Raw genomic sequence first — 144,179 nt, forward strand, 5'->3', positions numbered from 1 at the left:
ACTTGCGCTATCCCAATTATCTCCTTACCCCTTGATTATAGATTTTCCCAAATCAATGCATCTAATCCAAACGGGTCTGATAAATTCAATCCATCTCTTGCTATTGGGACTCCCCTCTCCACATTATTAGAAGGCTCATTCATAGCATTACAGATAACCACCACCGGACCCATAGCATCCACATCCACATCACCAACCCCCAAACCCTCATCCACTAAACACTTTTTTACTAACACTAACACTTCACCCCTAATCATAGAGTCAACCAAATGACCCTTACCTCTGATATCATCTTGCAGCACACCCTCCTCCTCACTAGAATAGTTATCTAACGCTTCAAACTCTATTGAACCAGCCTCAGATGAGTCATTGCCGTCCTTAGAAAAGTTAGCGATGCCTTCCTCTATTGCAGCTACAACGTCATAGGCATGCTATTCAAGCATGACTATTGAGTAAAAATAATCATTGACTTTCACTGTAATGTTTTGCTTGATAAGCTTAGCAATGGTAGTACCTAATTGTATCCTTCCATAATCTAATTGTCACCTTTCTGCCATGACTTGGTCTATCCGGGTAAAATCGCCAAGCGAAGAAACCAACTTATGAAAGAATAATTCACCCCAAGCATGCAAAGGGACCCATAACAGTATACCCAAGTCATTGATCATGCAGCTACCATACTTGGGTGCCATTCTCGTAGATCATAGAACCATTTCTCCTAGCATAATTTGTTAGCATGAAAGCCTCTTGCATGCTTTTCAAATCTTATTTTCTATGAAAGCGTCTAACTATAGCATCTCTACATTCCTCAATCCGCCCCTCATCTACCTCAAACTCCAGGTGTGCCAAGATTTCTTCTTTTCCACATACTTTTGTCCCGTGTGTGTCCCAACTAGACGAGGTACTTTAAGCTTGTCCGCATACGTATTCTCTGATGTCTTTGTAATCCTTGTGACAAAGGAGTGTCTCGTTCCACCGCCCTTCACAGACACCTTTAGACTCACAATTTTCTCCTTTATATGTCTCGTCAAATTGATGGACAAGCACATCCTACCAATGACAATGGATATAAGCTTAGTTTCAAAACTCTTGGCATCCACCATAACAATAAACACCGTTCTCCCCTCTGTCGTTCGCCTACGAAGCCAAAACAAAAGGTAATAATAAAATTATTAATGTCTAGTGTTTCGTACCACCCGCTGCACACGCTACCATGCCACGCTGAATAGACCAAACTCCCCGTTCTCCCCCACAGACATTGTGGCCAGTTCTCAACAATTTCCACAGCGCCATCAATTTGTTCCTTTCTTTCGTTGGTTCCGTGAAGCGATACCTCTTCTACTTCTAACTTTGAGATTTTTTAGTTCATATCATTCACTTTTAATCTTAAAACGTACACATGATTGACTGGAAAAAAAAAAGACAGTTTTATTAATTTTTTTAAAATAATATACTCTTATATAATATAAATGTTGATAACTTAAAAAATATTAAAACAATATGATGTATTTTTATATTAATTAATAATAAGGTTTAACTTTAAGAGAAAAAATAAAAAATCAAGTATCTACACTATCATAAATATAGAATCTAAAAGTGAGAAGTTAATTTCATAAATATAAAACTATATATAATTAAGTGTATACATGGATTTAATTTAAATTGGATAACATCGATTTTTAAAATCAGATTTAAAATTTGATTCTTCAATAATTTATATTAGATTGAATCGTTTTATCTACACTACCTCTAATTTATAATTATGAGTTTCACCCGAAAGCAAAAACAGCTTTTACGTAAACTAATAAAATATTTTTTCAAGTTGTTTAAACTCTGGATTTAAAGGCATTTTCTATTTTTTTTACAATTGAAATCGATTTGTTTCCTTATATATAAAAAGAATCGAATCAATTTATCTACAACACTAATTTCTAATTAAGAGTTTTACAGCAAAGCAAAAAAATTTTCTACAAAACTTGTAATTTTTGTGGTGAAAATTTTTCAAAAACTTTTTTTATATGTTTGTTACGATAGATATTGAATATTTTTTTATAAATTATATTAAGATATTAAAAAATATTTATATTTTTTTAAATAAAATATTTACTCCACTGTTTCACATGTAAGAGAGCATAAAATATCATTTCACAGTAAAATTTATTTATTTTTTCATATATATATCATTGTAGATAGATATTTTTAGAACATTAGAACCAACTGAAGTACACAATTCTTCATGCAATAAATGTTTTCTGAAAACATGGATCTTGTTGGCTTCAACCAATGCATATTTTATGCTTCGTTGATAAAGTTGCCATGTTTTGATTGTTGATCATCAATTTTATTTGATTTTCAACGCTTTCTCAAACATGTAGTACATAAATTAAATAATACTAACAACAAATTCTCTAACACATTTACTTTTTTAACGTATTTTTATTGTTAAATAAAATTTATTAAAAACTAAAAAAATATGAATTTCACTTTTTCTATTTTTAAATTTTTAATAAATTTTCATTAATATTAAAAATATGTTAAAAAGGCTGTTACCGAGTCATAGTGTCACAGTGTTATCATCAAAACTTCTGCTATCATTTTTACCTATATCAGGAAATTAAGAAAAGAAAAGCAAACACTTGTTATAACAATTATAATTAATTGTTATTGTTTAATGTCAATCTATTCACATATTTATATATTATTTTTTTTATTGATTAATTAAACTCATTCTTATAATCAATTTGGAAGACCAAATTAGATGATGAAAAATGTCTAAAAACGATCTTTTGAATTTAAAAAAATTTAAATTTATCCATTATTTGTTTATTCCTATTTCAGTAATCAGGCTAGAAAGTGATGCGTTTAAATTTAAGAGCCTAGTTCCTGATTTGTTTTCCATTTAAAATTTAGTCTAGAGATTTAATTATTATACTAATTAATTAATAATTTCACAAAATTGGTATTAAGTCTTTTCTGGTTATACGATGGCAATTTTATTTTATTTTTTGATCGCTGATCCTTGGAAAAATAACGAGATAAATATCTACTAAAATTAAATTTTAAAAAAGGATAAGAATCATGCTCCTACCTTATCCAATCCCATACACATAAAAATTTTCTTCAAGTTATATTTCCTTATTAATTAATATATTAGCTTTAAAAAAGGATTTTTCTATTTTCTTTTATTAATATTATTAATTAAAAAGTTAATAAATAAAAAATATTAAAATTATATTACGAGTGTATTAAAAATTATGACAAAAATATACTAATATTTTTCAAAACTTTTTTCACTAATATATTTAAAGTACTGATTAAACTTGGTCTTAATTTAAATATGTTGTTAATATGTAATTATATAATTTACTATGCATCATTAAACTTATAATAATAAATTTTAGTCATCAATTTTTTTAGTTTTTCAAATGGTTTAGTCATACACTGTAGTAGATAACTCTATCATAATAAATTTTTGCATATATAAAGACTCAAACTTAAAATTTTACAGACAAACTTTCATTAGTATATTATTTCATTTTTATATGTAAACAAAATTCACGACACATATATTTTAATCTCTTAATTTCATTTTTTTATATAAAATTTAATTAAAATTTTTTTGTCCCTTACATAAATGAAATTGGCAATAACGTGAAAAATATTAAAAAAAAAATAAAAATTTACAGTATTTTATATAATTAAGAGAGTTTGATATTCTCTCTAACGCATGAATCAATTATTACAGTTAATATTATGATAATAAATGATAAGACTAGTAATTTAATTAAAAAAACAATAATACTTTTAATATTTAAAATATTAAAAAAATCTCATTTAAAAAAAAATATAAAATATCTTCTCAACTTTACATATATTATATCAAACACGAAATTAAAAAAAGCTCCTTTTGTTCTCATAGGTAATAACTTTCACCTGTCAATTGCTCCTGGTTTAGAGGCTTTTTTTACCGTTGATTGTTGACAAAACCTAATCTCTTCATCGATAACTCACTTTTCTCTCCACTGTCAATTCAAAACTAATTATCATTGAACTAAAAGGATAGCTGGAACTCACCCTCCTCCACAAATATTATATCTTTTTCCCAGTATTTTAATTTCATTTATAAAAATTGATATTAGATTCACGTAAATAATAATTTTTTATATAAACTTTAACATAGAATAGTATAATATTTTTAGTAAACAAATTTGTGAAGAAACATAAAAGTTGGGCTCTAAGTTCACAATCACTACTTCAATTTGTAGATTTAACGTAACAGTGCTAAGTTTCAGCTATTAAGTTGTAGTTATTATTTTTTAAAGCTTGCTCTAAGTACCGACAACGGCCATGCAACTCTCTTAAATGAAGCTTGTAGTTATAATTAAACCTTTAATTACTTTGTAAAAATATTGGCACTTTGATCTTTAGTACGTAAATAGTTAATTTTTGTTTCCTTCTCAATCACAAATTCTCATATCTTATCAAACTCAACATCTTTGTGGAATTGTGGTTGAACTGATTATGGAAAATTAATTTTTTCCAAAGTGTAATAACAAATATTTTGTAGGTGCATTTTTCTTCGTGTGTATCACATAAGTATTCTTCTACTGTCATTATTATAATATGCTTCAACTGTAAAGATTACAATAATGAATTGTTTGTTCCAAACTAAAATTTAGAAAGATATATCAAACATTTACTTGATATATTTTTAAATGAAAGAAATATCAGTGTGTAAATGTAATCTAATTTCGTAATAGGTATAAATTAACAAGTGATTTAAGTAGTTAAAGTATATTTATTATGATCAATAATTTTTTTTGTTTTTCATTCGATTTAATTTGGATCTGACTCAAATCACGCACCTGAATGTAGTAGATAAGTTTATTATTAGAGATTTTTTGTATATACAAAAACTCGAATTTAAAACTTTGCTTAAGCGATATTGAATCGCTTGTCACTTAGATCAACCTCAGGTGACCAATAAATTTTTTATTTTGTGTACAAAATTATATATTATTTGTATAGATAAAATATTATTATAGTTAAATACTCTAAATAACAGTATAAATAGGTATTTTATTTTACAAATAATAACTAAATTATTTAGATGATGTAGAACAAAATATGAAAATTATTTGAATATATACGATATTACCGGCACAACATAAGTATATATACTCAAGAACAATTAATGTTATGTACTTTGCTTTGTATAACCCAATGAAACTGCTGTGTATAATTTCTCATTTTGTCTGTAGTAGAGAACTATTTCAAATCATTTGCTTTGTTGAAATAAAAGAACGAATTTTCTGAGTAGAAAAAATTAAATATCAAATCACTCTTACCATAATCACTCTTCTTATTAATTTATAACAATAAAAATTGAGATAAACAGTAACAAATTTTATCATATTTATACTATATTATAAGTCTGGTCATGTGATCCATGACATTTCACGAATAAATTTGTGACATTTGGTAAATTGTTTGTACTGGTGCATAGGATAATATATTATTAGTATGAAACTAAAAAACATTTATTTTTTATAAATATCAATGCACTATTACAAATATTCTAACAATATTTTCTAATAATAAGACAAAAGTTAAAGAACCTAAAGTAATCTGCTTTAAAATTAAAATAACTTAAAAATTATGTGCAATAATCAAAATAAAGAAGTAAAATAGTTTCCTACAAAAAATGTTACAACTCGTTGTATAAAGAGAAAAAAATTAAGGACGCTCAACGTTTGCACCATGTCTTTTTGGGCGTGTGGGATAAAAATATTCTAAGCTAATTCACACAACAAATGAAACATTTTAGTGTAAGAAGTTGGTCCTATGCATAAGTCAAAGCAAATCAATCATTGATTGAAATTTAATATAGTACAGGTAAAGTTATATAATATTATAGTATAATATATTTGATTGCAACATTGTAATAGGCCTGTAAAAAGAGTAACGTCAATATGAGCTAAGCCATAAATAGAAAAATAGAAACTTTCCAATATTCCCTTTTAGTGAAGGAATACTGTAATATTCCTAATTTTCGTAATCAGCGATTATAGTAACATGAAACATATTTAGAGGAGTAACTTTAGATTAGTAGTTTATTAGAATAGAAATTTAGTATGATTAAGTAATAAGTAAAGTTATAATTAATTAATTTAATTAAATATTTTTAAATATAACTAAAATTCATGACCAATATCCAGAAGAAAGTTATCAACAAATTATACTTAAGTTACAAATAACACTAATATTAATAGGATGCTTAGTATATGTTAAAGCCACGTTGTAGTTAAGATTTTTCATTAACTTAAGCTTAGGAAATTACAAGTTAACAAAGAATTAAAGGCTATTATAAAGCTATAAAGTACTTAAAAAAATTAATCTTAAAGGGTAAAAAGTGTAGTCCTTAAATTCTTGATAAATAGTGTTAATTTATTTAAGTTTTAGGTGTAGTTAATTAATTAAGAAATTTAAAAATTCTGAAGTCATAATTAATTAAGCTTAATAAAGAATACATAAGACACAACGAATGATCTAATAATAAGCCTAAAATGTCAAAACAAAAACACAACATAATGTAATAAAATTAAACCATTTTTGACATTGATAAGGGTGGCCCAAATTGACTAAGTAATTGACTTTCAATTTTTAAGAGAAAGTGATCAAGTGTTTTATGTTCAAACACCGTAGGAAAGTCAAGGTACAATGCCTTCAATGAACCAAGTACACAAGTTTAATTAGGAGAGAAAAAAAAATTCATTCATGAAAGTCAATAAGAATAAAGCGTATGTATAAATAATTAAGACAAGAATCTTGACTTAATCAAAACTTGTCCCTTCATTTAATGGACGTACACTAGAAATAAAATCAAATTGTACATTAAATCAACCAACTAAATGCAATGATAAAGAATTAACTGTTTGAAAACTATTTAGACAAGTAAAATTGAGTCTTGACAGATAGTTGAAAGTATTTTAGAAGACCTTGATTTTTTTACACTTTAGACCTGGAGATAAGCCACAAAACATACACTGAATTAAAGTCAAACAAGTATCCAAATCAAGTACGTTTTAGTCATCAAATAGAGTAAGAAAAAACCAAGAGATTGGAAAAGAATTCAACTCCACCAAGTGTTCCAATTTCATGTCAAATTGAACCTATAAGTAGTAAACCAAGTCTTTTTCATTATTCAACAAGAATAATAACTTCACCACTCTCACACACGTTCTCCACACACTTAAAAAGCCCCACACAACCCACTTGAAAATTTTAAAGCTACTAAAAAGAGACCAAAACATGTGTTTTTTTAAGAATTTTCTCTAAAATCATTAAGAGATTTCTAACTTTTGTGGAAGTCACTTGTGTACGTGAGATTAGCACTTAAAGAGGGAGAAAGGAGCAAGTAAGAGGGGGAAAAGAAGAACTACTTAAAGACCACTCAAAATTTAAGACAAATAAGATAATGGAGAGGAGTATGATTTATAGATTAAGAGTTTGTTTGATTATTTTTTAAAAATAGTTTTTTATTTTTAAAAATGTAATCAAACATGCTCTAAGAGTTTATACATACTATGAATTTGATTAAGAGTTGAGGGAGCCCCTTGCCCTCTAAGAGTCTAAAATTAAACCTTCTTTAAGTTTAGATTGAAATTTTATTGATAAAAATAAAAGAAATAGAGTAATTGTTTAAAATAATCGGTAAATAACTTTAAAACTATGAAAATTTGATAAACCGTTCAGATTTATTTTTTTTTTTGATATGATTGAGTTATTACTCAAGCATGAGATATTAACTTATAATTTTTTTTTCTATTCTTAGTAGTATAAATTTTTTGTGAAATAGTTTGAGTTGAATATACTCACTTTTTTTTTTTTGTTTTTTTTTTTGTGTTCTTTATATATTTATGAGAATATGATGAACTTTAGAGACATGATGTTATAGTGCATAGTTTTCACTTCTAGAGCATAGTAATGAGATTTCAATACGGTAAATTAGGTAATTATTTTCACCGGTGATATAATATATATAATCGGTCAACTTAATAATCTTTTCATAGCACTAACAATTATCTAATATACTACAAATTGAAATATAATTTTCTTTGAACTATGCACTTCAATACCTCGGTATCTAGATTGACCCTCTTCTTGATGGTCTTGGTGGTTATAAAGCTGGTGGTGGTGGTAGCTAATACATGACCCTAAATAATATTTTTGTAAATGGTTGTGTACTATAGGTAAAAGGGTTTTTTTAGAATTTAGGCCTTATAATACTTTTCTCTTTACATGTATTATATTTGAATAATTAAGAGAAAAGTATTTGAGCTTGTTTTATATGACTTCCAATATTCTGTAGCACTCGATAAGATAGTGTAATATATGATGTATTTTTGTTTCTTGATGATGTTTAGCCTTATAAAGATAATTAGATTAGTTTATAACTGGATTGTTTGAGAAGAACGTCTTAAATGTGATTTTATTTTTAATGTGACAGATGTAGAACAAATTAATATTTTTAATCATACTTAATTTCATTAAGTAAGATTTTGTAAATTTTACTAAAAAGATGTGAAAGGTAAAGAAAGAAAATATGATACCAGTTTTGTCACCGTTTTTTTTTTCCTTTTAAGTAACTACTTCCTTCTTAAAAGATAATTCAAACATAAGAAAGATGTAAAATTTTATTTAAGCTAATTTATTAAACATTATCAAACATGTATTTTTCTTTAGTTGTATTTGTTGCTTTGGATTTAGATAACCTTAATTTTGTTTTCTCTCTTATTGGTCAAGGTACTTGAAGAATATGAAAATAAGTAGGTTACAAACTTTAAGATAGTCAAAGAAGGACTTAGGTAAAAAGAGTAGAGTGAGTAGTGGGGAAGAGGAGTACCTCCTATTGCAATTTTTTAGAGCATGTGTGGAAGAGGGAAAAAAAATTAAATTATAAAAGAAAACAAAGAAATATACTTTTGAAGACATGCAATGCAATGACAACATAATTTAAAAAATATTACCCAATGAAAAAGACAAAGGTGACTCTTGTAAGATAGGGTTAATTCAAGAAAAAGAACCTTTAGATGGTGATGGTGAATGATGTAAAGGAGAAAAAGTGTGAAATAGAAGAATCAAAGAAGGCTTTTGCTTGAAGAAATAGAAGAGAGGGATCTGAATATTGGTTTTTGAAGAAAGAAAATCATTAAGTTTACTTTTAAGGGATTTAAGAAATTTAAGAAAAGTTTGAATTTTTAAAAAAAAGTTAGTTATACCATTAGTCAAAGAGTTGATACATGTTCTTCTATTAAATGTATTATTATACCATTAGTTTGGGTTAGTGAAAAAGTAAGATAAAATTTTAATTAAGTGAGAAAAGAAAAGCATATAAGTTTGACACATGCCCAATTAAGGGTTTTGTTTTCTTAGAGTATATTAGATACCTCAAATAATCAATACTTAATATTTGTTTGTACTTTTTTGCAACCACACTACAATTCAAAAAAGAAGTTGAAAATAATCACATTACATCATTCCTATTCCTATGTAACTAAAAAATAGAGAGGTTCACTCCAAACCTATACACTAAATTAATATCTCTATTGGGTAGAATGTTACAAATGATACATATGATCAAGTAGCATGTGCAACATTAGATTAAGAAGTAAATCCTAGAAACTACCATAAAAATTTAAGCTAAATTCCACTGCTACAAAATTACATGAAGTTCAATCCAAAATTCATCATATCCTGACCTACAGATTTAGAAATACATTGCAAAAAAATAGAAAAACATGAACATGGAATGAATATCTAATGAGATATCCTCCATTGAAACTTGTAATTGCATAAAAATACAAAATAATGTTTTTTAATTAGAAAACATAGCTCACATCACTTCCTCAAGTTTGTTTTATAGTGTTTCACTTTGTCCTAGGTATTTGAAAGGTTTTGTCTATCTTACTTGCCACTCACTTAAAAGTTCACTACCATAAGTTTGGTAATATTCTACAACCTCCATTACCTATGCAGATAAATCATGAGAGTTTTTAAGTAGGTGATAATAAGATTGGTTAAGGTAAAGTCTTAAGAAAATATACACTTGATAACAGAAAAATAAATGTATTTAAGGTTAACAAGTTCTTGGTTAAGCATGTGATTTTAAAAAAGACAATAAACCAAAATCCTTAACAAATCGTTTTTGTCCTTTTTCAGTTTTTTCCATTTACTTACATTCATTTTCTTTTTCATTTATTTTGCCTTGTTTATTTTTGTATTCTTTTATATCTTTTCAGTCTTTGAAATTTTTTTTTGCATAATTTTGTAGAATCTCCTTTTATATCAAGTGCTATACCCTTACTGAGTTGACTTGATCAGTTGGAGTTAGGCATTTTTGCATGGACATACAAATGTCTTTGTGTTGCATGTGACTTTATCACACTTTTGGAATGCTGGTCTAGAAATTTAGCTTACTCACTACTAGAAAAGCGCTTATTACAGACAGATTTTTATCTGTCTGTATTACAGACGGATTTACAGACAGATTTGCGTTTTTTTTTTTTTTAATTTCCTGGCAAGTCCGTCTGTAATACAGACAGATAAAAATCCGTCTGTAATATCCGTCTGTAGTTTACCCGTCATTTGACGCGAAACAGTATAGACAGGAATTACAGACATATTTTTCCGTCTGTAATTTGAAAAAGGGAGGGAAATTTAGAGCGGGAGTTACAGACGAAAAAATCTGTCTGTAAATATTATCCTTTTTAACTGCCTTTTCATGTGGCAATTTATAGACGGATTTTTCCTTCTGTAAATCGACTTGATGGATTTACAGACAGAAATATCCGTCTGTAACGGGATCTTTAAAACGCACCGTTCCATTAAACTATTTACAGATGAATTTTTTCGTCTATAATATCTGAAACCCATAAATTCGCGCCACCCCCTTTCCATTCCTCATTTTTCATAAATCTCTCTCTCTCTCTCTCGCCTCTCTCTGTCTCTCTCTCAAAGAGCTTCAGTTTTTTTGCCTTTGCGAGTGATTGGAGCATCCATTTGAAAGATAATTTGCATCATTGTGTTTTTGGTACGATACTCTAACTTTTAATCGGTTTAATTTTTTTTATTTTTGATGTATTCTAGAGACTTAAAATTTATAAGATAGAGTTGTAGGATTGGAGATTGTATGACTAGCATGGGGGAAGGGTGTAGAGGTCCTTCTCTGAACTTGATTATTGTGTGCTGTTGAATTGTTTGTGTTTGCGGAGTTTGTGGAATATACATGTTGTGGAGTTATAAGGGGATGTGCTCTAGAACGGTTTAGGATTGTAATGTGTATGTTTTTGATGCATTGATTAATAGATTATTATATAATATATAGATTATGTGTAAAGAAAATTTAGATTTTTGTATTAAGTACGTGTAAACAAATATAGGAAAATATTCATATATTAGGGGAGATTATGTCAAAATTTACATTAGAAATTTATTTTATTAAGTGTAAACAAATATAAGAAAATATTCATATATTAGGGGAGATTTTGCCAAAATTTACATTAGATACATGTTTTATTAAGTGTAAATAAATATAATAAAATATTCATATATTAGGGAGAGATTATGTCAAAATTTACATTAGAAATTTGTGTAATGTAAAATAAAAGGTTGATACAATATTGTGTATTTGTATATTTGGTCTTTAAACATGTATTATATTTGTTTCAGATATGGCAGGTAAAGGTAAGAAAGGTGTTACGCAGGGTCCTAATCGTGGCAACACTGCTACACCCACCGCTCCCACTTCTACTTCTACACCAGCTACTATGCAGACCTCGCAGGATAGGGGACAGGAACAGTTTATCATGGTGCCCAACCCTGGGTATGTTGCTCTTCCCCCTTCACTGCCGACTACACATGCCACACAACCTCCTTCTACACAAGGCACAGGTGAGGGATCCACTGCTGTCCCAGCTGTAAGTGGACAGCAATCATCACAGACCCAGGCATCATCTAGATCACTTCCAACTTTAAGATGGGATGAGTCTACTTGGTAAGTTAAATTTAAAATATAAATAATAACTCTATTTGTTTTAAACAAATTATAGTAATTGTATTATTTTATTGTGTGTTAAGTTGGATTCCACCACAGAAGGGTCTCCACCAGGTGACAGATACCATTAAGAAGATGTTTGATGCGCCTTACACAAGTTTTGCAAAGGTGCCTAAGGATACAAAGATGGAATGGTTTAAAGATTGGAAGGTAATAACAGATAATTAATTCCAGCTAAGTGTAATTAGATATTATTTCTTGTAATTCTTCTAATGAAATTGTATTTATGTAGAGCAACTTCTCCATTCCCCCCCAGGATGAAAAGATGATTTTCAAGGCATGGAAGAGTCGCACTGCAAAGTGCCTAAGACAGATGTACACTGAGGCCCATCAGGATCCATCATCTGCTGATTGGATAGCACCCAACTTCCTTCATGTCTTGCAGGAGTATTGGGGTACGGATGAGTTTAAAAATCTCTCTGTAAAGAATAAAACAAACAGGGCATCCTTGAAAGGAGGATCATTGCATACTGGTGGTTCTACGACTTTGGCTGGCACTAAAGCGAACTTGGTATGTGATTTTTAATTTTCTTTTAAAATTTATGTTATTCAATCTAATATATATGAGTGACACGGTGATTTAATTGAAATTGCAGGAAAAGTCACTGAAGAGACCACCTACACATGGAGAGGTGTTCAAGGAGACACATACTCGCAAGGGAGACAAAACCTTGTGGGTTGATACACGATCTCAGGCCACATATGTAAGTTATCCTTATTGACACTATATATTATTATTAATGATTTATTATATAGTATTCGAGACTAATATATAATTATCTGCATTGAATTATAGGATGACTATGTTCAAAGACTTGAGGAGGCATCTTCTCAAGATCCAGAGTCAGTTGACCATGATACTATATGGTCAGAGACGGTGGGTGGGCTTTATAAAGGCCAAATTTATGGCATGGGGAGTCGCTTTGCAGACTCTATGTCTCCTGCATCTGTCACCGGAGATGCCTCTTCTCTTGTACCTGAAGAAGTGGAGGAGATGGTCCGCACTCAGGTCCATGCCCTCAATGAAGAACTGCAGAAGCAAAATGAAGAGATGTGGAAGAGCAAGGAAAGTGCATGGAAGAAGAAGTGGGCGAAGAAAATGGAGAAGAAGATAGAGAAGAAGGTGGTATCAAGGATGCAGAGGGAGGTGCAGCAACAGATGCAGCAACAGCATATGCAGATGCAGCAGATGCATGCATACTTTGAGCTCATGAGAGCAAGCACCTCTACATCTCTTCCTCCTCCTCCACCAACTCCAACACCACCAATCTTCAGCTCCATGCGTCATTCCTCCTCAACTGATGACGATACTTTTTCAGAAGATGATCACGCCGATTATTAGTTATTTACAATGTTATTTTATTTTTCATATTATTTTTTTAGATGTTTACTTCTTTCTTTGTAATGAAATTTTAATTTTACATTTTATAAATAACTTTTAATTTTAAATATATAGTTTTGTAGTTTTTATTATGTTTATAAATTGTGATAATTAGGAACAGCGAGAAATAATTATGTTTATAAAAAAAATGAAACAATTTTTTTGAAATTTCATAAATAAATGTAATACAGACGGATTTTTTCGTCTGTAATACAGACAGATTTTGCCGTCTGTATTACAGACAGATTTTTCTGTCTGTAAATTACAGACAGATTTTTAAATCCGTCTGTAATTATTTACCGACGCGCATATTATAGACGGACTGTAGCCGTCAATAAATCCGTCTGTAATGCTAAAATCCGTCTGTAAGAGTGAAAAAATCCGTCTGTAAATCCGTCTATATTTTTGAGTTTTCTAGTAGTGACTGAGGGCTTGCTACTTGTTGCCTTTTCATCTCTTTTTTTCCATGGCTAACGGTATGAAGATCATCCCTTTGTTTTTTTTAAATATTACTGAATTTGAGAATTTTGACTTGTGAGTCTTCATTCTTTTAAGAGATAATATTAGAAGTCTCCAAAATATATAGCCTTTTCTTTTTTCTCTGCAAGCTCTTTGTGATGTGGTCTACCTTTCTTGGGTCCAGTTGTTTTGAGGTTAGATTTTTTCTGCCTGATAGCCACAAGTCACTCTCCATGTACCTTGTCATCATCCTTACTTTTTGTCACCATTATAATAACATGATTGTTTCCCTCCATGATTTTTTCATTATTATCATTATCCTTATTATTTGCAACTATTCCAATTTTTATGTTTGTCCCTTGTTGTACCGTTTCATCCACCACCTCTAGTGGGACACTGGAGGCAATGTAATCCGCCAATCTCTCGCATGATGGCCATAACATTCACACTGAGAACAAATCACGTAAAGCCCCTCATATTCTACCTTGTACTAGTGACCTTTTAAGCAAACCTTACCCACCATTGGTTAGGTTAAATCCAACTTCACACAAACCTTCCCTATGTCCACATTCAATGAATTCTTGTCAACATGAACATGTGTGCCCACCACGGAAGCCATTGCTAAGAGAAAGCTTTCATCATAAAAGACCAAATTCATACTTGAAAAATGAATCTATGCAAATGTACAAGTTACTTTGGCAGATAGGAAAACAAACTTTGGTCAATAAACTCTGGGGACCAATTCGTGATAGTGAGCTAGTGATGAAAGATCATCCTTCCATTAGTCACCATCTCTCTATCAGCGTAATGGTCTAATTTAATCATATAAAATCTATTAGCCACATTCATGATGTCAAAGTCCTCAATAAACTTACACAATTGCTTCAAATGTTCCTTCATTACATTGAACCCTACATTTTTACTTAGCAACTTGATTACTAAGCATACTTTCATGACTAGCATAGTTCACGAAACACTTTATCATCAACATATACCTTCGACTTTTGTCTATTACCCTCTTCTAGTTCCACATGCTTTTGCAATAAATCCATCTTTAGTTGTGGCGTGAGTGAAACTTGACTCCTATGACCTTGTCTCTAAATAATATTTTCTGAATCCATGGTTTCTCTAGTGGTGTTTTGGCCATATAAATAGTGTCCTCCATTGTTATTATTGTCTTTTTAATTAGAAAGCAAAAAGAAATTAAAAATAATAAAAATAAAAAGAAATTAACACCTTTATTATCATGATACTATTAACGTCAATATGATTAACATTGAAATTTAGTAAACACTATATATATATATATATATATATATATATATATATATATATATATATATACTTTTTTAATAATATGTTTGAAAATAAATTGTGTAATAATATAAGTATATATGTTTCTATTATAGGACTGTTGGATCATTATCACGCTTGAACATTACTCTAATAAAAAGAATGTTTGTACAAGGTCATGACAACATAGATGCAAATAATGAAAATCCAGCAGCACAAGCATCGATCTACTATTAAAGAGCTATAAAACGTGGGAAGATTGAAAAATAATATTAAACTTTCATATTTTAGTTCACAAATATTATTTGAATATATTAGACAATTTTATTTTATAGAGTATTTAAAAAAGCTCACTTTACTATCTTATAAACATACGAATATTAAATTATATATGTATAATTATTGATTTAAATATAATATTTTAACATTTTATTATTAAATTATAAATGTTTATTTTAAAATTAAAAATATGTGCATAATAAAATTATAGAAGGGAAGAAAAGCTCCCAACAAGACTTGTTTGTAATTACATACTTCTTATATATTTATTATTTTTATTTTATAATTTTCTATTTTGTAAAGTTCTTATTTCTTTTTGAAATTGAAGAAAAGGTTAGGACAAAATGCAGTATTTACATACTTCTTGTACTCTTTTAATAAATTTAGTTAGCTTATAAAAAAAATTCTCACAACTCTAGAATATCAAGTTAAATTGCAAGAATTTAGGTAAGGATGAAATATATGAATATGTTGTTTGTGGAATGTCTAATAAAAATGGACTACATATATATTTACAAGCCTGTGAAATATATAGAGAATATACAATCAAATACTATTTTGATTTAGCTAAATACAATAGATACCTACGCTAATTAATATTAATACTCTGATTACCCAATTGTAGCTAGTTAACACGAGGTAAGCATACAACCTTACACAAGTTCATGGAGTGGTGTTTGTGATTCCGTGACCTTTGTCAAAACCAGGTCCAGTTCAGATTGTTTTTCTTGTTTTTCACAGTCTTATATATTATACGATCATTAAGGGTATATTATATCAAAGAATATGCGAGGAATATATATTTTTCAATTTTCAGACGACTCTGGTTATGGCTTTTTCACTTTCATGTTCGTGGGGGAAGGACTTGTTGGATCCTATACTTTCTTTGGTTTTGGTGCGCTCCACTTTCTTGAATTTAGCCAAGTCTGATAGTTCTTCAACAGTGTTCACAATGCCTTGCACACGGGTTACAATTTCAATAAGCAAAGAAGCAATTGTAACCACTTGAATAATGTCCATGAGTGAGATTTCCATTTTTGGAGCCATTTCTCCAGAGTGTGGTGCTTCTGTTTCTGTGCCTGGGGCATTACATGATGAGGGTGGGATAACCATGTTTGGATAAGATTTTATTGCATCCTGTAGCTCTTGGGCTGAACTATTCATCTCTGCAACTAACATACCAACTTCAGAGGATATTTTCATATTTCTGATAGTATTTGCTAACTCTCTTATGACACCAGCAGAGTTGGCTCCCACTTTTAATGAGATGTTGCTGATGTGCTTCTTGATGTCATTTGGGGCCTGCTCAAATTATGTAAATTTATTGGTTGTTATTAATTAATATATCTCACACAGTTTGAGGCTAAAAAAGTTATTTATAGAAAATTACCTTTTGAATATAAAATAACTTGTAGTTTTCAACTTTGTTTACATTAGCCTTTAAAATTAATTTTAAGTATTTAAAAGTAATAAACTTTTATCAACCTTAAGGGTTGATATTAATATTTTTTTAAAATTTTTATTGACAATTTGGTACAGTTAATATTCACTGAAACGATGCACATAAAGGACTTGCTAGCATTTGAATTTTAGAAATTCAGATATTACCTTGTTTCCTGAATTGATGCATCCAATAAGAGCATCTATGACGGAGGCACAACAGCGCATGGATGCACCAATTTTAAGATATTGCTTCCATGGGTGCCGGAAGCTAAAGCAACCATGAGCTGGCTCCCATCTAGCAAAATTAGCCTACACAGCACCAGTTAACAATAATATTGTCAAACTTTAAATATAACTTAATCAACACACACACACCCTTTGTGGCACGTTTAGTGTGTACCATAGAATCTTCTGTTGCTTTGGAACTTAGCACACACTTGTATCCCAGCAACTTCTTATCATCACATTCAGCTAGTGGGGCCTCGCTGGAAGTAAAGTACGTAGCCACACAACCTGAAAAATACATAGATGTATACTTGTGTACATTATAACAATGATGGTATCGGTAAATCAACAGTTAATTTCTCATTAATGTAAGAAAATTTTTAAATTACTAACATTGAAGACTCACCGTGTAAGGAATTGGCCAGTTTGTCTAGGTTTTCAGAAGTTAACACATAAAGCTCCTGACCAGCCCAGATGGGACAAATGGTCATGCTGATGACTATGCACAATGAAGTGCCCATTACAATGGTAGATAATCTATTCTGTGCCATATCAAACAATTTATCAATCCGATGACCGGAAACTGAAACCAAGCTGAAAGTGAGGATAAATATCATTGCACCATAGTCAAAACGAGCCTTTACTGTGGGGATGAATCTGGAGAATGTTGCTGCGGAAGCTGAAGACAGATCAATTTTAGCAATGAGTTAGTGTGTAATCACAAATGATAGCTAGGTTTGTACAAATAATTTGAAAGAAAAGCAAAAATAAAATAAAATTATTGTTATATATTTACAGAGTTTATTTTTGTTTATACATAAATCATATGTCTCTCGTTAACCAATGCTCGATACTGAAATTAATTAATAAATAAATAAAAAATCTTAAAAAATTAGAGTTGAGTTTAGTAAAATTCATGGAGTGATGAACCAAGGTTTAAATTTCTGTTGAGAGACACACTCACATTTAATATTTGTGACTGAAATAAGATTATCTCCAACCAAGAAATACGTGTAAAACCATAGAAAACATATATTAATATACCTAACAGAAAGACTGATACGCCAACAATTAGCGGTTCAAGTTGTTCTCCTGCTCTTCTAGCTACCCAATGAACGCCAAAGCCTAGAAACCCAGCAAGGGAAGTTCCACAGATCCTGTTTATAGATTTGCATAAAGTAGCACCTGCAATTTAAGAATAAAACTCATAATTTTTGTAATTTTCAATAAATATTAACTATAAGAAATATGTTAAAAGATGTATTGTTAGCATTGCTAATAATAATAATGTTAGGAAGAGAATAGCTAGCACAACGTACCTGCTGTGTTCTCAAAGACTACAATCACAGTCATGACAGCCCACATAGCATTTCCTCCCAATTCATCGTACAAAGGCTTCATGTAGTAAACAAGAGAAACAGTGGTGAGTGCTATTCCCACCTTCAAGCAATGGATGAACTTTCTGGGGTCATTCACTCCCAATTCCCATGCTTTCTTAACAAACTTTCCCACCTTGAAACCAAGCCCTGACATGCAAGCTTGCTTTTCTCTCTCTGATGAACCCATATCTCCCATCCTAATTCTCCATTCTACTTTCTTTTCATCACCCATGTTTTGTTATCCAAGTGGAACTTCTAAAATATGTATGAGAACGTTAACTTCACAGGTGACTGTGGAGTATACACATATTTATATGTATGTTAAGAGTGGGGTGCATCGCAGTTGTCGTTATCAAAACTTCATATTAAATTCATTGGCACCGTGCTTGAGTGTAGTGTTCTTTTTAAGTGAAAACAATTTTTTATTTTCGATGGTCTAACTTTTATAAATTTTCTGTTTTTATTTCTTAAGTTTTTAAAATTTCAATTCAGTTCTCTAATTTTTTAAAATTCTTTTAATGGATTCTTTTTTCTTCGAAGACGTTAATTATGTTAATTTGTTTATTTATTTTTTACGTGTACTGTTCATTTTCTTCAAAATTTAGTTTTTCTTTTCTTTTCGTCCTCTACCTCCTCATTTTTCTCTTACTCTTTTTCTTCTTTCTCTTTATCTCTTCCACCGCATGGAGTTTTTAGACAATAAAAAATGACTAGAGTGTTAGTGTTAATAGGGCTTCATTGGAACTACATGATAAATGAGTGAGACTACAACGAAGCATATTCAAGCTGAAACATGTTTTCAAATATGAGTCATGTTAATGGGTTAAGTGAGAGGTAATAATGTTTTATAATGGCGAAAAAAAAAATAAAGGAAAAAGACATAAGCACGAGAAAGAAAAGGAGAAGAAGAGGTAAGAAGAAAAGAGAAAATAAATCTAAATAAAAAAAAAATAATAATACATGTGATGGAATATAAAAAAATTACTAAAAGTAATATTTTCAACGATAAAAGACATTGTTTAAAATATTTTAAAAAGTTAAAGAATCACATTAATACTTTTAAGAGTCAACGGAGTAAAACTAAAAAAAGTGTAAAAGTTGAAAGACCAAAAATATAATTTTGTCGTAAATGTTTCTAGCACATTTAATGTGGGATATTTTTTTGTATTTTTTTAAAATTTTAGAGAGTATTTTTATTTTTAGAAAATTTTTTTTTTTACATTTTGTTGAGAGAGAAGGAAAATTTATTCCTTTTTATTTATTATTACTATTCTACTATTTTTTTATATAAAATATTTACTTTGGGTTAATATTTATTTTAATTTCTAACTCTGTAATTAATTTTCATTTTTGTTCCCAAATTTTTAAAAAATATTTTACTTCCTAATATTTTATTAAATATAATAAAATTTTTAATCGGAGTCCTTTTCTATATATATCTTTTGTCTACGGGAAACAATTTTATTATATTTTACAATGTTAAGGACTAAAATAAATTTTGTTAAGATGTTAAAGATGAAAGTTAATACAAAGTTAAAATCAAAATGACTATTTACTCCATATATTCTTATCAATCATTTTGTTGATATTAATTACTAAACTTATTTATTTACACTATTAATGGATTTCTATTTTAATTTTAAACTACTTAAATTGTATAATTTTAAATGAACAAAAAGTTATTAATGGAAGAATAGTAATTATTATTATCTCAAACTTTTATTTAAATAAATAAATAGAAACAATTTTTTCCTGTGGACATGTAAACAAAATAAAATAAGAAATTTAACAACTAATTTGAGCAAATTATATGATTATACCTTTTCCACTTGCATAATATTTTCCTTTAAATAAATAATTAAATAATGATAATTGTATCAAATTTTAAATATTCAAATAACAAAATTATGTCTAAATGATTGTGACTGTGAGGATTGTTCAATAAAATTGTTGGACACAAGTGGGTAACATCTTTTTCCTTTGCTTTTCTCTGTCTTACACGTGAACAAAAAGGTATACACGCACAATAGATATATACATGTGTTTAAGGTGAGTTTTATTTGTGTACAAATTTTAATTTTTACTGCATGTATCTTTACTAATAATTATAAAAACATACACTATTTTTCTTCATGCCCCTTCTAACGGATTTAAAAGAAAATAATATAAAATTAATTTACTTTGTTTTTATTAAAATATCTCACCTTAGTTATAAATAAAGTTAAAATACTTTTCATAAAAAATAGGGTAATCATCCGTCTATAAATTAGCTCTTAAAAATTAATTAAACATAATTTCTGTGAGTTAATTTTTTAGAGTTAGGCTCAAATTTCTTAATTTAGTGCCTGAGTTTATCTAATTTTAATGTTGAGTTATCTATAAATGTTCAATCTTATTAAACCACCAGTGCAGCTGTCCATTTAATTCCAAAGTAAAATATCTAAATATTTTAAGCAGGTAGAAAAAATCATCAATGGATCACAATTACAAATCAAGAATTGAAATAGAAATATTTTGAGCCAAAATGAGTTTATTAATCTAAGCCTAAGGTAAAAAAAAAGTAAATAAGACAACAAATTTTATAGAATTGAAAATTTATCATGAATTTTTTCATTATAGCATGAAAAAGTAAAGTAGCTATGTGTAAAGCAAATGTTTATAATTTTATATGATAAAATTACATAAATGAGAATTCATCTGTATACATATTATTTCTCTTTTGGGTATAAAATGACACCAACAAGCGAGTTCCACTATTGCCTGCAAACGGTATCTTGGAAATTTGCATTAATACATAAAAATACAATATGAAAATGCCTATTCTATATATAAGATGAGATATATCGTGCGAGTCATGAAGCACTTGCATGTAACTATATTGTATATCAAAGCATTAAACTTTTTCTTTAATTTATTGACCTAAAACCAACATTTGTCAATCAGAATATACACAATTTATCTCTAATCCATCAAATTCTCAAAAAGCTTGAACATAGTGGCACCGTTGCTACCTTTGATTGCGTGTAAATCGCATAAACTTATAAGCCCATTCATAGTGGCGCGTTCATTAGGATAAGAAAATTAGGAATTAGGACAAGAGCACTACGTTAAAATTTTAAGCAAGTTTTCTTTGTGTGTATTTTTCGTACCTCACAAATTAACTTCAAATTAGGTCATGAATAAGACCTTTCTATTTTTCAAAGCTTGAAACATTTGGAGACAGCCAAGACTTTTGGAATTAAAAATGGATAATTCCCCGTTGGTCTCTGCTGATTGCACTTTGGAATTATATATATGTATAATAGAGCACTTATCTCCTTCACTGCCATTGGACTCTTTCTGAATTGCCAATCCTAATATCAAAAGGTCTTTTCTATGATAATATTGTCATCACAATTTTTCTTTTGGAAAACTTCCACAGAAGAAAGATCGTATATCTTCTTACCTAACACCACCACAATAGTGTGTATGGTGTTGTCACCATCGATTATACTTGCCTAATTGGTACATCACTCCCAAGTCACTTCACATAGAAACTTCAAATTATGGCACTTGGAGAGACCAGTTATCACTCCAAACTACTATTTATTTATCCAGATAGAAGATAGAAGATAAAATTTTATTTTATTTACTCATTCCTGTTAAAATGTAAAATAATATTAAATGTTATGTTTTCACACTAATATCTTTTTATTTATATAAGAATTTGGATATAATAAATAAAATATTTATACTAATGAAGCATGTATTAAAGAGTTTATTTAAATAATTATAACAAGAGTAATATTTGACTGATTATTTTAATTTTATGAATGAGATATAAATAGATTCATAAACTTCTTTGCAGATGCATCAATCGGTTGCATAATCTGTAACATACAAAGCCATCAGGTGACAAATTGTGACAAATTGCTTGTTTTAACTTGGGATGGATAGAAATTCAAGTTTTCTAACTCAACCCTTGTTTCATGTGTAAGAAAATGAGTGGAGAGAAAATTTTGAATTTTTATTTCTGAAAGTCAAAATTTCTCTCCAACCAAACAAAAGAAAATATATCTTTTTTCATATTTTCTTTCCTTTCAAAGCTAGTTCAAGAAACATGACAGAAGAAACAACATAATAACAAGAAACATGTCACCTAGCAATTTCGACACAATCAACCTTCTATTTTCCATTCGTGTTACATCATAGAAGAGCCAGCATAAAACACTGACTAGGGGGAAGAATTTGTGGTTAGCCTAAGTGAAATTATCTGGTCCAATCCATTACAATGTCGAATTACTATATCATAATCACATTTCATCATTTACATGGGCATAAAGACCACCCTGCCCTATTTTCCCAAGTGTATCCACTAGAATCACATATATAATTATTTAAATAATTATATCTTCATGCTGGTCATGCTTCTTCCCTGGTATTTTATTTTCAAAACACCCATCTTAGCAAGCAAGTAATTGACAATCATCCAAGTGTCTCTGTCATGACAATGGGTAGTAGTGGCATGTCTGTTTTCCCATAATTGCTCATTGAGGAAAAACCAGCATCACTAATGTTACAATGCTTATTAGCTGAATCCACTCTAGGTGTCTATGTTTTCTGTAGAAGATGAAAGAGGGAAAAAAATACATCTATCCTCGTCACATGTCTGTTCAAGATGAAGTTTGCAATTAATTAAGCTGAAAAGCTGTAAAAACACTACTCTATTGTTCTTGAAAGTTTTTGAAGGGAAACCTTTGTTTAGAAGTCACAATGATAGTAAATAAAGTGTAATATAGATTAAAAAGTTACGTTTCAGTAGATACTGTCCTAATTTAACTGTTATGTGAGTCCATGAATGATCTTAAAAATATATAATTCTGCTAAACAACCATAAGTATTTAAACATATAATCGTATGATTTAATGAAAAAATTTTACAATGAGAGAGAGAATTGCACTCAATTAATGTTGGTAGAATTATATTTGAACTCTAAACAAAATTTACCTCAACAATAAAGCGTGCCCATATTTTTTTCTCCCTGATTTCCATCTTTCCCTTCAATATATTCAACCCAAAGCCCCCAATGATGTCCACCATCTCAAGGAGGGAACCCTGCTCTTCCCAAAGCATCTACAACCAAGTAATGCCAATGAATATACTGTCATCAAATCAAAAGAATAGCACTCATTTTCTTACCTCTATAAGCATTTGGCCAGGTGGACCCATGTCCTCAACTATAATTGGGCATACCATTGTTTGACCTCCTACTTCAAATGCCCATGTAATACCACCATCACATTTTTTCCTACCTCCCATGCTACTATCTTTTAGAACCTCTTCATTTTTGGGCTCAATTAGCTAAAGATGCAAATAAAACCGATATTTAATTGTTAGCGATGATAATGAAGAACAGAATGCTGAATTTTCTTTTCCTTTTTGCTAGTAGTGGAAAAAGGTTTAATCAACTACCTTAGGCTCATTGGGTTCATATAGCTTATCTGCGTACTTTGTGATGCTTTGTAAGAAGAGCATGTATCTGATGGTTCGGTCTAACAGATGATCAATGCTACACTGTTACATCAGCACAAACATATGTCAACATGTCAATGACTAAATCATAGTCTAGCAGCAAAAATTTCAGCAGTTAAGATTCTAATTAAATTTGTTCCAAATGAAAAATAAAAATAAAATTGCTAGTTAACAGAAGGACTTACAAAGGTACATTTACCTTTCCACCATTCGGGATGATCCCTCTCAATTCTTCAATACGGTCTTGAATTTGCTGACGATCTTTAGGTCTCGGTCGAGTTGTTTCCCCTGGCCTAGCCCTCTTCCTTGTCACCTTATTGTGTTCCACTGACTTTTGAGGCTGCTCATGTGCTGGAACAACCCTCTTCCTATTGGTTGATAATTGATCTTCAAAATTGGAACCATTCAAAAGCTCTTCAATTCCTAATTCCGAGAATAATCTTTTCCTTGAACCACCTATGCAATCAGAGAAAGCAGTGTCAGTGGCAGCAGTACTCATACTGCCCCACCAATCCTCAGCTTGGTCACAGCTCAAATCAATTCCCATGCTGTCCAAGGCACTGTTTCCAGAACTATGCATAAATGTAGATGTTTCTTGACCGTCCAAGTTTGCTGCAGTTATGAGGGAACTATGAGGAGCTTGACATGTGACTGGAACTTCATCATCAAGGGCACCACTACTACTAACCACACCAAAAGATGTAGGATTAAGTTCTAGTGACTTATCCAATGCAGTCACGGTTCCATAAATGCTGTGCTCTGGAGAAGGAGCTAACAATTGGCAGAGATCATCCATGGAGAAGAACTTGAAAAGTTCTTCTAACATATCAACTGGCTGTAAGTCCTTGGATAGTTCATGTACCATACTTAAACTATCTGTTACAATACTAGATTGAGCAGAATGTTGGATACCCGGTGAATTTCCTATTTGGTCTTGAAATGTGCCTAACAGTCCATGCATACTATATAATGAGGTCAATTCTGAATCCTGAACTGCAAGTTTGTCACAAGAAAATGCATTTTCCATTTTGCCGTGCACATCTTCAACATCTTGAGTCCTTATTTCAGATACCAGTTGCTTCCCCAGTGACTCCAATGATGAAACTTCACCACTCCATGTCCCAAAACTGGGATTTTTAGCAATTAAGTTGGTGATAGAAGAATTGGTATTATCCTTATCCGAGGAGAGTATGTGAGCTGCTATGGTAGATGTCTGTTGGTCACCAAGATGAGAGGAATATCCATGGATGGGAATCATCCCTTCTTTGAGATTCTTATCCATGATTGGGGAGGAATCATCAAGACTTGCAGAGGAGTATGTCATTCCCAAAAACATTTTGGAGTTATCACCGTCAACATATTTGAGACTCCAACCATATAATTTTTCTGAACAAATGGAAGCCAACAACCATTTAGATCATAACTTTCAGAGTCCAAAGATAGAACTGTATTTGACAGTACATCAAGAATACCTTCATCATCTTGTATCCCCATCAGCAACCGTTGTGTCTTTTCCACAAATTCCAATCTCTCCAAAATCTGCAACAATGAAATTATCATAATCCATTAGCACTTAGGCATTGGTGGTATAAACCAACATTTTAATGTATCATTCAAAAGATAACTAGTGGCTATGATGGAAACAAAATTGAGAGATAACATGAGTTACTGGTAATTTAGAAGGCATGTCACCATATAAATTAATAATGAAATAGCTAAAGTGAAGTGTGCATGCCAACTAACATCCTAATTTAGGAACAGCTGACTCCGGTAGAATTTCCAAGTTGAAGCTTTCATATGGTCTATGGAAATGCTATTCCAGAGGAATATTTCTTCATGCAAAATCACAATGCATAGAAATGAAACAAATGAAAACATGGCACAGACTGACATCCGATAATAACACAAGTGAATAAAAAAGATAGGGAACAACATCACCATGCTAATGTTGTTTTCAGTGTTTCTGGTTTACCTAATTGTCCTAGATTCTAGAATACTCCTTCTGTTCTTGAAACAAGAGTATAATTTTCTACGTCTTAGTCTTCAAGATGAAATGTTGTTGGAAGACTAACAAGCTTAAAAAGGTAATAAATTGAAAAGATTTTAAAGGATACAATGAATTTTGAGAGTACCAAAAGCCATATGAATAAGTAAATTTGAATACACAAAAGCAGATTTAAGATTCTCAGCCTCTGCTTTAATAATTATTCATTTTCTTTATATAAAACCATCCTGAGAATGCTCCCTGTATTAAATGGCAGATTTACAACACTTTTTAAAGCGAATCCTTATCTGAAAGCATGCTTGTTGCATTAAATGTCAGATATAAATAAACCTCTTTATAGTACTTTCTTATCCATCAATTTAAAGTTTGTGCACATACCCTAATACTTATCTTGATAAAAGATGTCCATTCAAATCCATTTATGCACCATGACATAAACTTTAAGCACTTTTGTGAATTGTGATACTAACCTTCTCTTTGGATCCACATTGTACCACTCTGCATGGTTTAACAGATATCACCGCAACTGTCTGCAAATCAGAATAGTAGCTCAATGTACAATGTTTAGGACTTTGAAGAGGAAAGACAATTAAATAAGTATATTTTACATGGTATTTTATTGAGACACATTACAAACTACCATGGTATCTTTAACCAAGGAAATTATGGGAAGAGAGTCTATGAAAAAGGGGTCCTTTGCACTAGTTAAAGAATAAAATAAAATATTGAAATTCATGTTAAGAGTGCATTAGAAATCATAGGAGAAAAGAAAATGTCAATACCAGCCCTTAGGGCTGATTTTACATTTCTAAAATACACTTTCATATTTTTTATGTAAAAAATAATGTCTTTTCAAATAAAAAGTTACCTTTTTTTAGTTGTATGAAACTAGACCAAGAACTGATGTCAACAAATTTATAAACGCTAGTTAGCATTTGCCTATGAAAAACTCTTAAGGCATGGAGGTTCAATTATCAAAAACAATTCCCTTCTTGGTGCTTATGGTACCTTTATCCCAGAAGAGAACTGTTGATACAAGCAAGAATCATCCTACAGAAAGAAAGGAAATTATCAATTAAAAATAAAAACAAAAACAGATGAGAAGTTGAAATGGTTTCAATTAAACAGTAAAAAATATTACCTCAAAAATGTGCAACCCAGTCACACTCAATTCTTCAGTTGGAGCATCTGAGTGCACCCATCTGTGCTTGCCGGTCAAAGCAGCTTGACCAACAAATCTACACGGTACATAACAACAAAATCAGCCCATTTGTCTTCCATTGGCATATATAATATGCATTTAAGTTTAAAATTTCAAATTTGCACTTTATCTCATCCAAAATAGAAAAAAAAGAAAATATGAGTGTACCCTTCGCCCATCAAGTGAACCTTTGGAAGCGTGTTGACAATCTCTTCTCCCAATTGATCTCCATAATATACATTTTCCACGCTCAACAACCTGCAGGAAATGCGTGATCATTCTCATATCGAAAATCTATATGTAAAAGAAAAAAGACATGGTTAACATAGGGAAAAACAAAAAAGAAAAGGCTTACAAGGAATTTTGTGGATGAATGCGCCAGAATATGACGTAAGACCAGCCATTTTCAGAACAAAGCGTCGTGAGCGTGTTCCATTGAGGCTCAGTCATTGCCATTTGCATTTGCCACTAATCAAATTGCTAACCATGTATCTGTCTGTGAATGTGACTGTTCTTGTTCTTAAAAGAACCTAAATTTGTGCCAACAACCTTGCAGTTCTGAGCACAATCAAACGTTATTGTTGGGTTTGGCTTCTTTAGCTTTTCACTTCATTCATTTGTTTCCTTGTTCCTATGTTTTTTTATTGATCTTTTGAGAAGTGCAATACCCTCACCTTGCTTCTACTTGTTCCCGAGAGCAGATATTCGCAATTTCGCATTCATTTAAAAAGTTAATAGCGAATATTTCTTCTTCGTATCAATACAAAATTATGGTTTAGATAAGACATTATATTAAAATTTATTTTTGATTTAACCTCTACTATTAAATTTAAAATAAATAACGTTAAATAAGTAAAGATTAAATTAAAAATAATTAGACTAAAATGAAATTAAATATCGTGTGAAAATTAATTTACAAATTTTTTATATACAAAAATTAATTTATTAATTTACTTGTAAGTTAGTCTTAATTTTTTTATTATATTTATTTTTAATTTAATTTTTTATTTATTTAATATCATTTACTTTAAATTTAATAACAAATATTAAATTAAAAATAAATATACGTATGAAAATTAATTTATAAATTTTTTATATGTATAGACTAATTTACAAATTTGAGTTACATATAAAGACCATATAATTATTTAAATCTAAAATTATAAATTAGTTAAAGTCAATTAATTAATATTAAATTACAACAAATACGTTCAATTGTAATAATAGTTAGTGTAATAACCAATTAATTCTAAAATAATTATATTATTAAAAATTGTTTACCTTATAATAATAATTTGTTATAATGTATAATAATACTTTTTAAAATCATATATAAAACATTGCCTAATTAATTAATCTACCTTTATTATATATATATATATATATATATATATATATTACCTAAGTTAATTAATTTTAACAATACAAATTTTGAATCAATAATGATAAAATAGAGAAATAACATAAATTAAGTTTAAATTTTCAAAATATTAAGAGATATAATTATATATTTTATTATAAAAGATATTCTACCTTTATGGGAATCTTTGATTTTTACTTCTTCTATGAAAATAAATTTTTAAAGAAAATTAGTTAAAAAATATTTTTAAAAATGTTAATTTTCTAATTTTTAAAAAGAATTTTACATTTTCGACTTAAGATTCCTAAAAGAACTTATAAGAATCTCCCACCAAACGCCCCCTAGTTTTATGTGACCGGTGCAAGATTATTATTCTGCTTTTTAGTTACTAAAAATCTAGAATCGGTTGCAATAATATTAGAGCACAACATATAGATCGAATTGCATATTGGGTATCCAAGGTAAAAGTATAAGAAGCTGAGGGAAGAAGACAATTCATTATTCATCGTATAACAGAAGCAAAGACGTTGATTTTTGTGCAGAGGCCCAAACTATTGCATGAGAAACATATGCATGCATGGGGTCCCATTACATCATAACATATTCTTTTTGGTATGAGAATCTTGACATGCTAGTTGCTACTACCTCATCTTCTATCCCTTTTATTACTTCCTCACTCTTCTACTTCAAAACTATGGTACCACAAAACAAGGAATGCATGACAACATCACACTCTCCAATTAGCCTTTTATGCTCCTCTTCGAGAATCCCATCATTGCTAGGGCAAGAAGCCAATAAAGAAGCAAAGTTGGGTCCATCTCAACTTTCCCTTATCATGCCCCTACTGTTTCCAAGGACCATTTACTTCCTTATTTTATAAGTATAATATCTAGGTGATTGCTATAATACCTATAAATTTAAGAGAATATTTTATATATTTTTAAATCAATGATTATGATTTATTTGTAGACATTTTTTTAAATTAAACTACTAATTCTACTATTATTTTACTATTAGTAGACATAAAATTAATGATGACTATGGTTACGTATAAGAGAAAGTATCAAATAGTTTCAATTATAAAGGGTATATGAAGATTTTACCTAATATCTATAATATATAATATATGAGGAGATTTATGGGGCCATTAATCGACATACGCAAATCGAAGATGCTTGTTAAGCATGATTGAGGTTCATTCAGAGTCATTTTAGAACACATTCATGTTACTTTTGCTTTTTGGCTAGCATCAATCGAAAATCTTATGGTCTCTGGACTTCAACTCTTTGATCATCATCTCCTGTGCTTATAACCAACAAGTTTATTTTCTTTTCTCTGGGGCGTTAGGTGTATGTGTCAGAAAAAGACAAGGAAGATAAAAGTTGATATGTGATTATTACAATACGCAAGTTTTCCCACCTTATTGATTGTTCCTAGTTTAACGAACGAAATCGTTTCTTTCTAATTTCTAAGCAAGCAAAGGCGCATAAATTTGTCTCCTCGAGCCAGCATACACTTCATCGATCATGGCTGCTGAGAGGCAAGTCAATGGCAGCCAAATGTTCTGCTAGACTTTTTCATTTATTAATTAGAAAAATCTTAATCCTACAGCTGATTTTAAGTAATTAAAAATGATAAACTTTTATTTAAAGAATATTTATCACATAAAATATAATAAATATTTTAAATAAAAATTTATTAATAAAAACGGAATTAATTATTATGAACGTCTTACTCTTTCAAAATAAGGACATATGTCAAATGTTATGTCCAATACAAATTCTGATATGGGCCTTGTTGATAATAATAATTTAGGCCTTATACAAGAAGAGCAAAAAGTTCACGATCCCATAGAATCGTCTTAGATGGATCTTTAAGATCACACGGTTTTTTTACTATCACCAAACACATGAGGAGGAATGTATATTGTGGCTTCATTTTACAAGGATGGTGCAACACTTGCCTAGTTCCACTGGATGCAAAGAAATGGCCAAATCCATTCGTGGAACCTCTTCAAGCTTTACAAGCAAATTTTGCCCCGATCAGATTACTTCTATTTCCTCCTATTTAAGCGATTTAAAAGCCCTTGTTAATCGCATTGTGGGATTACTCCCATCATTCCTTTTGAATAGTTTAATTTTTGGACTCAAACTCAATATCAAACATGAAGTGATGGCACAAGAATCCACCACCTTGTCTCAAGTAGTTGGGTTAGCCTGACTTCATGAAGAGAATGTCTGAGACATTCACAGGATGCATAAATGTAGGTCTCCTCCTCTTTGGCCTTTTTTGCTCACCACTCTTTGGTTGCAATTTGATTGAAAGTAGGGTCGCGCTTAACAAGAAGCACGATATTGGTTAATATGTTAGTTTAGAAGTACTTTGTGGTCATGCATGGTGGTATTTATCTCCTAGTGTAACTAATTGAGAGACTTTTAAGGGCTAGAGAACCCTATTTAAGGACAACCAAAGTCTGTAACTTGAGAACCTTTTCTTAGCCGACTTTTGATGACTTTTGGGGAAGTGGAGATCATTGGTAAAGATAAATGATACCTTTCCAAAGTCTAAACAAGTGATCGAAAAAACCTTTTTTGGAACAAAAATTATCTTCATTTATTTTCCTTTGAGATTTCTTTAGTTTGTGTTTTCTTTTTAAATGAACATGGATTATTTTCTTTTCCTATTTCATTATAAGTAGCTAAATTCATAGTTTGGGTTACCGTGAATCCTTTGCACAATTTATATGATCTTTTGGTTTAATAATCCTTGTAGTTTCCTTTTCAATTGGTTTTTTTTTAGTGTGGTTATATTTGTATGTTTGGAATTGATCACTCTTAATATATAATAATTGATTGCATTATAGGCCATCATACCACTTATAGTTAATAGACTTATAAGATAATATGGGATAAAGAATTAAATGGACCAAACTTAATTTTACTTTCAATAGATTGTTAAATTAACAAACTTAGAATTTTGTATGTTTTGGCCCTTTTTTTTCTTACATGACCACTAGAGGTGTAAGTTTATAAAAAATAATATTAATATTGCATGACCATTGAGTATTAATAGTTTTAGTATAAGTGATTGACAATCATAGGAAAACTAGGATTGAAGTTAAAAGTAAATATAAAAAGGTGTAAAGTGAAAATATATGCCAAAGTTTATCTAGAATAGTTTTTGTGTCAAAAGTTACGTTGCATTCTTTTTCTCTTTCAATTAATCTTCTTATTTTAAACCTTTATATAATTCCTCTTATTTTATTGCACATTATTTTAGTTCAAGCAATTAAATTATGATGTTCTCAGTAATTAGAAACAATATATGTGGAATAATATTTTGAGAACTCAATATGAGAATCTTTTTTTTAATATATATATATATATATATATATATATATATATATATATTGACTAGTATACTTGCTAACAAACATTGATGTAAAGCAAAATTTTTTATGCTCATTTTTCAAGAAGAAGAAGACAACCCTCCGTTTGATAGCACATCTCAATTGAATTGTTGTTATTAGATTAGGGTGTTGTGACACCTAAGCCCAACCTTGAAGGGGACCTTAGTCTAGCGAATAGAAGCCCTAGAAATATTGAAGATAATAGGCCAAATGTCTCAGTATCAAGTCCAAGTGCTTGTGGATGGTGAGAGTATTCATAATTTCATCCAACAAAGAGTGGCTTAATTTTTATGAATTAAAGTGACCTAACCCCACTATTGAAAGTTGTGGTGGGTAACAAGGAAAAATTCACATGTAATTGAGTTTGTGTTGGAGTAGATCTTATAATTCAATGTTATGTTTTTCTGGTAAATTTATATACTACGAATATGAGTAGATGGAATGTAGTCGATGGTTGAAGCAATTAAGGCCTGTATTGATTTATTACCAACACTCACCTTGAAATTTATGTGCAACCTGAAGGAAAAATAGAATCTAATTCTTAATATGACAAGTGATAAATAAACACTATAATAAGATTATGTGTTAGAATTACCCGGAATAGTTGAGGCTACCAAGTCCATTTTTGAGTTCGAGAGAAAACCAGAAAATAGAGAGAGAACTCCTCCTATTACCCTTTCAGATGCTCTACATACACTGTCTTAATGGGGTAATAGTTACTCTGAAGTAATTAGGAGCAGAGGCCTCTCTGGTTAATAACAAGATGGGTCGAGCTTACCCACTATGACTCAACCCAATAATAATAATCATAAAACCATATCCACTAATAACTTTAAAGTTATTACAAATAAGCTCAATAACAATAATTATTTATAATATGGACTAAATGACATAACTCAATATTTTGGCATCAAATTAATCTGGAATTAAATTAAAGTTATAACAAAAATTGATTTATGTCAGTCTACACATAAAATATTCAACAGTCTCCTAATTGGACAACATAAATCAAAACCATCATATTATTTCAGATTAATCAACAATATGTGACTACAACAAGATGCCAAAATAAGCCAACACAAACTATACGTATCTTAATAATGTAGAAAATCATACTCAAAGAAGTAGTGCTATCATACATTATAAGATACCTATATCCAATGACTCAACAACAACATGGAATATGGATAAATGGGAAAGCATAACAAAATGACATGCCAAGCTATAAACAATGTGTAATTTTTCCAACAAAATGGCCCAGCATCCGCCCAAGATGCTTTATAAGATTCAATAAATCTTATTACAACAATAAGATTGAGATTGGGTCCAAAATGTCTCCACAATTTGCCATCACAGTATATGCATATACAATAATAATTATAACAATTAAACTAGATAAAACAAATGTATATGGCAAAAGCAACAACAATAACTATTGTTTGAACAACAATGTCTCAAATATTATCAATGTCTTAAAACATTACAAATACGAGGTCATAACAAAATATGAGAATAAACTCCACTAATCCAAAATATCAAAAGGACTTTACTACACCTATATGAGTTATATGATCAACAACAATTTTAACAACTATCCCTTTTGTTAAGGGATCAACCGCTATAAGCTAAGGATATACTCAACACGAGTTTTAAACTTTTGTATTTTCTCTCTCACGATCATAAACTTTGTCTCAAAGTGTTTTGTTCGCTTTGAGCTCATTATTGAGAGAGAAACTAATTACTACAGAGTTATCACAATATATAGTTAGAGGCCTAGAGATACTCTCCACAAAATCAAATTTAGCAATAAAGGTTTTTTTAACCATATTGCCTAACATGTAGTGAGACGTCCCTGTTATTATTAACAGTTTCATCCTAATTATTATATTACTATGTTCAACTTAAAGACTCTAATAAATTTAACTTATTCAATAAACATAAATGAAGGCATATATCCCACACATAATACACATCTACATATATATGGAGTTGTTGTTCAACAGTAGATAATATAATACAGACCTCTTACTTTTCCTAGGTTATTCAAGTATGTTACAAACTAAAGAAAAATGAAGGTCAGACGAAAAGATCCTAGCACTCATAATTTACATATACCCCATTTTTGACTATTTTTGTTTCTTTTCGGGCAGATCTCTCTTTTAGTCATCTAATCCATTTGGAGGAGGATCAGCATGAAGGCCCAGGTAATATGGGGGTTGTTAATAGTAGTAATAGTTAGTATCACAGGATTCTGCATAATTATGGGAGCAATATGGGGGTTGTTAATAGTAGTAATAGTTAGTATCACACAACCTGTAAAGAAAATAGTTTGATTAGCATTATTATGGTTCCACATTCCTGATCCCATACTAAAAGTCATGTTCTGCTCAAGAATAGGAATACTCCTAGCACTCATTCTGCATCCATAACATAGTTAATAGACACAAACAAAGAAAGGGTGAGTAAATCATTCATAAATTATTTCATAAGACAATATTAATTGCTGAATAAAGATAACCACTACATAACTTATAAATAAGCATCTCATAGTATTTTACTTGTATTATTTCTTTCCTCCATAGAGTAATTAATTGTCCATTTAATTTTCTTGGTTAAAGATTGGGATTTTTGTGCTCACAATTCAGATAGTGCCATAGGTACAACATCCCAAATAGGGAACCAAGCAACCATGCTCAAATTCTATTATGGTCACTCATAGCGGCTCATACTCTAACCAATTTTGGTATACTCTAGTGCCTGTTAGGATAGTTTAGCATATTTCCTACTGCCTGCGACACAAATTAGCTAGGTTTGGTCTCTTGATAGGACTTGGGTACCTTACTATCCCCTGTGGTAAAACCAACACTATTTGCCCCTCGCCTGTACTTGGCGTTTTCAACCACTGTCCCTATGAATTGTTTCATAATCACAAAATGAATTCTAGCCATTAATCTGCCCATTGGATTCACACTATCATAATCATTCATCCCTTAAAACAAGAGAATCATTCATTTTATGGACATGGCTATTTTCGGATTTTTTTTTCAGATTTCATGTATCAATTTGTAAAATTCATAACTAATTCAATACAAATCCAAAAATCATGAAATCACCTAGGTTTTATTTCTTTAAGTGTCTACTTTTCAACAAAAATATGCACATAAATAATTTTTACACAGAAAGTAACATTTAACTTAGTTTCTTTCTACTGCTCACATGATGCCACTTTTAGAATCCAGTAAATTGTAAAATTTGTAATAAATTCAATTCTCTTCCAAAACACATGAGACCAGTGAGATTATTCTTAGTAATATGTATATTTCAAAGTAAAAATCCTTTCAAATTCAAACTGTTTACATACATTAATTCGTGCTTTAATTTTATCAGTACATGTCACAGGTTAGCATAATTTTGCAACTGCATATATAAAATATCATAAGTTATTCAATTCACCACCAAAATTCTTGAAATCAGTGGTATTCCTTCACTTTTCTTATATAGTTTCACAGAAAAATACAAGTAGAAATTCATCACTTTCATATCTCATAAATAGTCCTAATTATTCTCTGTTACTCACATTAACTCACTTCTTAGAATCAGTTAAATATAAAAATCATAAATATTTTATTTTAAGTCCAAAATTAACCAAACTAGTGAGGATATTTTCCATATAGTATCTATTTTCATATAAAAATATGAATAAAATAATGCCATATATATCCTTAAAAACAAAATCAAGTTTCTCAGCAATATGCACAAACCATTAGTTTCATATAACAGAAAATTTAGAAAATCATAAGTATTTTGTTTTAACTCCAATTTAAGTAAACTCAGTAAGTATGATTTCCTCATGAAGTATCCATTAGTTTCATATAACAGAAAATTTAGAAAATCATAAGTATTTTGTTTTAACTCCAATTTAAGTAAACTCAGTGAGTATGATTTCCTCATGAAGTATCGTTTTGTACAAAAATATAACTAAAATTACATCATGCATGAATTTTAAGAATAAAGGAACTTAAAGTGAGTTGTTCTCAGGAATCATTTACACACATCATAATATTCAAAAATTCATATCTATTTTTTTTTAAATCCAAATAAAGTGAAACCAGTGAGAATAGTTTCATTAATAAGTTTATTTTTATACAAAAATAGAGATAAAATAACACCACACAGAGATATTAAAACCAAATTGAATCAAGGCATACTACCCCCAGAATACTATTTTCATGTAGCAGAATTTTAGAAAACTCATAACTAATACAATTTAAATCCAAATAAAGTAAAACCAGTAGGAAAAGTTTCAAAATTTAACTATCTACATGAATAAAATACTAACAAAAATTTTTGCAAAGATTTTTTCATATGTTACATTATTTGCAGTTTAGTCCTTTTACATTATATTAATTACAATTAGGTCCTTTTTCCAAAACTTTAAGAAGTCAGGTTGTCCAGCACGTTTTTCCTTTTCCTCTAAGTCATTGTCCAGGTCTTAATATGGTCAAAAACATTCCTTTGGTCCTACTACTCATGTGATTAATTATTTTAAACTTTTTGAAGTCTATTTATGGTCCAATTATAGTATTTTCTCATTTAAAGGTCCAATCCTTCAAATTTAATTCCATATTTTGGTCAAATTCATATGATTCTTATACTTCAAAGGTTCCAAAAACTGTCCAAGAGTTGAGAGCTTATTTCTTAGTAATTTTTCTATTTTTAAATCATTTTCCTTTTGCCCTTTCATTCAAAATCTTTAAAAATACACTTAAAATATTATTTCAAGTCAAGATAAATCCAAAATATCAAGAATATTATAATAATACCAGCCAATATCTTAGGAAAATTTTTGTGATTTTCAAAAATTTAAAAAAAAATAAAAATCAGCACAAAAGCAGTTATAACTATCTCAGAACTGTAAATCTTCTTAAAAATTTATGAAAATTCATTTTTATGTTCTACCAAAGCCTAATCACAAAATTTTTACTAATTTTAGAGTATTTATGCCATATAAAACTCAAACAAAAACTTAGAACTCAGATCATGTATCAAAAGAATATTTACAAAAATAGTAGACAATTTTTGACAGAAAACTCCTAATTATAAACGGAAAACTTTAACAAAACCCTCAATCAATTTCAAGGCATGGATTCACATATAATCAGCCTAATATCATAACAATAATACATAACAAGCAAAGTCATCAATAAAATTTTCTCAAAATACCCACTTACAGTTGGTTAAGATTGTTCTGCAAAATTTTCTATTTTCGCTGTTTTTAACGTTTTTCTTGGATTTTCTTGTGCAAGTAAATTTTGTTTTCATATATCAATTATACCCACAAAATTTTCATTCAATATAAAGGGTTAAAGGTCCCCTTGACTTAAAACTAATTAGCAAAAGTATTCCCCTAATTTATGAACTATACTCCCCTCCCTTGATTTAGTCTTTGCCTTTTTGGGTGTGGTTGCAAGGATGTGTTGATTTCCTCTTTCTCTTTTTTTTTCTTGGTCTAGTTTGAGCCTCTTTACTGCCTTCCAAGTCAGCTTTGAGTTTGTCCAAAAAGGTCCTTAAATGTTGAAGTTTTTTTGCTAAATTTGGTGGTGGGGTTATTTGGTATTTTTGGAGTTTTTCCTATTTTGTTGGCTTGGAGAGTGACATGGCTGAGTGGTGGGGTTAATTTTTGGCATGTGTTGGATGTGATCAGGTGTGTAGAAGAGTTTGGTTTGCCTAAATTTAGGAATTTATACTGAGTAACCAAATTCTCATTTAGAATTTTTGAGATTCATTGTTCTTTAGTGGTAATTTTGTCTCAGCAAGTTTTTATCTTGGTTGAGTGCTGTAAAAATTATACACAGTTGCCATATGCATCTTAATTTTTTATTTTATTCTGCTACACAATTTTTCAGCACACCATGGGTTTCCTTTTTAATGCAATTTATTTTTACCATGAGTGATCACAATTTTGCAGCACTTGAATGCACAATGTTTTTAATTTCTGGGTCTTGTAAGTGCAAGTACATGTGTTGTTGCTGCATAAATTTGTTATAAAATGCAATTTGTACATGCTTTTATGGTCCTTTGTTAATTCTTATATACATTTGCTGCACTTCTCTTTTTGAACAATCAGACTTGGATTTTTCATTGCTATAAATTCTATTTTGTGCAGCATGCATTCTTAACTATTGCTTCATTTTTGTAGCTGCAAAATTCTGTTTTGCTCAGTAATTCTTTCTTCATTATGCAGCCTGCAATTTGCACAGCAAAATTCTATGCAGTTTATATATATGTGTGTGTGTGTGTGTTTGTTGTCATTTATATTCTGAACAGTCCAAGTATTTTTAACAAAGAAAGCAAGAGGCAAGCCCCACACCTCAGCTTAATTCATATACACAGGGGAGTCTCTTTTTACTCTCCCTAATTTTGTTCTGTTCTCTGAAATGTGATCCTAACTAACTGTATAAATCTTGCATCTCTGTTGTGCACCACATTGTTTGTGAATTTACACAATTTTTGAACATTGCTGACCACCATGATTGTTTTAAATTCCAAAAAATTGCCATGGTAAGCATTGAACTTAATTTTTCTTGATGAGAGTAAGCCTGCTAGATTTTAAAATTCTTTGCATGATTTGTCACTTTTCTTTGTCCTCTACCCATGCATTTATGTTCTAAAATGATTGAGTCCATTTTTGTTTTTAGCTACCTTCAACTAAAATGCCAACCTTTCATTCAACCCTTGCTAGCCCTTTTGAGCTTGGCCAAAATTTTCTCTCACCTCTACACTACCACCAAACATGCCCAAACACTTATCCCTCCTTATAACTTAGAAAGCATGAGCACTAATTTGGATAACTTAGCAAATTCTAAGTTTGGAGTTTCTATTAGAAATTACTTGAGGACAAGCAATCCTTTTAAGTTTGGGGTTGGGAAATTGTATATGGGTGTATGATTATATATGTTGAGAGAGCCATTTTGGTCAATTGCTGCAGTTAGTAAGTATTCAAATTGAGTACCATTCAATTTACTTCAAAAAAAAAGGAAAGAAAATAAAAGAAAATAAAAAAATAGAAAACAAAAACAGAATGAAAAGAGAAATTCAAAACAGAGATTTAATTGTGTCAATTTTTCTGGGAACTAGCTATTCATGTTGAAAAAAGAAAAAAATTTGCTTGAGGACAAGCAAACATTTAAGTTTGGGATTGTGATGAGTCATTGACTCAGAGAAAAATTTAAGGTTTTTAGCATGTTTCATTGAATTAAAATTATTAGTTAATGCAATTAATTAGAAAATTCAATGGAATATGGTGATTGCTAAAAATTTATTGAATAGTCATATTCTGATATTTGGCATTTCATTTTTGAAGGAATTAAAAGGAATTTGGAATTGTGATTTAAAGAGTAAAAGATGCAATAGCTGCAGGACATACTTTGTGGGGACATCAACTTTCGTTTGTGGGGACACGATGCTGACAGAATCTATGAAAGTAGAATTTTCTGAAAAAGACAGCGTCTTGGAACTTTTTGTTTTTAGTCTTTTTGTGTTTTCCAAGACAGAATTTTTAGGTTTTCGAACATTCCTCTTCAGGAAATGTTGGCTAGGTCATTCCTTTCCTTTCATTACTAGGATTTAGATGAAAGATATGGACATCCTTTTTTCATTCTTCTTTACTTTGTAATGAAACAATAGCTTTTTCATTTTCGTTTGCTGTAAGTTTATCTGCTGAACATGATTCTTATCTTTTCAATATATTTTAGTTTGTTTCTTTTCGTTTCTATTATGTCTTGTTAAATCTCTTGGAGTTGAGTAAAGATGAACTTATACTTTTACCCATTGCAATGAACTAAGCATTGTATGTGACTCAAGATAGAAGCTTTAGTCTAACTTTTTAATTATGTACTTAATGCTTCGCTGTTCTATGTGAATAGGGTTGATGAAAAAGAGTTCATTGCTGGAAAGTTGTGGACTTTCTTGGACTGGGGTTAAAATGCTTATTATGAATTGTCTAGGAATAAAAATTTATGATAATGTGGTCATATGGATTTTATCCTTAATGTTGAACATTTTTTGTTTACCTAAGGGATTAGGAGATTAAAAGTCATTTTAGAACCAATTACCAAGGAATTGGAGTTGGATAATTTAGATAACATGACCATTAGATTGACTATATTTTGAGTTACAAGTATATTTTAAGCAAGGGGCAAGATATAAGGGATTCTAATCTCAACCCATTTATTAATCTTTGCAAAAACTCATTTTCTCTACTTGAGTTATTTACATTCTGCAGTCCTGTTAATTATTTTCTGTATTAAGTTTTACTTTTGTCTATTTATTAATTGTAATTCCAGCACCTTTACTTTCAATTTTACAATTATGCTTTGTTTAATTTCGTATTACTATATATACCCTGTTTTTGGTGACCCAACTAGTAATATTCTTGTGGTTTGATACTTAACACTTATTCCTGTGCACGATAATCTTTGTAACTTCAACGATTTGGTGCGCTTGCCAAAAAGTTTTATCAATGAGACACTTTTATATGGTAAGTATCACCACATGTTGCTCATTGCAACAATTCAAGATAGAAATAATTATGTTCTTCCAATAGCTTTTACAATTGTTGAAGGAGAAACTCTGTCAGCATGAGAATGTTTTTTGGGAATAATTTGTTTGCATGTTACTGATAAATTGAGAATTTTTTTATATCAAATCAGCATCAAAGTATAAAAGAGGCAATGGCAAATCCACACATTGGATGATAACCTCTAAATGTGTATCATGTATATTGCATTTGTCATATTGCTAGCAACTTCAATCACCAATTTAAAAATATAGCATTGAAGAAAGACCTAATAAAATCAAGTATATCTTGTATTTATGTATCATGTATATTATTAGGCATAATTGATTGTTAAGCCATGGATTACTAATGTTTTATTTACATTCATTTGTAGGTTATATATACACCACCAAAGGTAATATCAGCAAAAATTGACAATATTCTGCAATGAATTTGAAGACATAAAAAGGTGGATTGATTGCATATCTAAGGAGAAATGGGCATTGTCTTATGATGAGGAAGGACAACGTTATGCACACGTAGCCACGAATCTTTCAAAAGTAATTAATAAAGTTTTGAAAAGTGCTAGAAACCTACTCATAACTGCACTTGTAAAAGTCATTATGATGTTTGATTGAATATTTTGTAAAGCATAGAGAAGAGGCTAACTCTGACCTTAACAACAAAAGCATATTTTGTTGTAAATTAATTATGCAAATTCAAAAAAAAATCATTGCAAAGTTTCGTCACACATTGCTCGTTAGTGTGACATACAAAAAATAAGTTGAGGTTATAAAAATATTTACTCCAATAACATAAAGGGGTAGTCACTGTCGCAATAGAGGTTGTAAAAGTACAACAAAAATGTTTTAAGAAAAACATCTTTTTTGAATAAAAATGTATTCTAAAAATATTAGAGGAATCGCCACCAAAATTTATTAACGAAAAACTTTGGAAAAACTTTTAGAATGTTATGTTCTTTGAAATAAAAAAATGAATTTGAGATCATTTATGTGTAAGAAAAGTATTAACGTCCTATAATGTCTGTTCAAATAATAATTATCTTAATTTAATTGTACAAATTTATTTTAATTTTAAAATATCTATTTAACCTCTAATAATAACTGTTGCTATTTTATTTTTAAAAAAAAAATTATTTATTAAAATATTAATTGATATATTATAAAAAAAAATTAAAATTTATTTTGACTTGACGAATTTACCACTCCTACATATCCTAGATACAATGAAAAACTCAAGTCACGTAATTCTATTGTAAAAATTCTAAAATTGATTGATAAAGATTAAATTTAGTAAAAGAAAATTTATTTTGATATTACAATTATTTTTATAAGATTAATATTTAGGATATCAGATAACACAGTTATACATGTATCATATGATAAGAAATATAGAAGGTGAAGAAAAATCATACAACTATATTGCAAATTGTTAAAAATAATTTAATAATTAAACAAATATTTTAATTTGTGAATTAAAAAAATTTAAATTTATACTTAAATTTAAAGATTCGTATTGAAAGTGAATTTAAGATAGCGTAAATTATACATAAATTCTTTATAATTTAAGATAATATAAATTATTCATTGATATTGTAAAAAAAAGTAATAATAATTATACATAAATTCATTAATTTTTTATTTAGTATTTTTTTGTTATATCAGCAATAGTATTATTTTTATTTAAATAATAATAATTTTTTATTATTACTTTAATAAGTTATCATTTCAATATGGTCAATATTATCTACGTATTGACACATGTCATAAAAAAATATTAGATAAAATAAAATAATATTAATTTTTATTTTATTTTAATAAATTATCATTGGAAAATGGTTGATACTGCTATCTTTCCATTTTTTCCGATACCTTCTGTAATTTGAAAAGTCGGAATATAAATTCATATGGATATGTGGGATTAACGAGAGGGAATAATGGGAACGAAATAGAAAACCAATTGCAGGCTCATAAATGTTTTTGGATATATTGAGCTATCATTCATGTACTCGATGCTGTTATTCATGTACTTTTTTTACCATAAACCCTATGCTATCATTCCCATTAATCTCTCTCATCAATTGCACATATCCATTTACTCTGATCTCCAATGAAACTGTATTATGACACTTCAAGTTACAGAGGGTATCGAAAAAATTGGGGTGATAGCAGTATCGACTATTTTTAATCGATAAATTATTAAAATAATAAAAAAAAATTAAGATCATTTTATTTTATTTGATACACACTTTTTTATGACAAGTGTTAATTTGTAGGTAAATAATAATTTATTAAAATAATAATAAAAAATTATTATCATTTATATTGGGACAATATTACTGCTAATGTGGCAAAAAATAAATATCAGACTGAGAATTAGTTTTAAAAAAATTCTATTTTAAAAAATAGTTTTTGAAAAAGTATTTTTTATAAAAAAGTCAAAAAATGCAATATAGCATTAGTACTTCTATTCCACATGTATTGCTGTGAATATTTTTCTTTGTCAATATGCTGACCTAATTTATTCAATGCAACACTTTTTAAATGTATATTCGTTAGAGTGATATTCTCTCTAAAATGAAAGCAATATCTTTATAAATAATAAATAAATATTAGTGTTTCATTATAAAAGAGCAAGAGGTAAAAGACGATTAAAGTCAACTCATATTAAAAATGAAATGAATTGAGTTGAATCACAAATCAAATAAAGTTGTAGAAATTATAACTAAGTTGGTCATAACTAACGCCATTGTCTTTAATAAATTAAGTTAGTCAAACGTAATGCAAGTATTTTTATCCACATAATAGTTATTAATAAAATATGACTAAAATTTAAGTTATGAATTTTTTTTATGCAAGTATTAACCATTATATTAATGAGTATAAAGACAAACGATACCCTACTAGATTATAACATAAAAATACAAGTCATAACACATCAGACTAAATTAACGAAATGTATAATTAAAAATACATAAATCCTTAAAAAGTAAAATAAAGAACTACATATAATATATTTATTACTATTTCTCGTATGGTCTTAATGATAGTGATATGATAGAGTCTAGAGGAAGAGAAAAAATGAAATTAAATGTAATAGTTTTAGAAAATAAAGAAAGAGACAATTTTTTTTTATAAAAAAGATGAAAAGACTTCACAATTATGATATTTTACAAATTATATTGAAAAGATAGATTAGTGTGTATAGTAAAAAAATAGTGTTAAAAATAACTTCCTTAAAAAAAATTAGGTTTTGATTTTTTTTATCACTTTGAAGAATTTGATATATTACTCAACATTTTTTTTTTGTCTACGATTGAACGTGAATAATTATGATATCAAAGTCTTTTAAATTTTCTTTGCAAATAATTATTGTAAATAGTTTTTATATAAATAAATTTGTTTGTACATTAATTCTTATTCATTTACGTAAGAAAATTAATTTCTTTATCTTTTAAAATGAAATTTAAAATATAAAAAAAATAATAAAATAAATTTCATATCAACAAAATCGCTCAAAGGATTTAAATTACATCACTTATGATTAATTTTGTAGTTTTTAATAAATAATTAACGCTTGAGTATGTATTATAAAGTGTACAGTTAGCCTTCTTGTACAACAAAATGATCGAAAGAATTTAAATCACATCATTTATGATTGATCTTTCAAGAACATAGAATTAACATAAACACCCACTTAAGACCTAATTTAAAATGAAAACAGAACAAAGAACAAAAAGAAGCCTAATAGCACAACACAGGCATTTAATGACTAATTGAGGTGTTTGGATCCCAAATATCACTAAGTATTGTCTTTTTGTGCCTATGATGGGCAGACACATCAGGTTAGTAATAAATCCCAATATCATCAATCTACAAAAGACGCGCTAGATAAGCACTGTTCTTGAACCTCACAGGGTAGAACTCAAGGTGCTGCACTGTTGGTTCTTAATCAGGTTTCGTATCACGAAAATGCAATTTTGGAAAATGGCTAGCTAGTACATTCCTCAAGAGGGAGTTGATGGTGCAGTCTTAGTAGATTTAATGCATTGTGTGCATGTAAAGTTCCTTGATTTGTTCTAGCCATGAATGGATGCATAAATTAATTAATTAGTTTAATCTCTCAAAAATATAGAACAAATGTTTTGATCACTTTACATTATTTTAAATACATTTTTAATTCATTTTAATGGATATATTTTTTGTTTATGGAAAATATTTAGTAAACATGTATTTGCACAAATAAAAGAGAAAGAAATTAATGATTTGATTATATGAAATAGAAATAGAGGTGAGTAACGTCAAACCATTTTTGATACTGTTTAAATATTTGTTAATCAATTTTGGTTGTTTTGTTGAACAATTTTAAATTATAGACCTCAAAATATTGAAGGGAAAAGGAATAAAGATATATGCACAAAAAAAACACATAATAAGGGTTTGATTGTTTAAACTTTTGCAAAAAGTAATTATGAGGTAGTGTTGAAAAGTAATTATCTATTGAAAAAACAAAAACATTCATTATATTTTTAATTATATTCTCAATATACTAAACATTTTAATTTTTTCATAAATTTTAGCATTTTTAGTTTGTTTAAAATTAATTTTAATGTTTAAAGTTAAAATTCATTTTAAAGATTGATATTAATTTTTTTCGTTAAACTCAACAACAAAATACATATAGTCAGTTACACATCCACTGTGTGTAGATCATTGCCCTAAAGTACCACATCTCTGCATCTAAACTAAATCTACATACTTTGCTTTAAACCATTAGATTTCACAGTATAAAAGGTGCAAAAATAAATCGTTAATAGGCAATGAAAAAGGTCAAGATAGGCAAACAATTATTGCTACTTCCCTCATCAATCAACTTCCTATGCAAGTTCTCAACTTTTCTTTCCAATTGTTCATCTTTTTTTCCAGCTGGTCACACCATTTTTAAGCTTCTTAATTTCTTCTGTAGCTCCATGCACGTAGATTTCTTTCATTTCCTCTTCCTCCATTTTCAGTTGTTCAATCTCTTCTTCAAAGGCTTTAAACTCCTGCACCCTTTTGACTAGGTCTAGTTCTTCATCCTTAACCAATTTGAAGTAATTATAAGTTTCCATGGTCTTGTCATAACAAACAGTCAAATAATCATGAAACATACAAGGATTAATTGTCCATACACAAAATACTCATATTCATACTTACCTTCCAATTTTGTGGATCCCTCCAAAACTTTTCTTCAGGATGCATTATAGAAAGTCAGTAAAAGTAATTTATATATATGCTTGTAGCAAATGCCATGAGAGATGAAAGACGAAGATGAAGAACAAGATAAAGAAGCAATCACCTTCTTCTCGATAGACAAGCTTTTCTTTCATAGAATTGTGTTGTTTGACATATTATTAGCTTCAATGGTGGGTGTGATCACCTTCTTACGCAAAGTAGTTAGCTGTGCACAAGTGAGGTAATAGAAGGATCAAGAACAAATGGAAATGGATAGCCAAACGTTACCATATGTTTGTATGTTGAAGAAAGGAGACATTATATGTTGGGCAAGGAAATGGAAAATTGCCTAAGAAGTACGCATTTTCAATTCTTGTTATAACGAAGAAAGTATGCTTAGAAAAACGAGCATGTCACACATTTTTTCTGATAAAAAAATATATTTATATTTTATTCAACATGTAATTAGGTGCTATATAAGAATCCGGATCGTCTGCAGTTCTGGCAGGAACTGCAGACTACAGTTTTGTATTCGCTTAAGCGAAATTTTTTAGCTTTAAGTAAATTTTGATAAAAAATGATTTTAACTTAAGTTAAAACAAATTCGCTTAAGTCAATTTTGCAGAAAAATTGGCTTAAATAAATTTAGAAAGAGTAGCAAAAAAATGCTTAAGCAATGTTTACCAACTATTTTCCAAATATATAATATATAATTATAATTTATTTTTTTTCCAAGTTAATGAATCAACGTAAAATATTTTAGAAAAAGTAAAAGGGAAATTGTATTATTGCTACCTTTTTATATATTTTGTATATAATATATAATTAAAAAACACAAAGTAAAGAGGGAAAAAAGTATATAGTAAAATTAAAAAATATATAGATTTATGTTGTGTAAATGAAATACAAATTTAAGCAATATACTATGTGTGGCTGCCGCGTCCTATTTTTCAGAAAGGGTACTTATCTGGCATTGTAGCTAGAACCAATCACATTGGATTAAACCAACTTCTATTTGCTGTAAAAAGCCATTGTTTGACGTATATAAATACTGACTAACTTTTGCCCCAAATCGCAAGTTGCAATCTCCGGCGAACTTCGACGGAGAATTGGCTCTCCAAAGAACGTTGACGGGATTGCCACCGCCTAAGGAGATTACTTCCCTTGTTCAGGGCTCCTTCTTTTCCGTAGTAAGTGCACCAACCAATCATTAAGCATTTATCAAGTTAATTATATTAATGCTTATTCATATATATATATATATATATATATATAATTCTTTTTCTTTAATCTCTTCCTAGCAATCATTGATGTGATATTATTGTTGATTGTTCTTCGCTCAAAATTAGGGTTTAACATTGATTTTTATAATGTATATTTCGCAACAGGTGAGAAAGTGGTCAATTACGGGGGGAGAATATGTCAGGGGAAGGAGATGCACAAAAGGGAAGGAGAATCGCCATAATGGGAGTCTCAGCCCTATTATTGGTGGCTATGGTGGTTGCCGCCGTGACAGTCCGTCAAAAAGATGGCTCTGACAACGAAACAGAGGACAACAAGAACAGACACGTGGCTTCCACCGTGAAAGCTGTTCAAACCTTTTGCCATCCCACCGACTACAAAAAAGAATGCGAGGAAAGCCTCGTAACAGTGGCTGGCAACACCACAGACCCAAAAGAACTCATCAAAATCGCCTTCAACGTCACCATTGCCAAAATTGAGAACAAAATCAAGGACACGGATCTCATGCACGAGGTCGAGAAGGAGCCAAGGGCCAAGATGGCACTTGAGACGTGCAAGCAACTCATGAACCTCTCAATTGAGGAACTGAGAAGGTCGCTCGACGGAATCGGCGAGTTCGATCTGAGAAATTTGGAGGAGATCCTCATGAACTTGAAGGTGTGGCTCAGTGGCGCAGTGACGTACCAAGACACTTGCTTGGACGGCTTCGAGAACAGCACCAGCGAAGCCAGTAAAAGGATGGAAGAGCTTTTAACGCAGAGCATGCACATGAGCAGTAACATCCTTGCCATCGTCACGGAACTAGCCGACAGTGTCGCCGATTGGAATGTCACCCAGTTACTTGGGCGTCGCCTCCTTCTAGAACATTCCGATGATCGCCGGAGGATCCTGGATGCATTTAAACTCAAGCCTAATGTGACTGTGGCCATGGATGGGAGCGGTGATTGCAGGAGCGTGAATGAGGCATTGAAGAAGGTGCCTGAGGAGAACGAAAGGCCATTTGTGATCTACATCAAGGAAGGGATTTACCCAGAGTATGTTGAAGTCACCGAGCAAATGACACACGTGTTTTTTGTGGGTGATGGTGGCAAAAGGACGCGAATCACTGGCCACAAAAACTTCATAGATGGGATTAACACCTACAAAACCGCCACTGTTGGTATGTCTTCTGTTCTATTTTCATATCATCAAATCTATAATTTCTGTCTCTGTTATTTGTGGAAATACATGTTTACTGAATATTTCTCATAAACAAAGGATATATTCATTAAAATAATGTAAATTAATCAAAACATTCATTTTATATGCATGCGTACATGGCTACAGCAATTCAAGGAAATTACTTCGTAGCTATCAACATGGGGTTCGAGAACTCGGCTGGGCCGGAAAAGCACCAAGCAGTGGCATTGAGGGTTCAAGGAGATAAGTCCATCTTCTACAACTGCTCAATGGATGGGTACCAAGACACGCTTTACGTACACACAATGCGTCAATTCTACCGAGACTGCACCATTTCGGGCACCATCGACTTCGTCTTTGGGAACGCTTTAGCCGTTTTCCAAAACTGCACTTTCGTGGTGCGAAAGCCGATGAAGAACCAACAATGCATCGTGACAGCACAGGGAAGAAAAGAAAGGCAACAACCTTCAGCAATAGTCATCCAAGGTGGGTCCATTGTGTCTGACCCTGAGTTCTACCCAGTGAGGTTCGAGAACAAGGCTTATCTAGCACGTCCTTGGAAGAATTACTCAAGGACGGTGGTTATGGACACTTACATTGACGATTTGATTCACCCTGATGGGTATTTGCCATGGCAAGGACCAGAAGGCCCCACCGGAATGGACACATGCTTTTATGTGGAGTACCACAACACAGGGCCTGGATCAGACAAATTGAAGCGTGTGAATTGGGCTGGAATTTGGAACCTCAATTCCAAAGCTGCACGTTTGTTTGCTCCTTCCAAGTTCTTTCATGGCAGTGATTGGATTGAGGATATTGGAATTCCTTACTACCCTGGTGTGCCCGACCATCACAGGCACAAAAAGACGATACTCCCTTGGTGATTCTGGGGAACCAAACACCCATAATTAGTCACTGATTGATGATGCTTATGCTATTCTTTCCATTCTTTTTCCTGTTTTTATTCTATTGATTATGTTTCAACGAGTGTTTATATTAATTAACTTTATTATTATTATGTTTGTTTATGTTTTTAATTTTATTCTTTAAAGGGAAGAAATTAATTTCCTTATGTAGATGGCACTCCATATAAATAAGAACTAATGAACAAACAAATTAATTTGTACATACACTATTTATAATAATTATTTGCGAAAAAATTAAAAAAATCTTCACAAGATATGATCGATATTTTAGGTATTCACATTTTGATTGCTTCATTATATTAATAGTAATATTAATTTTGTTTTGGTATATTTGGGAATTGATTTTACATTACCCTTGTAGTTGGTTTATTTTTTTCTATTTGTTTAGTTTCTTGATGTTATTAAAAAAAAAATATATTAATTTAACTTACAATTCACTTAACAAAATAGACAAACAACTGTAAATCTTTAAATTCATCGTTAAAACAATATTAAAATCTAATTTTTTAAGGATGATAGTTTTAACACTACTGTCTTTTTTTCTTTAATGTAATTTTAAAATTATCCTAATTGTTAAGCCTTTTTGTCTTTTTTAATCCAAAAGTTGTTTCTTTTTTTATTTGTGAAAACCATTACATTTAATTTCTTTTCTTCTCTTTCTGCTGGTTGAACAATAACCTAGTCGGCTAGGTGTCTTTTTCAGTTTCTTCTCTCCGTGCTACAATTTTTGAGATGTCCTCGTACCCATCTTTATTTTAACATAAATAACTGACCATCAATATGCTATTTTAAACAAGTGTAGAATGCCTATAAACAAATATATACGTTGTTTATATAAACTACTATCTTGCCATTACCGTCACACCATTTATTGGCCACCAAAACTAGGTCTTCTATTATGAAACCTTAAATAGTGAAGAGTACAATTCATAGGGAATGAGATCTAGACCCGAAATAGATTAACAATTATCATAGGAGTAAAATACGGGTTATTACTTATTCATCTCCTGAGGTGTGCAACTTATTTATTATAAATATAATGGTCTTATTAATTGAATTAAAGTTCCACTGACCTTCCCAAGAGGAAAACACCATGCAGTGAGTGCTCAATTATTCATTTTGCTCTCAAAATATTTATGCAAAAGAGACATATGGAATATAAAAATGAGTATATCAATCTCATAAACTATTTGATAAGTAACATCTTTACTCAAACAAACAATCAAACATATGATTCTTGAAAATTTTTATATTAAAATAAAAGTTCTAATGCTTTTAAAAATAATTCTAAGAGCATTCATATTTATTAATATAATCATTTACTAGTATTATTAAAAAAAGACTTTTGTAAATACATATTATTAATTTGTATCAACCAATTAAACATTACAAAAGTTTATCCAAAACTTCTTTGTAAACAACATTTGCAGTTATGTTTGAAACAATATTTTTTCACTGCATATTAGAATCTTAAAACCTTTTTATTTTTAACTCTAAAGATAATCAATCACATATAATTGTCCATAGAAAAAAAAAATAGGCTTTGACAAATACAGACCAACATTAAACAAATTTGACCTTGACTTTTATTTATGGTCATTGTAAAACTTACTGCAATTGGAAACTGTCGACACTGAAACTTAAAAGACATTCTTGTGTTTGATGGTTTTATAACCATGCATGGTATCACTACGCCAAAAATTAGCTTTTGAAGCGCCTACTTAGATAGCAGTTAGTAATAACCGCTTTGTATAAAACACTAAGAGAGCGGTTCTGCCTCAATTGCTCTCTAATATATACTTCTTATAGCGATTCAATTGGAATCGCTCTCTAATATTGACTTCTAAGAGCGGTTCATTTGGAACCACTCTCTAATATATACTTCTTAGAGTTGTATTTTTAAAACCCTAATCTGGTTATCCCTGTCATCCCACCAAGTCTGTATTTAAAAATTCTCTCTATTCAGTGGTTTGAGAAATTTTTGCAGAGGAATAAGCACACCTGACATCACAATCAGAAATTGAAGGTATATTCATAATCGTTTCTTTGTTTTGTGGCCATGTTTGGACATTTGTACTCTCTCATTCTCTCTGTTCACTGATACGTATCTCTGTTTTTGACGTTGAACAGTGACAACGTCTCCTCCATTTCTGATCCTAGCTGAACTGCGACAAATTTGCACTTCTTTCTCAATTCCAGGTTAGTGCATGTTACTGTGTTTATAATTTGTATGAACTAAATATTATTAACATGTTGACCATTGCTGCCGTGTGAACAAAGAGGATGAAATTACTTTTTATTTTGTAAAAGTTGATATGGGCAGGTTCAATCTTAGTTTGTTAACCTCTGAAATGTTGTTGGAATGATTTTTTATGATTTGTTGAACATGATATTAGGACACTGGTTAGTTATAATGGAAGAGCATGTTGTTGTGTTTGTTAACCTATGATATTAGGATTTTTAAAAATTTTATATTCTTGTTTGTTTTGCTCCTGAAATATATATTTCCTCTGTGTATGAATGAATTTGATGTTGTATTGTAGAATGTGATGAATGCATGATTACTGTTAGTGATTAAACTTTGTAGGTCATGACTTCAAATGTAAAATTGAGTGAAACCATAGTTTCCCGTTTGAGATTGAAAATAATGTTTAATAAATCATTATTTTCAATCTCAAATTGTTCAAGTTGAACAGTTTGTGAACAAACTTATTCATTAATTTGTTAGCATTTGCTTCTCATAATGTTGTATTTAATACTTAACAAAATTTGAGTTTGAAGCATTTCTCATTGTCTCTTGGTGCATGCTTGATTGAGGTAAATCATCTCATATATTTCAAGTTATGTACTAGGAGACTAATGCAAAATGTTGCCCAAATTTTGTCAAGTAAAAATACAACATTTAAGTAGCATTTGTTAATTAAGGTTGGAAAAAGTTTATTCTCAAATGGGATAGGGCCCTACCATGTGAGAGTTAATATAAGACATTCACATTTATAATGATCGTAACCGTAGTTGGAGCAAATATGGATCGAAGTTGGATGATAGTTGATCATTTAAGTGAAGAATACGAAGACGGAGTCAAAGAGTTTATTAGATTTGTGATTAAGAATGTAACTGATGTCAACCTTATTCTCTGTCCTTGTTGGTGTTGTTTGAATATGTTACAAGTAAATGCGGAAGAATTGGAAGAACATCTAATGTGCAATGGGATTGATGAAAAATATGCTTGTTGGACAAAGCACGATGAGATACAAGGTGGAAGTACATCAACTAACATGGAATCAAGTGTCTATTACTCAGAGACATTTAGAACAAATGAGAGTGATCATTCTGAACAAATTCCAAACGTTGTTGAAGAAGATCTTAGAGATTGTCCAAAGATGTTTGAGAGGCTGAAAGATGATGCAGAAACACCATTGTATAATGGATGTACAAAGTTCACAAGATTGAGTTTTGTTTTAAAGCTTTATAATTTAAAAGCCTCGAATGGATGGACTGATAAGAGCTTCACAGAGCTGCTAAGTTTATTACATGAGATGCTGCCGGAGGATAACGTGCTACCGAAGAGAACATATGAGGCTAAACAAGTACTTGCTTCCATTGGATTGACCCATGAAAAGATACATGCTTGTCCTAATGACTGCATTTTGTTCCGAAATGAGTATGCATCAGTAAGGAAATGTCCAAAGTGTAATGTATCACGATACCTAAAGAAAGACACAACACTTGCAAAAGTCGTGTGGTATTTTCCACTAATACCGAGGTTAAGACGTCTTTTTCGCAGTGCAGAAAATACAAAGCAGATGACTTGGCATGTGAAGAAAGGAAGCACCCCTACCTCATCAGCTTGGGGTGAGCCCTCTAGTAACGAGCGAGTAAGAGGGTAGCGGATCTAGTACTGCCCCGAGGGTAGCCCCTTAAAGGCGTAACAACGGGGCAGCAAAGTCTTCAAAAAACCCTGATCCAAGGAGGGAGCAACTTAATGCGACCAAACGAGGCAGGACAAGCAAGTGAGCAACTACTAGCGGTGGGCACAAACGATAAAGTGACTTATCCTCGCATGAGGGGAAGGCACTAGTAAAGGAGCTAATGAGCTAGGCTGCTATGTAGCTATGCAGCTATGTTGCTAGGTAGCTAGGGGCGAGGGAAGGGGACGAGAACAAGGCCGACTATTCCTAACCAAAGGAAGGAATAGAGTAAGGCCTTTATTGCTCTATGGTATGGTAACCAAAGCCCGTATTCCGGAGGAAGAGGGCTAGAGCTAAAGCTTAGCTAGCTACCTAATACCCTTTTAAGCTCTAGCGGTACGGTAGACCCCTATTTCATAGGGGGCTTTCTTGAGTACTACCTTTTAAGGTAGTAAACCCTTATAGCATTAGTGAAACGCCTTTACAAGCTCTGTAAGAGCCATACAATTGGTTTCATTAATGTATTAGAAAGGCCCCCGGCCGCTAGGGCAAGGGCATCCTTCCCCTCTGCTTCTCCTCCCCTTAGCAAAAGATTGGGTAAAGTATCCAGTAGGATCCCTTGCCTTCTCTTTTGCTAGCTTAAGGGTATGGAGCCAACGTCAGTCGGTCATAGCATGCCGAGAAGAGGGACTCACCGTGACTCGGCGGAAGGTACCGATGCTCTGCAGTAAGCACCGGATGGCTGCTTCCAGTTTTGCCTTCTTGTACTTGAGCTAGCATAGTGTAGGTGAAAAGGAGTTACCTCAAGGATTGGTTACCTTAGGGGCTGCAGTTCTCAACCTTCATCAGGGGTCCCACTCCAACTCCCAACTAGAGCTGTCTAAAGCTCCCACGTGTGCGTACTATGCTCAAGTGCTCAACAACCACATACGACATTAAATCTGAAAGTAGCTTCCGCCTCTCGGGTGAGGGGCAGGAGCAAATACTGACCACTTTTAGATAGCTCCCCCGAAGGGAAAAAGTGTAATAGCCCCGCAGGGAACTCTTGCTAGTTGCTAGTTGTTTGTTGCTAATGAGTTACTGAGCTAAGGATTTACTGGATACTCCCTTAATTAACTGAAAGCAAGTGAGTGATCCTCGGGCGAGGAGCACGAACGATAAAGGGATTAGCTGCTAAAAAAGATACTATTTCTTTCTTATTAAATATTACCTTTATTATCTTTAATTAGCTCTTCTCTTCTTTTTAACTTTCACTAACTAGTAACTTTCTTCATTAACGGAGTGAGAGTGAAGTGAAGAGAGGGAACACCCCTACCTCATGTGCTTGGGGTGAGCTATCTAGTAATGAGCGAGTAAGAGGGTAACGGATCTAGTACTGCCCCGAGGGTAGCCCCTTAAAGGCGTAACGACGGGGCAGCAAAGTCTTCGGAAAACCCTAACCCAAGGAGGGAGCAGCTTAATGCGACCAAACGAGGCAGGACAAGCAAGTGAGCAACTACTAGCGGTGGGCACAAACGATAAAGTGACTTATCCTCGCATGAGGGGAAGGCACTAGTAAAGGAGCTAATGAGCTAGGCTGCTATGTAGCTATGCAGCTATGTTGCTAGGTAGCTAGGGGTGAGGGAAGGGGACGAGAACAAGGCCGACTATTCCTGACCAAAGGAAGGAATAGAGTAAGGCCTTTATTGCTCTATAGTATGGTAACCAAAGCCCGTATTCCGGAGGAAGAGGGCTAGAGCTAAAGCTTAGCTAGCTACTTAATACCCTTTTAAGCTCTAGCGGTACGGTAGACCCCTATTTCATAGGGGGCTTTCTTGAGTACTACCTTTTAAGGTAGTACAACTTCTTCATCAGGTAGATCAGTTGGTTAGAGCAAAGAACTGTTGAGGCTGGGTGAGCTTCCAAGAAATCAGCTAACGCTTGTCCTTTGCCTTACAACATTAGGGCAACATCATGGACTATTTGGATAACCTTACTGACTGAACCAAAGGCAAAGGAAAGAAGCTAAAAGTCTTATAACCTTCGGGAATCGAGGGGAACAGAACTGACTCTTTTTATATATTTATGAGAATATATAGTGATATTTTTAACCCCAAAACTAAAGATGCGATCGCATTTAGAGGGATTTGTTCTGCTACTATTCAATTCTAGTTAAAAAAGACTTGGAACGAGGAGAAAGTCAATGATTTAACAATAGCTACACTTAAAGATGAAATCGTTTCCCAGATAGTTCTAGTTTTCGATCTTAGGAGTTATCTATTACATGAGTTTACCCCATGTTCCGTTCTTTCATGTATGTGCTTTCTGGAATTCAAATTTGCCTTATACCATCGCTCGAAGGGCAGATTCTGCGGAGCGATTTTAAGATATAATGAAGGAGAAAAAGAAGTAGAAAAAAGCCTATTTTATTCATGAATTGGCTCTTAAACTTAGCTTGCTCGTGTAACAACTTCATATCGTCTTGCTACCTTTACTTTCTTTTATCGTAAACTTGGCTATTGCCAGAGAAGACGAAGACATCTATGTTATACCTGTAGATATGGCAAGCTACCTATTTAAAATAAATACCCTTTTAAGCTCTAGCAGTATGGTAGACCCCTATTTCATAGGGGGCTTTCTTGAGTACTACCTTGCCTTATAGCATAGTGTAGGTGAAAGGGAGTTACCTCATGGATTGGTTACCTTTAAATATTATTAATATTTTTATTCATTTTCACATAATATAAAAATATAAACATAATTCAAATAATAAAAATTATTTTATTATATATAATTAATAAGAACAATTTTTTGCCCCACTTTGTTGTTCTCTAATGTCCATCTCTGTTCTTATCCTACTGGACTTCGGTCGACCCTTTGAAGTTTTTTTCAGTTCTGAATTTAGACACAAAGTTGGGCCCATATAAGTTGGCTAATAGTCTTCATATCTAAGTTCTCCAAATTGACCTTTGTATACCTTAGAAACTTGGTGTAAAGTATACACGGGAGATATGTAAATGTCAAAGTTGTAGTGTGTGTGTAAGCATGAAGCAAGTACATGCAAGCATGATATGTGAACTTTTGGAACTTGCCACAATCACTCCACCTTTCATCTAATCATACTAGAAATCTTCCTACAGGTCAAATTTCTATTGGATGTTGCGTTTCTTCGACTAAAAATCTAGTGCTTGTTTAGGGTTTAGGGTTTAGGGTTCTATGAGTGTTTGCCTGTAACTGTGTATCTTGAATTGTTTTAGTGCAACCTCCAAGTATATATGTCCAGTATTAATCATTGCATCTACTTCTCTACCTCTCTCAATAAAGAACTTATTGCAACGGATATATGTTGCCATGACCATGGAGCAAATTGACAAGTTTCTGATTTTCTTCAAGATCGAATTGATTGACCCCGCTAGGTCTAATTGTCATGTGTCCCTAACATCGTCCATTGTCCCATACCAGCATCCATTTTTTCTTTGAGATGTTATCCAACCATTTTACAACTTTAGGATTATTATCTTTTACTATGTTGTAATAGTAAAAGAATTTCGGTTCAGTCAGCCCATATGCTGAAAAAAAGATTACAAATTAAATTAATATAACTAGCTAAGTAATTATATAAAATATTAATGATAATATAGAGTACGTAAAAAATTAAAATTACCCATATTGATGACATCTTTCTTTAGTGCAGCATTTTTGAATAGTCGCATGAAGTTTTGTGCAATGTGTCTAATGCAATAGACATGGACATAATTGTTTTTGTCCAACCACTTCCATCTCTGGAGTATGCACTTCTTATGGCCTTGTGACGATCCGAAATGAGGTACAACCCCTCTTGCGGGGTTACGCACCTCCTTAAGTTTCTAAAAAAAAAAAAAAGGAACCATGCATCGCTGATTTCACTTTCAACTACAGCAAAGGCAATGGGAATTATGTTGTCGCGGCCGTCTTGCGCAACTGCTACTAATAAAGTCCCTTTGTATTTGCCATACAAAAATGTTCCATCCACTTGAATAGTTAGTTTGCAGAAGGCAAAACCATTAATGCATGGCTTGAAGGTCCAAAATAATCTCTTGAAGACACATTCTTCTCATCGACATAGCCACCCTTGTATGTCGGTTGTGTACTTAATTTCCAGATGAAGCCCAGAACATACAGTTGTCTTGCAAGCAACTGTCTAGGTAACTTATGATATGATTCCTCCCAATTTTAATGGCATGTTGTTTTCCCAACCATCCCATTTTATAGCTGATTGTGTAATTCATTGTGGACTTTATGTGGGTTAAGATGGTTGCGATGGGTGTGGATGGATCAGTCTCAATAATGTACTGAATGGTTTGTGAAATTATTCGTGATCTGAACTTGTTATGATCCTGTGAAATGAGTGGGGAAGCACATGTGTGGCACCCTTCAAGCTTCATTATTTTCCAATGTTGCTCTTTAGTACGCAATATAGCACGACATCTCCAGGCACAATTGTTGTGAACGTATTCCACGACAAGTCTAGTTGTACTTGATATCTTCACCTTGTAAGTGCAATGATTGACAATGTGAAATCTATTTATGGTGTCTTGCACTTATTCTTTTTTAGGAAGCGCTGGCCAACAAATAGTTTTCCAAACGGATACACTACCATTTCACGAACTCAGAGTCATGTTTTTGTATTTGACTGGAAAAGTTTAGAAAATTTAGAGGTCGATTGTATATTGGTAATGGTTATGATGGTGGAATATTTGGAAGTGGAAGGGAGTCTTCTTCATCATCGTGCTACTAAGATATGATTTCATCTTCGTCCTCACTAAAAAGATCAAAGACTTCGATTGGGAGACCCACAACAGCATGTTTCTTCAATGGAGGTTTTTTTAAGAGGCTGAGAGGATAGGATTTGCTCAAATGGTTAGGAGGGTATTTCATTGAGGTCCATGAATGGACTAGTTAAAAGTTGTATGTATGACTGAAGGTCAAAATTTTTATCATATGTTGGAAAAGATGGATTTATGGTTTCGTATGTTTGGTAAGGTGAATGTGAAGGTGAAAATTGTGGTGCCTGGGTTACGTTTGTAGCAAATATAACATATAATTCTATACTTGATTGAAGTTGATTTGAATCGTGGATGTCCTTGACATCTTCATCATCGTTCAATTCAACACATGTGTAGTTGCTAACTCCCAGGCCAAGTCTAATTGGGTAGCAAAAATATATAATTGTCACCCTTTCATTTTTGTCTCGGTTGAATTTTGTGTGAATGACTTTCTTGAGCCTTTGTAGCGTCACTCCTCTCTTTAGATGTACCAATTTGACTGATGATGAAGTGAACGTGACTCCTTCATTAGGACATTGGTTAATGACACGATCAGAGGGAACAATGATATAGATTGAATACATTTTTAGATTAAAGAAAGTGACTGATGAATAAGTTTAGAAAGAGAAAGTTCACAAGAACAAAGAACAAACTTATAAGATTGAATGAAGAAAATGAACACGAATATGACTATTTATAATGGTAACATTAGATTCTCAATCATTCAATGTTTCATCACATTTTACGAGTGATGGTGACTTGGCTATGACACCATTAAATATTTTACAGTAAAGCTGCCTTTTGACATTCACGTAGACCAATAGATAGTGACTTCTCAGTTATGCCCAGCATTGGATACTCTTCTCATTCAAGCCATCCCATATACTTTCAAACAAGCTTTCTCTTCTCCCAAACAAAGATTCCTTCTGACATCCACGTAGACCAAGAGATACAAAGATATCTTCTGACATTCACGGAGACCAAGAATAGTGACTTTTCAAGAATCCAATGCTACTCTCTCGTACCAAAGTTTATCTATAAATATGTTCATCCAAGGTCACATGTTTTCATTCAAATTTGCATCTATCTTTGTTCTTCGTTTCTCTCTGTCTTTGCTCCCATTACTAAAAATATTGTTGTGGAAGCAAAACGAACATAGGTCCGCCTTTATTAGAAGAATGGTAAGTTTTACACATTATCATTATTTATTGAATATGTAAATCAATATCTATATATAATGTTACTAATTTGTTAATAATTGCAGGGAATTGAAAACTTGATTTCATCTTTCTGTCATTCAATGCCAAAACCCAGTCCTCTAATTGTTCCTATACTTGAATAACTTGGTTTTGCTGGGGTAGCAAAGTTAAGGCATCTTAAGGTGGATCACACATTGATAACAGCTTTGGTTGAAAGGTGGAGACCTGAAACTCACATATTCCATTTTCTAACAAGAGAGTGCACCATAACCCTGGAGGATGTTGCACTTCAACTCGAGCTAAGAGTTGATGGATTGCCAGTCATTGCTCCAATAATGTTTGACTATGAGGAAATGTGTGCCACATATCTCAATATCGTGCCAGTTAAAGGAGAGTCACTTATTGGCTTTATGTTGAAATTGAAGTGGCTAAAAGACAACATGTTGCCATTACTAGAAAAACCATCTGAAGAATAAGTTCATGCCCATTGTAGGACTTATATACTAGGTTTAATTGGAGGTGTTTTGATGCTTGAAAAAATAGGCAACAAAGTACATCTTAGGTATTTAGCTTTATTAACTAATCTTAAAAGAACAAGACAATATAGTTGAGGTTCTGCTTGTTTAGCTATGTTGTACAAGAAAATGTGCAGAGCCACGAAAGTTGGTAGTAAAACAATAGGTGGTTACTCATCACTGTTAATATCCTAGACATGGTATCATATGTCATATATTACGCTAATTTCTACTAATCCACCAACATACCCTCTCATGTGCAAATGGAGCAGAGGTAGAGTACTAAACTTTCAAAATAAACCTCACAATGATGTTGTGGGGTACAGATTAATATTTGATCACATTCAAACTAATCAGGTAACTCTTCATAACAAAAATTTGAATTCATATTTATTTTCTTATCTTTTACACATCATCTTAAGTAACAAAGTTAAATTTATTTTTAGTTTATATGGGCGCCATATCAAGATATGCAAACATCAATACCCATGGAAGCATATAGAGATGTCCAACTGTGGACTTCATATACCGCCATCCTTTATTTTACAATTGTTGAATAACACCAAACAAATAAGTCAAATTTCACAAAATTGACATGAGAGGAAGATAAGATGAGAATTGGGTTACAAGACATGCTCAATGGATCGAGATATGGAACAACAGACGTGAGCTAACAATAATGGGTCATCCAATGTAAGGCCCATTGTGTCACACACAAGAATACATAGAATGGTACATTGTCAATTCCATCTATTTCCTATCTGTGCCACCACTACTATAATATCCAAGGAGGAGTCACCAACAACTAAAGACTACCAACACATTTGAAATCGGGATGACTTCCACACTATCGTACCACAAGACTGCATCAATTTCTTTAAACATTACGCCAGAAACAAGCATAATTAACACAAGACATTCGTTTGCAATAACATCGAAAATTTTTTTTACAAACTTATTTGGAGTTGATTTTACAACTTCATCTTTAGTATAATCTTACATGCAGTCTTTTTACCAACTGGATTTTGCTAATGAATATTGTAATTCATTAACTGCATTCCAACAACTAGACCTTCATGATAATCCAAATCCTCCACAAGTTCATCATGAAATCTCAAAGTAACAACTACAACGATGAAACTCAGCACGTCACAGACGTCGCCCTCGTTGTGGAACTGTCCACCATTATAGAGATAGTTAATTATTAATGTTGTTATAAATTTGTTATCATCTTTATTAATGCACTTTATCTTCATCAATGTTACATTATAATATGAAAATGTTAATTTTAAAATATTTGTCTCAAATATAAATAATTAACTTATAATTTAATATTTTATTTACTTTTTAAAAATAAATTTTTATTCTAAAATAAATTTTATTAAAAATTATAATATTAAAGGTTTAGGGTTTAGGGTATTAAACATTAGGAATTATTATTTATGGTTTAGGGTATTAAAAATTATAATATTAAATAATGTAATTTTAAAAAAACTAATTTAATTAAAATAAAATTTTATTGAAAATATCATTTTATCGTACTAATATTTAAAAATATTAACTCAAAATTATATATTTAAATAAATAAATAAATAGAATAATATTTAATATATTTATTTAGTTTTTAAAAATATTATTATTATTCTTTAAGTATAAATAATTTAAGCATTAACATTACTATCTAAAATAATATACTTTTTATTTAAATATTTTAATTATTTTTTAAAAATAAAATAATTTACTTATTATTTAATTTTTTTAATTAGTTTTTAAAAATATAATTATTATTTATCTAAAAATATAATTGATAAATACTTTCTATACTTGATCCTACATTGTAATTCATGAATGATAATTGAGAGTTTTAAGCTATTCATTGAGAAAAGTTCTTATTATTAATTTCATTTTATTCATATTTCAGGAAAAAAGATCAATAAGTGAAAGGTTTAGAAGATATTAGGAATTGAAGCACAAAAAAAATCAGAGATATACACAGGAAAGTACACATCCGTGTATATGAGTGTGTATCTCACTGGTTGCATAAATCAAGAACACAATGAAGTCATTGATATACAAGGGCAAGTACATGCTCGTTTGCCCATGTATATAAGCGTATATCTCACTGGTCGCGTTAATTGAAGTGTATCATCAAAATCAGAGATGTACACAGTCAAAGTACATAGGCATGTACTTTTCATGAAAGCTGTGAAATACAATTTTTAGAGACCAGAAATGTACACGGCCAAAGTACATGGCCGTGTACTTTTAACATGCGTTAGAATTTAAATTTTTGCGAGAAGATGAGCCCTTGGACTATTCATATAAAAGGAAACTTGGCACAGAAACCGAGAGGACACTATTTTGGGGAGAAGAAAGACTCAGAGACGGCTGAAGGATGGGATCAAGCACCTTTATTCATCTCTTTTGTAATTTTAGTTTCAAGATGTTTAGGTTCTAATTTTCCTTTGAGTATTTAGACATAATGAATCTTAATTGACCAAATTTTCTGGAATTCTTCTAATGCTATTACATGTTCTTTTCTCTTGGGTTTAATTGAGTAGTATCAATTGTTTTCCATCTTTTTTTTTTTGTTTGAAATTAAGTAAAATTCCTGCATAAAATTAACATTGCTCAATTAAAAGGATTTGAATGTATTTCTAGAGATAGAAAGACGTAAGTTTTCTGTATTAGGATTAACCCTAATTATGGAATTCATAATGAACTTAATGCAACCTAAGGGTATTAATTAAGGAAGAGATTCTAATTGATCAACCGAGGATTAGAAATCATTATCCTTGAGAAAGGTATTAATTCAGCGATAAGGGTTTGGAACTAAGTAGTTAAAGAAGAATTTTAGTTATTTAGACACTTAGGAGGATTTACAAGCTAGATACTTGCATTTTTCCCTTGAATCTTTTAGTCATACTTTTCTATAATTTATTATCATAAGAAATCTGTTCCTTTTAATTTATTATTCTTCTATTTTTAGTAATTTTATCAACAAAAATTTATTTCTTATATTCATTAACAATTGCGTAATTAAGGAAGTAATTCTTAATAACAGTCTATGTGGATACAACACTTGTACTATATTTTTCATAATATTACTCTGACAACGGGTACACTTACCCAGTAATCAATTTTTACACACCAATAATTTATTATCATAAATATGTAAAATAAATATGTTTAATAATAATATTTATTTTATTATATAAAAACATAAAAAAAATTAAAAATAAAAAAAATCTAATCTAGAATTCAATTCCCTAAAAATCGAATTCTGACTCTAAATTATTTGTTAGAGTAAATAGGTTCAGATGGGTAAATATTTTCTTGTTTGATCTATTTGTGCATTTTAATATTTTTTTAATATTTTTTATATAAAAAATTCTTATCTGTTCACAATTCACTAAGTATATAATTGAAAATTAAATTTAAATAAAAATAATGTGTGAATTACATTCTTTCATACTTTAATAGTTAAATTTTTTTTAAAATTTGTGTTAATTTTGTTTTAAACTTTGAAGATTAAAGTTGTTATTTAATTTTTTATTAAATAATTTTTATTTTTTATAAATATCTATTTTACATTTATGAAATTCATCTTAACTTTTTTGGTTTTTTAATATAAAATTTACTTCTAAGAGTCTTATATCTTAAATTTGTGATTATTAATATATATTAATTATTGATATTAATTAATTTTTTTATACTATTCAAAAAATATTATTTTAAAATAAATTATATTTTAAAATTATTTAATTTTTTAACTATTTATCATTTTAATACATATTATTATAATTATAGAATTAAATTAAAACTGTTTTTAAAAATTATTATTTTAAAAAATTATTATGCATAATTATTTATAAAATATAAAATTTTATTCTTTAATATTAATATTATATAGATATTTATTCAAAAATAAAATATCACAGTGCATTAAACCCTAAACTAATTTTAACTTATATGCAAACTTAATTTTTAAATTTAGAAAAAAAGGAAAAAGAAAAAGACCCGAATGAAATAAGATGTACCACCCTACCCGTTCCATAAGCCACTTGACCCGTGGTTTCGATAATCTCTTCCCTCTCTTGCAACATCGTAAACCCCTTCGCTCGCACATTTTGAAGAACACAAGAAATCAGAAACCTAGGAAATTCTTTTGGTATTCAATTCGCCGGGAATAAGAGGCATCTATCTTTTGGGTAATTTATTCTCTCTTTTCTTCTTCTTTTTTAGCGATTATTGTATTTTAGTGAGTTCTAGCTTGTTTCTGCATGTAAGGTGTTTGTGAGATGTAAACTTGCAATTTGAACCAAGTTGTGGGTTAGTCATATGTGTTGAACGTGACTTGATGTATATGAACTGAGATCCTCTTCTCTTGGTGCCCTTGATACAATGAAATTGATTTGAGTGGCTATTAGCTGGTTTTGGGTTGTTGCAATTCTACTGTTTTGAGTGTTGTGATTTGCGTGACCTTCGATTCGATGACATGTTGTGAGGTTTGGACTTATATTTTGTTGGGTGATAAGCATGTTTCGGGAATGGCATTGCAGTGCTATGGGGCATTTAATTTGGTCATGATTAATGATTTATTTGGTTCATGCTCGCTGTACCACGCAGCACCCCCCGACTTCACCTTTTATTTTAGGATGGATACTCACTTCTGATCCTGATTTACTAATATTACTTGTCTTTACCTATGACATATACAGGTTGAAGTTGAATCGTAAAAACATTTCATGGCTGAAGAAGTGACGATGGTGGAACCTGGAAGAGCTCTGGGTAAGAGGAAATTTGTTAAAAAGCAAGGCCGTAAAAAGTCAAGTAAGAAAGCAAAAGTGATGCCACCACCCCATGGACAGAAGAAAGTTAAAATAGACAAAAAAATGAAGAAACTTTTCCGCAAGCGAGCACGAGAGTATAATTCTGATGATGAAGAAGATGAGGCCACTGTCCGTGTTTCCAATAAAAGAAATGAGGAGGATGACGTGGAAAGTGAAGATCTGTCTGAAGATGAAGGAGTGACAGGGCGACAAAGAACATGGAATAAGAATGCTACTGATGTGAATAATGGCATCTATGACGATGAAGGAGAAGATAATGGTGAAATTCAGCCAGGAATTACAAAATTCACTGAAGGTTGTAGAGCATTCAAGATGGCCTTCAGGAATATTATAAAGAAGAGTATTTCTGATGACCTATTGGTAAGTTAGGTGCATAAACACAACACGGTTATGTTTATATGGAGCATTGGAAAACTGGTTTTTAAGACTTGGATAACTCTGTAGGGTCCAGTATTGTCAGGGCACAAGAAACTTGTTATAGACAAACTTGCAGAAGAGGAAGCAGAACGCAAGATCAAGGGAGAGGCAAAAAAGGAGAAGCATATGGTAATTGTAAAGTTCAAGTTGACTGATTTTAATTTTATCCCAGATAGTGTTGACATATGTTTCACCAGGTTCTTGTCACCCAAACTTTTACATGCTTGGGAGTAATAAGTCTTAATTAGTAAGTAATCTTATTTCTTGTTACAGTTAGCCGAAAAGGGGCATGTCAAACCTGCTACTTTCTTGGACTCACGTGAAAAGTTTCTAATAAGTGTTGCAACAAAAGGAGGTAAGTGAGTTGGATTTTCTTTTAAACATAAGTCTATGGCTTCATTATTGACATGCAGTTTCCTCATACTGATTTGGACTGTTGTTGTGACCATGCATCACATTGGATTACTTTCAGTTGTCAAGTTGTTCAATGCTGTAAGTTTTCGCAGAACCAAGTTTTGGTTTCCTTCCTCGATTTTCTATCGGTGACTCTCTGTTGCTTTGTATCTTTATCATTATGGAATGAGAGATATTGTTCACACCTGCTGCAGGTCAATAAGGCACAAACTGCTCAGAAAGGGTTGGACCCTTCAAGGACTAAGGATGCAAAAGGTAAGTTGTCTAATGCTGTAATTTCAAGAAAATATTCAGAATTGCTATTCTTTTTTAAGAAAGTAGTAATACAGTACATACATTTCAGAATTATTTTTCACTCTATTTTTCAGTTCATCCTTGTCTATTCTATTTGTATGGGTCCTAATATATTCAAACTTGATAGTGCGTGCTCAATTCTAACTATCTAGTGCGTGTATGCTGCCAGAGATAAGAAAGCGGACCAAAGAAGCCTTCTTTTCAGAGTTAGGGAAGTCATCGTTTCCAGCAACCGGCACCCTTGCAAAGGTGATTTGTTACTGCTTGTTCTCTTTTTAGTTTTAGCCTTTTGTTGGATTCTTTTTGTTAACAACTCAATAAGTTCAAGCAGTGTTTGAAAATATGGTCAGACTGGTTAGATCTTTCAGTCTTACCAGCTCGCCCATGCGTATTTCATAGTTGTTAGCCCCAAAATCCAAAATGTTAAAAAAAAAAAAAAAACTGGTCATAAAATGTTGCAGAGAATTTAACCAGCAGTAAACACTCATGAACTGGGAGATATTATTAAAAACAAAAACAAATATCTAAATTCTAGTTCTTAAATCTATATGCACATCTATTTCTCTTTAAAACAATTAATCTATGAGCTCTAAACTAAAGTAGTTTAATGTGAAACACCATGTTTTGCTACCCTTACAATTTCTTCAATACCGTATTGTATCATAATGAAGTAGCTTCCATCTTACGCCAAAATTTCAAACTGTTTGATGTGCAGGCCAATGCAAGCACAGGCAAGGTAGAAGATGAACAGCCTGCTTGGGCTCCATTAAGAGATAATTACATGCTGACAAGTTCTAGACTAAAGGATTGGGACAAAATGCCTGTAAGTATCTTTTGAACTAGTAGCAAGTTACTCTTGTGCTACACAGCTACCTTGCAACTCATCGTTTTGCTTACCTGCAGGATAAAAATGTATCAGATGGCATAGGAAAGACTTCTGAAGATAGTAGTTCTGATGAAGATTAGTGTTTTATAACTTTAGCAAGCAGTCATGAGATATTTATAATGGAACAGGTTGTCAGATTTTGAATATTGGAACTGTTATAGTTTTTATTGGCATAGGAATATCTTAGTTACCCCATACAATTTTGCTGTCAATGGTGTACTAATACTACTAATTAATCATTAGTATCGGATTTAAAACATTATATTTCCCAATTGCTCTCTTGATTCGGTACGAAAAAGAATGGACTGCTGATTTACTATATATCTCTTTCTTAAGTCTCATATTTAGTGGGCTTCATCCTAAGTCCCAATATATAAAAATAGGGCTGGATAAAAATTTCAGTTTTATAAGTCTAATCTATGATTAATATTAAATTAGTTTTAAAATTTAGATCTATATTAAACTGGTTTTTTAATTAACTATATTTATGTAATCAATTTAGTATTTAAATTTACTTTTTAAAATTATTATTTTTTTATTTATTCAAATTAAGATAATATCTTATGTCTTTACTTATTAAATTTTTACACTATATCAGTTTATAAAATTTTATCGTAATTACATTTTACTACTAATATTTTTAATTAATTCTAATTTTTATAATTAAAATTAAATATTTAAAAAAATATTTATAAAATATAAATATTATATTAAAGATATTAAAATATAATATATTTTTAAATTAATTACTATCATTGTTTTTATATTTATATTTACTTTTAAATTTTTAAAATATTATAACATAATAATTTTATTATTATTTATATTATTACTTTTTATTTTTATAGGTTTTAATTTAAATTTTTATCACTAACTTTGTTTATTAAAAATAAGTTAAAAATAATAGTAAATGTTTTATAAATTTCTATAAAATATAATATAATTAATACATATTGTTAAAATATTTTTATAATGTTTTCTGCAACAAATTAGTTTGATTTTAAAAATAAAATTTACAAATATATTAAAATTAAATTTTAAACTAATTTAACGTAAAACTAAATTTAAAACTAGTTTTAAAAAAAAAATTAAATTTAAAATTGATTCTAAACTAAATTTAAATTTTAAAACTACTTGTAAATTGATTAATAAAATAAAATAAAATAATTTAAAATTCAATCCATGTAATAAGTTTGTGTAATAGATAGATGATAAAAAAAAAAAAGAATATATCTAAATATTTATTAGTTTGATAAAATATAAAAATATAATATTAATAAATTAAAATATATATAAATATTCTCTTGACAAGATGTAATGGATTACAGTAGCTCTTGTACTTATATTTTATCTTTAATAAAATGTTTATGCTTAACTATATATATATATATATATGTCTGTGTGTGTATGCGCGCGCGCTTAAATATAAAGTCATATTAGTTATTATAAAATTTAAATATTTTTTAATATATTAATTTAATAAAAAATACAAAAAATATTTATAGTATATTTTTACTATATTTAAAACCGATTTTAAACTAAATTTAAACTAATTTAAAAAAAATTAAAATAGATTGATTTATAATACAATCCATGCACACCCCTAATTAGTCCCACAAAGAAAAAAGAACATTTTATGAACAAATTAAAAAAAGTTAAGTATCAAATCTAGTAGTAAAAACTTGTCACAATCCATTGATTCAAGTACTACTAGTATAAGAAAATTTTTCTCATATATATATATATAAAATAAGTTGTTTCATTTTAAAAATAAATATTATTAAATTAAGATTAACTAAAATTTAAATTTATAAATATTTTTTAATTCTTGCATAATTTATGAATTTTGTAATATTAATCTATAATTACAATTTTTACGATGATAGTATTTTTTTTATTTTTTTCACATATTAACTTTCATTTAAATAACTCAATTTAAACATTTTAATAGTAAATAACTTAATAAACTTAACTAGTATTACTTTTTTTGTCATCTTTACTATGAATTTAGAAATATTTATTAAATATGTGATTTCTTTAAACAAATTAAATATAATGTTCATAAAAAAAGTGAAAAAATTAATATTTATAATAATTTAATAAAAATAAAAAAAATAATAATAATATAAATATATTATTACGTAAAAAAATTTTATAGTTAGTATTCAATTATAAAATAATATTTGAAAAGTTATTTATAAAATTATATGAATAAAAATTATTAATAATATAGATGAAATATTAAATATATATCTAACTTATTTTGATAAGAAATTATATTTTATATAATATTATTTAATAACAATAATTCAGTTTACACGTTTAATATATTACAAATTTAATTTTTTTTCATTTATTTTTAAGTAATTCTTGTGAATACAAAATTTTCTACAAGAGCTAAGTCTTTCTCAAGAGAAGTATGTCTTGCACCGTGATAGCTAAAGTGCAATCCATCTCCGCAAGAACTCGACCTTTTATTTAAAGTCTAAGCAGATTGAGGTTCATTATCATTGGATAAGGGATGCACTGACGATGAAGCAATTATCATTGGAGAAAATTCATACTAATGAGAATAGTTCAAATATGATGACAAAGACTTTGCCTACCGAGAAATTTGTCACTTGTTGGAGGAAAGGGTCTTGTTGATCGTTGCTCCACTTGATTGTTTAGGGAGAAATTTGTCAAGTGTGTCACCATCAAGTAGGCCCACGTTGATTTGGTAAAAAAAAAAAAAAAGGTGTGTTATGGAAAGTTACAGAGACAAAAAAAAATAGAAGTTGTCTCAAAATGTGCGGTGTACCCATTAAATGAATTTTGTAGATTCAAAACATATTTCAAATATTACATCATCCATCTATTTCAAAACCTTTTGATTTTCTTTACAAACCTTATCAATATTAAGAAAAACTTGACCCTTCTGCTGCGATCATTGTTGAAAATACTTCAAGTCATGTGTACCCCTGAGAAATTGCTAAGAACATCTTCTCTTCTTCCTTTTATTATCAACCTAAAAGATATTTCAAAAAACAAGAAGCTATTATGAATTTATTACAGTGGATATTGATTTCATATAATTAGTTTATAATTATAATAAAGAAAATAAAAATATATTATTTCCAAATATCAAAATTTGTAAGTTATGTTTATTTAAGTGTAAAATCAGCCAATGTTTAATTATTTTCTTACATGTGTTAAGAATGCTACTTTCAAATAGTTTGTAAAATTGACACCAAACGTAAGTCTAAAAGACTTACACGCAATCTCAACCATAGAAATCAATAATCTAACAGTTAAAAATTTACTTTTTTCTACGTGCTTATACTTTATTACTTTGATTAAACAATAAGTAACTTTTCAACCGTTAGATTATTGATTTGTACAGTTAGAATTTGGTGTAAGTCTAAATAAGAATTTGGTGTACTTTATTACTTTGATTACACCAGTATAAGTTTAAAAACTCTTGCACTTGATCTGAACCTTTTATTTAACTTACATCTAACGATCAATAAAATAATAAATTTTATATTTTAAAAATTTAATACCCATTAAAATAAAGTAATTATACCTACTAATTTTATTTTTATATTTAATTTAATAGGGTATAAATTTCTAAATTTAACATCTAATATCTATCTATCTATCTCTATCTCTGCATGTATATATAATTCATTAAATTTAGATGTATCTACAAAAAATTTATTACACCAGGTCAAACAATTTGGCACCATAATGGTCCAAAACAAGCATAGACCATTGTAGAATTTAGAGAGAAAAGAGTAAATGTGAGTAATGGATTTTCTCATGAGATTGATGCAATGTTATTCAAGTATTTTCTATTCAAAGTTAAAATTACTCAAACAAATTTATATGTTAATTAGGTTTCATACAATGTTAAAAGACTTGCTGATAATGTTAATTTAATTGACCAATTTATGTTATTGCATGGTATTAAAGTATATTTTTAAAATTATTAATGATTAAAATTAAGGTGTCAAATTTTGTTTTCAAAATAGAACTAAATCTTGCATATTAGTGGAATGATGATGACATTAACATAGAAAGAGATTCGGAAAACACTTTGTCAACTCAAATTGTTGACAATTTAAAGATTATAATTTGTTTTGAATAAATTTAATCATCTTCAAATTAAAATTCTATTTCAATTGATAAATTTACTTATTATCAAATCTCTAAACAAAAATTTGTATTATATTTGATGCACGACAACTTTGAATGAAAGTGTTGGCTTAATCACGAATAATATTGAAAATAAGTAAATAATTGATATTATAAAGGTAGTAAATAAATTGACTTCAAATAAATAACAATATTTTAATAAGTATTGGTTTAAATATTAATTATTATTTAAATTATGTTACGATTCTCACATAGTTTATGTTGAAGTATGGAAAAAGTACAAAAACTGATATAAATTTAGTTTACAAGAAAATTTTTCAAAATTTAAATTAAGTTTACTATAAAAATTAAAAATTTCTTTTTTAATTAATATTAATATAAAAAAAACTTTATAAAGTTATATATTATATTTCTTTCTTTTAAATAATTAATATTTTTATTAGTAATAATATTAATATATACTAATTAATTTTAAACTTTAAAATAATTTAAATATTATTATAAAAATTTTATAAATTAATTTTTCTTTATTTTATAATTAATAATTATAATATTATATTATAATATAATAATTTATCTGTGCAATGCACAGTCACTTTACTTGTTATATAATATATTATTAGTATTTTTCTTCTGACAAAATTAGGTGAATACATAAATTTACCATTCTTTTTATTAATTATTATTTAAACTATGTTAGAATTTTAAATAGTTTAGGTTGAAGTATAAAAAAATACAAAAACTATTATAGTGTAAAAAAAATCTTTCAAAATTTAAATTAAATTTATTATAAAAATAACTATATAAAATTATATATTATATTTCTTTCTTTTAAATAATTAATATTTTTATTAGTGATAATATTAATATATACACTAATTATTTTTAAACTTTAAAATAATTTAAATATTATCATAAAACTTTTATAAAATTATTTTTTATTTTATAATTAATAATTATAATATTACATTATGACGTAATAATTTATTCGTGCAATTCACCAGTCACTTTACTTAACTCATTTGTACCAAATAAGGCATTATTCGATCATCCTTAAATAAATTAGAAACTCAATATCCCTTACCAACACCCTTTCGGCCTTACCTCTGGATGAGGGGTAATAACACCCCTTCGACCTCACCACCCTTTCGACTTCACTCGAATGAAAGGTACCAACACCCCTTTAGCCTCACCATTCATTTAGCCTCACTCTCGGACAAGAGGTACCATCACCCCTTCATTCATATCAAAATAAATTAATAAGTTAATTAAAGTAAATAACTAATAAAGAAAAATTTAATTATCCAAGCAATCAGAAGGTTAATTTAGGGCTGACTTATCAAGCACATTAGCCCAATATTATGCCTATAAAAGAAAAGTAAGAAGGACAGATAAAAGGAAAATTTAAGAATATTTAATAGCATTTGTTGTTCTATACTGAATACTAATTTGACCATCGGAGTGCCATTGCAAGTACCCTCTCCCCTATGAACAAGGAGAATATGAAATATTCTACAAGGACGTCACAACAATACGCAAAGACAGAAGTTACAGTGAATGAGTGTCTCCTTAACAGGGACATTTTGACACCCACCGTGGGGCTCGAATTGCGCCAGCCCTTAGTAAACATGTTACAGACTAGGAGTCAACAAGAAGGCCCCAGCTAGTAATGGGGAATGCCTAGAGAACCCATATAACACATTCAGAATCAGCCTATACTGGAAGAAGTTCATGTGGAAAAGGAAGAAAATGAACACCTATCCTCAGTTGTTAGGCAGCTAAAAGCGAAGATGATAGAAATGCATCACCTCCAAGAAAAAGATGCATATAAATTGTCCACGTTGTGGAGGGAGAACGCTAATCTCCGTAGTGAAATCAAAACCTACATTCTTTCCCAAGTTACACCCCTTGTTCATGAACAAGAAGAATCATTCGCCTTGCAAGAGAAGCTGAGGACCATTTAGCAGCAGATAAGGGCTAGTCCCTCGGTTGCGAGGGATAGACTTCTAGGCCGCAGCCTTTTTACTAAGCAAACTTTGGAAGCGAGATTACCAGACAATTGGAAAAGTTTGACGTTGGAAAAATATGATGGAACTTCTGATCCTGAGGAGCACGTCGATATATTCACTAACTAAGTCAGCCTTTACACTGACAATGATGCCTTACTATATTGAATATTCTCAACATCGCTTCGTGGACCAGCTCTCAACTGGTTCACTAGATTTATGCCTGCATCTCTAAACTTGTTTGCGACGCTTGTCACGTGCTTCAATTTGTAGTTCGCCACCCGTCATCCTCATCAACTGACCTCATTGGCTTTGGTTAATATTCGCGAGGAGAAGAAGGAAACACTCAGGGCGTTTATTGAACGTTTCGGGTAAATGGCCCTCTCTATCTGAAACTTGGATCCGGCAGTTGCGATGCACTATCTCATAACAGTGCTTAGGTCATGTCCGTTTGTCAACAGTATCTACAAAAAAAACTCCTGTCGACCTAAATGAAACACGTTGCCGAGCAACCAAATACATGCAGATGGAAGAACTGGCCGAGTTCTGCAACCAGGTCCAGATGGAGCAAGTGCCCAGTCAAAGGGAATCTGAAGGGAATGAACACACAAGAAATAAACATGGAAACAAGGACCAAAAGATCGGAGTTGAACGTCTACCGAGGGGACCTAGGTATGCGAGTTACATAACATTAAACACCAATCGGTCCAGAGTACTCGAGCAGGCTTTAGCAACAGAGATTGACAATACCGAAGCACGTGAACACCCCCCACTCGGGCTATAAATTGTACTTTGTAAATTTAATGCACTCTTTCCTCACTCATATTTTGTCCTCTTAAAAGAACGTGAAAAGAGGTTTTCCAAATAAGGTCTTTAACGAGGCACTTCATCAATAAAACAACATAACTTTCTTTACAAGTTGACAATCTCTTATTCTCAATATTCCCTCTCGGGTACCTCACTCGGCTAAGGTTAAATTGTCATCACCTCTCAGATATCTTGCTTAACCAAGATTCAATTATTTCCTCTCGACAACTTATTTCGGTTAGTGTTTATTTTTCCAAGAACCTTGCTTGGTTTGATTATTTTATCTCCTAACAACTCCCTCGGTTAAGGGAGAATTTACATTTACCCATTTGATTCAAATGTCAGTAGATGCTTACTATGAACGATTATTGTCGTGTAACTTATTTGTTTCAAAGTGTTAACTAGTTACAAATATCATGGTTACTAATCATTTTTAACTTATTCATTTTTTAGCCATGCATAATGTCGTCACTGAAAATTTCATTAGACACTTAACAAAATTTTATTAAGAAAGAAACTTGTATATTCCAAATAAAGACACTAAAAGGTCGGGGTCTTACAAAAATAGGTGCTAATGGCTCAGAACATACAAAAATTACGTATAAACCCCTTCGGCATAATTCATCTTTTAGACTAATGATCTCCCACGATTTCCCTATATTCAGTTGTTACTTCATTTAAAACCTGACCTGACTCCCTCTTTTCAGTTGATACTCCATTTAGGGGTTCAGCTATTGAACCACTCGTAACCTCATCAATTGAACCACTACTCGGCCCCAAACTATCCCTCAACCCAGATGCTGATAACGAGTCTTCCCACTCTATTTCCCTCTCCATTTGTAAAAACTAAGAACAAAACTCGAAAATGGCTAGGCACACATACCTGAAATGTAAATTGTAGAAGACTCAGCCTAGAGTAATATAGACGTCTTCGGTGAAGAGCAAAAGTAAGAATTCCACATTGTCCAAACCCCCTCTTTTATAGTGTGGAAGGCATCGAGCAGATAAAGAGTCACCTATCTTCTTAACCGACAATATGATGAGTATCAACAATTGTAAATGCCCAGCCTTTTTGTTTCATAACACAAACTACGAGGCAACATCACCTTCGTACCTACTAGTTCTAAAAGAAACCCTAATTCAAGCCTAAATGTCATACCTCCTCGGGCTTGGGAGGCAAGTATACCAGATAAGGTACTATTCGGTCATCCTTAAAAAAATCAGGAACCTAACACTCCTTCGACCTCACCTCTGGATGAGAGGTACCAACATCCTTTCAGCTTCACCTCTGGACAAGGGGTAACAACACCCCTTCCACTTCACTCGGATAAAAGGTACCAACACCCCTTCGGCCACACTCTCAGACAAGAGATACTGTCATCCCTTCAGTCATATCAAAATAAATTAGTAAGTTAATTAAAGTAAATAACGAATAAAGAAAAAGTTAATTACCCAAATAGTCAGAAGGTTAATCTAGGATTGACTCATCAAGTTCATTAGCCCAATATTATGCCTATAAAAGGAAAGTAAGAAGGACAGGTAAAAGGAAAACTTCAGAATATTTAATAGCATTTATTGCTCTATACCGAATATTTACTTGACTGTCGGAGTGCCATTACAGTTACCTTCCCCCTACGAACAAGGAAAATCTGAAATTTTACAAGGAGGTCACAACAATACACAGACAGAAGTTAGAGTGAATGAGTGTATCCTTAACAGGAACATTTTAGCGCTCACCATGGGACTCAAATTGCTTCAGCCCTTAGTAAACATGTTATAGACTATAAGTCAGCAAGAAAGCCCCAGCTAGTAATGAGGAATGCCTAGAGAACCCGTACGACATATTTAGAATTAGTCTATATTGGAAGAAGTTCATGTGGAGAGAGAATAATCTAAAATATTCTACAAGAATGTCACAACAGTACGCAATGACAAAAATTTCAATGAATGAGCGTATCTTTAATAAGAACATCATTAAATTTAGATGTATATAAAAAAAACTTATTACACTAAGTCAAACAATTTGGCACCGATAATGGTCTAAAACAAGCATAGACCATTGGAGAATTTAGGGAGAAAAGAGTAAATCGATAAAATTAAGGCTATTTTTCAAAACAAAATTTAATTCTTTTCAACTTTCTTTTATCAATTTACTCTTTTCTTTCTAAATTGAAATTATTTATTTTTTACCTATTTATTCAAATCAATTATGTATATTTCTTCTAGAATTATAAATATTTTATTTATAGTTTTTATATTTTGTTTAAATGACACAATATCAGTATAATACATTAGATAATCAACAGAAACTTTCATTTTCCAGCGTCCGTGCTAAACACTAATATTAGCAAAGCCGATCTTTCAGTTCCTGAACATATCAGCAGTCAATAGTCCTGTCTTGAGGCCATCCAAATTCCTCCAAGAATGCCAACACAACTCCATTAGACCAGCCAAAACCAGTCTGCTTTGCAACACAACCACAATCAGACCCATATCAATCAGGCAGATGATAATGATTAAAGTAAGGAATATCAACTACGGATGATAAAGACCAAGAATTGATATTACATGCTCATGCATAATAAATTATGAATTTGCTGAAATATACTTTGTTGATTTAAGAACATCCAAATAATTTTATTAGACTAATTTTCACCAATCAAAAGTTGGTATGTTTCACAAATCATGATGAAGAAGCTGTCATACCTGGGGTGCATATAGTCCCCCACCTCCGAATTTTCCACAACGTTCCACGTCAAATTTTTCATGCATTACACCAGTTTTCTTGTATGCATTATAGTTAGTTGTGATCCATTTTACAGCAATTTCCTCAGCCAATAACCTTGCTTCTTCTAACCCAGATTTTAACAGACCTTCAACTAGCATGTGTTGCAGTGGGGCCCAACCATTCGGAAAGTCCCTATTACATACAAGTTTCATAGAATAGAATCATCAATAAAGGCATATGAATGAAATATTTATACCTGTCCAGTGTTCCCATCCCTTCCTCACCATTATTAGTCTCATTTTTCCTCCTGTTTATACAGGCAGAAAAGCTTTCCCAGCACCAAATGTAAGCTATTCTGAATTTCTTAAAACTTACCATTGTTGTCCTGAATTAGTCAGAGATGTTGCAACTCCAGCAGCACAAAGCAGGCCAGAAGTTTTGAGGCTTTCAACAACTCTACCCACAAGTGAAGTATCTTAACAAATATAAAACATATTGGTCATCAACTAAAAACACAGGAATTATATATTTTGAAATGCAAACTAAGCTAAATTCAATACCGAAGAGTTATCTATACATTCATTGTGATCTATATTTCCCATATCCCAAATAACTTTCAGTTATTGGTTTCAGGTGTTTGTTTTGTTAGAAATAGATACTATAAATAGAAGAATAACGAAAGGGGGAAGTGTGCCGTTAGTCATTAAGAAAAGCTGATTCTGTTTAGTTATAAGGGGGAACTCTTGTAAGGAGATTCTCCTCCTTGTATTCTTTCTCACTGTTATTGAATAAAATAATTCTGTCTTCTTTCCATATTCTTGCATTTCATGCCCCAATCATTGCACCTTAATTTCCATGAAACCTCAGCTAGGTTCCTAACAGTATTGGTAACCTCGAGCTAATAAAGCTCAGTTTTACGTGGTAGATGATAAGGATTTAATATCTTTATTTTAAAACAAGATTAATCTGATACCACAATAATTGTAACAATGGGCATGCTACTAAAATTGACACGGATAAGAAGAATACCCGAGTAAAATGGCTCCATCCACAAAGGAACAAAATTGGAGGCAAACACATGTTGGTTTTGTTGCCAAGCTTCCCAAACTTGAGTTTCCTAGAAGTATCAAAGGGACAATCACCAGAACTACTGAAAACTATGACAACTATTATGTAAGATTTATACATGCGGCCCTCGATAGTCGATACTACCTCACATGTGCTATTGGTAAGCCAGTAATCGAGCCATTGTTTCATGTCTTCACTCCACAAAACAGAGTTCATTGCCTTCTTTCTAGCATCAGACACCTCCAAGAAATGTTCTGCAGTGCTATTATCTCCAATAACTTTTGCAAAGTAGGCAATATTGCATTCCATCTAAAACAATGGCAACCACAGAATTCATCAGGCTAAAGACCTTATCATTGGAATGGCAACCACAGCAATCATTGTTCCAAGTCATACCCCTAGTAGAAATGCATTTAAATCAACTGGTATTACAGAGGTTGTGGCCAATGTTGTTAAATCAGATGGATCTCTGCACCATTGATATGATTTCATCAATTAAATAGCATTTTTCTCTTCTTCAAAGACAACATGTAACTACTAAGTTGATGCTTGTTCCTCTGAGAAAGGCATCGAGGTTCCTAGCTTTGGACAAGAAGCCTAATAATCAGTGAGTTGCCATCATAGTGTATAAGAACCTAGGCACACATGAAGCGGACTACCATCAAATTTAATTTGTTTACAAAATTAGTTGTTTCGAAAATAGCACCTCATCCATCTTGAGCTGAAATCCCATCCTGATTCAGCAGCTGATGCCAGTTCACGGTAAAAGTGTTGTTTCTGTGATGCATTCAAGAGCTTGGAAGCAAATGCCTTGTCCTATGGCAAGAAATAAAAAAGTTAGAGCTTTAATGCCTCTTTTTTAATATGATAGTCAATAACAAACCAAACCAACACACACCTTTACAAAAGCTTCTGGCCTAGGCTTGTTCCACATTGCATAATAACGATTCAAGGTGTGAGTGCAACCTGTAGCATCCTGAATGGTCACTTTATGCATTCCTACAAGTCAAAAGGAAAAACCATTAGACTTGACATAAGAAGACTAAAGCCAAAAAGTGTATATTGAATATCAGCCAATCATAGATAATAAATTATGAAGTTCAGCAGTTGAGTTAAAAGTTGGAAGATGTAATACCGGAACTCCAGAACTCATACTCTTTCCGTAATGCAGGTAGACATCTTTTAACCAATTCTATATCACCAGTGCTACTGTGTATCTCATAAATCATAGCACTTAAAAGGGGAGGCTGGCTGTAAAATCATAGTATAGTTTTTAGTTGCCCTTTCAATTTGCCTTAACAAATCATTATGATAGCATAATAGAATTTACTAAAATTTAGGAGCTAAAAACATATTTAAATATAGCTGCATAATGGTGACTGATTCACAAACGCAAAACATTCAACCCTTTGGTATATCTTTTACCACCTTCTGTTAGTGTAGTAGGCTCTGGCACCATTAGGCACAAATCCATATTCATCTACGAGAGAGATGAAGTTAGTCACAATTGCAGTAGCTGTCTTGTACATTTTACTCACAAGCAAACCCCTGAGGCCAAAGCAAGCCAATATCAACAACAATATAGACACTGATAGAGCATGTTTGAGCCAACTTAAATTTAAAGAAATTATTGTTTATATTTTAAGAGTTTTGTCAAACAATTGCAAAACAAAGTGATTATTTCTCCACAAAAACCTAAACCAAACATATACAGTAAGGAATAATAATACTAACTGCTATGAGACTGAAAGCAATGTCAGAAAATATGGCAAGAGTCCAAAGAAGTGGAGAGTTTGAGAGAAATTGATCGAATGAGAGAACATATATTACAATTAAGGCTAACAGTGTCTCTTAAATACTAGAGAAAATGTAACCAACCTATTACATCCAACTAATACCATAACAACCTAACCAATTTGAAACTACCTATCATATACCAGGTAGGTTAGGAATCCGAGTGCAAACTAAGATAAAAGTTTAAGGAACAAGTATGTTATTATTATTTTTTAAAAGAATAATAACTATATAAACAAATTAATTAAATTGTATATAATTAAACATGGCAAAATTACATAAACAATGAACATACATGAATTCCAAAACATGTAATAAATTAATAATGTAAATGACATGAAATAATATAGACTTTTGTAGAAATATCTATAATAGAAGAAATCAATAAATTCAAATATCACAAATCAAGATAAAGGAGTTTAAATTAGGTAAAGAAATACAAATAAAGAAATGGAAAAATAGGAAGAAAAACATCTTCAAATTTCACTAAAATTATTAGTTTTTGAGAAAAAAAAAATCTAACCCAAACATATTCAACAGTATTCAATTTACTTATAGCTTATTGTTTTAAAGGAAAAATTAAGAGGAGGGAAATTTTAAATATTTATTGATGAAAATTAGTTTTTATTCATTAAGTAGAATGCATTATTATTTACTTTTGTTTTATTTTTTGGTTGAAAACTCCATCTATGACCCCATATTCGGTCCAAGCTTGAGTAAAGGTGGAGGGCTGCATTGACTTTTGGCAACCAACTTAAAACTTGTCAAAATATTTTACATGAATCGCTCACGATAATACTGTGCTAGGCTATTGAATTGTATGTAAAGAATTTAGCATCCTAAGAATCCATGGTTCAGTTTGTTTCATGGAATATTTGTATTATGACAAGACATTAGTTGAAACTATAATTTGTAAAAAGAAAAACAAAATGAGTTGAATATAAGGCTAAGAAACTTGATGCTATATGTTTTAAACTTTGATATTGATGAACTGAATTTTTTGTATATATTTTCCTTCAAATTTAGTACATAAACTTCTTATTGCGTATAACTGAATTGATTTGAACCACTTTTACTATTTAATTCTTTGTTAAACCTTAATTTTATTATTTTAGCATAGTGCACATTCTGACACTATTTTAATATTTGGGTTATAACTTAAACTCTATACTTCATTTTAATGTGATTCTTTCTTTGTAAGAAAGTTAAGAGATGGACCTACAATTCTTATAAAGAATTACGAGGTTGAATTTTAATGTCCAAAGCTAGACTTGAGTCTAAAGTAGAAGTAAAAAAGACAAACACGAATTGTGATTAGTATGCAATGTTCGAGTCATATTTCGATCCACAAATATTTGATTAGACTTATTCTAATAACATTTGAAAGTTAACATCTAGGGATATAATTCACTTTCAGACCACGAAGCCAAACAGACACAAATTATGGGCTGAAATCAAGGAGCATATTACCCATTCATTCAAGGAGAATAGAAGTCATCATTTAGGATATTTGTTTAAATTGTTATCTTTTCAAATTTCAGATTCTGTGAAATATAATTTTCTAGATTTTTATTAGGATTACTTATTATTAGGATTATGATTTTTATTTTTTAAAATAGAAAATTATTTTTAAAACAAAAATCAAACATGCTCTAATTTCATATTCAAAATCTTTTGAGTTCTATCAAAATTTTAAGATAAAGTAAGGTGAAAAAAATATTTATAAACTTGGCAAAAGTAAAACAAAAAATTAAAAGATTTGTATCAAGTTAAATGTATTAAGAATAAAGAAAAAAAGTTTTAGTTTCAAATTTAACAATAACCAAGAAGCAAATGGAAATATAACAAAATTAAAATTACAAGTGAATGATAAAAAATTGACCTATTACTGAGAATTTAAGTTGGAAAAGTAAAGAAAGTTCTTAAGAAAATGGACAATGTAAAATAATTGACACAAATAATATTTCTATTGAAGTTTAAAAATATTTAAAAAATAAAGAATTGAGTGACTATCTAATACTTGAAATATTTTGAATATGATAGATGAATGAAAGAAAATCACTCTAGTTCTACATATGAACACAAGGGTAATATCTAAAGTTGTGTAAAATATAGAGAAATTATACTTGAGTTATAGTATAAAATTATGAAAAAAAATGAACATAAACAACGAGATGAAATTAGAATTGCAAAAAATCAATTACGTTAAGGTTTATAACTTAGTTATATATTTTTTTATAAAAGTTCATAAAAAAATGTCGTTACAAAAAAAGTAACTTACAAATAGCTTTTATTAACATGGGGAAAACATATGACTTTGTACCAAGAGAAATATTATAACAAACTTTAAAAAAGAAAGCTATTTGTATAACATATATTCAAGTTATACAAGATACATATAAAGGAGTAACTATATGTGTGAGAACTTTTAAAAGAGTATTTAAAGACTTTTTTATAGGATTAAACTTATATCAAAATTTTGCTTTAAACTCTTACTTATTTAACTTAGTCTTATATGTGCTTATGAGTGATATAAAAAAAATTATCCTTAAATGCATGATGTTTGTTGATGACTTAGTATTGATTAAGAATTAAAAAAAACATATTAACGCTAAACTTGAGTTATCAAGAGAGACTCTAGAATCTAAGGATTGTTTGGAAAAGAAGATTTTGAAAAAAAAAAAAAGCACAAATTTTGTATTTTAAATAAATATATTAAAAATTAATATTTTTTTCAAAATAGAAGACATAAAATGATATATTGACACAAATTTAATGTATTAATCGTGCATTTAGTATCATAAATTATATACAATTATTTTAATTTAAAATTAAAAAATATGTCTTCCCTTACAAAAAAAACCCTTTCCAAACATACTCTAAGGATTTTCGTATATGTATTGCAATTTTTATAAAAAAAAAAATGAAGATCATATATTAAAAATTAAAATTAGAAATGACATTATACCACAAATCATTAAATTCAGGTATTTGGAATTGATTTTATAAAAAAAAATAGTAAATATTGAGTCTTAAAGAAATAATATGAAGAAAAAATATAAATGACAATGATAATGTTAAGGTAAATGCATGGTCACACAAGAAAGAGCAAAATAAAAAATAATTTTATACATGAAAATATTGAAGTAACATCTATATAGAAAAAAAATTAAAAATTATTTAAAGTAATTTAATTACATACAAAGAAAACTTTTATAGACACTGATAAGAAAAGTATATTACATTAATTTTAATCTGATCAAAATGGGTAAAAAAATCCTTTAAAAAATCAGTTAAATTATCCCTCGTAAGGGCCTCATCTAAGGACGAAGGAGGAGATTTCAAAATTCTAAATGCTAAGTGAACTCCCAAACCTATCTTAGCAAAATCATATGCAATGTTATTAGTAGATTTATTAACATGTTTTAACCTAACTATCCAATGCTTTTGTAGTAATCTCAAATGTTTGACACCAACTCTCTCTTAAAGCTTGTAAGTAAATTTGAGCCGAGCAATGGAATTTCATCATGTTAAATTCACAACAAATCTTCTTATACTGTCTGGTACAAGTGCTATAAATATCATTTATAAATCGATTAGGAATATGCTTCTTATACTATAGCAGTTTAAAAAGTTCAGTAATTAACATCCTAAACTTGAATGTAATACACATTACATTTCATCATCATAGAAGAAGAATTTTAATTATCATCAACATTGAGTTTGTTTTATTATTAATTGGTGACTTCAGATGCCAAATTTTGTGTACTATTTTAAATAGTTTCTCATAAAAAAATATTAACAGTTACACTTATAGCTTGACACTGTAATAAAATATTTGATATCTCATTTAATTGAGTCCATTCAAAGGTTGAGTACACTTTGTTTTCTTTCAAGTACTGAATAACTACTATTTAGTTTGAAAATTTTATTTTGCTAAAAAATAAAAACTTGTTTTTAAATATTTTGCTAAAATCCAATGAAACAAGCTTTCAAGGCTAATTTAAATTCTGGTCGAAAATGAAAACAGAAAAATAAAAGAAGAAACCAAAGAGGGGCTCATGTTTTACCGAATAACCCAGTAGGAATCCCAGTAATAGAGTTCACGAAAGCGCGATCCAGCAATGAGAAAAGGTGAAGGAAGAGGAAGCAGAGTGTGGAAGTGAGGCTCTGTTATCACCGTCCCACGCACTCTCCGATTCAAACTATTCCAGAGAGAATGCACCTTCAAACCCCATTCCCTCACCTCCACGCGCTCCACCTTCGCCAAGAACCCACGCGGCTCTCTTTCGAAATCCTCCGCATCCAAATGCTCCATGTCCTCCTCCGCTCCTTCCAAGTACGCGCGTGTGAAGCGCGTGAACTCCTCCGCCGAACCCACTTTTTCAAAGGCTTCTTCCGTTACGCGCAAATCGAACTTGAGAGCCATGTCAACGTAGGTCTTGGGATCCACGGCGGAGCCGAAGGCATTGAATGCTGCCTCCTGCACGCGCTCCAGAAAGGAAACTAAAGGCGCTGTCCTCTTCACAGTGCCTGAAACTGAATAGGAATCTGAAGTCGAATCCATGTGAAACGCAGAGGAATAGGAATAGGATGATGATCCTCACAGTTTATGTGATGATAGTCTCAAACTGCACGAACACAGGATTGGAGCGTTCCAAGTTGGAAATGCAGAGAAGGAGAACATATAACTATTCATTTGTTTTCTTTTAACTTTTCATTAATCTCAATGGTTAGGAACGAATTTAAAAATTATTAAAGGCTGTAATCTTTTTATTAAAAAAATATACTTGTTATATTCAAATTATAAAAGTACCATAGAATGCTTGTAAGTTCTATTATTGATATAATATTGAAGGCTTTCGGTCAGTTAACAGTATTAGAGTATAACAGTGATATGATCTTGAGTCTTTCAGAGTTTATAGAACCGTTGTTCTTGTAAATAACAACTGTAAAAACATCTGTTTTAACTCAATCTATAACATTATAAATAAAGTGACTAATATCTATAACATTATGAATATTATTACTACAAATACAACTCTGACTTCTTCCGAACTCTCTCACATCTTTCTAAACTTACCTATGTTCTTACCAAAAATTTGCATCAAAATAGTTCTTGAAAAACTTGAGAACTTGATCAAATAAACTTATGTTCCGAAGATGTTAAGGTTATTGAATCTATAGTTTTCTTACTAATCTCTTACTGTGTAACATCATCTTTTTATTTTTTGGTAATTTATGTTTTGTTTAATATTAAGTGGTATTTTTAGAAGAGAGTATGAAAAAATTTTGGTGCAGGAGATCTTGCTCAGGCGAGATAAATCTCGCCTAGACAAGACTAAGCATGTAGAAATACATAATTGCAAAGTTATCTCGCTTAAACTACATAATCATCGGTGAATATCACAGAGCTCGAACTCCTTATTTTTACTTTTATCTTCTCTATTTCCTCTTTACTCAAAGAGTACTCTTTTCTGTAAGGTGTAGAACTACCTTAGTCTGTGAACCATCCTTTTCTCACTTTTTCTTCACCAAACTTGTTGATTAAGGTAAGGAAAGCTCTATTTTGTTACTAAGAAAGTGATATGTTTGTGTATATGTTGGATGAGAACATGTTTTTATTATGTTTGAAGCATGTTTAGTGATGTTTGATGATGTGTATATTTTTTATTTGAATGTACATGTATGTATGTTGTGGACTCAGTCTGAAAGTGACCAACTTTCGTCAATGATTAATTGATGTGTGATGTAATAAGGAACTAGAGCAAAATAGAGAGATAAAAGGATGAATAACATGTGAGTAGAAAAATAATGAAATTTGGCACATAATGACTAATAAGTAGAGCAAATCCATAATGAGAAATATAGAAAAGAGATAGAAATTATGGAAGGGAGAATGAAATGAGAAAGGAATATGATAAGGACAAGTATAGATAGTTCAGAGACAATTATTGTAACCTCTTTAGAGCAATATATCTATGAATGTTATTTCACGTTTTCTTTTTAATTTGTTTAACTTCCATGAATCCATTTTCTAAATTTTTATTATTCCACGTCTTATGCTCAATTAGCAATGGATTTAAATTAATTATTCTTTTTTTACTACGAAATTATTTTCTTATTGTTTTAAATAAAATAAGGATGTCATAGAAATCAAATAAAATAAAGAACCTTTACCCATATATCATGAAGCTCTTAAGATTCTAAAAGAGGAAGGATTCTTATCAGAACCTCCAAATAATTCAGATCTGATCACATGGCCTCCACCTTTAGAACTTTGTAACTCATTCTCTACTCCGCCAACATTTGTCCCAAAACCAATTCCTTGTATGATATTCTCTAAGTATGATATTATTGTGAATGAGTATAGATTATAAAAAATAAATATAATCTTTTAACAATATTTTTTAAATTAATAAACTAACTATAACACCCTCATTTTATTACTTTTGTTTTAGAAAAGAAGGAGTCAGTGAAAGGTCGCTCGCTCAAGCGAGATATGTTTCGCTCAAATGAGAGTGATTTTTCTGAACCAAGCATTCTGAAGCACTCTTATTTAAGTGAGAGAGGATAATATCACTCGAACTGTCCACTTATCCAAGCAAGAAATGCTTCACTTAAGTGAGGAGTCGCAAGAAAAATAGAGAGCTCTCTAGACTCATTCTCACTCAGGCAAAAATATCAAAAAACTGTGTAAAATCATTGTCTAGTTTTCTTATACAGGCAAGAGTCGACCTCGCTCTAGTGAGAATCCGCTCGTTCAAGCAAGAACACCTAAGTTTGGAGGAGTATTTAAGGAACTCTCATCCTAGAAACTTTCATTTATAACCAAACAACCTTCTCTTTCATTTTTACGTGTTCTCTCATATTCTCTTCCCAGATAAAACTCTTTTGAATCTCACACATTTTCCAAATTCAAGCTTGAACGTCTATTCCATTCAAATCCTAAGTAAGCTTCTTGGAGTTTAACTCTCTAGCTTTACTCCTTTTTTTTTTTTTTTTTCTCTTTCTCAAGAAATTTATACTTTATAATTTTTAACGGAATCTTGGTCTTTTTGATAAAATCTTCAATCAGAAGCATTTTACCTCTTCTCTGGAACTCAAGGAGAACTTAATCTTAAATACCTATTTCCAGGTAATGCATAGAACCATGATGTTTTTTAAAACCTAAGTATTGAGAATGAAATTTTAGGAATGAAAAATTTGTTTTGAACCTTAACTCTAATATTCTTATTTTAAATAGTAAAGTTCTAATAATTCTTAAGGTTTTAATTTTAAGAATGAAATATTTTAGCATAAAAAACTAATGATTTATTTTAGAAAATACTTAGATATGATTTGTATGGCAAAAGTTATGAATAAAAGTAGCTTTTTGGGAAAAAAAAATTATTTTATTATTATGTATGTATAGTAAATGTTGAATTGTTATTTTGAATAATGTGTTAGAAGATGCTAAATCTTAGGTTAGATGATTTTATTAAGATAGAGAGAGTGCAATCTTTGACAATATATCTCTGAACTGTATGATTGGTCTAAGTTTGAATGTGTCTGACTTTTGACACATTGCATTGATTTATATGATAAGAAATTGATGAATGATTTATCTGTATTAGAATCATAAATTGCAATGAGTGTGAATTTTTGTCTGATAGTTGATGTATGTTTAAACTATTGAATTCATCTTATTGATAAAAGTGTTTGACTACCATTGGATGATAAAATGCTTTATTAGTAAAAATTGATAAATAGAGGACTGATGTGAATAGGTGTGTATGAAAAATTAAAGTTGTTTATGTTATTAAAGTGAAAAGGGAGTGCTAATAAATGTGTGTCATGTGAAATGCTCATAAAGCAAATGTTATGAAAAATGCTGAGATTATGTATATAGATAGTTACAGAGATACATCAGGAGTATAAAGTCTGGAGACGATTTGAGAAATTTTGAAAAATGAGGGTGTTAATTGTTATTCGTAACTTGGTGCACAATGATTTGCAGAAAGTGAAAACATCACAAGTCACATACTCATTTCCTAACTAGACTCTGTATCTTTGCTGTAAGGGGCCTGAAGAACACACGTTATATTCATATTGTTCGGGCTAATAAATGACTATCTATACTTATGTTAAACCTCAAGGTATCTTAGGGGCAATGATTGTAAGATGTGTTATTGTAATATCATAATGGATTGACTAATTCAACTATAATACATTGACAGATGTAATTATAATGCATGTATTGTAATGAATTGATTAATATAACTATGATATACGTATTATGACATATTATTCGATGTAAAAATATATGAAACGATATGAGTCTAGTGTATATTTGAAAGTACTAATTATATGTAGGGTGTGCATGGATTGAATTTTCAAACAACTAATTTAGATCCATTTAAAATTCAATTATATAGATTGGATTATAAATCAATCCATTTTAATTTTCTTAAAAACTGGTTTAAATTTGGTTTTAAAAATTGGATTTAGTTTAAAACCAATTTTAAATCTAGTAAAAATATACTATAAATATTTGTTTATTGTTAAATTAATATATTAAAAAATATTTAAATTTTATAATAACTAATATAACATCATATTTGCATATATATATATATATATATATATATATTTATTGTTAAGCATCAATATTTTATTATAGATAAAAATATGAGTACAAGGGGTATTCTAACCCATTACATCTTTAAAAGAAATTAATAATACATGTCAAAAGAATATTTACATATATTTTAATTTATTAATAATATATTTTTTATATTTTTATATTTTATCAAACTAATAAATATTTAGATATATTTTACTTTTTATCATCTATTTATCACACAAATTTATTACATGGATTGAATTTTAAACTATTTTATTTTATTTTTTAATCAGTTTTGAAATTTAAATTTAGTTTAAAATCAGTTTTAAATTTAGTTTTTGTTGAAACTAGTTTTAAATTTAGTTTTATGTTAAATTAGTTTTAAATTTAATTTTTAATACAAAACTGATTTTCAATATATTTATGAATTTTATTTTTAAGATAAAACAAATTTGTTGTACGTAACATTACAAAAAGATTTTAGTAATATTTATTAATTATATTATATTTTATAAAAGTTTATAAAATATTTACTATTATTTTTAACATTTTTAATAAATAGAGTTGATGATGAAAATTTAAATTAAAACCTAAAAACAATTAATAATATAAATAATAATAAAATTATTATATTATAATATTTTAAAAATAAAAAAATAAACATAAATATAAAAAATAGTAGTAATTAATTTAAAAATATTTGTTATATTTTATTATCTTTAATATAATAATTATATTTTAAAAATATTTTCTTAAATATTTAATTTTAATTATAAGAATTAAGATTAATAAAAAATATTTGTGGTAAAACGTAATTACGATAATTTTTTAAACTGATATAGCACGGAGATTTAATAAATAAAAATATAAGATATTACTTTCATACATATGAATCTGGATAAATAAAAAAAATTCACTTTTAAAAAGTGAATTTAGACACTAAATCAGTTACACAAATATAGTTAATCAAAAAATTAATTTAATATGGATCTAAGTTTTTAAAACTAATTTAATATTAGTTATAGATTAGAGTTATAAAACTAAAATTTTTGTCCAACTCTAATTATATGATCGTTATTATGTTTAATTTACTTTAAAATATGTGAATATAATATATGAGTTAGTATTATCTTAGTGTATATTGTATTTACATAATTTATTTATAAAATAAAAGATTTAGTAAGTAGAGAATATTTACTCTTATTAATTATTTTCAAGAGATGAAATTGAAGAGAATTAAAAGAAGGTTGGTTCGTTCTAAGATCATAGTCTAATAATATTATGAAGAAAAACTATTATGTAGGATTTGAATTATTTGAAGATTATAATATTTTATTAGACTTCTATTTAAGTTAACAAGATTATGTAATTATTTTAATGTTAAATTTAAAATTTATAAAATTTTGATAAATTTAGTTGTAATTATTAATTTAAAATGTTTATAATATTGATAGTTATTAGTTAATTATTTTGATTCTAATTTCATTCAATTTTACATAGAAATTTAATTTGTAAGAAATAATGTTGTTTTATATGTTTTAAGTATATATATATATATATAATATGAATTAAGTAAATTATTAAGATAAAAATCTTAATTTTTAATAAATTAAAAATTTTAAAATTATTTTATTTTAAAAGTTTTAAATATCTTCAAATTTTCATAAATCTAATAATAGAAATATAAATCTTACTCTTTTTCAATTATTTAAATTATAAATATAAAAAAATTATTTAATTTTTATTTCTCGTTATAAATTATTATTTATATTAAATAAGAAATTAAAATATTACACCAACAATCTTATACAAATTTAAAGATGTTTGGTACATTTTATAACTTAAGTTTACATTATATGACTTTTTTAAAATATTAAATATACACGTTTTTTATCAATTGTTTAATTATATTATTTATATTTACAATAAAATATTTATTTTAAAAAATATTTATAAATTTTTCAAAATTATTGAAACTAACTTCTTAAAATAATTAGAAAATTGATTTTTTTTAGATTATGATTTTGTTTAAAGTCATATACAAACACTATAAAAGATTTTTGTAAAACTTGTTTGAAAATTTAAAAAGAAGAAAAAATTTTAAGTTTTTTTTTTTCTAAATTAAATTACTTTTTATTTAAAAAATTTGAAACTATTAAGTTCATAAATGATCATATTTTTTAAATTGTATTATAACTTTAATATTAAATGTATAGAGTATTTTTTTTTATATATATATTTAATGATCCTACAAAGACTTTGTAAAAGAAAAAAAAATCACAAATAAATTGTTAAATGAAAAGATATATTTAGCATTTCATTAAAGTTTTTTACTAACCTTTTTTTTAAAACAGAACGAAAACTTCATTTACTATACATCATAAATAATAAAATTAAAAGAATCCGTACTTTGACAATCCATAAATATTTGTTAATTAATAAGAATAGACACTTTTCTTAAGAGAATTAATTTTTTAAAATGCTATGATTTAAGATAGTTTATAAAAATATTCTTCTTTAATAAATTATATACATATATATATATATATATTTTATATTTATAATATTTTTTTTGTTTTTATTTATATTTATAATATTTTTTTTGTTTTAAAAAGAAGTTATATTTTCATAAAATAAAAATTATTTATGATAAATTATCAAAATAGTTAGAAATTAGATTTTTTTATTTTATATTTTTTCTAAATCTTAAGAAAAATAGTGAAAAAAATTAGACTTTGAAAGGTAAAAAAAAAATGGAGGAGAAGGAATGTTATAAAAAAAAATCTACTTATTTAAAAATTTAAAAACGTAAATTTATTTAAATTTTGAAAGATTTATAAAAAAATTTCCTATTTTGAAAAGTTCTTAAATAAAAGTTGGTGTCAAATAAACATTATCATTTTTTTTCTCTCTCTAAAATAAACTTACAAATAAAATTTTTAAAGTATTTATTTAAAAAATTTTATTAAAAAATCTGAAACAATTAGACTTATAAATGGTGATATTTTTAAATTATACTGTAACTCTAATATTAAATACATAGATCATTTTATTATTATTTTATTATATTTAATGAGTTAATAAAGACCCTTCGAGAAAAAAATAAGTTCACAAATAACTTTAAATAAAATAATATAACTAACATTATTATGTATGTTTAAATTATATCTATATGTATAAAACTTTATTGAAAAAAAAATTCAGTTCATTTTATAATTCTTAATTTCAAAATTTATCCAAAACTTAACATTTCATTGAAGATTTTCATTAAAATTTTTTTTAAGTCATCATGAATAATAAAATTAAAACGTGTTTTGTCTGCACGTAAATATCGGTTTAATTGTAATTGATAAGATCAAACACTTCTTTTAAAATAAGAAAGAAAATTAATTCTTAAAATGCTCTAATTAGTAGTTAAGATATTTTCTAAAAATATTATGCTTTAAGAATAAAAATTTCTTTTAAAATAAGAAAGAAAATTAATTATTAAAACGCTCTAATTTGTAGTTAAGATATTTTTTAAAAATATTATGCTTTAAGAATAAAAAATCATCTTTTATATACTAAGACAGATAGAATAATTTTTCTTTGCAAAAAGATTACACATAAAAAATTAACATAAATACTATTTTTATTGTAACTTTTAAAAATTTGTAATTTATACACTTACAATTATACATTAGTTATTTTTTTACGTTATATAAATATTATTTAATTAAAATAATTATAATTAAAAATTTAAAATATATTGTATTGCTTTTTAAAATTTAAGAATTTTATAAATTTAAAAATTAAATTATTTTATTATTAATAAAATTATAAATACATTAATACTAAATAAAATAAATAAATTTATGTATTAAAAAAGTAATATTTTATTTATAACTTCATTGACTACAATAAAGAAATCACTGTATCATGAATAATAAAATTAAAACAATCTATGTTTTTTTTGGACATTAATATTTGTCTATTTAATAAGGTCAAACACTTCCCTCAATTCATTTAATATATTTTTAATTTCACATTTCATATCCAAAGCTTATCATTTTATTTAATATTTTTATAAACATTTTTTAAGACTAAACAAATAACCCCATTCAATGTCATCGAGAAGAAATCAGTCTATCATTAATAATAAAATTAAAACAACCTGTGTTTTTACAACTCATTAATATTGGTTTATATAATAAAGTTAAACATCTCCCTCAAAATAAACTAGAGAAATAAATTTAAAAATAGTCTAATTTAAAGTAGCTTTTAAAAATATTGTTTTAATGATACTTTAATTTGTCCATATATTTTTAAAAATCTTACATGTTAATTTATGTACTTCAAATATTTTAAAAATACTAGTTAATAATAATAATTATATAAAAATAAAAATATAAAAAATAATTGTAAAATAGTATGAACTATAAAAATTAAATATATATTTTAAACATATATTATATTAAATTTTTATTAATAAAATATAAATATACAATGTTTTTCTGACCAATTATTTAATTACATTACGAGTTTATCTATATATATATATATATATGTAAAGTTGACAAAATGGTAATTTTAATTTTCATTGTTTAGTGTCTGAGACCGATTTATAAGTTAGACATGGTAAAAGTGAATAGGACGGTATTCATTTTTTTTTTTGGGCTTTCAAAAAGTGAAGTACAGCTAATCTTTATTTAATAATTATTTATTAAAATCATTTAATTTTTTATATATACAAATTTTGTCTTTTTCAAAAAAGACACTAACAAACTCATTGAAGTTATACAAAAAATTAAATAATTTCATTCATGTAAGAAAATTTGTTTGCGTTGCTAGAAAAAAGTTTAATTATTCATTAGTTGTCCTCTTTTATATCTAATAAATTTTTTATATAAATTTATGATCTCTTCTTTTTTTATTATCTTGATATAAATTTAATGATAAGTTACATAAAAAAAAAGGAAAAATGATTATAAACTTCATAAACTATTGTAAATGCCCGTAAGTGAAACGTTTTACTTTGAATAAATAAATTACTGATTATAATTATTTGTAAAAATTATTTTTATACATTATTAAACCTTGTGACGCAAGAATTTTGGCTTTCAAAAAAGAAATTGAAACGGCTTGTATTGAATAACTTTTTTTTATAATTTAATAAATTTTAATTTATATTTTTTGTTGTATCGAAAACGACATGAATAAAGCCATCAAAATTGAAGAAATTTCGAAAGGGTCCTCTTGTACATGTAACTCTAGCATTAAAGTTTTGGCACTTTTGAAGGAAGAAGTTAATCATTGACCAGTTGTCAAATTTGCATTACAAACTAGTAGTGAACTTGTCACCGACTGAGAGTCATATACCAAATTCTAGTAATTTTAATTAAAGAGAAACCACTTTTGTTAACTCAAAACTGTTTATAAAGGACTATAAGTTATGGTTGAATGTAGTAATGTTCTTAAATGTTGAGCGAAGGAGGATTTGTGAATCTGGAGAAATTTTAGAAGAATTGATTTCTTCTTCTTACTCTTTTTTATCAGCTGCTTTGGTAAATTTCTTACTGTTCATCATTTTTTTGTGACTTTCAAGTGTTATATGTTGTTTATAGCTCATTACTGATGCTTTCTTGTTCAATTTTTTTCACCCAGGTTTGGTGCTATCTTTTCATATGGGTATGTTTCTTCAACAACATCTTAATAATTTTTTACAGAAAAATTTTCTTTGATGAACCGAATTTCACAATCTGTGATCACTCAATTTATTTTATTATTATACTCATTTTTTACCCATCTTCCTAAACTTTCTTTTCTCTTTCTTTCCTTTTCATTTTGGCTAGCTCCTGCATGCATGCTTTGGCATTTTTATAAATTTCAAACTAATTTTGAGTTAATTTAGTTTGTTTTCAACAGTAGCAATTCATACCATAGCCACTTTTTCATCTTTTAAATCTCACTTCTATGGTTGAATTATATTTGGAGTGGGTAAGAAACATTGACGAGATTTGTAAACAACTTATCCAAAGCAATGAAAAACTATGTTGAATGAGTGAGATCGAAAAAGGATTTTCTACAGTGATAAAAGATCCCTGAATTTTAAAAGATAACAAAAATGATGATGGATGATTATGATTGAAACTAGATCTAGTGCAATAAAAAATTCACTGCAAAAGATTTAGATCTAGGTCACATTTCGGTCATCGAATTATTTAATAATAAAATTAAGTTTAAAATGATTAAAATTGATCAGGTACAAGTTTAGAAAATTCATTTCATCGGTACCCGACTCATTGTACCCGACCCGACCTAACCGACAATGACCTTAGAAATAAATAACCCTATTTTTGTTCATGTCTGTATCCTTCCTTGCTCATGTTGTCTATGTCGCCACTGTCACATCTCTTTCACTTTCACATCTAATAATCTCTACCTCTCTTACAAAGAAAGAATCACATACTTCCACAAAATCATCTTTTCATCTTTAATTTTCATTTCTTCTAAGTTTTAACTCTAATGACAATGTTGCATATGCACCCATCATAGTTGTGTTTCTCAATAAGGTGAAGGGATATAGAAATATAATGATAGTTATAGAAACATAAATGACAGTTTGATTCTTTGAGTTATGGCTATGGAGGGACAACTATTAGGTCGTGCCATGGTAGAGAAAGACACAAGGGAAGAAGATGCAATAATAAGGCTTCAAATTGCACCAATTGACGCAACAAATTTGTAAATCTATTTTTCCAATAACTTGATTAAACTGTTGACTAAGTCAATCAAGAATGGGCCACATTATACCAAATTCAATTTTATGTGTTTAAAACTTTTGGACCCACAATCGACTAATGTCCAACCCTAGATTTTATAAATTTTAAAAACAATTTAAAATTTTTTTTTACTAATTTCTCCTATTATGCTAGATTTAATTTAACATTACTTATACTTGTTTTTCGCTTTATGAGAAAGTTATATTCATGATTTTTCTCTTTCTATTTTAAAAATATCAAACCTCTCAATCGTTTCAGCCTTTTTTTTATTCTTGGGTAAAAATATTCTTTTTGTTGGATTTTTTTTTTTGTATATATTCTAAAAAATTTTACTTAACACACACACACACACACATATATAAAATACATTAATTAACATCATTTTTCTTCATAAAAAAATAGATGCAATTTTAAAGATTTTTTAATTTTTTTTGTCTAAATATGATTTTTTTTTTTACACTTTTCTTCATATCTAATTATATACATTTAGTAACAAATAATATGTATCCGTTGGCTAACTTTACGTATGTAAAATCTAAATTTTTGTAACAAAAGTTTAATTACTACAACTATTCACATCCCAAAAAATAAATACACAAAGCCACTTTTTTTATTTACACTTATTTTTTAGATTAATATTAATTGAGCTATTATATGATCATTGTTTGAAAGTTGCATCATGTATGTATATGTTTAAAATTTTCATTTAATCACTATTTTATGCCATATATTTTTTTTAATTTTTATCATTAATTCATTCCATTAAGTGATGATATGATAAATAAATAATTAATACATGACATCAATGTGATTATAACATGTAATTACTTAATAAGAGTAAAATTGATGACAAAGACTAAAGATACACATTTCAATAGAATTAAGAATCATATAACAAATAGAATGTACAGTATAGTCTAACTTGTCATCATATGCATATCTTGATACATACAGGGCCTCAAAGAAAACGATTGAGATTTCAAGATGACATATTACAATTTATCGAAAGAAGGAGGAGTAGCAGAATTATTGCTTTGGAAGAGAAGAAACAGCAAGAAAAAGAAAAGAAACAACAAGAAAAAGAGAAGTTGGCTTTGGAATTAGAAAGGAAGAAAAACTCAACCAACCATGAGAACAAAAACAAAGAAAAAGGTAAAGCTATAATTGTTGGCGATAACTCGAGTGATTTTAATGAGAATGAGGAGGGTCCAATCAAGAAGGGTGACAAAGCACTTCATCAGTTGATCTCTTCAATCAAGGTGTCATTTTCATAATTCTTCTCATTCTCATAGCTATATATGTGTCTTCATAATTTTTTTAATTTGTTAGTAGTGTCATAATTAATATGAATAGAAATATACGTTGTTATTAAATGTCACTTCTTGAATGCTAAAACATATTCTTTATTTTTACTTTTTTTTTTTACTTATTTTATAGTGTTTGTGATACGAAGCTTCACACTAACTTCGACGCCTAAAAAAACTTTTGAGTTATTTTAGTCTACAAACAAAACTAAAAATCTTACTTGCATGAATTGGTATGGATAAATCAATGACATTTTTTTAGGATAATAAAATAAGATTATTTTAAAAAAAATATCTCCATAAAATTTTATGCATAGTTTGAAGATTTAGATCTCTTACCATTTGAGTTGTAGGGTTTTATCTATTCACTTAAGTGAAGTGTAATCTTGTTTAAGTAAAAATAGACTAGAAAAATATTTGGATAATACTCCATTTTTGCTTAGACGAGTTTAATATTGTTTAAGCACAAAGTCTTGTATATAATTTTGACCAATGAATAATTGAGACGATACATATTCTTCAATTTGAATAATTTCAAAGCAAATACAGGAACAAGGAAGACAATTTTCCCAGAATGCAAGTACTTCAGCGGCAAATGGTATGCTTATAATTTTATCTGAAGCTAGCACATGTACATTTTGTTATTGCACCTGCCAATACTTAGCCATTACATGTGATTTTTGTTGAGTATAGTGATATCATCACAATTGTACTTTTCAGTTGCAGTTCCGTCCTTCAATGGCATGCCATTAAAGCTCATCCTTGAAGTTATTATTGATTTTCTACAAAGGTAAAAATCATGTTAGTTAATGATTATTTATTGTGTCTTATGCCTAGAATTAGATTAAATATATTATATATTTCATTTCATGGATCTCATTGCAATCTATCCATAAATAATTAAAATATGGTTTAAATGTGCAGAGAAGACGCAGATGAACTATTTGCTGAGCCAATTAATCCTGATATGGTTTGCTGTTTACCTTTTGAAGATATAACTAATTACTTATTGTAAATTAATCATTGAGCTTTGCTAATTATGTTGAATACTTGCTTTGGAAGGTGCAAAATTACTATGAAATTGTCAAGCAGCCAATGGATTTCGGTACCATGAGAGCCAAACTTCATGAGGGCATGTATACAAGCCTCGAAGAGTTCAAGGTTTGAAAAACATTGTGGGATAATCGGTTTGCAATTTTTTAAATTTCTATTTTTAGTTTTAATTACAAATTTGTGACCTTAGTTTCATTCTATTTTTATTTTCAAAGATTTGTAAGGAAAGTGTGAAAAAGGTATTTTTAGTATTTAATTTCCTATACAAATTTTTTAAAATAAAAATAAATTTTATATTTGTATTCTCAGTCTCTCCCCTTTTGTTAACATATATATAAAAGAAGAACAATGTTCAAGTCTAAGAGCTAGAGATTTCAATAACATGAAATACAATTATTTTTTAGAATATCCATATTAATCTTCATAATCTTAGAGCTAATTACACTAACATCTATTTTATTCAAGTTATTATTTTAAAGCCCCTTTTGTGTTGAGTCCGTACATAAAAGAACTAGATTTGTGTAGTTTAAAAAAAAAAAAAAATAAGGTTATCAGCTTGTTAGATCTAGTCTAAAATAATATGATTTGAATTATCTAACTTAGTATATTTGGTTTTTATTTAAATGCCCTAATTTGTGAAACATTTGCTGTATGTCAAACTAATACTTTATTCTATTTCTATGATGAATAGCGTGATGTGTGTCTAATGTGCTCCAATGCTATGAATGCAAATCCCGCAGCCTCAAAATATCACACCATGGTATGACCAAATAAGATAGAAGTCTTTATTCTTGGAGTTGTGCAAGTTCTTTCTATTTATGCAATATTATTATCTACCCTTTAAAATTTTTAAAACATCTAAGTTTTGTTCAACATTATTTGTTTTAGGCTGAGGTTATTAATGGCTATACTAAGTGGATTTTTGAGCATCTAAGTGCTGAGCCTGAACATCTTGACTTGGAAATTCCCCTCAAGAAGAAACGACAAGGTAGAAAGCAACGACTTCCAAAGGGTTCTCTTAAACCTACAGGTAGGAAAACAAGTTCCTAATTTAACATTTATGTATAGTGTTAACCATTACTAGCCTTCATGCAGTCCTAATCCTTGTTTGTTCATTGTAGCATAGTGATAACAAAAATTGTTTGCATATTAGAAAGAAAAACTCCTCCTTTCACTATATTTTTAAAAAAAATATTGATAATATTTAATGGGAGGAACATTTTTTTAATTATTGCATTATCATTGAAAGAATATTGATGAAAATTTCCATTAGTAATTGTGATTATTATTACTAATTTGCTTATAAACTCTAACTTATCAACCTCACCTATATTTAAACCTTCAGGGGAGGAATATTATCTTGCTTACTAATTAAGGCTCTTAAATATCCAAAAGTGTTTGCTATTTGCCAAAAAGTATAGTATATGAATTGATTAAAACAAAATTCGTGAATAATTTGTAAATTAAAACCATTAACTTTCATGCTTTTATTTTAATGAGTGTGACATTGTATTTTATTCTTGCCTTAACACAGGGAAAATTAATTATGCTCATTTTACTGCAACTGGTATAGAAAAAAGAGGCATATATAAGCCTCCAAGTAAGCCGCTGGTTTCAGAATTCCTATGTGTGGACAAGCCTAGCATTCAAGTAAGTTTTGTTTTTCTCCTAAAAAATTGTTTAAGTCAGTGATATGTAAATTACGATTCAAGTTGATAATAAATGAGTAATTAGAAATATTAGTAACACACTCTTTAATACACTTTTTAACACATCTTTAATTATTAATTAAAATTTATAAAAATTATACCAATTTTACTTTTTCTCACTCTTATTTTATCGATTTTTTTCATACTTTTATATATTTTAATAAATTTTAATTAATAATTAGAAGTATATTAAAGAGTGTATTTCTAGATATGTTATTAGAGAGTAGTAGTTAGACCAAATGTAATAAATGATGTGGGCTCACAATTTGCTTATAAAACCTCTTTATTTGTGGATCTTACATTGCATATATAAGATTTCATCTAGCAATGGATACAGATTAGAAATGCAAACATGATATTCCATTCTCAGTTCCTTATACTACATCCACATCTCTTCAAATATGTTATGCAAACTAATACCGATCATAATTCATGTTGGCACTGCAGTTGAAAACAAATTTTGTGCAGTACAAAGAGAGTCTATTGCGATATGTGAAGGATTTGGGACCAGTTGCTCAAAGGGTTGCAGCAAGAAAACTAAAAGCACTTAACTTTCTTGAAAATGTTTCAACCCAAAACCTCCTTGAAAATGTTCCAGGCACTCAGATTGTCCAACAACCAACATCATCACAGACACCAACACAACCAAACACTTTCAATGCTCAAACACTTTCTCTGGCCCTTCCTTTTCTCAATAGGTCACTGACAATTTCTGGATCTGCACCTCTCGAAAATAGAAATATAAGCAACACTAATGTCGGTAATGTTTCCATAAGAGATGGTGCTTATCAAGGAAGCAACAATTGGAATGCTTGTGCTGCTGCTCTTTTAGGTAGCTTCTTTTTCAACAATGACAAAGGTGGAAGTTCTAATGGAGTTGAGAGCTCTAATGCAAGGGTTCCCTCGAAGGAGCAAATGGTTTCTCCACCTGAGAATGTGTCTTCTTTCCTTGGACCCTCAACTAGTATGCCAAACATAGGAGCCACTGGAAGCTCCAACAGTGGGTATGCTCGCGTCCATCCAACGTGTGTGATCTCAGGGCCAGAGCCAAAGTCAGTGATGTCAATGCTATCAGGCAACAAAAATAGCATCTAAGGGTTGTCACTTTTCCCACAACCCAAATAAAAAGATATAATGCCTAGCATTGACATCCCACAATCATTTCTTGTGGCTCAACCAAGACTAGAGGACTCCATTACTAGCATGCTCTTGTGCATCGTCCATGGCACGCCTAGCAGTAACCTTAGACAGCTGTCTCTTGTGAATCAGCCATGGCAAGTAGACCCCATGTCTAGCATGAAACCCTCAAGGGAATTTCCTTTGTCTCAGCCAAACTAAGGAGATTCCCTTTTAAGTTTTAAGCAATAATCTCTCAGGGTTGACCACTTTGCCTTCACAAGATGCATATTTTTCAAACACTGCTTTGTATGGTTTAGGCACCTCATATCGGCCAAAGAACTTTCAAGCAATATTGGGTTCAAGTTCAACACACTTCAACAATAGCACATTCTCAATATTGCTAGAAAGTAAGTCCTAAACCAAGCTTCACCATACATTCCACCATCATCTCATGGACTAGCTCCTCCACAAGCACCACCAAATTCATCATCAAATCTTGAAGTGGGTGGAGGAGGTGCAATGAATTACCATGGAAGAGGTGGTGCTGTAATTGGCCAACCACAAGAAGCTATTCCACCACCTGCTTGGAATAATGATCAGCCACCTAACTTGGATCTTCAACTCTAAGGAGTGCAATACTAGTTTGTTAAGCAGATATTGTATTTTGCATCTTAGAGTCTATCAATTTGCTTGCTTTGTGTGGATGAACTTTAGTTGTTTTGAGATGAAAATTATTTCAGTTTGCTTGCCCAAAAACTAGTCTGAACTTTGAGTTTTCTCAAATTGAGAGTTTATTAACCCTCCCCTTTCTCTCTTTCCTTACCTCTCAAGCCTTCTCTTCACTCTCTATTAAACTCTCAAATAAGCCTTTGATGAAAGATGTTTAATCTGCTGATTTTTATAGGTAATTTCTACTGTCTTATAATTTAGAGAGTATAAAAGGTGTTTCACATGTGAAACAATTATTGTTATCTTTAATTTTATGTCAACAGACAATGGGGTTAATAATTTATTTAAAAATGACATAAATACTTTTTAATTTCTAAAATATTAGAAGAATCACAATAATCGATTTAGAAGGTATATAATGTCTTTTTTAAGTTTATGGACACTATAATAAGCACTTATCATATAACAGTGATAATTGTTTTATTTATGAAAAGATATAAAATTTGTGTTATCGAGACATCTCTTATAAAAATAGATATATTTATTTATTTAATAAATTTTTTAATTTGTGCAATATTAAAAATTATAAAATTTAATATTATTTAATGCATTAATATCATTAAATGGTTATAATTTGCTTTAACAAATTTACTTTATATGATAACCTTGTGTTGTGGTACACAGGTTAAAGATTTTTTTATTTAATATATAACACATCAATTTGATATTTAATACTATAAATATTTTTAGAATAAAATATAAATTTATCATGTTATTTTTTTTATTAATCTGTTATTATATAAATAAGACTAAAGGTAAATATCTCTTCTTTGATCTATACAAAATAGTCTTTTTAATCATTTTTACTTTTTAAAAAATAAAAATACAATTTTAAGATAGAATTAATTACTTTCTCTAATTTTACCCTTTAGATAATTATTATCTAAAACACCATTTTTTTAGTTTTGCTCTTTATTTATTTATTTATTGTACCAACAAATTCTAAAATGAGTAAAATGAAAAGTGTTATCTTTTTATAAAAGCAAGATAATCAATAATTTTAAACTCAAATATTATAAATATAATTATTTTAAATACTAAAAATTATTTGCCATAATAATTTTATTTGATTAAAAAAAATTGTCTCTTATGTTCTCAAAAAAATATTACCAAATTTAATTATATTATTAATGTTTTAATTTTTAAAATTTATTTTTTTATTATTGATTTTAATTTTTTATTTCAATCAATTCTATTTATTGAAAGAAAAAAAATATTTCAAAAGAATTAAGATAAAAAAATGTTAAGAACACACTTTCTCTAATATATTTTTAACATTGACTAAAATTTATTAAAACTAAAAAATTACAAGAAAGAAACATTATTTTAGGAATGAAAAAAGAGTAAAATCTACGTAACTTTTTGTATTTTTCATAAATTTTAGTCAATAATAACGCGTGTTAAAAAAAATGTTGCTAGCATTACTCTTAAAATAATACTATTTTAGTTTTACTTAAAAAAAATCATTAATATCTTTTTGGTATATTTAAGAAATAAAAACTTTTTTTATAGATGCATTAATTAATGATTTTTTATACTTTTATTTATTATAAAATTTGTGTTATCGGGACATCTCTTATTCACTTATAAAAATTGATACATTTATTTATTTAATAATTTTTTTAACTTGTGCAATATTAAAAATTATAAAATTTAATATTATTTAATACATTAACATCATTAAATTGTTATAATTTGCTTTAAAAAAATTACTTTATTTGATAACTTTGTGTTGTGGCACACAGGTTAGAGATTTTTCTATTTAATATATAACACATCAATTTGATATTTAATACTATAAATATTTTTAGAGTAAAATATAAATTTATCATATTATTTTTCTTATTAATCTTGATAAATTATTATATAAATAAGACTAAAGGTAATATCTCTTCTTACATCTATTCAAAATGGTCTTTTTAATCAATTTTACTTTTTAAAAAATATAAAATACAATTTTAAGACAGAATTAATTGTTTTCTCTAATTTTACCCTTTAGATAATTATTATCTAAAACACCATTTTTTTTTTATCTTAGCTCTTTATTTATTTATTTATTGTACAAACAAATTCTAAAATGAGTAAAATGAAAAATGTTATCTTTTTATAAATACAAGATAATCAAATAAGTTTTAATTTTTTTCACACAACCTTAAACAAAAGTTATTATTTTTTTATTGTTAAAATATAATTATTATTTTTTTACAGACTATTATTTTTAATCTATTTAATTGACATAATTCAAACAAAAGTTAAAACTTAACAGTATTTTAATGGATTGTATAAAAATTTAAAAATTAAATTTAGATTGTGCAATTTTTATGACGATTAAATTCGTAGGCCCTCATTTATTATCTAAACAAAATTTAAAATAGGTATAGCCGTATAGTAAAAGATTATAATATCTTTAATAGAAAGAATATAACTAAATACATTTCTTAATTTAAGTGAGTATTTTTTTTAATTTGTATTTTTTTCAAAGTCAAAATAGCAATACAGATTACCAAAACCTACGTACCATGTCTTGGGAAAGAAATCAGAAGAAATATAATTTGAATTATACACTATGATAATTTAAATTTCAATTAAACAATTTTTTTATTGGGTCCACAGAGTTAAGTTTGAAGATTAAAGTTAAAGCAAACATATTATTGAATACTGTGCAAGCACCTTTTCATCCAGTGGCCCTGATCCTTGAGTCATTGAAACAAACAATTAAATGTAACTGAGCAAATAAACCCTATTTCATGGATGCCTCACATCACCCACATTGAATGAGATTCAAAAGATAACTTTCACTCTTCAAGACCAAAACAAAAAGAAGATAAACTCAACTTATATATCTCACCTTGATTCTCTGCATAATATAAGCTTCCATAATAAAGTTGGTGACATTTTTGAATAATTTGCTCAAAAAATAGCATTAAAAGACACAGATTTTCTGAGAGTCAGTTGCACACAAGACAAAAAAATATAAGTATAGTAGCTTCTACCTTATCTTGGGTTGGAGATAAAATCAGAAGCCATATTTTTGTTTCTCCATAGCCAATTACATCATAAATAATAGGATTTTGTTAACCTATCAGCTGGATTGAATTTAAAAATTTACAAATAGAAAATTTTTATAAAAAATAATACAATTATTGTATTGAAGTTATAAAAATATAATAAATACTTTTTTTTCTAATAAAATTTTACTATTATTAACTGCTTATCTCAATCCTAAGGGCTAAAATTAACAAAAATTCTAAATAATAAAACAAAATTAATGTATGTTTTTACAGCACTGTTAATCTATTAAATAAGATTAAACATTTCTCTCAATTCATTTAATACATTCTTAAATTTACATTGCTTATCCAAAGCTTTTCAATTTTGATTTTATTCAAGTTTTTTTATTAACTATTTTAACCCCAAACAAATAATCTCTTTCAATATCGAGAAAAAATTAGTACATCATAAACAATAAAATAAAAACAACATGTGTTTTCACAGCTCATTAATATTAATCTACTGAATAAGTTCAAGCACTTCTCTCAAAATAGTTAAAGAAATAATTTCTAAAAATACTCTAATTTAAATTAGCTTTTAAAAATAATATATTTTAATAATACTTTAATTTGTTCGTATGTTTTTAAAAAGTTTACATGTTAATTTAATTACTTCGAGTATTTAAAGATACTCGTTAATAATAATAATAATAATATAACTAAATATTTCTATAAAATTAAAATATAAAATTATTATAAATTATATAAATTAAATATATTTTTAACATTTATTATGTTAATTTTTTTATTAATAAAATATTAGTATACTAAGTTTTTCTCACCAATTATTTAATTATATCAGAGGTTTATCACTAACCAACAAGATATCCTCTTTCCATCTCTCTCTATGTAAAGATCAATTACTCAAGTTTTTAAAATATTGATTTTATAAATTACTAAAAAATAAATTATATTTTACTAAAAATAAATTATATTTTACTAAAAATAAATTTTATTTTTTGTTTGTATTTACTAAAAAATTATTTTAAAAATTGATTACATATGTATACATTTAATATTATTGAAACTAACTTCTTAAAACAATAATAAATTTGAAGTTTTTTAGAATATGATTTTGTTTAAAATTATAAGCAAACACTTGAAAAAATTTAGTCTTTGTTTATAAATTAAAAAAATAATAATTTAAAGAGTATAAAAAAGGAAAATAAAAAAAAGTCTCTACTAAAGTTTTAAATGTTTTTTTTAAGGTTAAAATACTTTTTTATTTAAAACATCTGAAACTATTGGGTCATAAATGAACTTATAAATGGTCATATTTTAAATTTGTAATATAACTTTAGCGTTAACTACATGGAGTATTTTATTTTATTTATTATATTTACTAAAAATACACAAAAAAAATAAAAAAACTTGTTAAATGAAAAGACATAACTGACATTCTCTTATGCATGTCAGAATGAAAAGTTTAATTGTATTTTTTATTTTTACATTTTATTTTCTTTTACTTTTAATTGCTTATATTTAATTTATTTAATTTTTAAATTTCCAAATTAAATCTTTAATTATGGAATAATTTTTTTGTTATATTTAAAAACTAGACAGAACATTTCACATGTGATAAAGTATAAAAATTAAAAGTTCAATTAAGTCAAAATTATATCAACATATACAAAAAGTTATTAATTAATAAATAAACTCAATTCATTTTATACATTTTTAATTTCTGAGAACTTATCTAATGCTTAGCATTTCATTCAAGTTTTTTCGTTAATTATTTTTAGTCTAAACAAATAACTTTATTCACTACAAAGAAGTCAATACGTCATGAACATAAAATTAAAAACATGTGTTTTTACAGCATATTAATATTAGTATATTTAATAAGTTCAAATACTTCCCTCAAAATTAGTTAAAGAAATAGTTTCTAAAAAAACTATAATTTAAGGTAGCTGTTAAAATATATTATACTTTAATGATGTTTTAATTAGTCTATATATTTTAAAATAACTTATATACAAAATAACAAAACAAAAAAAAATAAAACATAACAAAATATGTATATAAAAAATAAAATATAAAAATTATTGTAAACGATTATAAATTATAAAAATTAAATATAATCTTTTAATATATATTATATTAATTTTTTCATTAACAAAACCAACAAACTTATACAAATTTAAAGATTTTCGGTACATTTTATTTAAATTTACAATATATGACTTTTGATAGACTTCTCTGACAATTGTTTAATTAGATTGCAGATATATATATATATATTTCAAAGACCTTTCATTAGCCAATTGGAATTCATTGTAAGTCATTACCTCCATTAGTTCTTGTGCTTCCTCAACAGTCTCTGTGTTCAGTGATCCTCTAGCTGATGCATCTATCAGTAACCCGTTGAAGGCTTAATGCCATTATAGAAGAAATGTACTTGTTGCATATTATAGAATCCATGGTGTGGATACCTCTTTAGCAACTCTTTAAAATCTTTCCCAGACTAAAAACATGGATTCATCATCCTTTTGCTACAAACATGTGATTTCTTCTCCCATTTTATTGTACTTCGATGGTGGAAAATGCTTTTTGAAGAATTTTTGCAACAAACCTTCCCAAGTTCTAATACTTCCTCTTGGTTGAGATTGCAACCAATTCTTTACCCTATCCCTTAATGAAAAAAGAAAATTAGAAACATGGTAATTAGGATCTTCCACATCACTCGACTAAATTGATCAACAACGGTTGTTTGATCTTGAAGTCGTTTGCAGCAATCAATTGCCTGACTATGCTTAAGGAGAATCCTTCAAATGTAGGAGTTGTAAAGTCTCCTAGCATGTATCTTGGTAGAGAAAAAGTGAAAAGTTAATTAAAGAAAATAATAAAACAATTCAGAAGTAAAACATAAACAGAAATGGAAAAGAACTAACCTAATAATAAAACTATGAATTAAACTAGAAAGAAGAGTAGAATTAAAATAATTAAAAAACTAATTTTGTAACTAGGAAGAAAGAAAAAAAAGGTGAAATTGAAAACAAAAAACAAAAGTTAAAAGCTAAAAGCTAAAGTAGAAAAAGAAATAAAAGAAAAATACTCAAACTAGAAATCCTCCTAATTTTCTTGATATTGAAACCACAATCTCCAACAATGACGCTAAAATGCTAGTATTTTGTTCGTATGTTGATAGATGCAAACAATAATAATAAGTGCATTAATCGTTTTATTGAGTGTAATTTAAATCATTCCTACGAAAATTGGGCCAGAATATCAATATTTCTTTTTTAGATTTTTATTTGAGTTCGCCATGTAATGTAATGACATGCTTTGCAAAAAATAAAAGAAAAATATAATAAATAAATTTTATATTTTGTAAATGAAAGAAACAAACATAGCAACAATATACAAAATTTATTAAAAATTCAATTGATAAAAGCAATTAAGATTAGATCACTTCTATTTGCTTCTCTTATATTGAAGATTATCTCATCTAATTAACTTATGCAATAAAAGTTAAGTTTTCTAAAATTGAGTCAACTCTAATTTCTTGGATGAAAACTCCATATGTAATTAACCACAATTTCCTAATTCCTTAGGTTATCTTGATTAACATATGCATTATATTCAAAAACTCAAAAAAACTTCATAATTTGGATCCCTCAACAATTATTTGAAAATCACTAAGATCAAACTCAACAACTAATTTTCCAATTTCAAAATCAAATTTAATATCATTCTAAACTTGGTTAAACCAAATAATGCATTTGTACCGAATAAAGGACCATTTGGTCACCCTTACAAAATAGAGAATTGAATATTCTTTCAACTTTATCTTTGGACGAGGAGTACCAACACCCCTCAGCCTTACCTTTGGACAAAAGGTACTAACACTCCTTCAACATCACTTTGGAATACCCATGAGTCAAAAGCTTGCTTGTTTTTTCTATCAACCTTCACCTCTATGAGGTTATATGTCTAAATGTATTTAACACGTTTGCTTTAGACTCTTTAAACTTGAATTCTTTGTCATTTAGTCTTGTAATTAATAAAATAGCAATAATTAATATTTGAGTTTCTATATTTCACATTTTATTATTTTAATTTCTCTAAAAAAAAATTTTTATTTTCATCCTTACACTTTTTGTGATTTTTTCAGTTTTGATTTCTCTCAATGACTTAGTTCAACGATGAAATAACACATATCACCCTTTCAATTAGAACAAAATAAAAAACATATATAAAAGTTTTTAAACATAATTACAATAAGGAACAAGAAAAGTAGTATTATATGTCAAGGAAGGAATTTAATGAAAGCATTAGTCATAAAAGTTTTAGCTTTGTTAGTTACGTAAAAAGACTTGAATTTATATCCTTTGTTAAACATTAAAACAAAAATTTTAAAATAAAACAGATGCTAACCACCAAAAGCATCCTATGCCAACTGAAAAAATTATGTAATTTCTACTTAGTATCGATTCCCCTTTATGCCACTTCTTGACACTTTAAATAAACGGAAATATAATTGAAAACATTTCCATTTATTTAATTCCAAGTCTTGAAAATTGTATATATATTTTTTATTGATATACTAATAGCTCATTGCTTAAATTGAATTTTCGATGTTGGGTCACTCAACAAGCTTCAATACTCAAATGATTTGGCGGAAATTAGAAGAGGAAGGCTAACAATATAAACTCTCTATACACTTTTTAATACATTAATACTTTTTGGCTAAAATTTATTAAAAATTATAAAATTATTAGAAAAATATTAAATTAAGAGTGATAAATAATGAAATTTAGATAATTTTTATAGTTTTTAATAAATTTTAGTTAGTAGTTAAAAGTTTGTTAACAAAATTTGTTTCTAACATTTCTCTAACTAATATGTTTATTTTCTCAGTGAAGGTTAGCATTCCTTCTTCATTTTGCTAAGATCCATCCTTGCCATCTTTTCTAAAATTCATCGTTACTCTTGTTATCTACAACATGCTTATATAGGAAATTACAATCATTTGTTTAGTGGGTGACTTGAAACATGGCAATTAATACGAGACTAAGGAACATTAAGTATTACCTTTCAATTATAGTTGAATTGATCATGACAATTAAAACTAATAAAAATTAATTTCATAAATTTAGAGACCAAATCATTTTAATATCTAATTTACATTTTCAAATATAAGTTACTAATGATATAAAATTAAACAGCTATAAATGTTTAATTGTATAAAATTTGACAGGCATAATTAATATGAATATATGATCTTATTCAATATTTAAAAAGAGACAAGCAGAGTAGCTCTTAAAATAACTTGATCCTTGCGTGTGTATATATTTCAAAATTTAAATTACAAGTTACTATAGTTTTAGGAACAAAATTACTAGTTCACTTAAGAAAAAAAGATCTTCAACATTTCTCACCTTGGTCCGACAAAATGGAATTCCCTTTCACAATATTGAAGCTTGTAAATGTGCTATATATTCTGCTTATGTACCCAATGATGCCATCAATTCTTCCTCTTGGTCAAGTTAAAACTTTGATGGAAGTGCAACCAAAATGCAATTGGCACTGCTTTTTGAGAGTCAACTCAATGATTATTATTGTAGCTCATCAATAGCTGCCAAAAAATTGTTGTTTAGACATGACAAATTTTCTCTATGAATCATTGAGTTTATTAGTTCTATATCTTGTTTAAATATCCAATGGTACCCACAATTCTTCACCTCCAAATGCAAGCCTTGACTATTCCGTATTTCAATTTCCATTTTGAAGTCAACAAGATCATGAATATCATTCACATCAACAAAATTATTTCTAGTGAAATAGAATAGCCACATGTGATCTGATTCAGTCGTGACCAGATCTTTATCAAGAAGCACTGGAATATTAAGACAAAGTGCCTTATTTGCTTTCTTGGAACCTATCACTATATAGGGTCTTCTCTCATTTCTTGAAGTAGTTGGACCATCAAGTGCCATCAATACTACACAATAAGCAATACCAATCCAATTATCATCATGCATAACGGGAGATGGGTCTAAGCTTATTGAGCTACCCACACTTTGATTGTTGAACCAGCTTGGTATTTCACTTCCAGGAATAATAATATCAATCCACCTGAACGAACCAGAGGATTCTTGATATGCCTGGTACTGCAAACACAGTAAGTTCCTAAAGACACATACATAGAGAAAGAGAGAGAGAGAGAGAGAGAGAGATAGAGAGAGGAAGAAATAAGGAATTAGTACACACCTTAAGGAATTGTATCATCCATGACAAACTCTTGCTACTGCAGCGTTCCCTCTCATCCAATTTTGGACAATCAAAAATATATAATCCTGGTTGTTGTACATTAAAAATAATTTCTCTTTTAAATGGAAAATGAGTTCGTGATGGAAGCTCAGGCAAGGATTTCAACTGCTTGCAATGTTGCAAGTTTAAATATACAAGTTGGGAAAGCTCCTTAAAGCTGGGCAATGTGACAAATTTATTGCCTCCTAAATTTAGTCTCTCTAAATATTGAATACATCCAACAGCATCAGGGATTTGGCTTAGATTGCAAAAACTAAGGTCAAGGATATTCAAACAAGAGAAGCTAGGCAATGAAGGTAGAAGACAACTAGCTGAATAATTATATGCTCTAGAATACCAAAGGTGGAACGGCAACATAATAAGGGTTTTGAAGATGGAAAATGTTGATTGGGAGCCCATAGAAATTTCACATATATTAAGTTCCATCATATGCTTTGCATGCCATAGAATATCTGATAGCTGATTATTCAACACTTTCGTGCATCCAGAGAGATCAAAAATTTCAAGAGAACTAAGGCTCAATATGTTGTTGGGTATACTTAGAAGACTTTTGCAATCTTTCATATTCAAGACTGTAAGCTTTCTTAGAAGACTGATAGATGGTTCCAACTCCACAAGTTTTATACATCCTTCGAGAATCAGATACCGGAGATTTGGGATCATTCTAAAGTCTGGCAACTTAATAAGATATTTAGAGTAACGGAGATTCAAATTTCTCAAATTGGGTAGATTCTGCAAAGGATCAATTAGAACAGAGAAAATTATTTGAATTTACTTTTTTAATTTAACATATTAAAAAGGAAGGAAAATGAGAATTTTTTTTAATAATTTTGTTTATATTTCTAAAGTCTAATTTTAAAAAAGAAAATTTAGTACCTTCCCACCTTTCCACAGTTGATTGACGAGACTATGTTCTAGGATCAATTCAACAAGTTGATATGGTTGAAATTTTGATGGCAAATTCTTCAAAGGATATCGTTTCCACTCAAGATATCTTAATTCATTAGAGAGACGTCTAAGGCTTCCTGAAATATTCATACCATGCAGTATGAGCAATCTAAGATTACTCATTTTTGACAATGCTTCAGCCATCAATGTTTCTGATTCTTTTGAACCGTTCAAAACTAAGACTTCAACCTTATTTTCCTAAATCATTGAAAACAAGAAAAGAAAAACAAAAAGAAAATTAGATATACATGGCACTTATAAAAATGGAAATATATAAATTTTTCCATTTTCAAACAAATACTTTACCTTATTCTCTGACACAACTATGTAGAAATCTTTGTAGCACCAAAGCCTATTCCATTTGATTTGCTCTTCGGTTGAATTTTCTTGAACCATTTTTTGGCCCAACTTTCGTAACAAATCATGCATTTTAATTTGACCATTTGAAATGGTTATGAGTGATTTCTCAATGAGAACTTTTATTCCAATATCAGGATAAAATCCACGATAATCTAGCATTCTCTTCACATAGTGCTCAGTATGCCTATTGTAGAAGCAAGCAATGTCTAGAAATATCTCTTTATCCATTTCCTCCAATTCAACCAAACTCATTCGCAACACATCAATAATATCTTTGCTGGGATTTTCTACTAGTCTAGCTAATGCACTTCTCCACTGCAAAACATCTCGACCAAACAAAAATGAGCCTATGACTTTAATTGCTAATGGAAGTCCTCCAACATGTTTTAGAGCATCTTTTACCATTTTTTCATAATTAGCCATAATATAATCACACTTAAAAGCTTTTCTACAAAACAATTGAAGAGCTTGGTCATCATTCAATAGTTGGACATTGTAAAGAGCATCAACCGCATGCGCCTTCAAAATGTGTTTATCTCTAGAAATAATGATAATTCTACTCCCTGCACCTAGGTCTTCACGATATATAGCCAATTTTTCTAGTTGTTCAACTAGATCAACATTATCAAGAATGACCAATGCTTTTGCATGGCTTAGCCTTGTCTTTGTCAAATGCATTCCTTCAGAAAGATTACGTATCTCTAGATTTTCATCTTCTAAAGCTTGACGAAGAAATTGTACTTGTAAGCCTATAGGACCAGAATCTCGATAAATTTTGCTTACATCATCAATATAACAACGAACATTATATTGATGAGAGATTCTTTCATATAAAACAGTAGCAAGGGTTGTCTTCCCTATTCCACCCATCCCATGAATTCCAACAACTCGAACATCATCAACCAAGCTCAAAAGTAAAAGTTTTTCTAACTCTTCAATTGACGACTGCATCCCAACAAGTTCATTTGAAGGATTTGACAACTTATGAGTCAATATACTTACTATCTCTTCAACAATTTTTTCAATCTCTGCATACTCTGGCCTAAAAGTTTAAAGAAAATCACGAATTCTAAATTAACACCCAAGAAAACCAAAGCAAAAGATACATGTATAGAACAACCTAAGAGATTTTTGTATTTTACTTCTCAGAAACTGTTCATCAAACATGTAATGAGACATAACTTGTGTGTCACTTCTCTAGTACACTATATAGATTTCTCTCTCAACCCTCTACATTAGATTGAAAAGGAAAGATATATTCAAGTACAGTAAAACACTAAGAATGGATTATCCGTGTGTGTGTGTACATGGGACATATTTAGTGTGTGTATATATAAAAATCTAGCAAGTATAAAACACTGGCTATTAGCACTTCAGAAAATAAGCTATAATTAACAGCGTTGAGGTAAAAGGTGAATCAATCATGATAGTAGAGACTAGAGAAGATTACTTACTTATTTCTTACATCCCAGCCAGAAAGATCAGCCACTTCTGTGAGAGCGACTCTCCATCTTTGCACTTCCACCATCTTCACTTCATCATCTTTGAATCTTTGTTCATACTCAGCAAAAGCTTTCTCATAATTCCCACTCTGTTTTCGCACCTCCGATGGCTCAACATCGTAGAAAATAGGGAGAATATGTTTTCCCGAGACTTGAACGCAATCGAGGATCTGGGAAAGTTCTCGCAAGCACCATGTTGAGGAAGCATAATTCTTGGAGAAGACGACAACGAAAACCCGAGACGATTGAAGTGCTTGAAGAAGTTCAGGCGCTATGGGTTCACCTTTCTTGAGCTTCTTGTCATCCTTAAAGGCAAGAATGGTTTTTCTATTGAGAGCGCCATAAAGATGATCGGTGAAAGTGTTGCGTGTGTCTTTACCTCTGAAGCTAACAAACACATCATATTTCCATGTCATTTGAGATGAAGCCATTGCAATTCCAAAGCTTAAGAAAACTTTTGGTGAAACCAAAGCAAACTTGTTTAGGAATGATGCATAATGCATAGCATAAAATCCATGCATCACTACCATTATATGTAAGTGTCAAGTTGCAAGGAATTGGCCTTTGCCTCCAATATATGTTTATGAAGTGTAGAAGTATAAAAAAAGAAGAAAAAAGGAAAAAAAAACTCAAATATTTAATAACAAACAAAAGAAAATGTTATTGATTTTTTTATCCCTTTATTATATTTCGATCACATATTTATAATCATTTACTCTAACACAACCAAAATCAACATTCATTAGTATAAATGAAAGTAATAGTTTATCTGTTAGAAGGCATATTTGAATGAGTCTGATTTGGTATATATATATATATATATTGATTGCTTAATCATAGAAGGCAAACTTGAATGACATAAGCTAAAATCAGACATTTAAACCATCATTTATATTTTAACTATAGATGACCAATGAAAGTTGATGCGCGATATGTCTTATTTGGATTAAACTGAATAAAAAAAAATTATTATTTATATGCAATAAAGTTTTTTTCAAAAATATTTGAATTGAAAAAACAGTTTCATTATCCTTTTTCTTTTGTTTTTAGTTCCCTTACTTTTTAAATTATATAAACTTATTAAAAGTATATACAACAATATGGAAGTACCACTAGATGATAAATATTTAATTCATATGTGCAAGTGCAACTTAAACGACAAAAACTAGAAGATAACCATGAATAACACCAGCATTGACCAAAAATAAATAAATAAATAAAAGAATAACACCAACTAAAAAATACTTGTACACAATTACTTATATGTAATATATCTTTTTGTTATAATTTTCAATGTTAAAATATATTTTCTTTTAAAACTATAAGCATTAACAAGGAACTAATGATAAAAATTTTATGATTTTAATTTCTATCAATAAAATAAATTATAATTAAAATATTTTGAAAAAATAATTGTTACAATACTCGTAAAGTAAATGATTGTATTTGAAAGATGAGAAAGATTATATTTAGAACATGCTTTGTGTTTAGTTGGATTTGAAAAAATAGTAATGCAAATGCTTCTGACTTTTAAGTTTTTTTATACATATTTTAACTATGAGCAAAACTTTTGTTCAAAAGTCATAAAAGCCAAACATGAATCGCATTAGCTGAAACAGACTTCTAAACCAAAACCATCGTTTATATGCAATAATGTATTTTTTAAAGATATTGATGTGAAGGCCAACACCTGATTATGAAACCATAAAAATTAATAAAAGAAACTGAGTAGAAGTATATGCAATAAGTGTATGTTCAATGATTGATGTTTTAATGCATATTTCGTCTTCAAAGTCATAGGAGATAATCCCGACTTGTGAATGATCGACTTTGTCGTGTTAATTTCTAAATGACTTACTTATATGTTTATTGTTTTTAAATTTTTAATACTAAAAACTGTTTTCTTTCTTGAAAATTTATAAACAATAGTAAAAAAGAAATAATGATAAAAGAATTAATATTTTAATTTCTATTAATATAAACTAAACAAATTAAATTATTCTTTAAAATACAGTAACGTTAGATAGTGACAAAAAAGTTAAGTTCAATTATTTCTTAATATAATAGTAACATTGAAAAATAGTTTATATAGCTACTTTTGATAAAGTTACGGAAGAAGAAATAAAAAACAGTAAACTAAACTAAACCTTTTTTTATAAATTAAAATTAAATGTTGTAGTTTATTTTTTTATAAGAGTTGTTCTTTTTCAACTTCTTCATTTTATTTTATTTTATTTTTTGCCTTCAAAAAACTCACCGTATAAGTGCATTTATGTAGTTAGTTTACATTAAAATGCATTATGTTGACTTATTTTACTTGTTAAAGTAGTTAGAAATTCTTCTTCTATGGAAATTATTATATTTGGTGTTAGTTTAGCGTAAATAAGTGATTTTAACTCTCTTTTTTAACTTTTATAAAGGCATAATTCTAGGCATATGACTAAATGAAAGCAAAGTTTTTTTTTTTATCTTGCAGGAGAACTAATACAGAATTCAAGTAAGGCTAGTGAACAATAAACAAGAACTCCCAGAGGGAGACTTTATACAAAATTTAAAGAAATCTTGGATGGGAGAAAAAATGATAAGGTTAAATAAGTGTTGAATGCAGTAACCTTATTACTAACAAAGAATATAGATAGTGACCGATGATGATAGTTTTCACGGAAGGAGAATAAAAAATAAAAAAGATAAGTAGTTAAAAGATTTTAAGAACTAAAAATTAAAATGTTTGATGGATGATAATATTAAGGTAAAAATAAAAATTATATACCATATCATATATGACATCGTTTTTATCACATAATAATAAAACGTATTACATTGAATTATTATATTATGTTACTGATTATTGATGATGTCTAGCATTAAAGACTAAAATAGTCAACAAAAATAAAAAGTTAAGAAGACTAGTACTTAACATGAAGGTTATTCTTCTTATGATTGGATAACCCATATTATATCATGAGTATTTATTACGTGAGAAATGAAAAATAAAAATAAAAAACCATTCATAAATTAAGACTTGTCCTAACTCAATTTCATAAATTAGCTTTTAAGGTTAGGGCTACTTAGCCATGAGTTTACCTCAACTAGCAATACAATGCATGATGCAAAACTTAATCATGGACATGGACTTCCCACATCCTATTCCTCAACCAACAAGGTACATCACCTCATAAGCTAGTTCATTTAAACAATCCAAGCCCAATTTGAAACTCTTTGATATGTCAAAGTAAACTATAATGATCACGTTACAATACAACAAATAGAGAAAAGGGAAACGGCTTATGGTATATAAACTTAGAGAAGTAATGGAACTTTTGGTACTTCAGAGTCTAAAATAATTTCATACCAAATTATGTACTAATTAATTTAACCACCTGTTCTGTTCATGAAATGATAATAAAGAAAATTTTTCAAATCATGTTACTGAAACATAGTTTTTGTTAAATTGCAAAATTGAAATTCCCATGTATGACAGCTGAGATTAACAGCAGAAAAATGTCATCCAGGTGTCTATCCTCAAATAGGTGAACTATATAATTCACTCTTCTAAGATGATTGGAGTATCTTCTTATAATCTTGGAAGTTGCCGTGGAATGGTGACACTTTTCCTTCGGATACAACCCATAGCTCCTCCACGCTTCCAGATATGAGGTGCTCATCGTGACTCACCTGACATCAATTCATATATAAAAGATTGTTTAGAGCACTCTAATCAATTTATGTTAAAAAGAATATCGTGTCAGAGGGAGAATTGAACATACCATGAGAATGCCTCCTTGGAACATCACAAGACCTTGAATAAGCGCCTCAACAGCATCCAAATCCTACAATTTTGGAATGTTATATTGTCGCTTAATCTAGTAGTAAATATGGTACAAGCAGCATTATAATTTCTTCGCAAGGGTCAATTTGTTACAACAAGAAATTAATTCACTTCTGCTGGAAAGGATTTCATTGTGCCACAGCCAGCTGCTGAGGTGTCATATCATGACAGTGAAGTGCGATACTTGGTTATAATACAATATATTATTGGTTTTTCTTAATCCATTAGCCTAATCTCATTAGATCATTCATTGAGCAATGTAGGCCTTCCAAAAACAAAAGCAAGGACTTATCATGCGCTAAGCATACTTTCGTGCAACAGAATACTGACAGTAAAATAGTCTATAGGACTCAATAGCTCTCCAAGAAGCAATAAAAAATGTCAGAGAGATGCAGCAATCTACCAGATGATTGGATGGCTCATCAAGCAATATTATGTGTGGCTTCTTAAAAGTTATCTTTGCAAAGGCAACCCTGCTCTTCTGGCCACCTAGTAAAGCATTTAGAGAGGTCAAAAAATATAATTCATAACAGAAATGTACACCTATATATCCATTGCAACTCAACAACCAGAGTAAAAATACACCAAATATTATGATGACAACATGAACTATAGAGAAAATACCTGACAAAGTATACATTGGCTGAAGCGCAAGATTTCCAGTTACACCAAAAGAACCCAAGTGAGCTCGAAGCTTCTGTTCTGGAACTCCCTGCAGAAATTTTCCAAAAGAAAATTTCAATAATATAATTGCTAGTACTAAACAAGTTTGAAACTACACAATTGAAAAGAGGGAGGATGGTGAGGAGGGGGGCGGGGGTGAGATATTTATCTGCTTTCACATAATACACAATTGAATAAGTATGGTGTTCATCATTGCATTCTTCCCAAGGTTTCAAATCTCATTCTGTATCATTACATGCATAACATATGAAAAGAACCTCGTGAGATCCATACTACAAAAGCTAGTCATTTTAGTTGGAGTGTTCAAGGCCTCATAAACCCCACACAGGAATCCCACACTTCAAATGCGAGACCCAAATCCCACACCTTGCAATTGGATCCTAACAACATATCAATTGTAGTAGTTGCCACAACTACATTAGTACACAATTGCAGTCCACATTGACCCACAATATAACTACAACCAAAATTTAAAACCTAGATTCTTCCTAACAATGATTAGATGGATGGGGGAAATCTGGTCATCAAGCTGCAATTTACAATAACTCGCACAAAATATTCAGAAACCAGTTAATTAATATTTAATACAAGGAACTTACAGGATAACAGCGCATCATATACAGAAGAGGGTTTGAGGACAAGTCAAGTCCATCGACATGGTGCTGACTGAACACTGCTATGCGAACCTGTAGACAGAAAATATGTATAATTAATAATCCAAAATGATATTAAAGCATGAAAAGACACCGTTAAGAATAGACATGGTACTATTCTTACAATTTCAAAGAGAGAAACCGGGCATAAAAGATTAGAAACTGAAATTTTAGGTATTACTTCCTAAATATCAGATTAGCTCAAGAGTGAGCTATAGGTAATTACTGAGTTTTTTAAGAGACTGGGTTCTCTCCAATAATTAGAATTAGGATGCCCTCCCCAGTTCCCGTTGTGTTTACCTCTTGTTTTATTCTTCTCACAGACCTAACCTTTCATCCCAACTGACAAACCATTCATTGCATTATTTAGTTAGTTATAAATACAATAACAGAATGTTGTTAAAATCCCCCACACTTTCCTATGCCTCTCATTGACTCTGGTAGTTGGAGATTTATTCCTTTCAATACCTCAGCCCCCAGGGCAGCTGAAAAAAATATCCACCTTGTCCCCATGGTGGAAGGTAGGGAGAAACTCCTGTAGTTGCCAATTCCCAACTATTTTCAAATTTCAGAAGGCTGTTCCATTTAATCAGAGGGGTATGCATATGCTGCCAAGAAATGTAATGTCAGGCAGAACCTGTAAGTCATCCAATGTATTCCTTTCTTCCTTCAATAGCATTTGATACTAATTCTAACAAATATTATCAGGCCCATACATCTCAAATCTAAAGCATTCCCCTTTCTTAATTTTCTCTTGCAACTAAACCTCCTACAACTTCTTAGACCCTCCTGTTCTACTCTTGCCTGCCCCCATATCATTGGTATTCTGGCTGACGTTGGAGTTGGGATCAACTCACCCCTTTAAGGCTTTCACACCAACTCTTTGATTTGAACCTACTGAGGTCATTCTCAACCATGAGTAGGGTCAGTAAAAATCCCCCTCTACCTTCACAGTTATGTTTTTTTTATTCTATCATCTTGGCCTTTTTGATCAGAGAAGATAGGGATTTAGATTCATAGAACTTCACCTGTACCCCTATATCCCTCTTGTAACCCAATCAAAAAACATGCATAAGATAAAATTCATTAAGCATTCAAGCCCCTTAATTTCCCCTACATACGTTTCAATCTGCAAAAGGGTGTTGTGCAATTGGGGATTGATACCTTTGAAGAAGTTGTGTCTTGAATTCGTCCCAAGAAGAATCAAGCATTACAAGATTCTCAACAATGGAACCAAGTGCCCTCCTTCAAGCACCACCATCAATGCCTGCACCTTTTCTTCCTCTGAATCTCCCCCTATACAAAAATACCTCTATCTTTCATTTCAACCACAGGTATCATCCCCTGTAAATATGGTTATATCCAATTTACTCCAGCTTTCAGTCTCGGTCTCTATTCAGTGATTCAAGAACCTTCTCTATCAATTCCAGTCTTCCCTTCATTTTATTGCTAACCAATTGCTTTGTCTCACAGTACTTACAGCCCCAAGATCTGAGCTCTGATACTAGTTGATAGAAACTGGCACAGGAGATTATAAACTAAATTTTTATTGATTAGTTCTTAATTCCGATCCATGACCAGTGGGGTGACAGACCAGATTTGGTAAATAAGGAGCTACATGATGATTACTGAGTTTGAGAGTCAGTTCTCTCCAATGTTCCAGTTACAGTTTGGATGTCCTTCCCATTGTGTTTCCCTCTCCTTTTATTATTCTCAGAGCTAACATTTTCCTCCTACCTAACTAGCTTATCATCACATTATTAGTTAGTTATTGATCCTCTACAGCTGCCTATGCCTTGGTAAGAATATATGGAAATATCCAAAAATATTTAATCATACTTCATCATTAGATTAACCTCTACAATTAGTTTTCTTATTTTCTGATTCTCTTAGAATTAGTTATCATCTCTAGTCATGACTCATGAATTGTTTCCTTAAGGGTTAGTGTTTTAGGTTTTATAAACATCCCAAAACATAGTAATACATCATAGTAAATATCAATTCTTTTATATCTCTTCCTTCATCTACACCTAAACAACCATAATTTTAACATAATATCAGGGCAGTATCATCCTCCATGACCTGTCTCATCATTATTTCACTACCTGATATCTGGAGTTCTACTATATTTTCATGATTCTTTCTTCAAATTAATTATTTCTCCGACCATGTCAACCCTCCAACATCTTATTCTTTCTGATGAGTTCAATCATCCTTTTGTTGTGTTCTTAATTTCAGCTGCATCTTCCCCCATCTTATCCACTATTGCACATTTTACTAGTGTTTCAAATAATATTTTGGCTGTTGTGTCCTCACTCCGAAAGTCCTCCATTCTGCTCTTTATTCCAACAATCTCCTTCATTGATTTAACTTGAGTGTTAGAATAGATGAAAACATCCAAAAATATTAAATCATATATCTTAGATTATCCTCTAGAATTAGTTTCCGTATTTTTCCTTATCTCATAGGATTAGTTACCATATTTCCTTATCATAATTTGTTTCCTTAATTAGTTAAGACTATGATTAGCATAAATAAAGGTTAGTGCTCTAGGTTTCATGAAGATTCCAATACATCGAAATACATCTCAATAATTATTAAATCTCTTTCATCACTCTTCCTCCATCTATACCTAAAACACCACCATAATTTTGACAGCCTCCTCCCACGGACTCTCCTAATTGGAGGTCTATTCCTATCATTCTAGTTTGTGTGTAACGTGGTAAAATACATCACCTATTTCGAAGCATAAATAAACTGGTTTTAAAATCTACATTTGATTGACAAAAACCAGAAAAAACTAAGAATTCAGTGGACTGATAGGTCAAATAGCCCAAGGACATTGAAGCCAAGGTTTATCTAGGAAAAACAAAAGAAAAAATAAGCAGGATTAGACAGTTATGTTTAAAGATGTGGGTAATTATTGTATGTTACTTTTAGGGGGTTGTTCCTGTAGACAAATTTAGACAGATATTGGTTTGCTGTTTGTTGTACATAGAAGGAGGAGACTCCTTGTTAGGGGGTAACCAAGTGAAATTGGTGTGTTCTTATAATCTGGCGTATAGACCAGATTATTTTAGTAGTACTCAAATAAATTGTGTTTATCCCTTAAGTCTAAAATTGACGCTATCTTGGATCAGAAAATATAGCAAACACGAGTGAAGCAGTGATTGTGGTGTCATGTAAAAAGCAGAAAATAATGTACAAGACTTTTAAAGAATGTCATAAAGGTGACACAAAACAGAAGTAACTTTGCTTAATAAAGTTGTAAGACAACTTTACATGTAATATAATTACCTTAGCAGAACGGAAGACTGTCCCAGAACTGGGCTGCAGTTCCCCAGCAATTAACTTAAGTATAGTTGATTTGCCAATGCCATTGGGTCCAACCACTGCAAACATTGAGGTTATAATCTTCAACACACAAAACAATATGGCAGAGTCATGTCATATTTTTAACAGCATTCCCCACATACATGGGTTTATTTAATACTACTTTGCCAAAAGATGTAACCAAGGAATGAAATGTCCACTACATATCCTCACAATACAAGGCTGAGCAATCATAAAAATGAATACTATATGATGCTAATATAAACTGAACCAAAATATTGTATAACATAGGTTACATAGCATGGATCTAAAAGGTAGGAAAGAAAAATCATTCATAGGACTAGGATAAGCATTCTTACTTGCGATACGGCTATCAAGATCAATCCCAAAATTCAAATTCTTAAACAGAGTGGGGCCCCCAGGATAACCAAATGATGCATCACTGCACACATGATTAAAAATTGTTAATTTAGGGAAACAGAGGACTAAATCCTATATGTGACAAACACAAACATTATATTTTGTATTCATCAGTATGTATAGATCAATATTATCCACAAAGCAAGTAAAAGAAGGGACTAATGTTCAACCTGAAACTTATTATTGGTGGGCCTGGTCTATCATCTGGCGTGGGGAATTCAAATTTGTAGCTATATCCCACCAGAAAAAACATATAGTTAAAATCTCAAAGCAAGCTAAACAGAAATAAATACATTTTGATACAATAAGCACTAAAAGAATAGCAAATCATACTCAGGATCATTAACAATTTCATCTACATGGCCCATTCGCTCCAAAGCCTGAAATAGTTTTTCAGGTAAAAAAGTTTGTCAGAAAGGAAAATATCAATTTCAATGATTTAAGCAGAAACTGAAAAACAACCAAAACAGGGAGCAGCTAAACAATACAAAGAAAGCATGATATATACACAAACACACATATATGCACACAACTTTTTGACTATTTGATTTTTAAGATAAACTGACAATAACAAGTACCTTGATTCTAGATTGAACAAGTGATGCCCTCTTGGCATTATAGCGGAATTTGTCAATGAATGACTGGTAGAAAAGAAAAACACCAAATGTCAGATGTCAAATAGAATCTTGAATGCAATGCTACACATGCACAAGTTCTGTGAATTGCAAACGGTGGCAATTTTTTATGGAATCATAAATGCAAAAGGCAGTTAGAATTTCAGATATTTATGATAGCATATCATGTGTAAATGATAGAGGGGTTGCTTGTTTAAGCTTTTAATCAAACAAATACTTTTAAATTAAAAATGTGTCTAGAAAATTTGAAGGATAATTCGATAAGTTTTTTTGATAGAAAGGATAAACTCAAAAAAATCAGTAAACCTTTGTCATAGAAGCTAGAAAGAGTAGAATCTGAAAAAAAAAAAAAAAACAGAACTCTAAAAATACAATGTAATCAGAAAGCTTTTTTCAAAGCTTAACCAATCACATCCATAATCAATTAGAAGCAACTAATTTACTAGGCCAGGAGCATATATATCTGTATACTGAGGATTCAATCAATGTAATTAATATTTAATACTAACGCTATTACATACAGACCATGTGTGTGGACTGTCTAGACACAGTTCATCCCAAATCAGATCTTTCATAGTATTCTTATAATGGTATCTAAGCCTGGTTTCAACCCATTTCTCCCAACAAAACCATTTCTGCTGCACCCAGCATTCAGTAGCAAAATCATTCCTCAAAGCACATGACCAGTGAACTTTCCTTCCCTACTCTTCCAGGCAAGTGACTGCCACCAAACAACCTTCCAGCAACCTCAAAACTTCAGATCTGATCTTGAAACCCCAGCAATCAGAAGCCTATTCCTTGACTCTCAATGGGATGTTATGGTTCAAATTCTTTGATACATTCATAGAGCACCAGCAAGAGGCCTACTGCATGAAGATAAGGACATGTAAAAAGATGTGGGTTATCCAAATGCTAACAGGACAGGCTCTCCCTTGGATAGATGCTTACTTGAAGGTAAAGTGTTTCTTTTCTGGAGAAATATTATGGAAAAGCAATAAGTGTTAAAAGTTGAATATTGAGCAATGGGAACTGTGACCTGTGAACTTGTCAGGTTAAAGTACTTGCTCAAAGAGTTGAACACTCATGATTCATGGTCAATGAAACTAGTTGACAATCAAGCTGCTGCACTACATATATCTTCAAATCTTGTTTGCCATAAAAGAACTAAGAAGTACATTTTTCATTGTCATTTCGATTGGGAGAGAATTCAGTTAGAGATATCACAAGAAGATTTATAAATTCTAACAATCAACTTGCAGAAATTCACACCAAGGCCATTAGTGGTGCCCAAGTCAACTATGTGACAAACTTGGTGCATATGATAAATATGTACCAAGCGGCCAACTAGTTCAAAGGAGGGTGTTAGAATTGCTGAGATTTAGAGGGAGAGAAAAAGAGAGTGGACAGAACATTGTAGAGAGAATGTAGAGAATGAATTAGCTTATTCAAGAAAGTTTGTAATAAATATGTTATACACAAAGGGTGTGTTTGGGTAAGCAACTTAACTAGCACTTTCAATAAGCTCTTATCACATGAGAAGCTTATGGAATAAATTAGAACATGAAACTTATTACAATAATCTTAAAAGAACTTAATTGGATAAAATATACCAGATGCTTATTGAAATAACCTAAAAATAATTATCAAAATCTTGAGCTATTTTTACAAACTCCTCATAAGCTCTTCTAAATGCCCCTTAGTTTCTTAATAAACTTAGTACATGTTTGCAAATGTTTTACATTTGGATGAATAATCGCTTATTTATCAAGCATGCACTTAGTTAGCTGTTAGCTGACAAAAATAAGTTATTTCTAACAAGTGATTATTTCTTCAAAATAAGCTGAACCAAGCATGCACTTAGTGGAGATTGAATGCCTCTTAAATACCAATTCCCATGAACAGTATTAGTATACTATTCCAAAGCGCATTACCTGTTATTATTTCCAACAAGAATATCTTAGAAAGTTATGGTATTATATGATCACTATGAAATCAATTACAAACAGTATTAGCAACTAATTTAGGATTGAACATATCTATATAATCATGATTGAATCATTATAATTAATCCCAATACTGGTATATATCATAGTTATCAATTTCAAATAGCAAAAGGTAGTAACTGACCCCAAAAGCGCAGAAGTATAGTGCAAAGTGGGAGGCCACAATTGTAAAAGGCAAGCAAACAGATGGCAAGATGATCATAGGGTGTTGAGTGTTCAGTACGGAGGCAGTGCACAAAGCGTGAAGGGTGGGTGTCACCCAAAAAAGCTCTCCAACCACCCGCCCCGCGAGAAAAAAAATAAATCCATTCCAACGGAAAACCTGAGTTTCCTCTCTGCCTCACTCTTTTTTATCAAGGTTTTCTCCCTAACATTATGGCACATTGGCACTGCACAACTTTGCAATTAAGCTACCAAAGCAACCTTCACATCCGCAACAGCAAAATGCACCACAGTGAAAGTTCTGTAACAGCTGGCAACCGATCCACCACACCATGCCATTATAGCAACACCAAAGCCCACTATTGATGGCTCTGATTATTACATATTACAACCTTGTGCGGACTGTCTAGACACACAATTCAGCCTTAAATCAGATCGTTCTTACTTCTTAGTATTCTTAAGTCTCAAATCAAAATCTTCTTTTCCAATGCAGCACAAGGCAGGGTAGTACCTATGCGAGTATCCTATCCAGTACCAGTTTTATTTTAAAAAAGGATAGGGCACAACAATATATGTTGCATAAGATGTTTATATTTGTATATGGAAACAAATAAAATTGAACCTATAAATGTGACTTATCCCATCCCATCCCATGTACCATGTGTTCTCTGTCCCCTAGGTCCTTATGCAATAATTTTGAGGTTGGCAAGTACTTAGAGGATGGCAGATATCCAAATATTAAGGATATACCAAAAATATGAGTTTATTATCTGAGTATGAGTATCAACATTGAATATAAATACTATATATGTGCATACAACATCAAACTGATATCAGAAAGCATATTGAGAAAGTCAATGTCCACACACCATGCAATCATTGTAGTAATACTAATCAATAGTTCTGTAATAGTTTAGTATTTGAGATCTAATTTCTGTAATAGTTTACTATTTGAGATCTAATTTTTTACACTAATTGGCCTAACTAATAAATAAAATAAAATATCAATTGACAAATTTAACCCACTTAGTGGTACAACAAGGCTTGATTGGTCTTCTTGACATAGAGATTCAGAAATTAATTAGTATAGTTCTAAATGATGACAAGCCAGTAAACCAATATGAGTGAGCAACGGCTGTTAGGCATCTGGCATCATATCACAATAACTCAGAAAAATAAAGTCAAATGCAAAGTGCTAACAGCTAAACAAAATATTTACACTAAAACCAAGACTGTAAGCTCCAATCACCATGGAAGTGACTACATTGTCTTAGTAATATAGTATAATGCCAAAAAAAAAAAAAGATAATGAAATAGGCAGAAAAAAAAAATCTCAATACAAAAACAAAAATAGCTTTAACAATTGAAAATGATACCTGCATATGGGATCTTGCACGTTCATTTGCCTCTAATGCTTTTTGCTGGTTTTTAATTTGTTCTTCTCGAGTCTTCTCAAAAGTATCATAATTCCCTTTATATGTAGTCAGCTTTTGGCTTTGCAAGTGAATTATATCAGTAACCACCTAAGGATGAAGTTAACAAGAGAAGTAAAAGATATATGGGGAACACAATTAGAGATAGCACTCAATCGACAAAACACCTAATCAAAGCAAGATAAGCCAATTCGTTACCGTGTTTAAAAATTCTCTAGCATGAGAAACAACAATAAACGTTTTCGGCCATTTAACCAAGTACGATTCAAGCCATAAGACAGCATGAAGATCAAGATGGTTCTGCAATAAAATACAATAAAATAAAATTACGGAAATTCTATAAACTACGGCATCCATGAATAACAAAAGAAACATGGAACTATGAGTCACCGTGGGTTCATCAAGAAGCAATATATCAGGCTCTATAAACAATGCACGAGCAAGGGCTATACGCATCCGCCATCCTCCAGAAAATGTTTTTGTTGCTTTCTTCTGCATCTCTGGAGTGAAACTCAGACCCTGAAAATGCCCTTGATCAGTAAGATAATGGTTTTGGAAAGTAGAAGAGAAATTCATATACTAGCACATTTGAGACCCATATCTGAAAATGTGTTAGAGTACAGATTTTGTATTTGTACCATTACATGTTTTCCTTTCAGAAAATCCAGTATGCAATAAATAAGGCAAAGTGGAAGACACTACCATAAGAATAAGCTAAAATTCAAAATTCAACAAACTCCAAGCGGCTAATAAGACAATAAGATCTTCCAACAAGTGACTTCAATCAATTATTAATGAACTCACCGCTAGTATTGATGCTGCTCGTGCCTCAGCAGAATCAGCATCAATGAGTTCAAGCCTCTTGTATATTTCCTCAAGCCTTTGTGAAATGCCATCTTTATCAACAACTCCATTTGAATCACCATCCCGCTTTCCGAAATTGTCCTCAAACTCCCTCTGCCAAACACCCACAATACCTCAGCTGTCCCAGTTTCAAAAGCATACACAAATTGCAAGCAAAACACATTAAATTTCAACCTGTTTGGCAAGTAACTGAACTTCTTCATCAAGAAGCTGAGTCCTCTCAATGTCCGAATTGAGCACGCACTGCAAGGCAGTGATGTCATCTCCAACGACCTCTTGCTCCACATGTAATATCTGACAATTCCTTGGAACACCATCAATGGCATGCATAGCCATGTGTCTGAGGAACGTCGTTTTCCCAGTCCCGTTCCTTCCCACCAAACCATAATGCCTTCCAAAAGAAAGCGTGACAGTACCATCCACAATGAGATCACGTCCACCAACGGAGATGTTGAAATTCTCCATGTGAATGTCCTTCACAGCAGGTCCTCCACTGTTGTCGTGCCTCACGCACACCACCGGCATCCCGGCACGTGCCGCTTCCATCTCCCTCAAATGCATTTGGTATTGTGCCTATTCAATGTTCACATCACATCATTCTATACTATTGAAACGAACTCAACCTTTATAAACAAGAGAATGAATGAATGAATAAATAAATGAGTGGAATAGGGGAAGAACCTCTCGCTGGCGTTCATCTTTTCGCTTTCGTCGTTCGAGCTTTAAACGGTCGCGTTCCGATAGGAGGGGACCGTCGACGGGCTCGGGCTTCTTCTTGGGGGCTTCCACGTCGTCCATTCCGTCGTTCATTCGAAACGGCGCCGCAAGGCTTCGAACCGTTGGCTTCGCCTTCACGAGACCGTGTTTCCCGAACTTGTCGGACAGGGTGGTGCAGACCTGCGTAGAAAAGAAAGGGTTTAGGAAGTGAGGACGTTGATAGAAGAGCGAAGTGAGGGGATTGGGAATTGGGACTGACGGTGCGGCTTTCGGAGAAGTCGTCCACGCATTCAGCGGCTACGAGGAGCTCGCCGATGGCTTCGAAAGCGCCTTCGCCGTCGAGGCCGAAGTCAAAGTCATCGTCGGCGAGGACGTTAACGATGTAATCGACGATTGGCTGGTCGACGTCGACGAGTCTCTGACCAAAGACCTCGTGCACCACTGATCTCGCCACCTCCGTCATCTTCCGCTGAATCCACCAGCACTTTCTGCTCTGCTAGCTTCTGGTTTGCTTTTCAGGGGTGAAATATGGTTTTTGGGGCTTCTTGCGCCGTAATACTGAATTAAACTATTTTTTAAAATAAAAATATACAGTTTTATTGTATAACCTTTTTTTTTAATTTAACAAATTATATAAATTTCAAAAACAATTACTGTATTATATTATATTATATTAAAAAATTCTAAAATCATGAAATAATTAAAATTTAAATTAAGATTAATTTTAAAAAACAAATATTTAATATTAAAAAATTACACAAATAAAATTTTAAAATATTTTGTTTAAAATATCTCTTAAAAATACTTTAATTTAACAATTAAATTCATATCAACACCTTATATTTTAATAAAATCAATCTTATTTTTTATTCCATATTTTATTTAGGTGTATTTTTTCTTTTTAATTGTAATTGTTTTCTTTTAATCTTTTTAATTTTTTAATTATTTAAATTATTTTTAAAAAATTGATAAAATATAATAAAGGTGTAAGATATTATTCATTATATAAATTAATAAATAAAAATAATTAAATATTTAAATAAATATAATAAATAAAATGTATATAAGTTTATGATATATTAATTTTATGAATTTTTATAAATTATTTAATGAATTACAAAGTGAAAATTTTAATTATCTGATTAAAAATATATATTTGTATTTTGATTATTAAATAATATAATTAAATTGTATTAAATATAAAATTTAATTTTAGTATATTATTATTGTAAAAAAATTATATTATCAACTAAGATTTTGTTTGGATATCTTGAGAGAGAAAGAAAGAAAAAATTTAAACTCTCCGTTAGATGTTTAATATTTAAAGAAAAATTAGAGAAAATTGTGATAATAAATTTAATTATGTAAATAATATTATTATTCTTTATATTTTTATTTATATTTTATTTTTTTATTTTTTAAAATATTCTTCTTTATAAAAAATTTTATTTTAAAAAAAATTATTTTCTATTCTTTTTTTAAAAATTAACATTACATTTAAAAAAAATTAATAATTTTAAAATTTTAAAGTATCAAGATGGACATATGGGTTTTTATGGTCCTTTCCTGAGAACTGACCTAAACTAATCAAATTCAGGAAAGTAGGCTTAATTTCAACAACCTTTGCATTGGGTGAAACCACTATACTTAAATAGTGCTTTAGATTTTGATGTATTGCATAATCACCAAGAGTTCTTCTTGGTGGTGGATTTGCTCTTGGTTTTCCATTGCCTCCATGATTTCCACCATTCTCATTGCCACTTTGGTTATTTTCTTCAGGATCAGTCATTTCTTCCTTTTCTAAATCTGAGTGAATTTCCAGTAGTTGTGAAGTTGAAGATGCTCCTTGTTAGGCTTGCTTCTTTTTCTTCCTTGTTGCAATATTATTTCTTCTGGATGTCCTTTCAATTTCTGGATCAAACAACAACTGATCTGCTTGTGCTTTTCCTCGCAATATCATAAACAAGAAACTTAAAACAAGATTAGCAACAAAGAGTAATTAGACAAACAAAAATTGAATAAAACTAATTACAATACTCAACTAACTATACTTAAAAACTAATACAATTTGCACATTGCTTTCCGGTAATGGCGCCAAATACTTTGTTAAGACTTTTTCTTCAAACACGACAAGTAGACTGGATCTGTTGCAAGTCATAACCGGTAAAGTACCGGAGTATCGTCCTTAGGGAAAAATTAACGTATTAATTATTAAGATAAAAATTAATTGAGCTTATATACAACAAAATTGATGATGATTTTCATGAAATGTTGAATAACAATTAAAACATAAAACGATAATATAAAATATAGTAAAATTCAAGTTTAAGAAACTGGGATTAAATTTCATCTATCTCCCTCTCTGTATTCTAGTAATTTAGCAATAAATATAGCAACTATTTCCAACGAATTTGATGCAAAATATGAAAGTCCTATATTTCAATTTCTTGAAAATATATTTCTAAGATAATTTCTCACATGTTGATTCCTTAAACAGTTAACAAACTATTTAGCATTAAAATCAGAATTTAAAAGTAATTAATAACTTGAAATCTATTCCTAGAGTAACCAGTTATTGAGTGATCTCAACCAGATCTAGATCTAAATAATATTTTTTCAAATATAACTCACGTCTAAGCTCTAGAAACCATCAAATAGACAAATTCAATCATTAACACGGATTGAAATCACTAAATCAATAGAAATGATGAAGAAACAACTATATTTATATAAATTACTGAGAATACATCAAGTTTGAAGATTTACATCAAGTTTGAAGATTTACATTCAATCACATACAAAGTTTAGCTGATCATGACAACCATAGTAACAAGAATTGAGATACAAACGGAGTAAAACATAAAAAATGAGCATTCCTACTCTTTTCCTATGCTATGCGCCGCTCTTCCTCTCTGGAAATGTTTATGGAACAGTAAGTTCCTTCAAAAACATAAAAGTCGCATTTTATACTGGTCTGCTCGAACTTATCTCGCTACAGCGACACCTCCTCGCTGTATCTAGACATAGAGATAGAAATTAGGTCATTCTGTTTGTCTATCGCTGCAGCGCTAGTTCTTGCTACAGCAACACAAGGGATTCTCGTTTTAGCGACACATTCTCGCTGTAGTGAGAGGAGCACATAATCACCATCTTCATAATTAAGCATTCTCGCTATAGTGAGAAACCTCCAGAAGTTAACTTTTCTATAACTTCATACTTGATATGCTTTTTTTTTTTTACTTTTTCCAATCTTCTTCAACTTTAAATTATGTCTTTCATTTGATTCCAGCTACAAAATAGATAAAAAAAAAAAGGAATCAAAACACTACAATTGCATTATTTTCTTGAAATATACAAGTATTTGTAAAAGTTCCAAGTTTAGGGAAAATTTAACAAAATAGTCCAACTTTTAACATTAAAAGTGCTCAAATCATCATCTCAAATCACTTATTTTATACAATTATCAATGACATATCGATCTTTAGTGACACATTTGAGTCTTACCTTTCTCACTTAGATTATATTTTTTCTACATTATTACAAGGATAGTTTTTTCTCAAGTGCTCCAAGTGTTTGTTTGCACAACAGTAGCTGGAGTACCTGGTCATATTGTGTCTCAGGAAGGGGTGGCCCCAAAGCCTTCCAAAATCCAAGCAATGGTGGATTGACCAGTTCCTTCTTCTACCACAGCCCTTTGTAGGTTCCTCGGCCTTACTGGCTTCTACCGGAAGTTTATTCAAGGATATGTCTCAATTGCAGGACCTTTGAACAATTTGCTTCACAAAGATAATTTTAATTGGTCCCCTAAAGCACAATCAGCATTTGATGCCCTCAAAAGAGCCATGACAGTAGCACCAGTGCTCACCCTACCTAATTTCTCCATTCCTTTTACTCTAGAAACCGATGCTTCTGGTCTTGCCATGGGAGCTGTGTTAATGCAACGAGATCATCCTATCACTTTTTTCAATAAGTCATTTTGTCCATGCTTACAACAAGCTTCCACATATGTCTCAAGGAACCAATGCTATCATGCTATCACTACTGCTGTGCACAAATGGCGGCAATATCTGCTCGGTCACCATTTTGTCATCCTCACTGACCATAAAAGTCGCAAGGAACTAATGTCCCAGGTGATCCAAACTCTAAAACAGCAAGTTTATTTATCCAAGCTCCTTGGATTTGATTATTCAATTCAATATAAATCGGGACATTCCAATCTGGTTGTTGATGCCCTCTCTAGAGTCCCTACGGTTGATGATCAATGCTTGGTTCTGGCCATGCCAGCTTCGTGTTCCTTGATCAGTTGTGTTCTACTTCCTCTGCCAGTGAGAAGTACGAAAATCTGCTCCTTCAAATCCACAATGAGCCTTTGAATCATGCTGACTTTCAAATTCACAATGGCCTAATATTGTATCGTGGTAGAATTTGGTTAAATATTGATAATCCTTGTAAATCCTTGCTTCTGATGGAATTTTATACTTCTCTCGTGGGAGGGCACATGGGAGTGATTAAGACCCTCCACAGACTCAAAGCTAATTTCTATTGGGATCACATGCGACAGGACATTCGTTTATTTGTCGCCCAATGCATCACCTGTCAGCAAGTTAAAATTGAAACCAAACGCCCTGCTAGTTTACTTCAACCCCTTCCCATTCCCTCAACTATATCGAAAGACTTATCCCTTGATTTCATCACTGGCTCACCATCTTGTAGTGGTGGATCGATTCTAGGAAGGTGCTCATTTTGGCGGCTTACCCACCAATTATTCTGCTTATAAGGTTGCTGCCCTGTTCTTAGACATTGTTTGTAAGTTGCATGGCTTTCCTCGTAGTTTGGATTCAAATTGGGACCTCATCTTTCTCAACAATTTTTGGAGAAATCTCTTCAAGCTTTGCGGTACTCAGTTATGGATGAGCACTTCCTACCATCCAAAAATCGATGGGCAGACCGAGGTTTTGAATAGGATCCTAGAACAATATATGCACGCCTTTGTTCATGAAAAACCTTCACAGTGGTATAAATTTTTATCTCTAGCAGAATGGTCGTACAACACATCTGTGCATTCGAGTACTGGGCTGACTCCTTATGAAGTCACCTATGGTAAAGCTCCCCCTTCTCTTATCCAATACTTGCCTGGCTCTTCCCTTATGGAAGTTGTTGATGCTTTGCTGTCAACTCGGGAAGCTCTCCATGCCTTACTTATCCACAACCTCACCAAAGCACAAGCTACCACGAAGCACATTGCTGATTCCAAGCGACGTGACATCTAGTCATTCTCACCACAAGATGTCCAAGCGATTCTATGGTCCCTTTAAGGTTCTTGAGCACATTGGTGTTGTTGCCTATAAATTACAGCTTCCTACCAATTCACAAATTCATCCCATTTTTAATTGCTCGTTACTGAAACTGCATCAAGGACCTCTTCCTAGTGTTGATGCTCTCTACCATCGTCAGCTTTGCATCACCAACATATTGTGGAACCTCTCACTATCTTGGACTCAAAGTGGGATTTGACCTTTGACCCTCCCATTCGGATGGTGTTGGTTCAATGGTTGGGCTTGTCGCCGAAAGACACTAGTTGGGAATCTTGGCCCGAGCTTTGTGCTGCATATCACCTTGAGGACAAGGTGGATTTTCTAGGGATAGCAATGCGTCCTTGGACCAAGTTAATGAGCCACCAGCCAAATTCATAGGCCCATCAGAATTACAAGAAGGCCTACTTATCTCAATGACTATGTTTGATTGAAATTTCTAAATTTCTGAGTTTGTCACAAGTTTGTTAGAATCATACAATTGCAGGAAACCAATGATTGCAAATGTATTGCCTTATATATATTTTGTTAAAAAGGGGAATGAAGGGAGAGGAGAATGAATTTTGTGATTAATTTTTGTTAGAATAGCATAGCTGTAGTATCTCTGCTCTATTAGAAGCGCTCAAAACATCTCACACCCTAGCTAGAATCAAACAAAAGGATCAAGAGTTGTTGAGGAGCTTTCTTGTGTGCTTTTATATGGAAGTAGTCGTGGTTGTGAATTTACTAGAAGCCATTAAATTCCACATCATTATAGAGTCTATCATGTAAGGCACCTTATTCGTCGTTTCCCTAGCAAAAAATGAACCGAGGACAATGGATGAATTTAGGTCCAGAGCAGCCAAATATGTTAGAAAAGAGCTTCACCTCTCTAACGCTAGGCTAGATCCAAACAATACTGGCCAACCACAAAAGTTCATAGAAAACCTAAAAAAGAAGCAGAAAATAAAAATAAATTGAAGGGTTGTTTTGATTGATATGCACCTCTCAATACCCCCTCCAAAGTTGAATCTACAAAGACGTGTTGCATGTGGAGTTTGCATTTATTCTAAGACCAGACCCAATTAAGAAGCAAAATCAAAGAGACCAAACCAAATATTGCGCTTTCCATAACAGATATGGACACACCATTGTTGAGTGTGCTCATTTAAAGGATATAATTGAAGAACTCATCCGCAATGGAAGACTAAGACGGTACCTATGTCCTGAGGTTTGCTAAAGTCCAATTTGAACAAAAATTAGATATCAACGCCATCTATAAGTACCTTGTGAAGACTGAGGCAGAAGAAGATCCTGAAGTCCAGTCAAATATTATAAATGTAAAAGTCAACATCATAGTCAACAAAGTGGCTGAAACGAAACTTCACCCAGATGATAATCAATATGATCTAAGGAGGACTTGCTAATGGGAGCACCTTGCCAAAAGGAGGTAATGGCTATCTAAGGTCAAACACAAAAGACAACAACTCTGGTTATCTCTTTTGATGATACCAACTTCGAGGATACCATCCCAAATCATGACGACCCATTCGTCATCCGTGCTTTAATTGTCAATGCTGATACTAGTAGAGTTTTTATAAATTAAGGAAGTTCAATCAACATCCTATTTTACAACACCCATTTGACCCTTTAAGCCTAAAAAATGTTAAAGATATTCCATTGACACCATGTTTTGATTTAATGTTTTCATAGTCACTATTGGAAAATCAATGAGACAATGAGGGATAAAAGATGATATAAAAGTGAAAAGTATTTCCAAAAAAAGAATGAAAAGTCTGAATGAATAAAAGAAAAAGCAAACATAATTTGAGAATAAAAGTGGTTGGAAAAGCCAAAGTATGTGTTTAAATGCAACACATTGTCCCAAGGATATGTTCATATTATAAAGGATTTATAAGTAAAATGACCCATTTGTGTGTCATTTCTTTTGTATAAGTACTTGACTTTGTGTTAAAAAGTCTTACTAAGATACAACCAATTAAAAACCTTTTGATTCTTGGGATAACTAGTCAAATTAGTGGACATTGACAAGTTTACGAGGCTTATGGTAGGATATGCCTAAAGGAAGATAGGGTAAACTATTTTTTACCTCTCATTAAACACTAGAACTCCGTCTTCAACTTAATACTTTGTGGGCAAAAAGTTATAGTAAATAAGTTGTATGTTGCATGTGTTTATTCCTCGAGTTTCATATGATAAGATTTGATGCATTCCAATTTTTATGTGTTATCACTCAAGGACAAGTAATGCTTAAATTTGAGAAGTTTGATAAATTGTCATTTTATCACTTTATCTCTAAGATTTTAGTCTATTTTTTCATCAGAATTGTTAATTTACTCCTTGAATTGACTAAGTTTCTCTTGGTTTTATTGTATAATATGGTGACAATGCAATTTAATTAAAATGAGTCAAATCATAAAGAAAAGTTTATGAAAAGAGAACATAATCATTTTGAAAGAGGTGAATTTCTTTTTCTTTCATGATCATGTATAATTAAACACCCTTTTTCATGCCCTGAAGTGGATTCTTGTGATGTAACCTCTTTTGAAACTTAACTTAAGTTTATAATATTGATGTTATTTATTGATTAAAATTCTCTCTTTGTAATTATTGTTATTCATGAATTGGACACTCAAATATTAATCTTAGCTAATCAATTAATAGGAAATCCTATCATTAATAAATTAATGTAATTAAGAAGTAATTTAAATTTAAGGATTATGAGAATTAATTTATCACATAAGCTTCCAATCAATTAATTGAGTTTAATAAATATTTTGATATCCTTATTTAATTATTGTTGTCTATAATCATTAGAATAATACAAAAATAAAAAGCCTACCATTATTATCTAATCATTAGGGAGTAGTAATAATAAATTAAATAATTGATAATTACTTTAATACAATTAAATAAAATTAAATTAAGAAACATTAAGTAATAGCAATAGCAAGAAGAAAACAAAGTCCTAACACGATTTAATTAGTTTTGTAACTTCTTTACATTTTACTTTCTTTAAATTTCTATAATCATTTTAATTTTTATTATCTATTTCAAAATTCTCTTCTAAATATAGTTTAGTATGAAAATAATACTAAAATAATATAATATAAAATTATTTCTTTTATTATAATCAACAAATATAAAATACTAAAACTCACAATAATTGTCTAAGCATGAATATTTTAAAGAAATATTTTTTTTCTTATCATAACAAATGATATTTTATCAAATAATTAATACAAATATAATGGATATATAATATTTTATTTAATTTATAGAAATAATTAAAAAATAAAAAAAATATTTAAATAAAAATATAAAATAAAATGTATAAAACATAATAAAAAATTAAATTTTAAATAAAAAAACTTAATTTAATAATTTAAAAATTAAAAAAATAAGTATGAACAATCAAAATTGAGAGATTAAAATTGTACACATGATAAAGTATAAGAAAAACGTGTAATTAAGTCTAATATTTAATTACAAAATAAGTTAAATATATATATATATATTATTTATTTAAATAAAATTAATTTAATTTGATGCTGAAAAATACCTACTAGTTACATTAAAAATGAGGCTTTTTTATTTAAATATTTTAAATTAAAAAATTATTTTTTAAATTACAAATTTTTTCAAACTAATTCCCTGTCTGGGATAAATTTGCCACATCGGTGTAGTGTTTCACCAAAGCAGCTGGTAAAAATAATAAATATATTTTTTTTAAAAATTGGTTTTGCCACAAGAAAAGCGAAAATATAGGATCGTTACACGTGTATCCATCAGGATATTTTTGCATTTTTTATGGCAAAAATTGCAGGGACTTTCGCCACGTGCAGGGCAAAACTTGTTTTTCGTCATTGAAGTGGCGAAACTGGTGTTTCGTCATTAAATTGGCGAAACTTTCATTAACTTTCGCCATTTGCAGGGCGAAACTTGCACACATATCCACCCTCCTCCCACAACTTATTCCATTCATATCATTTTCAATCAATAGAAAAATGTGGGTTTGGCACACTTGAAACTGGTTTCGCCTTGGTTTGGTACATTCTTATCTACTTGAGTTGAGCCTTTTGTTGAGCAGTTGAGCAACAAGCCCTGTTCAATATTTGCACCCTTCTTGAGCTACATATACACCACTTTCATACCGCAAGATTTTTGTCGACTAACACATTTGAAAGAAACTAGGTCAGATTTATATTTTTTTCTTCATTTCATGTAAATTTATGAATGTAGTTATTATGTATTTTATTTTAATTAAATAAATTGATTAATAAAGAAGTAATATTATTTTGTTGATATTAATTTTAAAAAAATAGATATTAAATAAATTTTATTTGTAAAAATGCAGGATTAGTGGACATATTATAATGATATATTGGAATGGTAGAATCTATGAAGGGAATGAAGGTGTGAGTTTTGAAGAAAGAAAGAAAATGATTCAGATAAAGCAAGAAAGAAGTTTTGAAGCCATAAAAAGAAAAATTCATTTGAAACTTAATCTTGATTGTAATGAAGTTATTTCTAGATTAATTTCACGTTTTTTGATTGATAGAAATAATAGACAGTATACAGCTTTGGATATTTGTGATGATAAAGATATTGATTCTATGATAAGTGCATTTTAACAACAATCTTGTAGAAGTGTTATAGAGTTGTATGTGAATATTGCTATTGGTGAGAGTTCATCAGTGTCATCGCAGATGATGAATTTAAATTTATCACTTTCACAGCAAAATAATGGGACGATTTTGAGTAATGATTACAATGAAGGTAATATGAATTACTTTATAAAATAATTTATTATTATATGTATTTATTAGATAATAATTTATATATTTGTTGCAATAAATAAAAGAATTAGGATTGAAGTTGATGAAGATAATGAAGACTCAGATTATGATAGTTACAATAATGAAAGTGATGAAGGAGAAATTTCACTAGACAGTTCTTCTTCTACTGATGTTGAAGGCGAGTTTGATTTCAACTTAAATATACAAGAAAATAGATTAGGTGGAGGTAATATGGACTATTGTTTATTTTTTTTTTTTTTCAATAAATATGTTGATAATAATCTTACAAGTTTTTGCAAATTGTGATGCAGGAGATACTATAATTTCTTGTTGGAATAATACTCAACAATATAAGTATATTAATTAGGAACATCCCGATGAAGAAATGATTGAAGAAAACTCTCAAGATGTAAATTCATGGGTTGAAGGAGATCCGTTATCTGTTGGCTTGTTATTTGATGGTAAAGAAGATGTGAAAAATGCATTGAAACATTACGCAATAAAGATTCATCAAAGTTATTTTGTGGCTGAGTCTAAACCAACATGTTTGTATGTGAAATGCTTGAACCATACCTCTAGTTGTCCATGGAGAGTGAGGGCTTCATTGCTGAAGAACTCAAATAAGGAAAATTAATAGATGGGGCGGTTCACATACATGTGTCAATCTTAGAATTTCGTAAGATCATCAAAAGTTAGATTTGGACTTGATATATTCATGCATCGTTGGTAAGACAAATGTTTTCTATATGTTCATAATTTTATGTTTTAATATCTATATATAATTTGAATTGTTTTTAACTAAATCAATTTAATTTAATGTAGGAATGGCGAATGAAGAACCGTCGGTACATATTTTATTAATACAAAAGCGAATAAGTGCACAGTTTGGATACAAAATTTCATATAAAAAAGCTTGGAAGACAAAGCAAAAAGCCATTGTTAAAGTTTTTGGTGACTGTGATGAATCATATGGTATGTTGCCATATTGGTTAGAATACATGCAATTACATGCTCCTGGATCTGTTTATAAAATTGAAACGAAAGAGTATGTGGTTGGTCATCAAATGGATAACAGGTTTAGAGTATTTGAAAGATTGTTTTGGTCTTTCAAACAATGTCATGAAGCTTTTAAATTCTGCAAACTTATTTTACAAATAGATGAGACGTTCTTATATAGTAAGTATCGTCACACGTTGCTCATTGCAACAACTCAAGATGGAAACAATTGTGTCCTTCCAGTAGCATTTGCAATTGTTGAGGGAGAAACTTTGTCAACTTAGGAATGGTTTTTGGCATTGATTCATTTGCATGTTACAGATAGAATAGAAATTTGTTTGATATCAGATAGGCATCAAAGTATAAAAGCGGCAGTGTCCAATCCATAAATTGGGTGGCAACCTCCAAATGCATATCATGTATATTGCATTCGTCATATTGCTAGCAACTTTAATCATTGGTTTAAAAATATAGCATTGAAGAAAGAGCTCATCAAATTGGGTATATATTATTTTTTTTACATATATTATGTTAATATTATTTACCAACTGAATTACACTTACCTAATGTGGTTGATGAATTGAATGTTGTATATGTAGGTTATACACCATCGAAGGTCATATTTCAGCAAAAGTTAACTACATTTCGTAATCAATCTGAAGATATATAGAGGTGGATTGATTGCATATCAAAAGAGAAATGGGCATTATCTTATGATGAGGAAGGGCGACGTTATGGATACATGACCACAAATCTTTCAGAAGCTGTGAATAAGGTATTGAAAGGTGCTAGAAATCTACCCATAACTGCACTGGTAAAAGCCATGTATAGACGGTTGGTTGAATATTTTGTTAAGCGTGGAGAAGAGGCTATGTCTGACCTTCATAATGGAAGCATGTTTACTCGTAAAGTTATGATACAGATTCAAAAAAATCAACAAAAAGCTTCATCACATATAGTTCGTCGGTATGACATACAAAGAACTAGTTTTGAAGTGGAAGAAGCGTTTAATCCAATAACACAAAGGGGTGGACAGAAATGGACATTTATATTGTGTAAAAGATTTTGTGAATATAGACGATTTCAGTCATATCGAATTCCTTGTTCGCATGTGATCATTGCCTGTATAGCTATGAGTATTGATTTTTGGCAATATGTTAACCCAGTTTATTCAATGCAATATGTTGTGAATGCATATTCCCCATAGGGGAACCCACTTGGAAATGATTGCAATATTGTTACGAATAGTGGATGGAAGTTGATGCCTGATGTCGACAGAGTAAGAGGTAAGGGACGACCAAAGTCAACTCGCATTAGGAATGAAATGGACTGGGTTGAGTCACAAAGTAGGCAAAGGTGTACCAAATGTAATGAAGTCGGTCATAATCGACGTCATTGTCCTCAACTTAATCATGGCGATTAAACGTCAGGCATGATTTATTGAACTTAATTTAGATTAGTAAATGTTTAGCATTTGGATATGTGTTAATGTTTAATTACCTTAATTTATTTGTGGATGTTTAGCATTTGGATATGTGTTAATGTTTATTTACCTTAATTTATTTGTGGATGTTTATTTACCAACTGCCCCCAAAGTGTGAAGGATATAAATACTAAATAAAGATATCCATACAGTGCACTATAACTAAATATTCATATCCATACAAGTGAACTCTAACTAAAATGTTAAATAACACATAACATATAATATACGTCATTGTTTATCCCCTTTATGTGGTTGATGATCGTGATCTGATGGAGACAAGATGCATTGCCTCGCCCTATCTCGAGCTCCTGGATGAGGGTTACGACGAACCTCTCCTACATCTGCGACATTACCAAAATCGGCGTTAAGATCAATACCTGACTCAATGGGATGCATGAATGAAGGTATAGGATCAGGCTGAATGTATGGGGCAGCAGGTGTCAAAAGGGAATGATGCTCATGAGCAGGTGTCATAAAAAAATTAGGTCGTGGGCTGTATGCTTCAGATCCTGTAAATGGTGAGGTAGGAGGTTGTGGCTGCTCTTGAAAGGTACTCTGGGATGAATGAAAATAGTGGGGCTTGCAAGCAAATGAGATGGGTGAAATGGGAACTGTGATGGTACAGGGAATACACCATCAGGGCACTCTGGAATAGTCGGGACCGCCCACTCTGTTGCCTGCACTTGTCTTCGTCGACGTGTTAAACTTCTACCCTCCCTTCGTTGTTTATGTTGCTCAAAGTGTAAGTTTGAATCTTCAGGATTACCACTTTGGATTGGAGGATCAGAGGATGAAACCGGCTCTAATATGCGATCTTGCTCCTTTATTAGTGATAGCATTGTCTCAGATAAGTCCTTTAATTCATCAAAGGTAAATGAGTCCTGACCATCAATGCTTAAGTAGTGGACTTTCTTAAGTGCATCACCCTAAACAGACGGAAAACAATATATTAAAATTTTTTGGCATTAAATGAGGTTCACAATATTCATAATGGAATTATAACAATATACCAATAATGCCACAACAACTGCCTCCCTGGTCATCCAACGACGAGTGTGACTAACATACCAACGCATGTACTCTGAATTTGAACTTAATAAACCATACTGCGCCTCATTAGTCATCACCCAAAGTCTTCTATTCTCCCAAATTTCTAGTATAGCACTAAATTTGGTTGGCCAATTTTCTCTAGTCTTTCCTCTAAGTGTAAGGTCATGTAGCTGGTCAGGCTGGTAAGAAGGCTTAGGTATATGCTGGATCATACCAAACTGATGCATCACTCGATCAGGTTGGTGCCATTCACATACCTGAAAACATATCAAGGGCACCACAGCCCTCCATAAGTCCATGCTGTCTCTACAGATAGGTGGCAACATGTTGATGAGCTCCATGCTGTATGGCACCCATACAATCTGTAAAAAAACATTCAACAACAATTAATTAAAATATGGTTACACTAATAAGTGTTTAACAACTCAAGCTAAAAATTATTTATTACCTCATTACGTGTTAAACGATCTAATATATATTTGTAGGACTGGACGTCCTTCTTCCCTTTCCTTGTACCATGTGATAACCATCTGCAAGAGAAGTTTTAATACAAACATATATTATTGACACAACAGAGGATGAAGGGTAAACTCATAGGGTAACATACAAAATGAATTCCAACTTATCTCACAACATATGGAAGATTGACACGTGTATAAGGGGGATTACTAGGTGCTAGATGGAGAAATCTATCCCAAGCCCACATCACAATCAACGCAGCAAGTCCTCTAATAGCAACATGATCAATATTGGTGGCCATGCATAGCTCTCGGTACAAATAACTTAGAACTGTAGATCCCCAACTATATTGACTGGTCAACTCAAAGTCATCAAGTAAAGTTAAGTACCTCACAGAGACTCTACTGCTAGAGTGATCAGGAAGCATGAACCCTCCAATCAGCCTAAATATATATGCCCTAGCAAACCGAGTAATCTGTAGAGCATTCTGATTATGCATCCCAATATGATTAAAGTGCTCATCCAACCAGCTCATCTTCAGAAAACTCCCTACAAAAGCATCTGGTCCTGGTCTGATACCTACGTGGTCTTCAACAATCTGAGCCCAATCACCTCCAGTAGGTGCTATAATCGGTCTCCTATCTATGCGTAACCCTAATAGGATAGCAACATCTTGAAGAGTAATAGTACACTCTCCAGGAGGCAAGTGGAAAGTATGCGTCTCAGGCCTCCACCTCTCAACTAATGCAGTAATCTATCCCATGTCTAGAGGAAATTGTGATAAGTTAGCCACTCCAATAAAACCGGCTAACTCTAAATGCGGAATAATTTCCTGAGGAACACCTTCTAATCCACTAGGAATATTTTGACTCTTCCTGACCCTCAAAATCGGGTGATCACGTCTATCCCAAATATGTTAAGAGACATGAAAATTCTGAAATTGAAGGAGTGATGAATCCTCTTGTCCGGGATTAATAACCCTATTTTGTCCTAAAGATAATGCCATCTATACAAAAAACAAAATAAAAACAACATATAAATAGAAATATCAACTTCATTCGTCAATAAAATTGTTAGTATTTCATGTTTAATGGAAATATGAACATACCCATAATTCTATACAAAGTTTATTATTACGTACAAATCATTATCACATTTAATAAAATATCCTAACATAATTAATTAGAACTTTTTTGAATTTATTATAAAATTATAATCACATTCTAATTAGACAAAAATTCAAACAAAAATGTCCTACTATTGTAAAAGTAAAATTTTCTTTGTACATACAAAAATTTAAATTAAAACAACTTAATTAAAACCATAATGTCATAACATATCAAATGTAATTTTATTCAAATTAAAAAATAAACATATGACTAACATAATATCATAATTTATTTTTTATATTCACATATAAATTACTAACTTAATTATAATATATTTAATTAATCTTATTTAATTATAATAATTTAATCAAACAATTTTTTTTTATATTTAAAAAATAAATTAAATTTTTTACATAATACAATAAATTTTTTTTACATACAAATTACTAATAGTGTTTTACATTCAAATTACTAATTACTAATAATACATAATAATGAATTTATCTTATATAATAATAATAATAATAATAATAATAATAATAATAATAATTAAATTTTATAGTATTTTACCTACAAATCACATTCATATACATAATACAATATATTCAGATACAAATTACTAATACATACAAATATTTAATTAATCTTAGTTTTTTACATACAAATTACTAACATATTTATAATAATGAATTTATCTTTATTAATTTTAATAGCATAATAAAATAATATCTACTTTATTTTTACATACAAATTTTTAATCCATTTTAAAAAAATACAAACTACTTACATATTTACAATACATAAATTTACAAAATTTATAATCTTCCTGTTATAATTAAAATATATTTATGTATACAAAATATTTTATATAATTAAACCAAATATTTCTTATTATTATTATTAAATTATTTTATTTAACTAATTTTGTATTATTCTCTAAATAAATATATAACAAATATATTATACAACATCATATTAATAATATTATACAAACATATAATAAACAAATATCATTATATTATTTTTTGTCTACAATTTTTTTTAATAATTTAACATAATCAGTCAAATTTTATTTTTTAATCTATTAATTTAAACACAAATTATTGAAATAAAATTTAAAATTAACTAAATCAATTTTACTAACCTCTAATTCTTTTAATTCTCTCTAAACTGTGTTTACCTGCAAAACAAAAAATAATTTTTTCAGCATTTTAAAATAATAAATATAATATAAATTTACATATAAATATAAATAATATCATTATCTTAAATAAAAATTTAAAAACTATAAAATCTTACTGAAAATTGTTCAATGCAAGCTTTCACAAATGGAGGAGAGGAGGTGTCGGCTGAAGATGAAGGAATGGAAGAAGCAGAAATGGAAGAACTAAAGGAGGAGCAAAGGGGAAGAAGGGACGAAGATGGTTATTGTGCCGCCTGCCATGTGTCAGCCTTCCATTAGTTTTGCCAACAAAATTGGCAAAACACTCTTTTGCCACTGACAGCGCGCAACAAGTACGATGTTGCCACCTATCTTCGCCACTCCTTAACTGTTCATTTTGAATTTTTTGAAATTTTATTTTATTTAATTTTATAACTTTCACGTTTTTTGTGGCGAAACAAATTGGTCATATCCACGTGTCATTTTCCCATTAGTTGTACGGCGATAGTGGCAAAACTCCTCATTAATTTTACTAGTTAAATGGTAAAACTGTTGATTTGCTCACACGAGCTTCAATCTAATGTATTTCGTATTATCAGTGACAAAATTTATTATTAAAAAAATTCAAAAATTAAATTTTTGCCATTTG

The 144,179-nt window shown here is 30.0% G+C and overlaps 7 protein-coding genes across 8 annotated transcripts; 2 read left to right on the forward strand and 5 right to left on the reverse strand.

Annotated features, from left to right (window-relative positions):
- Positions 1-16,340: 16,340 nt before the first annotated feature.
- LOC113857880 (aluminum-activated malate transporter 10-like) lies at positions 16,341-18,806 on the reverse strand. Its single transcript, XM_027490139.1, has 6 exons — positions 18,515-18,806; positions 18,240-18,380; positions 17,602-17,874; positions 17,371-17,483; positions 17,136-17,279; positions 16,341-16,829 (listed from the first exon to the last, which is right to left on the reverse strand). The coding sequence occupies exons 1-6, from the start codon at positions 18,804-18,806 to the stop codon at positions 16,341-16,343; spliced, it is 1,452 nt and encodes a 483-aa protein (XP_027345940.1).
- A 4,232-nt stretch (positions 18,807-23,038) lies between these two features.
- LOC113857884 (transcription factor bHLH157-like) lies at positions 23,039-27,747 on the reverse strand. Its single transcript, XM_027490154.1, has 11 exons — positions 27,647-27,747; positions 27,460-27,549; positions 27,232-27,328; positions 27,099-27,140; positions 26,561-26,620; positions 25,558-25,624; positions 24,285-25,471; positions 24,026-24,127; positions 23,753-23,914; positions 23,561-23,686; positions 23,039-23,164 (listed from the first exon to the last, which is right to left on the reverse strand). The coding sequence occupies exons 1-11, from the start codon at positions 27,745-27,747 to the stop codon at positions 23,039-23,041; spliced, it is 2,160 nt and encodes a 719-aa protein (XP_027345955.1).
- Positions 27,748-47,270: 19,523 nt separating this feature from the next.
- On the forward strand, positions 47,271-49,156 carry LOC113858263 (pectinesterase-like). The gene is made up of 2 exons (XM_027490814.1): positions 47,271-48,252; positions 48,420-49,156. The coding sequence occupies exons 1-2, from the start codon at positions 47,271-47,273 to the stop codon at positions 49,154-49,156; spliced, it is 1,719 nt and encodes a 572-aa protein (XP_027346615.1).
- Positions 49,157-63,669: 14,513 nt separating this feature from the next.
- On the forward strand, positions 63,670-66,738 carry LOC113857067 (RRP15-like protein). 2 transcript variants are annotated; one of them, XM_027488776.1, is made up of 9 exons: positions 63,670-63,818; positions 64,329-64,820; positions 64,905-65,006; positions 65,151-65,232; positions 65,350-65,369; positions 65,486-65,546; positions 65,755-65,834; positions 66,301-66,408; positions 66,489-66,738. In XM_027488776.1, the coding sequence occupies exons 2-9, from the start codon at positions 64,356-64,358 to the stop codon at positions 66,549-66,551; spliced, it is 981 nt and encodes a 326-aa protein (XP_027344577.1). In that variant the 5' UTR covers positions 63,670-63,818; positions 64,329-64,355; the 3' UTR covers positions 66,552-66,738. The 2 variants fall into 2 exon arrangements, with proteins under 2 accessions (XP_027344577.1, XP_027344567.1); XM_027488766.1 differs by having other exon boundaries at positions 63,718-63,803; positions 66,489-66,650.
- A 9,060-nt stretch (positions 66,739-75,798) lies between these two features.
- LOC113857892 (probable trehalase) lies at positions 75,799-83,578 on the reverse strand. Its single transcript, XM_027490166.1, has 11 exons — positions 83,082-83,578; positions 78,646-78,765; positions 78,353-78,468; positions 78,116-78,216; positions 77,924-78,033; positions 77,614-77,686; positions 77,362-77,526; positions 77,179-77,266; positions 76,525-76,624; positions 76,128-76,341; positions 75,799-75,882 (listed from the first exon to the last, which is right to left on the reverse strand). The coding sequence occupies exons 1-11, from the start codon at positions 83,576-83,578 to the stop codon at positions 75,799-75,801; spliced, it is 1,668 nt and encodes a 555-aa protein (XP_027345967.1).
- A 25,321-nt stretch (positions 83,579-108,899) lies between these two features.
- Positions 108,900-112,954, reverse strand: LOC113857923 (TMV resistance protein N-like). The gene is made up of 5 exons (XM_027490232.1): positions 112,377-112,954; positions 110,869-111,964; positions 110,491-110,760; positions 109,555-110,346; positions 108,900-109,454 (listed from the first exon to the last, which is right to left on the reverse strand). Exons 1-5 carry the CDS (start codon positions 112,952-112,954, stop codon positions 108,900-108,902), a joined length of 3,291 nt encoding a protein of 1,096 aa, XP_027346033.1.
- A 2,842-nt stretch (positions 112,955-115,796) lies between these two features.
- LOC113856101 (ABC transporter F family member 3) lies at positions 115,797-127,620 on the reverse strand. Its single transcript, XM_027487775.1, has 18 exons — positions 127,417-127,620; positions 127,122-127,337; positions 126,615-127,013; positions 126,381-126,533; positions 125,967-126,095; positions 125,775-125,876; positions 125,520-125,666; positions 121,922-121,984; positions 121,677-121,723; positions 121,514-121,573; positions 121,283-121,365; positions 120,888-120,982; positions 117,537-117,623; positions 116,878-116,965; positions 116,657-116,742; positions 116,192-116,254; positions 115,973-116,099; positions 115,797-115,809 (listed from the first exon to the last, which is right to left on the reverse strand). The coding sequence occupies exons 1-17, from the start codon at positions 127,618-127,620 to the stop codon at positions 115,977-115,979; spliced, it is 2,145 nt and encodes a 714-aa protein (XP_027343576.1). The 3' UTR covers positions 115,797-115,809; positions 115,973-115,976.
- Between the last annotated feature and the right edge of the window lie 16,559 nt (positions 127,621-144,179).

This window comes from Abrus precatorius, unplaced genomic scaffold (assembly GCF_003935025.1).
Source record: "Abrus precatorius isolate BTA unplaced genomic scaffold, Abrus_2018 Scaffold1, whole genome shotgun sequence".
NCBI classification, from domain to species: Eukaryota; Viridiplantae; Streptophyta; class Magnoliopsida; order Fabales; family Fabaceae; genus Abrus; species Abrus precatorius.

What these genes read in the sequence shown, in the direction of transcription:
- LOC113857880 (XM_027490139.1), bottom strand. Translation starts at nt 18,806, where the DNA reads ATGGGTGATGAAAAGAAAGTAGAATGGAGAATTAGGATGGGAGATATG. An exon ending in AGTCTTTGAGAACACAGCAG is followed by an intron (nt 18,381 to 18,514) that starts GTACGTTGTGCT and finishes CTTAAATTGCAG; the next exon opens with GTGCTACTTTATGCAAATCT. An exon ending in AAGCAACAGAAGATTCTATG is followed by an intron (nt 17,280 to 17,370) that starts GTACACACTAAA and finishes GGTGCTGTGTAG; the next exon opens with GCTAATTTTGCTAGATGGGA.
- LOC113857884 (XM_027490154.1), bottom strand. Translation starts at nt 27,747, where the DNA reads ATGGCAATGACTGAGCCTCAATGGAACACGCTCACGACGCTTTGTTCT. An exon ending in TCATCCCGAATGGTGGAAAG is followed by an intron (nt 24,128 to 24,284) that starts GTAAATGTACCT and finishes CTGATGTAACAG; the next exon opens with TGTAGCATTGATCATCTGTT. An exon ending in GGGCACGCTTTATTGTTGAG is followed by an intron (nt 23,165 to 23,560) that starts GTAAATTTTGTT and finishes CAGAAAACATAG; the next exon opens with ACACCTAGAGTGGATTCAGC.
- LOC113858263 (XM_027490814.1), top strand. Translation starts at nt 47,271, where the DNA reads ATGTCAGGGGAAGGAGATGCACAAAAGGGAAGGAGAATCGCCATAATG. An exon ending in CTACAAAACCGCCACTGTTG is followed by an intron (nt 48,253 to 48,419) that starts GTATGTCTTCTG and finishes ACATGGCTACAG; the next exon opens with CAATTCAAGGAAATTACTTC.
- LOC113857067 (XM_027488776.1), top strand. Translation starts at nt 64,356, where the DNA reads ATGGCTGAAGAAGTGACGATGGTGGAACCTGGAAGAGCTCTGGGTAAG. An exon ending in GTATTTCTGATGACCTATTG is followed by an intron (nt 64,821 to 64,904) that starts GTAAGTTAGGTG and finishes ATAACTCTGTAG; the next exon opens with GGTCCAGTATTGTCAGGGCA. An exon ending in CAAAAAAGGAGAAGCATATG is followed by an intron (nt 65,007 to 65,150) that starts GTAATTGTAAAG and finishes TTCTTGTTACAG; the next exon opens with TTAGCCGAAAAGGGGCATGT.
- LOC113857892 (XM_027490166.1), bottom strand. Translation starts at nt 83,578, where the DNA reads ATGGATTCGACTTCAGATTCCTATTCAGTTTCAGGCACTGTGAAGAGG. An exon ending in GGCCAGAAGCTTTTGTAAAG is followed by an intron (nt 78,034 to 78,115) that starts GTGTGTGTTGGT and finishes TTCTTGCCATAG; the next exon opens with GACAAGGCATTTGCTTCCAA. An exon ending in GATGGAGCCATTTTACTCGG is followed by an intron (nt 76,625 to 77,178) that starts GTATTCTTCTTA and finishes ATATTTGTTAAG; the next exon opens with ATACTTCACTTGTGGGTAGA.
- LOC113857923 (XM_027490232.1), bottom strand. Translation starts at nt 112,954, where the DNA reads ATGGTAGTGATGCATGGATTTTATGCTATGCATTATGCATCATTCCTA. An exon ending in TAGTTGTGTCAGAGAATAAG is followed by an intron (nt 110,761 to 110,868) that starts GTAAAGTATTTG and finishes TCAATGATTTAG; the next exon opens with GAAAATAAGGTTGAAGTCTT. An exon ending in GGATGATACAATTCCTTAAG is followed by an intron (nt 109,455 to 109,554) that starts GTGTGTACTAAT and finishes CTGTGTTTGCAG; the next exon opens with TACCAGGCATATCAAGAATC.
- LOC113856101 (XM_027487775.1), bottom strand. Translation starts at nt 127,620, where the DNA reads ATGACGGAGGTGGCGAGATCAGTGGTGCACGAGGTCTTTGGTCAGAGA. An exon ending in TTCAGTTACTTGCCAAACAG is followed by an intron (nt 126,534 to 126,614) that starts GTTGAAATTTAA and finishes GGTGTTTGGCAG; the next exon opens with AGGGAGTTTGAGGACAATTT. An exon ending in CTAGAGAATTTTTAAACACG is followed by an intron (nt 125,667 to 125,774) that starts GTAACGAATTGG and finishes CTTCATCCTTAG; the next exon opens with GTGGTTACTGATATAATTCA.